The 140345-nt window shown below is 41.2% G+C and overlaps 2 protein-coding genes and 1 long non-coding RNA gene across 3 annotated transcripts; all 3 read right to left on the minus strand.

Moving 5' to 3' along the window:
* Positions 1-34702: 34702 nt before the first annotated feature.
* On the minus strand, positions 34703-35632 carry LOC119530958 (olfactory receptor 13A1-like). Its single transcript, XM_037831612.1, has one exon. The coding sequence runs from the start codon at positions 35630-35632 to the stop codon at positions 34703-34705; it is 930 nt and encodes a 309-aa protein (XP_037687540.1).
* An 18580-nt stretch (positions 35633-54212) lies between these two features.
* Positions 54213-121525, minus strand: LOC119530992. Its single transcript, XR_005216160.1, has 3 exons — positions 121507-121525; positions 58544-58660; positions 54213-54332 (listed from the first exon to the last, which is right to left on the minus strand). It is a non-coding gene; the product is annotated as an uncharacterized LOC119530992 (long non-coding RNA).
* LOC119530991 (olfactory receptor 13A1-like) lies at positions 76813-80641 on the minus strand. Its single transcript, XM_037831638.1, has 2 exons — positions 80132-80641; positions 76813-79608 (listed from the first exon to the last, which is right to left on the minus strand). Exon 2 carries the CDS (start codon positions 79563-79565, stop codon positions 78633-78635), a length of 933 nt encoding a protein of 310 aa, XP_037687566.1. The 5' UTR covers positions 79566-79608; positions 80132-80641; the 3' UTR covers positions 76813-78632.
* Positions 121526-140345: the final 18820 nt, after the last annotated feature.

Consider the following 140345-nt stretch of genomic DNA (forward strand, 5'->3'; position numbering starts at 1 on the left):
CCTGGTCCGGGGAACTTACAATGTTCTCTGTGATCTCAGCTTTTCCTCCAATTCCAAACTTGTGTCCAATGTGTGACTGGTTACTGGAGACCCCGAAAACACTGTTTCATATAGTTCTTGGGTAATTGCCAGCTGCTCTAGGGGAGAGACGAAATTCTGCTCCTCACCACTCCTCTATCTTGCCCTGCATCCTCGGTTCTTTGTCTTTTGATTGTTGAGTTGTAGGATTTCTTTATAAATTCTGGATATTATACCTTTTCTTGATATGTGGTTTCAACATATTTCCTCCCATTGAGTAGAATATCTTTTTACTTTCATGGTTAAGTTCTTTGATACCCAAACTTTTTAATTTTGATGAGGTCCCATTTATCTGTATATTGTTTTGATCATGCATTGGGTATAATGTCTAAGACAAGGTCATTGCCTAACACAAGGTCCTGAAGATGCTTCCCTATGTTTCCTTCTAGGAGTTTTATAATTATTGTTCTTATTTTTAGGTATATGATCCATTTTGAATTGATTTTTTATATGTTGTGAGATAAGGGTCCACCTTCATTCTTTTGCACATGGAGAACCAGTTTTCCAGCACTACTTGTTGGAGAGACTATTCTTTCCCCATTGAGTGGATTTGTCAAAATTCAGTTGGCTGTAAATGTGAGGGTTTATTTCTGAACTCTCAATTCTATGCCATTTTTCTATGTATCTGTCCTTGTGCCAGTTACCATGCTATTTTTATTACTATAAATTTGTGATATGTTTTAAGATTGGGAAGTGTGAATGCTCCAACTTCAGTCTTCTTTTTCAAGATACTTTTGACTGTTCAGGGCCCCTTACCATTCCATATATATGTGATGGTTGGCTTTTCCTGTTGAACCACCCTTCCATACCAGGATGAATCCCAGTTGACCATTGTGCCAGTTTGGATGTATTATGCCCCCCCAAAATGCCATGTTCTTTAATACAGTCTTGTGGGGGCAGATGTATTAATGTTCATTAGGTTGTAGCCTTTGGATTAGGCTGTTTCCATGGAGATTTGATGCACCCAACTGTGGGTAATACCTTTGATTGGATTATTTCCATGGAGGAATGGCCCTACCCATTCAGCATGGCTCTTGATTAGTTCACTGTTGCCCTATAAAAGCTCACAAACAGAAGGAGCTCAGAGCAGCTGTGAGTGACATTTTGGAGAATGCCATTTTGAAACACAACCTGGGAGCATACATTTGCCATCCATGTGTCTTCCCAAATAAAAGGTTTTCCAGATGCTATTGGCCTTTCTCCAGTTAAGCTACCTTATTATTGATGCTTTACCTTGGACACTTGTATGGACTTAAGAGTGTAACTTTGTAATCAAATAAACCCCCTTTATAAAAAGGCAATCCATTACTGGTATTTTGCATAACAGCAGCATTAGCAAACTGGAACAGATTTTGGTACCAGAGAAGTGGGGTGCTGCTGAGTTTGCAAATACCAAACATGTTGGAATGGCTTTTTAAATGGATAGAAGGGAGATTCTGGAAGAATTGTGAAGAGCTTGATAGAAAAGGCCTAGGTTGCCTTGAAGAGACTGTTGGTAGAAATATGGACTCTAAAGATAGCTTTGATGAGGTCTTGGAGAGCAATATTGGATGTGTCATTTCAAACTGGAAGAAAGGTAATCCTTGTTTTAAAGCAGTGTGGAATTTGGCAAAATTGAGTCCTCGTGTCAGATGGAAGGCAGAATTTGAAAGCAACAAGCTGGGATACTCAGCTAAGGAGATCTCCAGATTATGTGTGGAGAATGCATCCTGACTTCTCCTTGCAGATTTAGTAAAATGCAGTAGATAAGGGATAAGCTGAGAACTGAACTCTTGGGTACAAAGAAACCAGAAATTGATGGTTTGAAAACTCTGGGATTCAAAAAAATGAGACTGCAGAAGCTATAGTGCCATGTGAGGATTTAACCAAACATGGAACCAGACCACCATTTCAGTACAACCCAGGACTGGAGATGGAGTTATCCAGGAAGGATTTGTGGAAAGTCCCATTATCTGATGGTTTTGACCCTTGCATGCCAAGCCTACAACATTTTTGTGAGATCTGTATAGACAGAACCACTGCTGGTCTAGACTTGGGGGGATGGAGAGGGGATAAATGAAGGAAACATTTCTTCAAAGAGAGCCATGGAGATTGAGGCCTGGAGTCAAGAGGTCTTGGGCCAGGAAAGTAGAGCAGCCCACACATGTGGAAAGGGTGAGTTTGCCCTGGAGACAGGTGGGCCTTCCACCTCAATGCTCATGGTGTGTGCTGCCACCCCAGGCCTCAGAGAGGGTGGAGCACATTCTCTGAGGATTGGGGAGAGCTTGGTTGCCACCATACTGTTCACAGACGGGAGAACATTTGCCCTGGATAGGCAGAGTCTGGGTGGTGCCTGGATGTTTGAGGAAGGTGGGGCTGAGAAGAAGGTGGTCTCCCCAATGCATGGATATGTTGGAGCACTCACCCCAGAATTTGGAAAGAAAAGAGCTCCTGCAAAGCCTTTGAAAAGGGTTGGAATCCCGCTCTCTCAAGCCCCAAGGATATAATGTCATTCGATAAATGACTCTCAGACTGAAATCTAATGGAGTTTGCCCTGCAGATTTTAGAAACTGTTTTGGTCTCTTAAACCTTGTTTTCCTTACAGCAATGGGAATGTTTATCCTAATACTCTTTTTCCTTTGTATGTTGGCAGCAGATAAGTTGTTCTAAGTTTCACAGGTCCACAGCTAGAGGAAAATTTTGCTTTAGGATGAGAACACTCCTGTGATTGATTTTGATGGGATCTTGTATTTAGCTATTGTTACTGAAATGATTAAGTTTTTATGATATTGTGATGGATGAATGTATTTTGTGTAGGGAAAGATCATGTCATTTTGGGGTCCAGGGGAATGTGCCAGTTTGTATGTATTATGTCCCCCAAAATACCATGCTCTTTAGTGCAATCTTGTGGGGCCAACATATTAGTGTTGATTAGGTTGGAATCTTTGGATTAGGCTGTTTCCATAGAGATGTGACCCACTCAACTGTGGGTAATATTTTTGATTAGATTATTTCCATGGAGGTGTGGCTCCACGCATTCAGTGTGGGTCTTGATTAGTTCACTGGAGCCCTATAAAGGCTCACAAACAGAAGGACCTTAGAGCAGCTGTGGGTGACATTTTGGAGAATGCCATTTTGAAATGCAACCTGGGAGCAAGCAGACACCAGCCACATGCCTTCCCAGCTAACAGGTTTTCTAGTTGCCGATCCAGTGAAGCCAATCCATTTCTGGTGTTTTGCAAAATGGCAGCATTAGGAAACTGGAACAGATTATGATATATAATTCTTTTGATGTGCTGTTGGATTCAATTTGCTGGTATTTCATTGAGGATTTTTGCATCTATAATCATAAGAATATTGCCTGTAATTTTCTTTCCTGGCGGTATCTTTACCTGACTTTGGTATAAGGGTGAAGGCTCCAGAATGAATTAGGGAGTGTTTTCTCTTCTTCATTTTTTTTAAGACTTTGACCAGGTAGGTGTGAACTCTTCTTGGAATGCTGGGTAAAATCCACCTGTGAAGCCAATCTGGTCCTGAGCTTTTCTTTGTTGGGAGGTTTTTGATTTTGATTCAATCCCTCTACTGGTTATTAATTGTTGAGCTCTTCTATTTCTTCTTGAGTCAGTGTAGATATTTTGTGTGTTTCTACAAATTTGCCCATTTCATCCAGGTTACCAAATTTGTTGACATACAGTTACTTTTATAGTCCTTTTCATTTCTGTGTGGTTGGCAGTAATGTCCATCTTTCATTTCTCATTTTGTTAATTTTCTCCTCTTTCTTTTTTCTTTGTCAGTCTAGATAAAGGTTTGTCAATTTTAATGATTTTATAATAAAGCAACTTTTGGTTTTGTTGATTCTTTCTATTGTTTTTAAAATTCTCCATCTCATTTATCTCTGCTCTATTATTTGTTATCTCCTTCCTTCTGCTTACTTTGGGTTTAGTTTTCTCTTCTTTTTCTAGTTCCTCTAGTTTTGAGGTAAGGTCTCAGATTTGAAATCTTTCTTCTTTTTAAATGTAAGCATTTAGAGCTATGAATTTCCCTCTCAGCACTGCCTTTTCTGCATCCCATAGGTTTTGGAGTGTTTTGTTTTCATTTTCACTCCCCTCAAGATATTTCCTAATTTCCCTTGTGATTTCTTGTTTGACTATGGTTGTTTAAGAGTACATTGTTTGATTTATATTTGTGAATTTTCCATTTCTCCCTTTCCCATTGATTTCTACTTTCATACCATTGTTGTTGGAGAATACACATTGTATGATTTCAATATTTTTGTATTTATTGAGACTTGATTTGTAACTGTAACATATGGTCTATCCTGGAGAATGAGACATATGCACTTGAGAAGAATGTATTTTGCTGCCATTGTGTCAAGTGTTTTACCACATCTGTTCAGTCTAGCTTGTTTAGAATATCATTCAATTCTTCTATTTCTTGATTGATGTCCTGTCTAGCTGTTCTGTCCATTATTGAACGTGGTGCATTGAAATCTACTATTAAGATAGAACTGTCTTTTCTCCTTTAAAATCTGTTAATACTTTTCATATATTTTGGGGCTTTGCTGTTAAGTGCCTATATATTTATAATCATTATATATTCTTGTTAAATTGATCCCTTTAGCAGTGTATAGTGACCCTTTTGTCCCTCCTAATAATTTTTAACTTAAAGTCTATTTTATCTGATAGTAAAGCTACCCCATTTCTCTTTTGGTTACTACTTTCATGGTATATATATATATATATTTCCATCCTTCCACTTTCAACCTACTTATGTCTTTTAAATTTAAGGTGAGTCTCTTGTAAACAGCACATAATGTGGTCATGCTTTCTTATCCATTCTGCCAATCTCTGACTTTTGTTGGGGAGTTTTATAGATTTCCATTTCAAATAACTACTGATAGTGCAGGATACGCTTCTGCCATTTTGCTATTTTTTTTTTAATGCAATTTTATGGAGATATATTCCCATACCATACAATGATTCATACTGTACAGTTGATCACATTATCATCAAATATTTGTGCATTCATCTCCAGAATCAATTTTGAACGTTTTTATTACTTCAAAAAATAAATAAAAATAAAAATAAAAATAGAAGTAAAAAAGAACACTGAAAACATCTCATAAACCCCACCCCCCTAATATTAATTTACATTTTGTCCCCATTTTTCCTACTCATTTGTCCATACACTGGAAAAAGTGAGTGAGAGCCACAAGGTCTTCACAATCTTATGGTCACACCATATATATAGTATGCCAGTTTGAATGTATCATGTCCCCCCAAATGCCGTTATCTTTGATGTAATCTTGTGTGGGCAGATGTTATCAGTTTTGATTAGATTTCTTTGAGTGTTTCCATGGAGATGTGCCCCACCCAGCTGTGGGTGATGACTCTGATTGGATATTTCCTTGGATGCATGGCCCCACCCATTTAGGGTGGGCCTTGATCAGTGGAGCCAAATAAATGAGCTGATAGGCAGAAGGAACTCCGTGCAGCTCTGAGTGACATTTTGAAGAGGAGCTACAGCCAAGAGGGACACTTTGAAGAAAGCAAAAGAGCTGCAGATGAGACACATTTAGAAGACGGCCATTGGAAGCAGACTCTTGCTCCAGAGAAGCTAAAAGAGGACAAATACCCCAAGTGCAACTAAGAGTGACATTTTTGAGGAACTGCAGCCTAGAGAGGATCATCCTGGGAGAAAGCCATTTTGAAACCAGAACTTCGGAGCAGATGCCAGCCACGTGCCTTCCCAGCTAACAGAGGTTTTCCGGACACCATTGGTCAACCTCCAGTGAAGGTACCCAATTGCTGATGTGTTACCTTGGACACTTTATGGCCTTAAGACTGTAACTGTGTAACCAAATAAACCCCCTTTTATAAAAGCCAATCCACCTCTGGTGTTTTGCAGTCCAGCAGCATTAGCAAACTAGAACATGTAGTTATATGATCATCTTCGAGAATCAATGAACTGGGTTGCAGTTCAACAGTTTCAAGTATTTCATTCTAGCTATTCTAATACACTAAAAACTAAAAAGAGATATATCTATAATGCATAAGAATAACCTCCATAATGGCCTGTCAACTCCAACTGAAATCTCTCACTCACTGAAAGTTTATTTTATTGCATTTGTCTTCCCCATTTTGGTCAAGAAGGCTTTCTCTATCCTACTATGGTGGGTCCAGGCTCATCCCCTGGAGTCATGTTCCACTTTGCCAGGGAGATTTATGCCTCTGGAAGTCATGTCCCATGTAGGGGGGAGAGCAGTGAGTTTACCTGCAGAGTTGGCTTAGAGAGACAGGCAACATCTGAGCAACATCTTAGGCCCAATTATAAGTAGGCTTAGCCTCTCCTTTGCAGCAGCAAGCTTCAGGGGCAATCCCCAAGATCAAGGGCTCAGCTTACTAAACTGGTAGTCCCCAGTGCTTGCAAGAATATCAGGAATTCCCCAAGTGGGGAAGTTTAATATTACCACATTTCCTCCAACTCTTTCAAAAGGGCTTTGCAAGTACATTTTATTCTCTGCTCAGATTACTCTGGGATGTATCAGGGCTTCACACTAAACTGTACAAACCAACCAGATCTCATCCCTTATTCAATGTTCCATGTAATTATGGTGTTTGAATAAACTGACCATACAAGTTAAATTATATAGTGTGCTACAGAAAACATAGATTTTGCACCAAATACACATCTCTTCCTTTGGTCTCCCATAGAATTTGAAGTTTTAAAGCATGTCAATATAATCCTTTACCTTTTAGTCTGATTTACCTTAGTCCTAACCAAGTTCATTTCCTTCATATCTCTAATTGAATTATGATCTTTTTTCACACTTTTTAAACAATTGATCTATGGGTTAGTGCTGACATTCCTAGCTGCAGAACTCTGGCTCTGAGTCTCAGATTCACACAGATACCCAATTACAGTGAGTGACTAGGCTAGACACAAACATCTCAGCATCTCAGAATTAGAAATACTTTACAACTCATGAATGGATGTGACTGCTGTAAGAGCTTACAATCTAAGAACATTTAAAATAAGCTTTCCCCTGATAACCTATGCTCTCAGATTCAATTCTCAGAGTTTACACATATAGTTAATCCATATTAGTGAGGCATTATAAAGTTTGTCTTTTCAATTCTGGCTTATTTCACTCAACATACTGTCATCAAGTTCCATTCACCTATTTGCATACCTCACAAATTAATTCTTTCTTGCCATCACTCAATATTCCATTGTGTGTATACACCACAGTTCACAATTCTGTTTATCAGTCCATGTACTCTTAGGCCATCTCCATCCACTGAAAATCATGAATACTGCCTCCATAAACACTGGTATGCAAATATCCATTTATGTCCCTGCTTTCAGTCCTTCCAGGTATATATGCATTAACAGGGTTGCATGACCATATGACAGCCCCATTCTTAGCTTCTACCACACGTCTACCAGATAGGCAGCACCATTATATGTCCCCTCCCAGAGGGAAAAGGTACATACCTCTCTCTACCTTTTCTTCATCACTTTTACCCCTCTGTTTATTTTTAAAAAGTTTTATTCACACACCATACAATCCATCCAAAGTAAACTGTGATTCCCAGTATAATCACATAGTATGGATTAATCACCACAATCTATATGAGGATATTTTCATTTCTTCCACAATGGAAGAGGAAGAGGAGAAAAAAATAAAGAATAAAAAATAAAAGACAGAAAGAAATTAAAAATATAATATAATATAAGTAAAAGGTCAGACAAAAACAACAGCACAAAGAATCCCATACCACTCTCTTATATCCCTTCTAATAGACATTTAGCTTTGGTATATTGCCTTTGTTACAATTAACAGAAGCATTGTACAATGTTACTGTTAACTATAGATTCTAGTTTGCATTGATTGCATTTTCCCCTATACCATCCAATTTTCATCACCTTGCAATGTTGACATTCATTTGTTTTCCCTCATGTAAAAACATTCTTACTTTTGTACATTTAATCACCATCATTGAGCATTCTAGGTTTTGCTAAGTTATAAAATCCCAGTATTTATCTTCTATCTTTCCTTCTGGTGTCAAACATGCTCCTAGCCATCCTCTTTCAACCAAACTCACACTCATCCTTGCCCAGAGTACTTACAAGATTGTGCTACCATCACACAGTAATGTGTACTATACATTTCTGGATGTATACAATCAATCCTGTTATAACCTTATGTACTCCTTCAGTATCAAATGGCAGATCTCTAACCTGTTTCTATATCCTGATAACCTGTGTTCTCAACTTAACTCTCCACTTTCACTCATTAACATTAGTTCATATTAGCAAGACCATACAGTATTTGTTCTTTTGTTTCTGGCTGATTTCACTCAATAATGTCTGCTGTGTACCATTTTGTCTTTTGGATTTTATATGTCATATTTTATTTTATTTTTCTTTTCCTGTCCCTCTCTTTGTACCCTTACTGAGAGTCTTCATTTCTACACTCATCTCCAGTCCTCTCTCTTCTGTCTTTTCCTATCTGCCTGTAATGCTCCCTTTATTATTTCTTGTAGAGCAGGTATCTTGTTTACAAACTGTCAGTGTCTGCTTGTCTGAAAATATTTTAAAATCTCCCTCATCTTTGAAGGACCATTTTGCTGGATATAGAATTCTTGGCTGGTAGTTCTTCTCATTCAGTATCTTATATATATAATACTATTGCCTTCTCATTTCTATGGTTTCTACCAAGAAATCTGCAGTCTTATTGAACTTTCTTTGTATGTGGTGGATCACCTTTCTCTTTCTGCTTTCAGAATTCTTTCTTTGTCTTTGATGTTTGATAATCTGAGTATTAAGTGTCTTGGAGTAGTTCTATTTGGATCTATTCTGTTTGGGGTATGCTGCACATCTCAGATCTGTAATTTTATATCTTTCGTAAGAGATGGGAAATTTTCAGTGATTATTTCTTTCATGGTTCTTTCTGTCCCCTTTCTCTTTTCCTCTCCTTCTGGGACACCCATGGCACATATGTTTATGCTGTTCATGTTGTCCTTCAATTCCCTGAGGCTGCTCATGCTTTTCTATTCTTTTCCCTGTCTGTTCTTTTGTAAGTAGGATTTATGATTATCTATCCTCTAGTTCATGAATCCTTTCTTCTGCTTCTTCAAATCTGCTGTTGTATGTCTCCATTGTGTTTTTCATCTCTTCTATTGTGACTTTCATTTCCATAAGTTCTGCCATCTGCTTTTTCAAGCTTATGAATTCCTCTTTATAGTCATCCAGTGTCTTCTTTATATCCCTCATCTCTTTTGCTACACTTTCCTTCAGCTTGTTGATTTGATTTACAAATTTGTTTGAACATCTTAATTAGTTGTTTCAACTCCTGTATCTCATTTGAAGTGTAAGTTTATGCCTTTGACTGGGTCATATCTTCATTTTTTCCTTATGTGAATCATAATTTTTTGTTGTCTAGGCATCTGGCTTCCTTCATTACCCCAATCATATTTTCCCAGACCAGATGGGCCCAGCTCCCAGGAAGAGGAGGTAAACAGTATAAACATTCCCTGAGGATGAGACCCAGCAGATTTTCAGCCTTTATTGTGAGGACTCTATACTTAGTGCTTTTCCTATCCTGCCCTGCAGGTGGTGCTTGCCAACCTGTAGTTCCCCACTGACATAATGAGGTGTGACACATTTAATTCTCTGCAGATCCTGTCCCTGTCAGGGGCTAAGGGTGTATCAGAAGTCAAGCTTAAGCTGTTTGTGTTTTTTTTCTTTTGTCCCCAGGCCCTGGGGTCTGAATTCTCTGTAGGATGGCAGCCACTTGAACTTGTCCCTGTCCCCCCACTTTTTAAGGGAAGCTAAGCCATTTAGGAAATTATCTCCTTCACTTGACTTCTTCCTTTTCTATCTTAATTCCACCCTTGCCTGGGTCTGTGCTGACAATTGTAAATGCCTGAGGCTTTCTCTAATGAGCTACTTAGAATGATAGAAAAAAATAAAAAAAAACAAACAAATACCCTTTTCAGAGCCAGTCTCCAGCCCCCCCCCCAGTTTCACCAGTCAGAGGTGGTATCTGACTCTATGTGCCCCTTTTATTGAGATACAGGTCTTTTTACAGTATTTTGAGCTCAGCCAACTCTAAAAGCCTCTGTTTTTATTTATTTATTACTTTTTTCCATCATCCCTGACTCCTCTCTGCTGGGAGAGACCTCAGGGTTCCTTTCTTGCTTGCTCTGCATTTATCTATGCTCATAGCTTGTATTCAGTAGTCCAAATTTCTGAATTAAAACAGTGCTTGGAGCTTGGTTGGGTTATCTTCCCTTGCTCCCAGCAGATATCACTTCTTTTTCCCACTGGGAAATGTTCCAACTCAGCCTGCCATGCCAGTGGAGAGCAGCACCAGCTCTGCAGTTGGGGGAACTTTACTTACGGTTCTGTGCTGCAATCTCAGCCATTCCACCCATTCTAGGCTGGGGTACGATGGGTGTCTGGTCATAGATATCCCCCCAACATTTGCTCCAGAATATTTTCTAGCTACTTCTGGCTAGTTACTAGCTGTTTTAGGGAACTAACTAAATTCCTTACTTCCCTATGGCATCATCTTGCCCTGCCTCCAATTTTATCTTTATAAGTCTAATCCTTTTTTGACCTTAGATTCCTCTCTTCCATATTCATTTTGCCTTTGGTATTGCATCATTTTGAGACCCTTCTCATTTCCTTCAAAATATATTATTCATGAATGCTCTTTGTAGTTAGCAAAGGGTTAAAAATTTAACATCCTGAATCTATAACAATCATATTTGTTTTGATACAAACTCATCTTCAATAACAACATACAATGTTTCTTTACACCTCTGTTCCCCACCATTTTTGTCCTTGTTACAAATTTCATTTTAGTATATTTTATGTCCAAACACATTAATTTATCATACTTTTAATGCATTTGCATTTTAGCATTTGTAATAAGCAAGAGTTGGCATTATGTAAGAAACAATTCCATATAATTGAACTGGCATTTATAATTACCCATATTGTTACTGTTATCAGAGATCTTTACATCCTTATGCCTTTTTGATCCACTGCCTAGTGTTCTTTCCTTTCATGCTGAGGAACTTCCTTTACATTGCTTGTGGGGCAGGTCTAATGGTGAAAAACTCCCTCAACTTCTGTTTATCTTGGAATGTCTCAATCTCTCATTTTTGAAAGCAAGTGTTGCTAGATATAAAATTATTAGTTGACAGTTTTTTCTTTCAACATTTTACATATTTCATACCACAGCCTTCTTTTCTCCATGGTTTCTGTTGAGGTATCAGAACTTAATCTTCTTGGCATTCCCTTGTACATAACTCATTGCTTTTCTCTTCCAGTTTTCAGAATTCTCTCCTTGTCCTCGGTATTGGACAATTAAGACAAAATAGCACATTGAACATATTTTAGACTGTCAATTTAAAGTCTTTTTCTAATAGGTCCATTGAATGCACTCCTGAAAATGGGCAACACTTTCCTGAGTCTTCGTGTGCATTTGTTGAGAACTGGACATTCTGAGTATTAGGTTGCATATATGGAAATCAAATTCACCCACTCTTCAGGGATTGCTGTATTTTCTCTTGGTGAGGGCTAGATCTATAAGTTTGTGACTTTTCAAAACTGTGTTTGCTCCTACAAAGAGAAACAGATGAATAAAAGGGCTGTCTCTTTAACACTGCTCTATTCTTTTGCTTTTATGGTTGAAAGAATGTGACCCTCTGTGCCATTGATCAAAGACAGTGATCCAAAGCAGTGATCATTACTCAGACCACACCCTCCTGGTGTTTGGGAAGATGGCATCCTTATTGCCAACACTGGCACCAGAAAATCACAGTGAGAATGTAGGCTTAATTCCCTACAGCTGTCTGACACATGGTTTGTAGGTGCTACAGGAAGAAGAAATTCATGGATACTTATCAAAATTTATGAACCTATTATCCAGCTCTTCCCTGGAAACTGCAATACTTTGTTAGACTACATTGTTCCAACATTGGTTAACTCCTGCCAATTCAATAGTAGATTTGGTGGAGTGACTGATATCTGGAGTTGCACTCCATCTTCCCACCACCCCCTCCCACTATCCCTTTATTTTTTTATCTTCAATACTTAAAATTTATTAAGTTTAGAGGAATACAATTATACTCATGGTTTAAACTATCCCTGAGTAAACTTTAATTTTAAACTAATAGAAAATTACTATGATGTACACTACTAAAAACTGAGTTCAAACTACAGATCATTACTTTACTGTAAGTTATAAAGTTTCTTATTTCATCTGTATTATTTGAATTAGTTACCCATATTAGAAAATGCTATGTAGGAATACTTAAAAATAGTATATTAACTCTACCAATTATCTGCACATAATGTATGCAAAAACATTAATAGTTTGCCCCCCACAGTCACCCAATAAGGACACCTCTAAGAAAATTTTATTATTAGACAATACACATTCATACATAGCAATCTTATTAGCCTAAGGAATATAAGGGAAATCTGACCCCAAATAATCATCATACATTTACAAAACAACTAGCATTCCATTTGCTGTTCAGAGGCAACTAATATTTATTGAGCACCTCCTGTTCAAGGACCAAAAACATATTACCTTATAGAATTCTCAACCCCATCCTATGAGATAGGTAATAGTATCTTTTACTTACAGATGAGCAACTAAGACTCAGACTAATAGGAACTTGCCCATAAGAAATAGGACAATTATTGCCTGTCTTATTTAATTATACTGAGAATATATCACTTTTTTTTCACATTTGTCTTACCACCACTAAATATTTGCTTTTACATTCACGTTTCTTAAATTCCTGTGGATATAAGCACTGTTTTGATTTACATCACCATTACTTCTCTTTCCTACTTTTCACCCTAAGGTCTTCATCATATATCTATAATTTCTTGCCTATAAATTTCATTAAAATAAGCAGAAGTGGGAATGTGTAGTATTAGGTATTTCTGTATCATTCTGGAACTTAAATATGACACAAGCACAAACTTATAAAAAGCTACACATATTAAGAAAGAGATACAAATTATGATTTCTAAAATCTCTGTATATATATGCATATATATATATATATATATATATATATATATATATATTTACCTCATTTTCATCTTTTTTGTTTATAAATATAACCTAATGTAGAGGATGCTAAAAGCCTATGTATTAAGATGGATGATCACATACAAGGTACTGAAATATATATTCTTTAAAGTGCCTCTCCTAAGAATTGGGCTAATGAGTTACCCTTTATTTTAGTTCAACTGAATGAAGTTATAAAAGTGGTGTTTTCCTTTATAGTACAGATGTACACACAGCCAAAAAGTCAAACACAGAATTCAATGAATATATATGATATTCCAATAGTTACTAATATTGAATTCCAACAAGCTTCTAGTAATATGTAAGTATAGAATATCTTATAGAAAAACTGTTCTGTTAAAAGTGCCCTTATAGAATGGGAAAGAATTATAAAGAAATGGACTACATCACAGATATACTAAATGCCTTTAATTGCAGAGCAGGGACAAAGGCTCAGTTTGATAAGTAAATGTCTAAGTCATAAGCCAATGGTAAAAGCAGGTCTGATTCCGGAGCCTGGCTTCTATTCTGCCCATTCCCCTTTTTTTTGCCATATTGCTGTCTTCTCTCATTTGATGACTTAACCATATAACTTACTATATTCTAAGTTTAATTTGGAAAATTATCAAAGAATAATATAGTTAAAAATTTCTCTAGTGTTTCTCAAAAATGAGCATAACAATAACAGAATGTAGCCCATAATATTAGAGCACTTTCATAGCTCCATTGAAATGAAGTTAAAAAGTTAATTATACATATAATTTTGGTTTGGCTGAAAAAGCTTAGTTAAAGCTTTAAAACCTCTTTATATCATAGTAATTCATATGTTGTGAAGTGGTTTTCTATGATCTTGACATTTTCTTCAAATAGCCAATTTTCCTGTTTTAGTTGACTTATAAGAGCTTCTAAAGACTTCAAACATCCTAGAGTTTTTTTGCTGTTGTAGCCCAAGAAGTGTTATCTTTGAATGTAGCTTAGAAACTTTTTGCCATAGTGTGGATAATCAATTAAAAATATCAGTCTGTGGATAGGGCTCGAACATGTGGTAGCAAATTGCCCCAAGTTCAAGTCTGAAGAATACTAACTATTCTGGGATGGGACCCTAAAGCATGGGATTTCATAGACTCCTCCTTGGAAGAGGAAGGGGAGGAGGAATGGGATATCAAGTAGGATGAAGAGCCCAGTAGGTGTGCCCTATAATACAACAGAAATGGAAGGCATCACAAGAACAATTCTCCTCTGTGGTCATATGTGGGTCTCCTAAAAGGGAACAGGCTATGGCCACCACTACATGGCATTCTTTTTTCTTTCTTCTAAAATTTAGTTGTCCTGCTATCTGTTGCAAAACAGTTAGCAACCCCAGCAGTTTTCAAGACGTCCCCACATTCTCATGGTTGTCCCCATTCATCTAGGAGGGCAGAACAGAAATTACATGTTATTATGAGAGACTATACTGCTGCTGAATTGGGCAATTTAGGGCAGTGGTATAGACAAAAACTAGGGAGTCCCTACCCACTTGGCTTCTGAGGTTATGGGAGACCAGAGAAGAGTGGGCAGTGTTTTCTGAAATGGAGGTGAGTAAATTAGTGTCCACCCTTCACTACAACACTGCTTGTATGCTACTTCACCTGATGCAAAAACTGCCTCCTTATTGGTATGGCTGGTGGACAGGTGTAAGTCTGCATAGCCTAATGAAGGGAATATACCACACAATACTCCCATTAGCAAATTATGGAGGAGCTACAAGATGCTTTAAGGGAGGTAGGAAGGAAATATGCCATTTATGCCATGGATTTCATAGTTCCCAACTCTGAAGCTTTTACCACAAGGATAAAAAGTCACAGTATTTCATACTGCCCCCAGCCATTACTATGGGCCTCTCATGTCTCATGTCTATCCTAAGTTTTCTAGTTGGACAGCATGTTTCCCTTGCCACCCAGTCTATAGCTGATCTCAGAGAGTCAGGGAGTCTGTGGAAAAGGGGGGCAGGCAATGGGAAAACCTCCCCAGGGACATGACTGGCCTTTGTTGGGTATCCCACAAGCAGATGTAGGTGGATCTCATCACTGCAGGCACAGAAATAAAAGCTATAGATAAGCAACTTAACGCAGTCCTAATAAAACTCTGGTGAAAACTGCCTAAAGGAGCAAAGATTTACTAAAGTGAGCTCCCAAGCCTCTGAGGGAAAAAAAAGTCCAGAAAGGAACCACTGTTCAAAACCTGAGTATGGGAGCCCTCAGTCCCACGGAAGAGGCTTGTCAAGGCCCTTTCCATCTTCCATAGCGGGGAGGTTGAGATCCCCAGGTGCAAACAATAGCCAGGGACCTGGAAGATCAGAGGCCACATGCAGCAAGTATTAGCGCTAGTAGATACAAGAGCCAAATGTACCTCTTTAATCCAGGGGAATGTAGCCAAAGTCCATGGGCAGGTACTAGCTATAGATGGTGTTCTGGTTTGCTAATGCTATCATTATGCAAAACACCAGAAATGGATTGGCTTTTATAAAGGGGGTTTATTTGTTCACAAATTTACCATCTGAAAGCCATGAAAATGTTAAAATTAAGGCACCAACATGAGTATACCTTTACAAAAGGAAAGTAAGTAGCATCCAGAAAACATCTGTTAGCTGGGAAGGCATGTGACTGGCATCTGCTACTCCCAGGCTGAGTTCCAGCCCCTCTCTCAGCTCCTGTGCATTCTTCAAAATGTTGCTCTTGGGACATTTTGTCCTCTCTTAGCTTTACTGGAGCAAACACTGGATTAGCATCTCCAAAGTGTCAGTAAAATTCTGTTTTCAACAGCCATCTCCAAAATGTTTCTCTTAGCTGCAGCAGTGAGCTCCTTCTTTCTGAGCTCTTTTAGGGCTCCAGTGATTAAATGAAGAACCACACGGAATGGGTGGGGCCACAACCCCATGGAAATAATCCAATCAGAGTTATCACCTACAGTTGGGTGGGTCACATTTCCATGGAAACACTCAATCAAAAGAGTCCAACCTAATCACCACTAATACATCTGCTCCCACAAAACTGCATTGAAGAACATGTCATTTTGGGGGAAAAATACATCCAAATCAGCACAGATGTCTATGGAGGGAGAATGATCAAGGCAAAGTGGCACATTCTAACTTTACAAATTGGGAGATTACCCCACCCCCCAAGTGTAAAGAGTACGTATTTTCCCTATACTGGAATACATTTTAGGACTTGATCTTCTACAGAATGCCACATTGCAGACCACCATAGGGGAATTTTGCCTCCTGTGGGGAGTGATCAAAGCAGTCTTAAGGGGCAGGAAAAATGGTCCCCTGTAAAAGTGCCCTTGCCCCAGAAGTTCATAGCTACAAAACAATATAGACATCTGGGAGGGCATGAAGAAATCTCAGCCAATATCAAAGAGTTGGAGTGGATGGGGATAATACCTACACATAGCCCTTTCAATAGTCCTGTATGGCCAATACAAAAGCCTGATGGAATGTAGCATATGACAGTAGATTATTTGAAGTTAACAAATTAACACCACCACTGTGTGCTGCAGTCCCAAGTATCACTGGTTTATTACAAAAGATTAGTACCAAACTGTGTTAATATTATTTTGTATTGGATCTTGCTAATGCTTTCTTTAGTATCTACCTAGAAAAATCAAGCCTTCCTGCATTCACCTTTTGGGGAAGCCAACAATTGACATTTATTGTGTTTCCCCAAGTCTATGTACATAGCATGGCCATCTGTCATGGTCTCGTGGCATAGGATTTGGCTAAATGGAAAAGTCCCACAAGTGTAACTCTATTTCATTACATTGATGATGTCTCGTTAACCAGCAACTCTCTTTCAGGATTAAATGAAACCTCAGTCTCATTGTTATCTCACCTAGCTGCTCTGTCAAAAACTATTGTAATTCATAGTTCAATGTTTCCCCATGCCACAAATGCCAAAGCAGCTAATGGTTTTCTTGGGTTGTTGGGGTATTGGAAACATTTTGTTCTTTGCTTAGCCCAAATGTTAAAACCTTTGCTTAGGAAAGGCCATACCTGGGAATGGGATACCTCTCAACAGACTGTGCTTGAAATGGCAAAAAGGGAAATAGTGTAGGCAAAAGCACTGGAGGTTGTAGATCCAAACCTGCCCATGAAGTGTATGTAGCCAGCACTGACATTGGTTTTGGGTGGTGTATGTTCAAGGTTCTCTAGGGAAGCAGAATCAACAGGAGATATTTGTAAATATGAGATTTTATAAAAGTATATTACACAACTGTGGGGATGCACAAGTCTAAATCTTTAAGGCAGATTACACAAGCCCAAATTCCATAGCGCAAGCAGCAAGCTGGCAACTCTGATGGAAGTCTTCAATGAATTCCCCAGGAGAGGCTGGCTAGCTGAAGAAGAAATGAAGGTTCTCTCTCTTCCCCTTAAAAGTCTCCAAATGATTGGATTAAATCCAACTGATTGAATTTCTCATTGTGGAAGACACACCCTTCATTGATGTAATCAGCCACTGATGCAATCAATTGACTGATGATTTAATAAACCATCCTTCTGGTTTATAAACTAGCCACAAATGACCTTGCAGCAATGGTTAGGCCAGTGCTTGCTTGACCAGACACCTGGGCATGATCGCATGGCAAGGTTGACACATGAATCTAACCATCACAACACCCCTTTTCAACTTGGCAGCAATGCACATCACATTAAACTATACTTAATCTGTATAAAGAACACAAGAACAAATATATATTTTGCCTAACAATACTCAGCTGTCCTGCATACAACTGGAAACACATGAAATGGAAAGGAATATGGTGCAAGTCTTTGGGTAAAATTTATTCTTAAGCTTGATATCCTATAACTTAAATACTACAAAATGAACAATACAACTTATCATACGACAAGGGGATAGGATTGAGAAGAGAACAAAGATATTTGCTTTTTGTAAAATACAAACATGCTCATAACAAAACAAGGAGGAAATTTGCATGCCACTATAGTCCTCATTTCTGTAACTGGTCATGTGGTTGTAGTTCGTATTTATCACTAACTTCTTCCACTACCTATTCCATGTTCCCTTTACCCTCAGGAAGAATTTCAGCTAGCCATGATTGCCTGGTGGGGTGACACAAACCTTCATTCCTGGCTTTTGGGCCATGGGCCATTTTTAGTCCTGCCTGGATTGGGTTGTTATAGGAGTCCATTGACTTTAATCACAGGGCATAGTAGTATTAAGAGATGCCCTACTGTATCTTCTATATTCCAGGAAAACATTTCTTTACCTTCATTGTGTAGTTGCAGTGCTATGTCTGCTTGACAGTTAGGATGAATCAACCCAGCCAGTACAATAATCCCCTTCCTTGCCTGTTGATTCAGAGGCATAAGAAGCCCAAAGTGTACAGATGACAGTCTTAACTTCCAGTTCAATGGAATTATTGTGTCTGCTGGTGGAAGCACTCCTTCTTTTGGAACTAAAACTTGTAGACCAGCAGAGCTTAAGGTTGAAGGGACAGGAACCAAAAATTTCCTAGTGGATCATTAGGGGTAATAATGAGTATCCCACTCCCATTTCTAACCCTTGATTCCTGGGTCTGTGAATCCTGGCTATGGGAGAAACAGCACCATAGAGTGGATGCTGATTCAGAACATACACAGTCTCCTGGAGAACACTGTCCCAGCACTGCAAGTTATTGCCACCCAGAAGGCAAATATAATTCAGACTTCAAAGGGCCATTCCAATATTCTATCAACCCAGCTGCCTCTGGATGATGGGGAACATGGTAAGATCAGAGAATTCCATGAGGATGTGTCCTTTCCTGCACTTCCATTTGCTGTGAAGTGGATTCCTTGATCAGAAGCAATGCTGGGTGGAATGCATGATGGTGGATAGGCATTCCATTAGTCCATGGATGATAGTTTTGGCAGAAGTATTGCATGAAAGGAAGGCAAATCTGTATGTGGAATATGTGTCTATTCCAGTTAGAAAAATTCACTGGCCCTTCCATGATGGAAGTGGCCCAATGTAATCAACCTGCCACTGGGTAGCCTGCTGGTCACCTTGGGGAATGGTGCCATATTGGGGACTGAGTGTGGGTCTCTGCTGCTGGAAGATTGGGCATTCAGCTGTGGCTGTGGCCAGGTCAGACTTGGTGAGCGGAAGTTCATGTTCCTGAACCCATGCATAACCTCCATCTGTACCACCATGACCACTTTATTAATGAGTCCATTGGGCAATGACAGGATTGACTGGGGAAAGAGACAGAACAGTCATCTTATCCACTTTATCATTAAAATCTTCCTCTTCTGAAGTCACCCTCAGGTAAGAATTCACATTGGTCATGAATATCTTCAGGTTTTTTGCCCACTCAGAAAGGTCTATCCACATATCTCTTCCTCAGACTTCTTCGTCACCAATTTTCCAATCATGCTCTTTCCAAGTCCTTGACCATTCAGCCAAACCATTAGCAACAGCCCAAAAATCAGTATAGAAAAGCATCTCTGGCCAGTTCCCCTTCAAACCAAAGTGAACAACCTGGTGCACTGCTCAAAATTCCACCCACTGGGAGGATTTCCCCTCACCACTGTCCTTCAGGGACATACCAGAAAAGGGCTGCAGTGTTGTAGCTGTCCACTTTTGGGTGCTACCTACATATCATGCAGAACCATCCATAAAACAGGCCCAAGTTTCCTCTCCCTCAGTGAGCTGATTGTAAGGAATTCACTAAGAGGCTATAGCTCAGGGCTGGGGAGAAAAGTTAATGTGGCAGGTGTGGGGGCCATGGACATTTGGGCCACTTCCTCATTGTGCCGGTTTGAGTGTATTGTGTCCCCCAAATGCCATTATCTTTGTAGTCTTGTGTGGGGCAGAAGTTTTGGTGCTAGTTGGATTTGCTTGGAGTGTGCCCCACCCAGCTGTGGGAGATAATTTTGATGAGATGTTCCCATGGAGGCATGGCCCCACCCATTCGGGGTGGGCCTTGATCGGTGGAGCTATATAAATGAGCTGACTCAAAGAGAGGAAAGTGAGTGCAGCTGGGAGTGATGTTTTGAAGAGGAGCAAGCTTGCTAGAGAGGAACGTCCTGGGAGAAAGCCGTTTTGAGGCCGGAGCTTTGGAGCAGATGCCAGCTGCCTTCCTAGCTAGTAGAAGTTTTCCGGACGCCATTGGCCATCCTCCGGTGAAGGTACCTGATTGCTTGGACGCTTTGTGGCCTTAAGACTGTAACTATGTAGCCAAATAAACTCCTGTTTTATAAAAGCCTATCTATCTCTGGTGTTTTGCATTCTGCAGCATTAGCAAACTAAAACACTCATGTAACTTTTTGTGCCTTCAGGACCCATTGAAACCCTATCTCATATATAACTTTTCTATTTTATGAGGGAGTGCTGCTGTGCATGCCCAACTTTATGACTTGGTTGGTCAGACAGCACCCAGTTCATGATAGTCAACTCAGTTTTCATGGTAACTCAGGGGCCCATGGTTAAACATTCTGTCTCTGCTAAGTCCCAATAGTAGGCTAAAAGCTGTTTCTCAAAATGAGAGTAGTTATCTGCAGAGGATGACAAGGCATTTCTCCAAAATCCTAAGGGTCTGCATTGTAATTCTCATAAAGTAGCCTGCCAAAAGCCCCAAACATTTTCACTGCTGCAAGTATATCATTTTCACTGCTGCATCTGTATTTGCTGCTGACACTTCCAGCACCATTGAATCAACTGGATCACATGGTCCCAGTGGAAGAGCAGCTTGTACAGCAGCCTGGACTTGTTGCAGAGCCTCCTCTTCTTCTGGTCCCCACTCAAAACTAGAAACATTTCTGGTCACTCAGCAAATGGGCTAGAGTAGCACATCCAAATGCAGTATATGTTGTCCCCAAAATCCAAAGAGGCAAACTAGGTGTAGTACCCCTTTTTTTGGTTGTAGGAGGGGCCAGATGCAACAGCTTATACTTCACCTTAGAGGGCATGTCTCGACATGCCTCACGCCATGGGACACCTTGAAATTTTACTGAGGTGGAAGGCCCCTGTAGCTTTGTTGTATTTGTCTTTCATCTTCTGACACACAAATACTTTACCAATGTCTATAATAGTTGCTAATTCTTGCTCACTAGGTCCAATCAACATGAAATCATCAATATAATGGACCAGTGCGATGTCTTGTGGGAGGATAAAATGATCAATGTCCCTGTGGACAGGACAATGACATAGGGCTAAAGAGTTGATATACCCCTGAGGTAGGACAGTGAAGGTATACTGCTGGCCTTGCCAACTGAAAGTAAACTGTTTCTGGTGGTATTTACTAACAGCCCATGCCAAATAGAAGAGTTGAATGAGGATGTGGTGGGAAACACCACTCTTCCTTCAAGTCATTAAAAGTGGCATTAATCTCTGCAATCCCTCCAGGAATCCTGTATTTCTTCTGATTTCCTATTTTGCTATGCAGAGGCAGTTCTAGTGGCTTCCAGTTGATCTTCTCTACCATAATAACTCTCACTCCATGAATCAGGGAACAAATGTGGGGATTTTGCTAGTTGCTGTGTCTATTCCAATTACACATCCTGGAACTAAGGAAATAGCCACAGAATGGCTATGGGGTCACACTGTACCCACTGTGAGACAGACCTGAGCTAAAGCTCCATCAACCACCTAACCTGCATAAGCCCCCACTCTGGTGGACCAGAGAGAGATATTTTGGGTATCCTGGAATTAATGTCACTTCTGAACCAGTGTCTAATAATGCCTGAAATATCTGATCATTTCCTTTTCCTCAATTCATAATTATCCTGGTAAAGGCTGTAGATCCCCTTGGGGAAGGCTGGGAGGCAGATTAACAGGATTAATTTTTTGCAGTGTAGCAGGGTCCTTTCAAGGGTACCCAGCCTTCCCCTCATTCAAGGGGCTCTTGGTCTGTAAACTCTCTTAAGTCTGGGAATTGAATAAAGGGCTGTGGTTCTCTGTTTTTGTAATTCAAGTTAGACTTTTCTTCACTTGATCTAGAATTCTTCTGATTATACAGATCAAATGACAGTTTAGTAGACTGTCCATCTATTTTACTTCTAGGTATCCCATGATCTACTAGACAATGCCATAAGTCCCTGTGAGTCAGATTATTTTCACTGCTGCAAGTATATCATTTTCACTTCTGCAGGTATATCTAGCAAAGACTCTGCAGAATCCAGAGTTCCAATACCCCCACTGCCATCATTATCAATCCATATGTCCCCATCCCAATTTTCAGGATCCCATTCTTTTCTTATCAATGCCTTTACTTTAACATCCAACAACTTAAACATAAACTTTAGTTTATGTTGTAAATCTGCTACTTGCACAATGAGACTTTGGGTCTGGTTTGCAGAATCTCAAGTCTGCAGCCACAGGAAATAAGATTTTCTTTCAGGATATACATAGAAACCTTTACATCTTTCATACATCATTTATGTTGCAAGTTTGAAGCCTTCAGCTCATCCTTTTCTCTTATAACTGTATCCAGCATAGCTAAGAACAACATCATTATATCTCTAAACTCTACAAAACTCTGTTAAGGTACCAAAAACACTGTCACCCAGAGCCTTGCCTCATATAAAATTATGATTAGGAGAATCAAATAGTGATATTTTGTATATCTCCTTTGCCAACTCATGCCATGGACTGTCAGTGTCATCTTGATTATTGGAAATAGAGTCATTAGTGCCTTTGAACCTAACCTGATAAGAAAACCAATTGTAGAAGCCCATTTTAAGATTATATTTCTCAAGAACCACTCCTGGTTCCAAGTTGTATTAGTCAGGGTTCTCTAGGGAAACAGAATCAACAGGAAATATTTGTAAATATGAGATTTTATAAAAGTATCTCATGCACCTGTGGTGATTCATGGGTCCAAATTCCATAGGGCAGGCAGTGAACTGGCAACTCTGATGAAGTTCTTCAGTGTACACCCCATGAGAGCCTGGCTAATTGAAGAAGAGTAATTCAGTAGCGTAGGCTGTGAGCTGGCACTGCAATGAGGGTCTTCAATGAATTCTCCAGGACAGGCTGTCTGTCTGAAGAAGAAATGAAATTTCTCTATCTTCTCCCTTAGAAGTCTTCAACTGATTAGATTAAATCCAGCTGTTTGAATTCCCTCATTGTGGAAGACAATCCCTTCATTCACTAATAAGCCACAGATGGAGTCAATTTTCTGATGATTTAATAAACCAATCCTCTGGTCTACTAACCTGCCACAAATTTCCTTGCAGTAATTGTTAGGCCAGTGCTTGTTTGACCAGACACCTGGCCACCATCACCTGGCCAAGTTGACACATGAACCATCAAAGGTGGGATCTGTGGCAGAGGCAATATTCTAAATGAATGCCCCCTGGCTTTTGGTCACAATTATGGAAAGAGGCAGAACTGAGATATAGCCCCCTGGAAAAGCAATTGTTTGTGTCATACAATGTCTTATTGCAAGTGGAGTGTCTGATGCAAAGATGCCCCATCACCTTGAAAATGGCCATCCTTATTCAGGAGTAGGTAACCAACAGGGCTTCTAAGCCATGTGCTGGAAGTACAGAGCTGAGAACAATGACCAAATGGAAAGCTTACCTGCTACAGCACATCATACTAGCCCTTTGAGTTCAGAAATGCATGAGATTCCTATATAGAAAATTCAGCAGTTCAAGTTGCTGCACCTGAAATAGCTGTTAAAGTATCTACTATAGAAGGCATGGGTACCATTCCTGAATATGATTGGTACACTGATGAATCCATGAGTGAGCAGCCTTCTAGATGGCTAGCTGTGATGGTACAACCTAGTATTAGCCCTATATGTTGGGAGACTGATGCTATGCAAAGCCGTTATTGGGCTAAGAGCAGTGTGGATGGTAATAGTGCATGAAACAGGAGATGTGCCAATGTCTGTACCAACAGCTGAGCTATTTATAAAGGCCTTATGACCTGGATGGCAACCTGGAAGCAGTAACAATGGACAGTCATAGGTTGCCCCCTCTGGGGAGAAGAATTTAGGAATGACATCTGGGACACTTGCCAATGATTAAAAGGTAACTGTCTATCATGTCCCTGCCCACACTCCCAACATGTTACCCAGGAACATGGAAGCAGATGCACTCACACAGTATCAGGGCATCGCAGCTGTAACCATTGAACTGGTGGGATGGCCTCATCAGAAAAGCAGACACCAAGGGTTTCAAGCCCTGTGGCATCTGGCCCAGCAGTTCCAGTTGCCAGTCATGCACCAGCTTCTAGTGGACATTACTAGAGATTGCCCTTCATGCTCCCTGCATGGACCACGGAGGCTACCACATCAGATGGGATACCTTTGCTGGTCACAAATCCCATTGACCCAGCGGCAAGAAGATTACATCGGTACCCTTCTCCTCTTGGAGGGGGCAAGGTATGTTTCTACTGCCATGGAAATGGCTATAGGACTTTTGTAGCTTTCCCAGTGGAGAAGGTGAACCAACAGGGCACCATCTGCTGTTTCAAAAGGGTGAGCATAGAATAGCATGCTGACCAGGCAGAATTCAGTGCATTGGAAAGTCTGGAAGTGAGTCTTTTCATTTAAGACTGAAATCCAACTACCATCCTATAACAAGACCAGAACCTACATCTTTTCCCTTGTATGTGAACAGGTGACCAAGCCCTGACCTCTATTGTGATATGCTGTATATGGTTAAGAGTTGCTGATGGCAGAAGTTATAACAGTGGACCATGTTGCCCCTGTCTGTATGGAATGACTTGATGTAATTCACAATGGGGGTGGCTACCCACCAAATTGTGTAATTTTACTGTTAAGCTACAAAACAATAGTCTTTTCCACTGGCAAAATACTTCCAAACAACATGGAGCATATCCTTCCCCTAAGGGATGGCTATGGACTGTGGGCAATATGGTTGGCCCTATTTACCCTATAACTGGAAAGGATTTTATACATGGGGACAACCCTACATACCCACTACCTTATATGACTCTTTGCCCGATACTCTTATCGGGCTTTAGCTTTAGGTTAAAGCTAAATATAGAACATAAAGCACTGCCTGGTGGTATTATCCTTTAGCCATTTTTGCACCAAGTGGAGCTGCAGTAGTGATTGAAAAAAATGTGACAGCTCTTGCCAGTCACACTGCCCAAGCATTTAATGGTTGAAGAATAGCAATATCCTTGCTAAATAAAGAAACCACACAGCTTAGGAAAGTAGTTTTACAAAATAGAACGGCCTTAGATATCCTCACTGCAGCACAGGGCATCACCTGTGCCTTAGTTAATGTGCAGTGCAGTGTATATGTTCCTGATCATTCACACAATGTTTCATGAGTTTTAGATCATAAGCAAGAGCACATACATAATATTGATTCAGTGTCAGTAGACCCCTTATCTAAGTGGTTTAATCCCCTTTCTTGGTCATGGCAACATCTTTTTGTGAGTTTATCTCTGTGTGGGGCTCCTAGTGTGCTGTTTTCTCTTATACTTTTTTTGTGTAATATGGATGCAATGTCTGTCATGTGGTCAATGTAATCTGCTTCCAGGGCCCCCACTTCCTATTGTGGAATGAGGCCCCAAAGCATTTTGCAGCCTGCATGACAGGGACAGAAGATGAAGCTCAACAGACCTCCAAAAGGAGGAAAGCATGTACAAATGGTAGTGCAAACCACTTACCTTGTAAAGCACTGAAACTCCCCTCCACTGATCACTGTTGATAAATATCCAGACCCCTGTGTCATGAAACCCTGCAAAACCTTTGTTCTCATACCCCACGGAATGTCTTTGTCCAAAACCCTTAAAAGCTGCCCATTGCCTCCCACCTTTATGGAGCACTACTTCCGTTTTCCGGATGGCCACCACCAGGAAAAATCTTCTCCTGTTCATAAGTCCTAATAAAACCCATGTCTGACTCTGCTTAGCAAGTTCTTTGGCCTGGGGACTGCACCGACCCAAGACCTTCAGGAGCTGGGTTGGAACACAGGTCTGCTGGAGCAAATACACTCAATTTTTACTTTTCAAGCAAGTTTTATTTCTCCTTCTCTATTGAAGCATAATTTTCTGTATTCTAGGTTGGTGTTTTTTCTTCCAGTACTTTTAATATTTTGCTCTAACCTCTTCTTGCTTGTCTGGTTTTGAAGAGAATTCTTATTCTTGTTCTTCTGTAAGGAAGGTATTTTTTGCCTCTGGCTTATTTCAAGATTTTCTTTTTCTTTGATTTTCTGCAGTTTGAATATGAAGAAATTAAGTGTAGATTTTCAACTATTTATTCTGCCTGGTGCTCTCTGCTTTTCCTGGATCTGTGCCTTGGTGTCCATCATTAATTTTGGAAAATTGTCAGCCATTATGGCTTTATCCATTTCCTCTATTCCTTTCCCTCACTCTTTTCCTTCTGATATTCCCATTTACCATATGTTCTCCCTTTTATAATTGTTCTACAGTTCTCAGATATTCTGTTCCAACTTTTCATTCTTTTTTTCTTTGCAATTCAGTTTTGGGAGTTTCTATTGACACATCTTCAAGCTCACTGATTCTTTCCTTGGCTCTGTCCAGTTTCATGATCCATCCATCAAAGGGATTCTTCAATTCTGCTAGCGTTTTTGATTTGTAGGGTTTCTCTTTTATTCTTTATAGAGTGTTAATCTCTCTGCTTACATTACCAATCAGTTCTTGCACATTGTCCACTTTTCCCATTAGAGCTCTTGGCATATTAATCGTAGTTACTTAAAATTCTCTACCTTACGATTCAAATATCTCTGCCACATCGGAGTCTGATTTTGATATTTGTTCTGCCTCTTTTCTGTATTTCTGATGTAGTATGTTGTGTAAGATTTTGTTGAATGTAGATATGATGTACTGGGTAAAAGGACTGAGGTGCATTGACCTTCAGTGGGCAGTATAATGTTTACTTGGCTAGGTGCAAGCGGCAAGAGATAATTGCTAACATTTACACTTGTGTCTTTGCTTCTGTGTCCCCTGTTGTCTTTGGGTTTCCCTAGAGACCTCATAAAAAGGGTCCAAGCCTCTCAGTTCCTTCTGCTGTAATGCCTGCTTTTACACAGGAGCCCTATAACATAGTGGGGGTGGGTGGGTGAGGAGAAAAGTTCTATAATCCTATGGTTTGGTAGCAATATTTTATAGGCCTTTGCCTCTGAGCAATAATATTTAAGAATGATTCTCAGCTACCTGCCCCCATGGGTCAGATGGGATGTCTAGAGGTGGCTGGAATTGGGTATTTTCCTTACCCCTCATCAAAGGCTGGAAGGGCTGGAAGTGAGTGTTTTGCCACCTCCCTAACAGTCAGGGTCTGGTAAAATGGGTGGCTCTGAGCCAGTGCTTTGGTAAGAACCAACCACCCTGGGCAGATTTTGAAGTGGTGACTTTTACCATGCCACTGCTGGCCACATGAGGAGAACTTCCTCCATTCTTCACAGTGAGACCTTGGGGGCTCTTGGAAGTAAAATGTTGGAATTTGAGTGACCTCCCCTTGATCTGAGCCCATGGAGTCTTTATCTCTCAATTTAGTCCAAACAGTGCCTCCTGCAGCTCCTCAATTACAGGCAACCATTCCTACCCATGCTGACTTCACAGACAGCTTGATCCATGGCCTTATCCTCACCTCTCTCATGCTTTCTGGGAGATGAATTGATCTGTGACCTCAATTCTCTGATGGATCGAAGAAGAGCTGTGTATCCAACTTTGAGCATATCCAACTTTCTCCTGGATGTTGAGATGGGAGTGAAGGTGTACAAGCTCCACGTATGCAGATGGGATGCAGGAAACTGCATGATGAACATTAAGGACACCTTATAACACACAAAATAGTTCAGATAAGCTTCTATGGGATTCAACTCTGGGATGGCCGATGCGTGTTCATATGCACTCACTGAAGATTTGCCCAGCACAGCATGGACAAGCATCAGTGCCCTTTACCCAGGACAAAGTCTTCTCCTGGCCTCTCCCACACCAAGCAGGCTCCAGCATGGCATGGTCTCACTGCTTCGGTTCTAGAATATGACTCAGAAAACCCTTGTTTAAATAGAGACGACTTAGCTGTGTGATGTAACCCCAGGAAGACAAATATCAGCTCCTTTTGTTTGAGAATTTCCTTTACAAACCAAGATCTAAGTATGGGTCTGTCTGTTGACATTGGGCTTTCCCTGCTTTAAGCCTTCAAGTCTTTGTCAGTGGACCAAGCTGGTAAATGCACATCTACAAATCCAGACACAAAATTCATCTGTAGTTATTACTACATGATTTTTTTAAAAAAACAAGTGTCCATATTAATACCTCCATCATTAATCCAACACCATGGGGTTTATTCTGCCCCCCACCCCTCCAGATCCATTTGTAATTTCTTCCTCCAAACTATGAGAGACACAGTTCTGATTGTCTATGATAAATTTATAATTTGCTCAATTCTAATATACAAAAAAAAAGGAGTTGCTGAAATGCTACCCTGTACTCAGTGAGAAGTAAATTTACCAAGTGGAGTACTGTGCTTGCTCATGGTTCTGTTTGCTGTTGCCTTATATAGCTGAGTCATAACATTGTTTTCCAAAGTCATGTATGTCATCTTCTTCCTTCCTGTCTCCTTTGGAGAGGCCATATGATTTATTCATAGCAAGTTAGATTCATATATCATGTTCTGCACTCCCTCTCTGCAACACCAACCATAACTGTAGAAGATTTGTGACAAGGGCTAGAGAATCCCTGTATCACCTGAAATCACCCCAGGGATGTGCCCTCAAAGGTAATTGGCTATGGGCCTGAGGGACCAACTCACACAGAAATTGTGCATCCTGATCTGTCAGAACCAAGAAGGTGGCCAGGTCTCAGAGGCAGTCTCCTCACTGAGTTGGAACTGATGACATTCTGGGCACCTGCAGGTGGTTCTTGGCTGGAACAAGGCTGGTGCTTTAGGGGACCAATGTCCAGGTCCTGGCTGTTCTACACCATCAAGTACAGGAGAACACGTGGCCTGACTGGTGGGTCAGATGCTGAGGTTCTCTTGCTCTGAGTCAATGAACTAACTGGAGAACTGGCCCCCATACTCTCCCAGGGCTGACACAGCCCTCATGATCAGATGATGGCAAACATGGGGCGGCTGGGTAGCTGGTCATCTGGCTGCACCAGGTCCAGCTTCAAGGAGGGAGGGCCACACATGCCAGGCCTCTTGCTGGCATGGCCTCAGCATTTTGCTCCATAACTGCTTTCTTCACACAACAAGCAAGTCCAAGCTCTGTGGAATCAAGTCCGCATTGTGCCTCAGGCTGCTTAGCCAATTTCAGGAGATGCGCAGCCTTGGCCAAATAGGTCTGTGCTTGTTTGGTAGGGTTCACAAGCTAAAAAGATTGTACCTTTTTAAATGGTTGAAAAAGTGAAAACAAAGATGTTTCAGGGTGGGTGAAAATTATATGTGATTCACAGTTCTATGTCCATAAAGAAATTGTTATTGGAGCCTAACCTTGCTCATTTGTTTCTTCGTGTTGTGTTCGCCTGATTCATCACTGTAGCATCGGGGTTGAGTAGCCCAAAGAGAGACTGTATGGCCCACAAACCCCAAGCTATTCACTGTCTGACCCTTATGGAAAATGCATACCAGCCCTCACTCTATTCCACTGCCCAAAGGAGACCCTGCCCACACCTATGAGGTCAAGGAAGGTCTAGGGCCTCACATTGCCTTTCCTGTCTGACCCCTAGGGAGTCAGAGAGCCCTGTTTGCAGGGTCTATGATCACATGAGACCCTTCAGAGCAATCCCATCTTCTAGAAAGGATTCATCCTCCAGCTGGTGACTCATCAGGATTCTAAGCCAATTGGTGCAGGAAACAGTGGCTAGTGGGGCAGGAGCTCTTCTCAGACCTGCCAAACTGCTGACCTCTGGTGGACAGCCTCAGCTTCTGGTCACTGTCAAGTTGCGTCTGAGTCTAGGAAGACCCTCTGAGGTCAGCCTGCCACTGGCCCTGCTGGGTGCATGAATAGTGTCCAGGCAGAGAAAGCTCTTATGGTCCAGATGATCATGTGGTCAGTGGGGATCTCATTGTGCCAGTTTGAGTGTATTGTGTCCCCCAAATGCCATTATCTTTGTAGTCTTGTGTGGGGCAGAAGTTTTGGTGTTTGTTAGATTTGTTTGGAGTGTGCCCCACCCAGCTGTGGGAGATAATTTTGATGAGATGTTCCCATGGAGGCGTGGCCCCACCCATTCGGGGTGGGCCTTGATCGGTGGTGCTATATAAATGAGCTGACTTGGGGGGAAGAAAGAGAGTGCAGCTGGGAGTGATGTTTTGAAGAGGAGCAAGCTTGCTAGAAAGGAACGTCCTGGGAGAAAGCCGTTTTGAGGCCGGAGCTTTGGAGCAGATGCCAGCTGCCTTCCTAGCTAACAGAGGTTTTCCGGAGGCCATTGGCCATCCTCCGGTGAAGGTACCCGATTGCTGATGTGTTACTGGACGTTTTGTGGCCTTAAGACTGTGACTGTGTAGCTAAATAAACCCCCATTTTATAAAAGCCTATCCATCTCTGGTGTTTTGCATTCTACAGCATTAGCAAACTAAGACACTCATGTTCCCCAAAATGGGCACTTCTGGAGGGGAGCCTCCTGGGCTACCTATCCTCACTGCACTTTCACATGAGTTCTATTTGATCTGCAGAGTTCACCCCTCCTTGAATTCCTGTTAGAGGGAAACATGTGCTTTTTCAGTCCTACTTTCAAAAAATGGACACTGACTATTTCCACCCTTCCTATGCCATCATCTTTCCCTCCTGTCCACTGCAGTGGAGTTTTGTCAAACCTGCCATTTGGCTTCTTTGACTTCCTAGTCATCGGTGAAAGCTGACTTTGGTCATAAAACATCACGCAGATGAGTGATCCAACTCTAAGTCTCCTACAAAGATCACATTTACAGGAAGTAGTCAGCACAGAGTTCTCCAGAAGGACATGGAGCGCCATTCACTCCACAAGTGTTTTTCAGGCACCTCCTCTGTGCCAGGCCCTCTGCTTCATGCTCAGCTTGAATTAGGCAGAGAAGGTCCGCACACTGCTGGGACTCACTTCCCCTGTGGGGAGGCATTCGCTCACTCTACAGGTACTTACCAGATGTCTGCTGCAAACAGGTTACTGTCCTGGATGCTAGGAGCACAGCAGCGGAACAAACAGAGGAATCCCAAGCCCTCATGGAACCTATATTAGAGTAAAACATGAATGTCTAAATTATAAACAAGGTAATTTCACATAGTGATTAATGCTTTAAAGGAAATAAACAGAATTTCAGTGTGCCTAGTTGGAGGAAATGTATAGAAAAAGTGGCAGAAGGAATTCTCTGAGGTGGCATTTCATCTGAGACCTGCAGGACCAACACGCTTGGGCCAGGAGAAGTGACAGATGCAAGGGAGGGGGCTGGCAGGCAGAAGGACAGATGGACAGCCAGATGATAGGACTGCAGTGGAGTGAGGGGAGAGGGAAGCAAGATCATGGATCACAGGGACCTTGGATACACTGTAATGAGTGTGACAGATACAGTTGTGCAGCCTGCATTTTGGATGAAGATGTAGGGAAAGGAGAGAGGTCACTGGGCAGCAGTTTGCTGATCTCCAACCTCTTCCCTAACTCTGTTTATTATGACTTCCTCTTCACCATTCGATGACATTTACCAAGAAAGACTATAAAACCTGTCTTACAAATTTAAAAGGATTCAAGTCACACAATCTATGTTCAATGATAATAAATGATTTAAATTAGAAATCAACAATACAGGGATAACAGGAAAATACCCCAATATTTGGAAACTAAATTACACATGTTCAAATAAGAAATCACAAACAAATTAGAAAGCATTGTGAACATAATGAAAATAGTAGAACAACATACCAGATTTTGCGTGATGTCACTAAAACTGTACTTAAGGGGAAGTTTACAGCACTATACCCCTATACTAGAAAAGAAGTAAGTACAGGACAGATCCTATGGAATTTCTAACTTCACCCATGGGTAATTGGAAGCCACTCAATGACTTTAAGCAGGGGAATAGCACAATTAGATTTCTATTTTTAAAGCACTTCTCTGTACAATGCAGATTGTTTGTGAGGATGTGGAGAAACAGAACTCTCACTCATTCCTGGTGGGACTGTAAAATGGTACAACCATTTTGGGGAAAACGTTTTTTTTACAAAAGCAAATATATACATTCCCTAAGACCCAGGAACACCCCACCCAAGTCATTTAACAAAGAGAAACATAAACATGTTTGCAGAAGGGTCTGGGTGCAAATATGCATGTCTTCTTTATTCATAATAGCCAGATTTAGAAAAAATACAGAAGTCTGTCAACTGGTGAATGGATAAATAAAATGTTGTGTTGTTCATAAAATTTAACACTAATCAAAGAAAGGAACAAACTAATTATACAGAATGAATCTCAAAAAAAATAGTAAGTGAAGTAAAAAAAAAAACCCTGTTAACTCTGTAATTCAATTTATATGAAGTTCTAGCACATAAAAAACTGATCTATGGTGAAAAAATCAGAACAGTGATGACTTCAGCAAGGAGTGGGGTGGGGATCGACTGGACAAGGGCAGAGGGAACCTTCAGGGTGGGAGTTGCATTCTATACCTTGATGGGGGTCTGGGTTACACAGCTGTATGCAGTTGTCAAAACTCAGAAAATGTGCATGCTTGTTTATACATTTCATTGAAAATTTTACATCAAAGGGAAAAGAAATGAAACAAATTTTGAACACAAATAAAAGATAATCACAAAGTTTTATTTAAGGAAAATGTACAAACATTTGAAACTTGTTTTGAAATTCATAAGAAACAAGTTGAATTGATGGATGGATGGATAAGTAGTAAAATATCTGTGGGAACAAGCTAATGTAGAATTTAGATGATGGGCAAATGAGTGTTCACTGCAAAATTCTTTCAACTTTGCTATATGCTTGAAATGTTAACATTACGAAATGCTATGAAATTTAAAACTCTGGATACAGGACAGAAACCTGATCTTGGGAGGTCAAGGATAGATGTGGACAGACCAGGTGGCAGTGCTGAGACATCCAGCAGGGGTGCTCTGGCATCTGCGGGTGAGGGTTAGAGAAGGGAGAAGCAGACGTGAGAGATTCAATCACTACCTGTGAGGAGGCTTCGCAGACAGGGGCTGGGAAAGAGGCTGAGAATCTTTCAGTTATCTTGACCCTGACAGTTAGATCAGAATTGGGGACTGATGAGCATACATGCAGACTGTCGAATAAGATCCCTGTAAAACTGCCAAGTGCTATGTAAGCTCTGCAGTTAGATCAATAATTCTGGTTTTGTAGATGAGGAGTAGTTGCTAGCTATTGAAGTGGGCTCCCTCCCCTTAATCTGTAACAGGAGGGTCCCCTCCCCCTCAACCGGCAATGACTGCAAAGTAAAAAATGTTGTGTAAGCATTAAGCCCTGAGAAGAAGGAAGTGAAACTGTACCGTTTTAGGGAGTGAAACTTGCGGTTGTACGCATCAGCCAAGCATAACCGTTATAACAATCAACAATTGCACCATTTCCAAGTGAAACCTTTTGTAACCAAGTGAAACTTTTTGTAAGATTTCTAAATGCCAACCTTGCTAAATTGTCTTTTGTAACCAATAGCTAACTGCCAACTCTGCTTCTGTTAAAATAGCTTGCTTATGTTTCCAGGATGTGGTTTCTGTCTATAGAAGGCACCAGCACACACAGGTCGGGGCTGCTTACTGAACTCCCTGCGCGGAGTGACAGTGAGCAGTTGCCGGCCGGCTGATAAAGGCTCTTTAAATTCTGTTTGGCTGTCTCGTACTTTAACTTGCAGGCACCATAACAGCTATAAACTTAGAAATTGCTGGCAAATATGAATGCTAAATGCAGATGTGTGTTTGAATGCAATTACAAAAGAAGAGAGGAGAGTATAGGCTGAAGCAGTGAAGAGCACAAATATTGAGAGGCTAGAAGCAGAGGACAAGACTAATAAAGAAAAGGATGGAAGAAGGAGGAGGAGGAGTAAGAGAAGGGGAAGGAAGAGATTGAGGTAGAACTGAACCCATAAAATAATGAAGAGGAAGCTTTTGCACAAATTGAAAACCAAAACAAATCTTTCCTGTGAGGGACAGCAAAGCTCCTTGGTTAAAGAATGATACTGCCCTTTTCTGAAAGGAAAAAATCAGTTAAAATAAACCTCTCTTGTGCAGGTCACTAAAACGGAAGGCTCTGATGCCATCTCTCATCCCCTTCACAGCATGAAGGCCATGACACTCACAGATGTGGTGAGGAGCAGTGACTCTTGTCTCTTCCCAAACTCTCACCAAGAGGAGTTGAGTTGCAGAATCTGGGTCCAGGTGAGGCTCTGCAAAGCAGGACATGAAGAGACCCCATGTCCAAATGAACCCTGCAGTGTGTGTAATTGGCCCCATCTGAGAACCCGAGACCCTCTATCAAAGAGGAAGTGGCCAGTTCCCATTGTGGGAGCACTTTGTTTAGAAGGCTATCACATGAATTACCTTCTCCTTGACTCAGGTACCAGATTCCAAAAATTATTTTTTTAACTAATTCCATAGCATCTGTGAAAATTCACCTCGGCCCTTTCCTTTCATTTCCTGAATGTGGGAAGCACCCTCCCGAGGGCCACTTTTACATCCTTGTTGCGCAGAGTGTAGATGAGTGGGTTCAGGGTGGGGCTGACTGCCGTATATATGATGGCAGCCACTTTGTTATTTTCCATGGAGGAGGTGGACCCTGGGAGGAAGTAGGTGTAGATGAGAGTGGAGTAGTACAGGCAGACCACCAGGAGATGGGAGGAGCAGGTGGAGAAGGCCCTGCGCTTGCCCTCAGCCGAGCGGATGCGCAGGATGCTGGTGATGATGAAGGCGTAGGACAACATGGTGAGCAGGAAGTTGAACACCCCAAAGAACCCATCTGCAGTAAATATCATGATGTTGTTCAGGTTCTTTGGACCACAGGCAAGCAACAGCACCGTGGGCACTTCACAAAGAAAGGTATGAATCTGATTGTTGCCGCAGAATGTTACACGTGTCATCAGGCCAGTTTGGACACAGGTGTTGACCCCGCTGATTGCCCACACACTGCCTGCCAGCAGGGCACAGAGGGGCCTGCTCATCAGGGTGTGATAGTGCAGGGGCTGGCAGATGGCCACATAGCGGTCATACGCCATGACTGGGAGGAGCAGCAGCTCAGCCCCCAGGATCCATGTCATGAAGAATGTCTGGGTCATGCAGGCCCTGTAGGAGATGGTGCCCTTAACCATCAGATTCTCCAGCAACTTGGGGAGAACCGTGGATGTGCAGACAATGTCTAAGATGGCCAGGTTGGTAAGAAAGAAGTACATTGGGGTGTGGAGCCCCGGGTTCAGGTAGATGGCCATGAGGATGAGGCTGTTCCCTGCAAGAGCAGTCAGGTAAAGGAGGAGGAAGAGAGCACTGAAGACACCCTGCAGCTGGGGGTTATCTGAGAGGCCCTGCAGGAGAAACTCCACCACGGCTGTATGGTTGGTTGCTGCCATTAGGTGTGGAGGGTCTCCGGGGGTTCCTGGGAAGCGGCCAGCACCTGACAGAGGAAGACACAAGGACCAGGTGGGTGACATGGCCTGTCTGCACTCAGGTCCTGCTAAGACTCTCAGGGATGTGTGTGGTGGAGCCTCTGCCCTAGAAGCACTTGGCAAAGATGTTAACGTGTGTCCCTGCACTAAGGGAGATGATCTGAGGGTTAACTCTCCCCTACAGACCCACCCAATCCCAAGAACCACTCTCTGCCCTCAGAACTACCCTGCCATGACAGCTTCTCCTCCTGGGTGGCGGCCTGGGCAGCAACACTCAGTAGTTTACTTAGAAAGTGCAGCCTGTTTTCAGGTTAATTGTGAATATTTCCTAGGTTAACCTAACACAGAAAGTAAACTGGAGGTGGTACATGGTGCTCAGAAGACACAGATGCCCAGGGCATGGGCCAGGTGGCTCTAGGTCTTGTCCTCCCATAGAGGAAAAATCATCCCAACTGGGGATTGGGTGAGGCTTCAGGGAGAAGATTGCCTCAAAGACTGGATGGAATTTTCACCTGCAAAGGAGGCAAGGTGGGCAGAACTGGTGCTCAGGTGGGGATTTCAGGTGCCTTGAGGGGTCTAGCACCTCAGGGTGCAGACTGGGAAGTGGTCTATGACTCCAGAACAGTCTGAGACTTGGGGCGTGGCCACAAGTAAAGGAGCAGGCAGCGGGCACTGTCAGACATCCTGTGCTTTACCTGCTGTCAGGCTCTCATTAAAGCCACGGCCACCTAACCCTGCCTCATCCACTCTGTGCTGCTCCCCAGAGTCTGGGGAATGGCTGGGTGAGAGGCTCCCAGGGCAGCATCTGAGCAGCTAGATCAGCTGCCAGCAGGATCCTGACTCCAGGCTCTAACCCACTCCTTGTTCTCCTGGGCTATGTGGGAAGCTGGTCCTTTCCGTGAGGGTCAGGCTGTTTCAGGGGCTGGGGATGCAGGAAAGAAAGGCACAGACCCAGCCTGGGAGCCACCTGGGACCTGCTGCCAATGCAATCACCCAGCTGCAAGGCCTGTGACAACCCTGACCTCGCACACATCTCTGTCATTCCACCCTGACCCTGGACCCAAGGCAGGAGAAGGCAGTGGGAAGGCAAAATGCCATCTTCCTGACCTTCATACCCTGGGCTTAATTTGCTGCTGATCCATCCACCCTAAGTTGAACATTCCCCTCCCTTCTCTGATCCCCTGAACCCCAGGTCCAGGCACCCAGGGGAGAGGGAAGATCTGAGCACCTGCTCTGGGAGTTTCCCCTGGGTAAGGACTGCCTGAGCACATGGAGCTGCCAATGTATGTGCCTAACCACAGGACTGGTCTCCCCAGGGCCCCAGGAACAGAGATGCTGTGGATTTTCAGAAATATGCACCTGACTGAGAATATCCAGAGGCAGAGCTCAGGAACAGGTGTGCCCCATGTTCTGAGACAGTGCCCACTGTGAACTGCTCACTCCCCTCACCCTGTTTGCCCCCCACCCTTACTCGGGCCAAGGATTACACAGGCTGCTGACAGGAGCCCCAGCTGTGTCCCTGCAGAACTGGAGCACTAAGGGGCAGCAGGATGGTGTGGGGGCTCCTCACTCCAAGGGATTCACATCTGAGGGTCATCACCAGGGCCATGCAGCAACCACCGCACACACCCTTCTCCCCTATGCATGGGATACCCCCCTTGCAGGCACAGATGCTCCTCTGAGCACTGCAAACCACGTCCACCGCTAACATCCAGGGCGCACTCTGCCTGCGCATGCGCACGTTCACCGCGGCAGCTCCCACCCCAGATTCGCAGGGAGCCGAGTCAGCGCCTCCAGCTCCCGCACCCAGAGCAGCTTGTTTTAAAGGCCTTGACCTTCTCTAGAGTCTAAACCACAGGCACTGTTTTGCCCTCTTATCGATCAGCCACAGGGATGGGGCCCGGGGCAGTGCAGCCCCGGAGCTGGGAGAATCTTGGCCTCAGAATTCCACACTGAAATAGAGAAAGACAGGAATAAAGCCAAGGAAGGGGCATATTTTCCACAGTAAAACTGTAGATTCAGAAACATTGAAAAGAATATTAGGAAAGATAGCTCAAAAATCAACTGACGGGTGGATATGCAGATTAATATATTCCCTGTCCATATAACGGATGTGTCCCCAAAAAGCTTATTCTCTAAATAGAAGCAGTTCACATTTTCATGACACATGAACAATATCCTTACCCCGATTAAAGGGGAGAATGATCCTTGGGGTGAAAAGCACCGATTCCTCCCGTTTGGTGCCTCCTTTGTTTCCTGCTGTCCTTTAAAAAAGCCTGTCTGTTCAGGGTGGACACCAAGGTCACTGAGGAGCCTGGGTGAGAAGCAGGAATGGCTCTCTGGGAGCAATTACCCCAGGCTTCAGGTAAACAATCCCCTGAGGGTGCAGTATCCAGAGGGGATGAGTCAGCACCTGAGGGAGGGGCAGGGCAGGACGGGCCCTGAGGTCATGCAGAGGGGCTCCCAGGCCTGTCTCCTGGGGCAAGCCCCTTGCCCTCTGGCCTGAGCTCAGCAGAGGAGCTGCTGGGATCCCTGCCCAGACCACTGGGTCATATGCTCCTTCTTTATTGATGCAGACAAGGGACTGTACAAACCCATCTGGTAGGAAGGGAGGGTATTTCTTAAGTCAAATTAATTCCTAATAATGTAGATTTACAACAGTGTGGGAAGGAGGTTCAGAGCCCTCCTGGGTACCTCAAACCCAGTGCCCTGCAAGTAGTGTGCTGCATCAGATTGGAGCATGTGTCATAGTTAGAGAAGCAATATTAATAGATTATGGTCAACTGAAGTCCATGCTTATTCAGATTTCCTCAGTTTTTCCAAAATGCCCCATTTCTGTCTCAGCATCCATACCAGACTCCACATGACTTTTAGTGGTCACTTCTTCTTGGGCTCAGCTTCTTGCTGAAGCCTTCTCAGGCTGTCCTTGTTTGATGACCTTGGCCACTTGAGGAGGATAGCTCAGGGACCCTGTAGGAGGCCCCTCTGGGGGATATGCCTAAGGTTCTCCTTATAAGTAGACTGGGATATGGGTTTTAGAGGAAGACCCCAGAGGTAAAGTGCCCATCCCACCACATCCTGTCAAGGGTGCCTGCTCTCAACAGGGCCCCACTGAAGATGTTGACCTTGATAAGATGGGATTGTTTAGTCACTCTGGTTTTATGGTCAGCAACATGCTGTGTGCCCATAGACTCTGGAGAGACACTGGCCTGTCCTTGAGGGCTGTGTCAGAGGTGGTCTCAGGAATCCATGAGGGTGGAGGCTCAGCATCCATGGACTCTGCCCTGGCTCCTGGCACCTCGGCAGGGTCAGTCCCAGTGCTGGGCCAGGCAGCTCTCAGCCCCCAGGATGCTCAGAGGAGAAAGACATGGAGCCCGGTTCAGTGCTGCTGGTCTGGGTGATGGTGCAGTAAGCTCATTGCAGCCAGCTGCCTGCCCCACCTGACCAAAAGGTTCACAACCAATCAATAAGGAATCTGATGACCTTCTCCTTACAATGTGCCCCAGAGATGGAACTAGGAATATGATATAGATAAGGAAAATCTAGCAATTTATCTAAGCAACCATATGCAGAATATGACATGAAACACTTGTCATTAAAAAATAGGTAAAGAGAAGTCTGTTACTAATTTAAGTTGTTCTTAACTTTGCAAAATAAAAACCATATGATCCCTATATTTTTCAAAATGTCCTAATGTCCTTGAACTCCATCAATCAATGTCTCCAATTGCCACTTAAACTTTTGCTACCATTGAATTTTCTGGACCCTATGGGCTAAGTGGCAGAGAAGGTTTTACAGCAGCCTGGACCTGTAATATCTGCAAGACATTTACACTGATAACAATGAAACATTGTTGAAAGATAATAAATAGGATAAATGGAAAGACACCTCACATTCACAGATTAGAAAACTGAATGTTGGTAAGAGATCAATACTTTCCAAATTGATCTACGGATTCAACACAGATTCTGTCCCCAGTAAAATGCCGGATGGATGTGTAGATAAATGAAAAGCAGATCCTAAAATCCATGTAGAAATGAAAGGAACCCAGAATAGCCAAAGGAATCTTGACAAGGAAGAATATATTTGGAAAATTCAAAAATTTTTATTTCAAAAACTTAGCATACAGCAGGGCGTGTGCCTGCAGGAATGTTTCCGGTTTGGCATCCCAGGATCTGATAGGTGCTGGGGCTGTTTCGGCAGTCTTGGTCCCTGCCCCACTTCTCCCCTATGTCGGGCACACGGAACTAAAGCGGGGGTGGCCTTCAGGCTCCGGACAGCTTAGTGTTGGGGATGTATCTGTGGAAATCACCTGGGAAGAGTGGCAGCTACTGGATTCTCCACGGAAGTACCCATATAGGGATGTGATATTGGAAAATTATAACAACTTAGTATCAGTGGGATATCATGGTACCAAACCTGATTTAATCCTCAAGTTGGAGCCAGGAGAAGAGCCACGGATAATAAATGCCAACATTTCCAGTCAGAGCTGTTCAGAAGGGTTGGAGGAATGGCACCAAAAAAATCAAGATGAGCTTGCAAGGATTGAGAGAGGCTATGCTTATAATATTTTTGGAAAACTTCATCTGAGCACAAGCTGTGTTTCCTCAAGACAAGGACTCCACAAGTATAACAAACATGGAAAAGGTTTGACACAAAACTCGGGCTCTACCAGAAGTTATGTAAGAAAGAATCTTGATAAATTTCATGGATGTGAGGAGTCATATTTTCTTAAATGTCAAAGAATTCATATAGTAGAAAATAGCTGTGTATGTAGTGAATGTGGGAAAGCTTTTCATTGTAAATCACAGCTCATTGTACATATCAGAATTCATACAGGAGAGAGACCTTATGAGTGCGCCAAGTGTGAAAGAGCCTTCAGTGCCAAGTCAAAACTTAATGCTCATCAGAGAGTTCATACAGGAGAAAAACCCTATGCATGTAATGAATGTGGAAAAGTCTTCTCTTTCAGGCCACAGCTCATTGTCCATCAGGAAGTTCACACAGGAAGAAAACCCTATGGTTACAGTGAATGTGAGAAAGCCTACAATTGGAAGTCACAGCTTATTTTACACCAGAGAAGTCATACAGGAGTGAAACCCTATGAATGCAGTGAATGTGGGAAAGACTTTAGTTTGAAGTCACCGTTTGTTGTATGCCAGAGAACTCATACGGGAATGAAACTCCATAAATGCAGTAAATATGGGAGAGCCTTTAGGAGTAAGTCATATCTCCTTGTACACATCAGAATGCATACAGGGGAGAAACCTTATCAATGCAGTGACTGTGGGAAAGCCTTCAATATGAAGACACAACTTGTTGTACATCAGGGAATTCACACAGTAAATAATCCTTATGAATGCAGTGAATGCGGGAAAGCCTTTGGTAGGAAGGAACTGCTCACTGCCCATCTGAGAGCTCATGCAGGAGAGAGACCCTATGGATGAATGTGGGAAAGTTTTCAGCAGCAAGTCATACCTCATTATGCATAGGAGAACACATACTGGAAAGAGACCCTACGAATGTGGTTGCTGTGAGAGAGACTTTTGTGGGAAATCTCAACTCATTATGCATCAGAGAACTCATTCAACAGAAAAGACTTATGAGTACAATGAATGTGAAAAAGCCTATCAAGGAAGGCCTCACTTCAGGTACACCAGAAAACTCATCCAGGAGAGAAACCTTTTAAATGTAGTGAATGTGGGAAAGCTTTCACTCATAAGTCGTACCTCAGTGAACGTCAGAGTTCATACAGGAGAGAAACCATGGAAATGCTCCAAATGTGGGAAATCCTTCTGTTGGAATTCAGGGCTTTCTATACATTGGAAAACTCACAAGTGAAGAATCAGAATGATGGAGTGAATGTTGGAAGCATTCTCACAAAAACTGATCCTCAGGAGACTTCAGATGATCATATAGACAGGATATACAAGCAGGAGGCAGGAGGTTCTAAAAATATACTTACATCAGATAAGTCATATGAGACTGTCATGTTTAGAATGTGCAAAATGTTTCAGAAGTAATAAGTCATACAAATCTTTGTAGACAAGAGAATAATTGAAGGAATGAGGAGGAGTATATGTTCCTAATGTAGCATCATTTTGAAGATTTAATTCAGAGAATTCATAACTGAAAACACCTTATAAATTGAATGAATCAGAAAAGCATTTTCCCATAGAATGTGTTACATGGAAAAAATCACATTCCAGACTTGAAGGTATGTTTTTGTAAAGAGTACAGAAAATGTCCATTATAAGTGGTAGACTTTCATGATAGACTATGAAATTTTTTGTTTTAAGTATACATATACCAGTGATCAAAAAAAAAACAACAGTAATATATCCTGAAAGTTATGGGATATTTAGTGTGACTTTCGCAAGTAACATTAAATAGTTTTTTTAAAAAAAATTTGATATTTTTGAATGTAACTTTTTATACATATATTTGATAGTGTGTAGAATAACATCTCCCAGTGTTCTCCATATTATGTGTGAAATAGCAGCATCATCTCTTTATTTCTTTGTGTTATAATTTATAACAAATCATATATTTCATAATGAAAGGATACAGTTTCACTCCAAATAACTTCTTACTTCTTACTCAATAGTCCACATAAGGAGGTTTTGCAATTGTTACAGGCTGTCTCTTAAAAGAACACATCATAATGAATGTTTATTATATTTTTGAACTTCAGTATCTGCTCCCTATTTGTTGATAAGTGTACCTTAGTTTTCTTTGGAGAAAAATATCTCTGTTGTGTTCATCCTTGTGGTAGTGTCCTTTAAAATAGCTGTTCTAGTTTGCTAATGCTGCAGAATGCAAAACACCAGAGATGGATAGGCTTTTATAAAATGGGGGTTTATTTCACTACACAGTTACAGTCTTAAGGCCACAAAGCGTCCAAGGTAACACCTCAGCAATCGGGTACTTTCACCGGAGGATGGCCAATGGCGTCTGGAAAACCTCTGCTAGCTAGGAAGGCAGCTGGCATCTGCTCCAAAGCTCCAGCCTCAAAACGGCTTTCTCCCAGGACGTTCCTTTCTAGCAAGCTTGCTTCTCTTCAAAACATCACTCCCAGCTGCACTCTCTTTCCTCTCCCTGAGTCAGCTCATTTATATAGCTCCACCGATAAAGGCCCACCCTGAATGGGCGGGGCCACGCCTCCATGGGAACATTTCATCAGAATCATTGCCCGCAGCTGGGTGGGGCACATTCCAAGCAAATCCAACCATCACCAAAACGCCTGCCCCACACAAGACCACAAAGATAATGGCATTTGGGGGACACAATACACTCAAACCGGCACAATAGCCAAAGCTGTGTATTGGGTCCATTGTTGGGTAATAGGATCCTCTCCTCCAGTATTGAGTATGCAATTCAATCTCACATGAATCAGATGGGAAATGTGAGAATTTATTCTTGTCCCAGAGTCCCACCAAGATCATCAATGAGTTCCTACTAAGTTGATTTCTAGAGCAACTTTGTATACTGTCCCTTTTTGAACCTGGCTGTATGTCTGCTTCCTGAGATCTTTCCAGTAAAACATTTTTTCTGCATTAAAAAAAAAAAGCATAAACCTAAGTAAGCAAGATAGTGTGCATAAGCATAAACATATGCTTATGGAACAGAATTGAGTGACCAGATATAAACCCTTATATTTATGGTCACTTTATTTTAAACAAGGGCTCCAATGAATTCAAAGAGAAAAGAATCATTTTTCCACTCTAACTATAGACAATGAGATATCCACATGCAAAAGAACAAAATTGACTCCTTTCTCACACATTAATTAATTAAATTTTAACTTAGTTAAAATAGATCATAGACCTAAATATAAGTGCTAAACAATAAAATTATTAGAAGAAACCATAGGAGCAATTTTTTTTTTATCTTGGATTAAGTAATGGTACAAATTATTTTCAACAATTATTCCTTTCAACAAATGATTCTGGACCAATTGGACATCCTGTCTTCATCTAGTTAATTCCTCAGAAATCAGTTCAAGTAGTCCACCCACAGACAGGATTTCTAAGTGCCCCTCTTAATGTAGATCAGTTCCCCCATGACTGTCTACCACCACCCTCTTTTTTACTGGTTGTTTTCTTTCATATCATTTACCTCATCTTGAAGTCACATGTTTGCAAGTCATTTATTTTGCATCAGTCACCAAACTATAATATAAGTTCCAAAATTATTTCTTTGCTTACCTTTGTAGACCCAGAAACATGCCTGAAGCACACACATGCACATACACACACGTACACATACATAATGCAGTAAATATTTTTACATGAGTAAATAAATAGATGAATGAATGGGTAGAGAGATGGATATAAATGACCTCAAGGCCTACAGAGAACAGGATATTGGGGAACTTTTATTCCAATGTCTTTTATATTCATATATTTTACTTTTCTTTAAACTACTTGTTCCTACATGGGGAATGTTTTGTTGTTGTTGTTTATTTTTTTGCTTGGGATCTCTGAGATATCATTTCAACTTTCACCCTGAACCAAGTCTTCAGTTCTTTGATCATATATTTCACAAAATTAAGTGGGAGACACTGTTTTTAGTCCAGAATATAGTGAACCCTCAAGCTCAGCCATTTTGAATGCAGCCCCTTGGGAATGACTTGCCCCAAACATCTGGCTGGAAGCCAGGAGAGGAAATTCACAAATACATGGAGACTAAAAACACACTTTTAAGCAACCAGTGTGGAAAGAAAGAAATCACAGGAGAAAATAGTAAATATATTGAGGCAAATGAAAATGAAAACATAACATTTCAAACCTCATGGGATGCAGCAAGGGCATGGCTGAGAGAGATATTTATTGCCCTAAATGAGTATATTTTAAAAAAAGAAAATGCAAAATCAAGAAATTAACCATTCACCTAGAGGAAGTAGAGAAAGAACAGCAAACTTACCTCAAAGCAAACAGAAGGAAAGAAATAACAAAGATTTGAGCAGAAATAAATGAAATTGAGATGATGAAAACAATGGAGTAAATAAAAAAAAACAGAAGTTTTTTCTTTGATAAAATCAATAAAAATCAAAGGACCCTTAGACAGGCTAAGAAAAAAAAGAGAGAGAATGAAAATAAATAAAATCCAAAATGGGAAAGGGGATACAACTTCTACACCTCAGAAATAAAGGAAATAATGAGAGGATACTATAACCAACAATATGCTAATAATTGTTAGATGAAATGGACAACTTCCTAGAAATGCAGGAACAACCATGACTTGAGAAGAAATAGAGACCTTAACAAACTCATCACAAGTAAAGAGACTGAGTGATTCATCAAAGCCACCCAGGACCACATTGCTTCCAATGTGAATTCTATGAAGCATCCAAGAAAGAATTAATACCAATCTGGCTCATACTCTTCAAAAAAACTGAAGAGGATGGATAGCTACCTAACTCATTCTATGAAGCCAGCATCACCCTAATACCAAAGCCAGCCAAATATAGTACAAGAAAAAAAATTATAGACCAATCTCTTTAAGAATATAGATGCAAAATTCCTCAACAAAATACCCACAAATAAAATCCAGCAGCACATTAAAAGAATTATACACCATGTCCAAGTGGAATTTATTCCAGGTATGCAAGGCTGGTTGAACACAAGAAAATCAATTAGTGTAATATACCACAACAATAAATCAAAGTGGAAAAGCCAAGTGATTATCTCAATTGATGCAGAAAAGGAATTTGACAAAATTCAGCATCCTTTCTTAATGCAAACACTCAAAAAGATAGGAACAGAATGGATCCTCTTCAATTTGTTAAAGGCAATATATGAAAAACCCACAGCTAAATATCATACTCAATGGGAAAAGACTGAAAGCTTTCCCTCTAAGATCAGAAACAAGACAAGGATGCCCAATGTCCCCATTATTATTTAACATTTTGCTGGAAGTTCTATCTAGAACAATTAATTAAGAAAAAGAAATAAGAGGAATCCAAATTGCAGGGGAAGAAGTAAAACTCTCACTGTTTGCAGATGACAAGATCCAATATGTAGAAAATCTGGAAAAATCTATAGCAAAGGTACTAGAGCTAATAAATGAATTCAGCAAAGTGGAAGGGTACAAAATTGACATGCAAAATTAAGTAGTGTTTCTATACACTAGCAATGAGCAACATGAGGAGGACATCAAGAAAATATTCTATTTAAAATAGCAAAAAAATCAAATATTTAAGAATAAACTTAACCAAGGCCATGAAAGATCTATACACAGAAAATTAGAAGTAATTGCTAAAAGAAACCACAGAGGACCTAAATAAACAGGGTACATACCATGTTTATGGATTGGAAGACTAAATATAGTTAAGATGTCAGTTCTTCCTAAATTGATTCATAGATTCAATGCAGTACCAATTAAACTTCCATCTTACTTTGCAGAAGTAGAAAAATCAGTAACCAAATTTATTTGGAAGGCAGGGTACCCTGAATAGCCAAAAATATATTGAGAAAGAGAAATGAAGTAGGGGTCTCGCACTACCTGCCTTTAAAGCATATTACAAAGATACAGTGGTGAAAACAGCATGGAACTGGCATAAAGATAGATATACTAAAAAATGGAATTGAATTGAGTGTTCAGAAATAGACCCAACTTATACCCAAAGCATGAGCAATGAAAGAAGAAATAGATAAATGGGATCACCTCAAAATTGAACACATCTGTGCATCAAAAGACTTTTCAGAAAAGTAGAAAAGCAGCCTACACAGTGGGCAAAAATATTTGGAAATCACTTATGAGATAAGGGTTTAATATCCAGAATATATAAAGATATCCTACAACTCAACAACAAAAAGGCAAACAAGACAAATAAACCAATTTAAAAATGGGCAAAAGATATGGACAGACACTTTTCTGAAGAGGAAATACAAATGAATCAAAACATATGAAAAGATTCTCAACTTCAATGGCTATTAGGGGAACACAAAACAAAACCACAATGAGATATCTCACACCTACTAGAAAGGCCATTATTTTTTTTTTAATTCTGAAAATTACAAGGGCTGGAGAGGATGTGGAGAAAGAGGCACAATTATTCACTGTTGGTTTGAATGTAGAATTGTGCAACCACTCTGGAAGGCAGTGTGGTGGTTCCTCAGGAAACTAAGACCCAAGAATCCCATTAATAGGTATATATTCAGAGGAAGTGAAGGCTAGGACATGAATGGACATTTGTAAACTGATGTTTATAGTGGCATTATTCTCAACTGCCAAGAGACGGAAACAGCCCCAAAGTCCATCAATGGATGAGTGGATAAACAATCTGTGGTGTATACATACAATGGAATATTACACAGCTATAAGACAGAATAAAGTCACAGAGCACATAACAATGTGCTTGAAACTTGAGGACATTATGTTGAACAAAAATAGCCAGAAACAAAAAGACAAATACTGTATGGTCTCACTAATATGAACTAACATTAATGACCAAACTTCGGAAATTAAAACTGAGAACACAAGTTATCAGAAGAAAACAGGAGGGCAGATTTTGGGCATTTGATGCTGAAGGAGTATAGAATGCTCGATAAGACTGTATAGACCTAGAAGTGGATAGCACAATACTGAGTGACAGCAGCAAAATATTGTAAGTACTTTGAACAAAGATGACTATGAGTACAGTTGAAAGAGGATGGGTAGGGGCATATATGACAGCAGAAGGAAAGATAGAAGACAAAGACTGAGATTGTATAACTTAGTGAAACCCAGATTGGTCAGGGATGGTGAATAAATGTACAAATATAAGAATGTCTTTACATGAAGTTGAACAAATGAATGTCAACTTTACAAGGTGTTGAAAATGTGATGGTATTGGGGAAAATACAATCAATGCAAACCAGAGTCTATAGTTAGCAGTAACATTGTAATATGTTTCCATTAATTGCAACAAAGGCAATGTACCAAAGATAAATGTCTGTAAGAGGGGGTGTAAGAGAGGGGTATGTGATTCTTGGTGTTGGTATTGTTGTCTGACCTTTGTATTGTATTTTAGCTTATTTTACTTCAGTTTTCCTTTTTTTATTATTCTTACTTTAATTTCTTTTGGAGTAATTTAATTTCTTTATGGAGTACTTTAATTTCTTTTGGAGTAATTTAAATTCTTTATGGAGATATATTCACATACCATACAACTTGTATGGTATGTGAATATATCTCAATAAAATTGCAGGAGGAAATATAAAGAAAGGGATACATGTGCTGTAGCAAATGTGGAGAGAGGAGTTGTACCTATTCACTGTTGGTATAGAAGTAGAATGGTGCAGCCCATTTGGAGGGCAGTGTGGTTGTTCCACAAGAACCTAAGTATGAGGTCTTGCAACCATATTACTGGGCATATACTGGGATGAACTGAGAGCAGGGATACAAATGGACATTTGCACAGTGGTGTTTATGGAGGCAGTATTCACAATTTGCAATGGATGGAGGTGGCCTAAGGGTACAGCAACTGATGAAAAGAATGGTGAACTGTGGTGTATGCATACAAAAGAATATTGAATGGCTGCAGAAAGGAATGAAGCTGTGAGACATGCAACTAGGTGAATGGGCCTTGAGGACAGCATTTTGAGTGAAATAAGCCACAAATGAAAAGAAAAATATTATAATGTCACGTTAATATGGACTAACTATAATGTGCAAATGGTGAGAACTGAAATTTAGAGCATAGGTTATCAGGGGAAGGCTTATTGTAAAAGTATGTAAATTGTAAGCTCTTAGAGCAGTCACATCTATTCCTGAGTATCTCTAAATTCTGACATGCTGAGCTCGCTCACACTCCCTTTATCCAAAGTATGGACAGATGAGTAGAAAAATGGGGACAAAAATTAAATGAATAATAGTGAGGTATGGGGTATGGGATGTTTTGGGTGTTCTTTTATATTTTTATCCTGGTCAGTCCCTGGAGCTTCAGGTATCTGTGTGACACCTGAGACTCAGAGCTAAAGTTCAACAGCTATGAATGTCACTATTACCCCATACAGCAACTGTTCATAAAAGCTGAAAAAGAGTTCAGACTTCAATTAGAGATACAAATTATGCTGATCTAGTAAGGACCAAGGCAAATCAGACTAAAGAGTAAAGGATCATATTGATGGAGTTTAAAACTTCAACTTCTGTGTGAGGCCAAAGGAACAGATGTGATGCAAAATTCTGTAGCACACTCTCTAATTTAACTTGTATGCTCAGTTTATTCAAACACCATAACATGGAACTTTGAATAGGGAGTGAGATCTGGTAGGTTTGTACAGGTAAGTATGAAACCATGAAACATTCCAAAGTAATTTGGGCAGAATATAAAAAAATATTCGCAAAGCCCCCTTGAAGACTGGGGAAAAAGGTGGAAATATTAAACTTCCCTACTTGGGGAATTTCTAGCATTCTCACAGGCATTGAGGATTACCAATTTAGAAGGTTGAGCCCTCAATTTTGGGGCTTGCCCTTATAAAGCATGTTACTGTAGGCTCAGCTGACCTACAATTGTGTCTAAGGATCATCCCCAGAGATCCACTTTTGTTGCTCAGACGTGGCCTCTCTCTCTAAGCCAACTCTATGGGTAAACACATTACCCTCATGCCTACATGTGTAAATCTCCCTGGCAATGTGGGACATGATTCCCAGGGATGAGACTATACCAAGCATTGTGGGATTTAGAAAGCCTTCTTGACCAAAAGGGGGAAGAGAAATGAAACAAAATAGTTTCAGTGGTTGAGAGATTTCAAATGGAGTAATGAGAACATTCTGGAGATTATTCTTATGGATTGTATAGATATCTCTTTTTAATTTTTGGTGTATTGGAATAGATAGAAGAATATACCTGAAACTGTTTAACTGTAATCCAGTAGCCTTGATTCTTGAAGATGATTGTATAAATATATAGCATACACTGTGTAACTGTGAGATTGTGAAAACCTTGTGCTCACACTCCCTTTATCCAATGTATGGACAGATGAATAGAAAAATGGGGACAAAATTAAATGAACAAGAGTGTGGTGTCATATGGGAGGTTTTGGGTGTTCTTTTATATTTTTATTTTTATTCTTATTTTTATTTCTTTGGAGTAATGAAAATTTCAAAAATTGATTGTGGTGATGAATGCACAACTATATGATGGTACTGTAAACAACTGATTGTATGATTCTAGTGTATGTGAATATATTTCAATAAAAATGAATTGTAATGAAAAGACCCACTTTGAATGGCTGGGATCACATCTCCATGGAAATAATCTAATCAAATGTTCCCACCCACAAATGGATGGGTCCATTCTTGATGGAAATATCCTAATCAAATTACCTGACCCACAATATAGGTCTGCCTCCCCAAGATTGGATTAAAGGAACATGGCTTTTGTGAGGCACATAATAGATTCAAACCTGCATACTTCACCCTCTGGAACCCAAAAATATATGTTCCTTCCATAGGCAAAATGCATTCATTCTGTCACAATATTACAAAAACCTTAAATCATTTCAATACAATATTATATACAAAGTATTATCAAAATCAATTACAGGCATGGTTTGTTCTAAGGCAAAATTCCCCTCTGACCGTGCAATGTAGAACAAGTTATCTGCTCCCAATATTCAAAGGAGGGACAGTCATAGGATAAATGTTCTCTTTGCAATGGGGATAAATTGTAAGGAAAACAGGGGTTCCCAGACCCTAAGGCAAACTCCATCAGATGTCAAAGTCTGAGACTCATTTACACAAAGACATTCTGTCCTCTGTGCTTGACAGAGCAGCTGTCCCACCCTCATGCAGCAGCCTTGCTCCCTCTAAATTCTGGAGTGATTGCTCCAAAATATCCATGCAGACCTTCTGTCATCACCAGAGCCCAGGATCTCCCCTCCCTGAACAATGGAGTGTTGGCCAGGTTGTCCTCAATCCCAGGGGAATGTGCTCCACCCTCTCTACAACCAAGCTCTGATGGACCTTGGGCAGGATGAACAAGGTGCAGATAATGTCCAGCATGGCCAAGCTGGCCAGGAAGTAGTACATGGAGCTGTGTAAATTGTGGCTGCAGTGGATGGCCATGGTGATCAGTCCATTTCCAACCAAGGCCACCACAAAGAGGGAGAAGAAGAGGTAGAAGAGGGTGGCCTGGAGCCCAGGGTCTTTGGTGAAGCTCTGCAGCATGAACACAGTCACTTCTGTCTTATTTCCAACGCCTATGGGTGGAGCTGGCTCACCTGTGATGGGGCGGTACAGCCCCAGCCTCTTCCTTGTCAGGAGTGGGGGGTTTTTATTTTAACTAAAAAAAAAAGTGTGATTTCCTTTAATGAGCACTCCTTTCTGGAAAGGAAAATAAGGAATTTGGAGTTTCCATTCAAGCAATGGATAAATTGGAGCCTTGAGAAGACCTCAAACATGACAAGGAGCCAAAGGAGGTGGCTCACGTCCTTGAGCACTTTCAGGCATTTGACTTTAACCCCTTGGTCTCAGGCTCCCAGGGTCCAGAGGCCAAAGCAAATGGGGCCTCACATCCACAAGCCTCCACCCTACCTGAGGGGAGAGAAGGACAATGCTCCAGCCAGTCCATCAGGTGATACCCCTATATGGGAGGCATTGAAATTGGGGAGAAAGTGTCCCAAAATGTAATGGCAACTCTGAGAAAGAAGGCAGAGGAGCTGGAGAAAAAGTTGATGCTCTGGTGCTATTGCTCTCCACACTGCCCCTTAAGGAGTAAGCACACATCTACCCTACGCAGGTGACCAAGCACTGTGCAGGTACAGACAGTAGCAGGCCCTCTGGGAATGACACACCTCCCTTTTCACGGAGGGACCCAGAGGCCATCCCTCCAGGAATCTGACTCCCAGGAGCTGCCACCTGCCTCCAGGATGTGCAAGCACAGGGAAGCCACCAGGTCAACAGGACTCAGGCCGCCAGGAGACATGGCAGCAGCTGCTTCTGGGCACTTAGGAGGAGACCCCACCTGAATTCCATGAGCTTGTGCATTGCTGACTGCCACATTCTGGGCTGTGAAAACCTTTGCACTGGCAACTACCCAGAGCCTTACCACCTTCCTGGAGCAAGTTTAACATTTCAGACCTGTGCCCCACACCTTGTTCTGCAACCCTACTCAGGACCCTGCATTTCAGGAGCTGGCCCAGGAGATTCCAGAGCAAGTGTTCTAGAACCACGCTAGCCAGTCAAGATCAGCTTCTTCCTGATCTTGGGAACACCTGAAAGCCAGGAGGTGTGGGACAGAGGGGAACAGGGAATCGGGGCCCATATGACCCAAGCTCAGGTTCTCTCCACCAAGTGGGGAGGGAATTATTGTTATAGTTAATGTGGTAAAAAATATTTGCAACATATAACTGTCAAAGTAACATGTTTAAGTGCATAATACTTGGCATTAATTACTTTTACACTGTGTTACCCCCACCACTTTCTATTACTAAAACTTTTTCATTACCCCAAACTGAAACTTTTTATTTATTAACCCAGCAATTCCACTTTTAGCTATAGCCCACAAAGAAATGAAAACAGGGACTCAAACCAATACTTGTTCACCAATGTACATGGGAAAATACTAACAAAAGCCAAAAGGGGAAAAAACCCAGTGTCCATCAACATATAACATATGGGAGTTATTTGCATAGGCCATTTAATCAGGACAGGTGAGTCCCACCAGCCAGACTCTGTAACCTGGAGGTGCAGCCAAATGGAGGAACCCATCTGTGTATCAAGTGTATTAACTTAGTAATCAGGGTCCAGTTGGGGTTGACACTTACCTTAGGGTGTGTGTGAAGCAACTAGCTCCTCTGCTGTCACACTGAAAGGGCAAGTTGGCTAATATGATATGAACATTATAATGAGGTTGAAAATTATAACTACATACACACAAAATACATATTTTGGCTATTTCCTATGCAAAGCTTGCTATAGACCAGAGAATAGCAGACTATTGTGGTTGTCCCAGTTGTTTTGGAGGCATTTTTTGCACGTGGCATGGGCACCCAGCTGCCATCCTGACCTCCCCAGATTTGCTTTGTCCAACTGCTCAGTGCAGACATGCTGGGTCTTTGAGGTGCAAGCAACAAATGTCCCTGAAGGATAAACACTGAGTGTCTGTCTCTTAAAGGCCATTTAAACTTCCCCAATTGCTTCAGCTCTATGCAAATCACTAATGTTTGTACAAGCTTCCACTGCAGCATGCCATTCAGTGCTCACCCATCTCCCACACCAAAAACAAAACAAAAGTGTAATAAGTAACACACCTTCAAATCTTGGACACACACCTGGCACCTTGTCCAGGGGTGGTTTCTTTACTCACTTTAACTCCCAGCCTGTCAGCCCTGCTGCTGCTGCCCTTGAGTACACTGTGGCCACACCCCATCTCGCAGAGGACCCTGCAGGTGCCAAGGCTGGGTTTCATGGCATAACTAGGTTACTGGTCAGGGACTGAGCCTGTTGTGTGTCTGAAATAGGGTTTGCCGGATGTCACACACAATACAGGATGACCAGATAAGCTTGAATTTCAGATAAACAACAAACACATATTTTGTCTCTCTCTCAAACATTGCATGGGAAATTCTCATACAAAAGTTACGTATTGCTTATCTGAAAGTCAAATTTAACTGGGCATCCTGTGTTTATCTGGAAAACTTAGTCCAGAGATGACCCAGACACCTGCCTCTTTAAATAGCTTAGGGGCTGGCAGCCTTTGGAAGAACACTCTGGCTCCAGGTTAACACTGTGATGGAACCCTCAAGTCATGGCTGGTTTCAGCACCATGTCCCTGTCCAGAAGCCGCACTCACCCACACTTCACCTGCAAATGCCTCCCCAGAGGAGCAAATGCCCTGCACACCTGCAGGTCTGTCCGGGATAGCCCTGCCCAGGGCGGAGCAGAGTCAGTGATGGGCCTATGGGGGCTTCGTCCCGGCTGGTCCGACATCATGGAAGTGTGAGAAAATGAGGGTGATTTCTCTAGGTTTGCAGCAGGAGGGGCACCAGCACTTGCCCAGCAGTGTGCAGGATCTGTGGGGGATAGATGGGGGGTGGAGACTCTGCCTTCAGACATTTCACACTGTGTTAGGGGATGACAAGGAGAAGTGAGAGCAGGTTCCCCAGGAACAGGAGGTGGGAGAGCTCAGGGGTACAGCAGGGCTTGGGGGCTTCACCACAGGGATGCTGGGATCTAGCATTGTGGATTCCTGAATTATCCTGAAATCTGACAGAAATGTATCTGCAATCTAGGGCAAGATTGTACATTAACTCTCATTGAAACAAAATGCCTCATCTCCTGAAATTGGAGAGAACACGTGACTAGGAGCCCCTTCCGGCACCTCCCTGGACTACTTGTGGGCTTCGCTTGGAGGTCGCAGAGAGAGCACAGCAGGAGAGTGAGTGAGGGGCTGGTGTCCTGCTCTGACCCCCACTCCCCACCATCCCTGTGCTTCCCTGTGTGGGCTGGAGACCCCGTGGGATTGAGGGGCTGGAAAATCCTGCTCCTTTTCCCTCATCCACACTCTCCATTTTCATTTTGAAGATCATTGGAACTCCCTCACTAAGCATTGGTGGTGCTCAAGTAAACTCATTTCTGTCCTTGTGATGCAGGAAAGATTCCAGGATCCTGGGACTTTGCCCCAAATTCAGACTCAGTGAAGTTTATCCCTCTTATTTTGCAGGGATTAATCAACCTGTGAAAATAAAGAGAACAAAAGATGCAACATATATATATATATATAATATATATATATATATATTATATATATATATATATATGCAAGGAAAGAACAAAGGTCTTTTCTTGAATGAAATATTCCAGGTAAGCTCCTAAAAGATCTCAACTCTGCCTGAAACCAAGGAGAACTTTGCCCAGCACTGAGAGGACCAGCGTCCTCACCCTTGAGCACCAGACAGAAGTCTTCATCCCCAGAGGTCCTCACCCACCCTAGGGACTCCAGCATGGCATGGTCGTGCTGCTCAGGAGTCTAGAGATATCTCAGAAACATTGACTTGTACTAAATCATCCAGTATTCATAATATCTAGAAGTTTGTTAAAATTTCAAGGGGTGCTCACATTTTACATTTTCTGTTTGAAGGTATTAATATTAAGGCTCCTTCTATTATACCATTTAATTGTTAGTAACAGACTCTGAGTCAGGTTCTACGTTAAATGCTGGGAATGTGGAGATGCCAAGGCATGAGCCTGTCCTCAAGGAGACCCCAGACTCAGAATGAGGGTAATGTGTACATCCCCCCAACCCCCATCACCCATGCCATGGTCTGAAACGTGCATTACTCTAAGGAGCATTTGTGGAAAGCATGAAGATCTAGAGTGCCTCTTTTGGCCAAGAATGGTGTCTGCAGAAGCAGTTCATGTACATTAAATGTTGTCCACATAGTGCTGCTGGATAGGGATGATTCTTACTTCCATGAAGTATGAATGTCAGACCTCAAGGAGTCACAGGCTGATTAGGAGAAGACCAGTATGGATCTTTGAGGAGGGGAAGAGGCCATCCCAGGTGGCTCTAACTCCTCCTGAAACCTGTGGCTAAAATGTTACTTTTCAGGTCATTCTTTTGCCATGCTGATGTGTAATTGCAGGAGTAATGGCCCACTAGATGGCTTTGAGTCATTTGTTCCTTGGTATAAATGTTCCTTTCAGTGTGTGGTAGTACAAACTCCTCTTGTGACTTTTGTGGATGTCATAACAGCCTGGATGCTTCCATATCTCTTGATGGTCCTTTTCCTCCACATTAAATTCTGCTCACTGATCAGAGGTCCTTGACAAGAAGTGTCTATCATATGACTTGACATTTTCCTGGAGTTTTGAGTGTGTGTGTGTGTGTGTGTGTGTGTGTGTGTGTGTGTGTTGTGGAGACTGGGTTTGGTGAGCAGGATTCTCATAACCTTTGGGCAAAACATGGGATGAAAACACTTGCAAAGCAGTTGGCAAAGGGTCTGCTTTTCTCTGAAATCCTATTGTACCTATAGCCAATACTGTATTTGGAGCACCTCAGAAAGAGGCATCTGTGCCTTTGGTTCTTCAGAAGAGCCAAAAGAAGTAGCACTTTACTGATTTTATCACACAAAGCCATCATAAAGCAGGCACAAGTCTTCTGTGGTGACCATACTTTACCATTTTGAAAATTATTTCTATGCTCAATCATGCAAAACTGTTGTTCATGGCAAAGACCAGCATGTGGTATCCACTGTCTTCAAGAGACAATGACATATATACAAGATGGGAGGTGTACACTCAAGTGCTCAGACATCTCTTGTGAATGATAATATCCATCCCATCCCTTTTCTATTTACCTGCCCTCTCACACAAGCGCATTGCCATCCCATGCATCCATCCATCCCACCCATCGCCCTTGACTTATTCTTCCTTGCTACTCTCCTAGGTCACTTCATTCCCTCCATCATTCTCATTCTTCCGCGCAGACCTTCCTCATTCCACTTTTTCACCTGCCTCACCCCCTCCTCACACATCCCCATGGCTGCCTTCACAACATCCTTCTAGTTCCTCTGTTCATCAATCATATCTTCATGTTCATTTCCATATCTCTTTGTCCCTTCCTTTCCTTCATCCATCAACCCATTTATTCATAAATTTTCTGCTATTCCTCCCTCTGATTCCCTGTTTCTCTCCCACTTCTATCCATCCTTCTGTAACTCCTCCCATTCTCTTCCCATCCTCCCTGTGTCCTTCCTTCCAAGCTTGTATCCTCCTCTTCAATCTCACTTCCATATATCCATTACCATTTCCATATATTCTTCCATTCTCTGTTCTGCATCTTCTCTCCTCCTCTCCCTTCTCCATCTTCTCCTTCTTTCCAGAACAGATCCCCTCATGTCATACATCCATCCTCTGTCTCTCTATTCACTTGCACCTTATATCCTCCCTTACTTCCATTTTACGTTCCTTCTTTCTTTCCATCCATATGCCCTTTTTCAATGCTCTCACATCCTCCCTCTTTTTGTTTCTCAAGAAGCATTAAATTAGTTGTTATTTTCCACTACCAATAACTCTCCAGCAATTTCAGGATGAATTTAATCCACAGATATTTATCTTAAGTCAGTTAGTTACTCTTTAAATTCTTAATAGCCACTATTGTGTCCTTTGCTTTTTTGGTGTGTTCCCAAATGCAGCAGTTCTAGAAGTCATAAACTCTGCAGTTGACAGATTTTTTAGTGTCTGTGTGCAGTGGGCACTGTTGAAAAGCTTTTTGACATGATGTTCTTGATTCCTCATAAGAGCACCCTCTCTCTTTTGGGGACCATCTCAAGGTCCACTACCAGAGGAAGGTGCTGCTTTGTCTATCCATCTTCCCATGGGAACAATTTAGTAACAATCATATGTTCAGTGTTAGGAAAGTCATCCAAGATTTGATGACATCTCTCCCTAACTGAAAGATTCCCTAGTTGACAGTTTAAGGAGGCAGTGTGTTCACAAAGCCATTATCCTTAGGATGATAGCAATGAGAGATGGATATGACCTGGTGACCCATGGCACAATTGGACCAGTGCATGAGGGAACCATTGAGTCCACCCTGCCCCAGACCTCTGATTACGGGACAGCACATTTCCTCATAGTTTGAACTATTTGAGGTGGGGTTTCCATAACCTGCAACAGAAAATTCTGAGACCCTGTGGAACAATAGAGTACCCTTAACTACAAATCAGTGGGAAAAGGATAAGTAGGTGAGGTCTAAAGATATTCCCTACTAATCCTACAGGCTAAAAAATCCTTGGGGAGAGTAAGGAAGCTTCCATCTTTATTCAACCTGGAGGCACTATCCAGGTTTCCTCCATGTGCTGGACCGGGTGGAGCTCCAGGATATATACGGGATATATGCCATGCAGGTAGATCACTGCCCTCCAGCTCTTCATGGGACAGGGGAGGAGCAAAGATGCTGCACACTCATGCACACATGCACATCCTCACACATACCTTGCATGTGCATACATGTAGCACATTAATGTACACAGTAGCACACATACACACTCAGATACACACATACAGTTTTACAACATGAAATACACACACAGATACACAAGTATATGCAATCACACACAATGTGGGCACACATATATCCTCTCACCCACAAACTTACACACACTAGCACTGGAAAGCACAAACTCACACATACATTCTCTATCACACACTCACACGTATCTATGCACATACTCACAGGCACACTGAGGTCTCTTCTCATGCTCTTCCCTCGATCCCACCTCTCACATATCACTTGCTGGTTGTTCATCTTCCTCAATCTTTCTATCAAGGTCATCTGGTCCATCTCTCATTGTCTGAGTCCTCCCCTCTTTCTTGACTTTTTGGTGGGAAACTTTCTTACACTGGTTTTTCCAATGCTTTTCCATGTCATCTCACAGTCATTTGTAACACTAGAATATCCAGCAGGCTCAGGTCTTCCTAAGACATCATTTGTTAAGGGGTGTGGCTTTCCTGGACTATCTAGGAGCAATGAATACACTGTCACAATGGAGTTCCTTGTTACAGAAACTGAACTGCTCTAACATTAATCAAAAGGCACTTTATTATTGAATAAGGTATGTCCACAAAAGGATCAACAATGATGATTATCCACATGATAAAATGTGAGTTTAAGGAGAGTTTGTGAGTTTGAAAATTGCCCAGATATACTACACACACACACACGCACACACACATACAATTCACAGGATGAAATAGACCTTGATTTACAATTCCTTTTCTGTAAAAAGTTGGTAAATGCAAAACAAACAAAACAAAACTTCTTAGCCTTATCTGTCCAATAAATATCTCTTCTCTCCTGCTAGCCCCATATCTCCTAAAATGAAGGGCTATATTTTTCAGTCTTCTCAGAGTGTTTCTTGAAAAATGGAACTGAAATCTCACCTTCCTTATTATTATCCTTATATTTCCCGAGCTGTTTGTCAAGGGGCCACTGCTCTGTGCCTTTCCCAGAGGGTGCTTCAGCCTCTGAAAAGCTATGTCCTCCACATCTGCGCTGCCCTGTGGATAAAAGAGAGGGTACACACTGCAATGTGATGACACAAAGAAATTCTGGAGAAAGGCACACAGAGAAGGGCTTCTGTGTTCTACAGAAGTTGTTAAATTCTATAATGGGTCTTTGTGTCCTCACTGATATCCCAGCAGGAGCCATCAAGACGTTCCCTGTCCAAACACTGCCAGGTCCACATGATGGAGGACACAGCACCATGGCCATAGCCTCTCTGGGTCACTAGTTCCCTCCTTTCCCTGCAGCTCTCAAATGTGTTTGAGCCCTACTTCCCTTAAGATCCCCAGCCCTTTCTGGCTCTCTCTGCCGGATCACCAAACCCCCTTTCCTCAGTGGTTCTGTTCAACTAATCCTGAATCCACTGAGCCCCTGTCTTGAACTTGACCCTCACATGGTTGCAGAAGGACCTGGCTGTCTCTTGAGAAGCTCATAAACTGTTTGGTGCACAAAAAATGTAACCAAATGCCAGTGTGAGGATATGTTTGACATTGCGCCGTGAACCTCAGAGCTGTTACCTAGCAATTCAGCCTGGTACTGATGCCCACAGTTGGGTTTGAATATGTCTCATTCTCATTTTTCACTTTGTATTATCACTAATTCCATGTCTTATTGCCAGGAATTTAGGCATGTATCTATGTATTTAAGCTTCCTCCTTTGTTAAATTTATAGGTCCCCTATTGATACTAGTCTATCAGGAATGTCTTCCTGATCACATGTATTTAATCAGGAGACACCATGTCAATTGATTTAGTTTTTGCTTTCCAATGTAAAATGACACCCAATCAATACATTTAAGATCATGATAACTTGAAATTTCACCTTCCTGTAGCCAGCTTTTTCTTAAGCAATGTAACTACAGTTTCTCTGCTAACGATGTCAAGACTTTGTTGAGATCTGTGTGGAGATGAGCGAGTTCAACTTTGGGCTCACATAGAATAAAGTACCACCATGACCTTTCTCATCTGTGGGGAGTAGCTGGAGCCCAGGGTCAGATAAGTGTGGATGTCTGTAATGTAGCACCTGGTGGGCACATCAACGTGGGAGGAGCAGGGGGAGAAGGCTCGCTGCCCCTCTCAGCCATATGAATCTTCAGGGTGGTGGAGATGATGAAGCCATAGGACACCATGGTGAGCAGGATATTCAATACAGCATAGAGGATGTCAGCCATTATTGTCACAATATCATTAAAATATGCAGAGGATCCAGAGAGCAGCAACACAGGGGGATTGTCACAACACAGTGATCTATCTCTTTGGGCCCTCAGAAGGTCACCTATAACACCAGAGTGGTTTTGAGTCCTGCACCCAGTATGCTGATGCCCCACAGAGCTCCAGCCAGAGCTGCACACACCTAGGGGCCCATCATGGAGCCATAATGCAGGGGCAGGCAGATGTCCACGTAGTGATCACAGGCAATGGCAATGAAGAGAAGCACCTCCGCTGCAACAGACCACGTCAGGAAGTATATATGGATAATGCAGCCCCCATAGGAGATGGTTCTTTTCTGTGCCACCAGAATCTCAAACATCTTAGGCAAAACAGTGCATGCACAGAAAACATCAAAAATAGCCAAGCTGACCAGGAAAAAAGAACACGGGGGTGTGGAGCCCAGGGCTGAAGCTGATGGCCACCACGATGAGGGAGTTGCCACAGAGGGCCATGGTGTGAAGGCGAGGAAGAGGATGAAGAAGAGAACCTGGGGCTGTGGTGTTTCTGAGAAACCCTGCAGGATGAATTCTGTCACAAGTGTTTGGTTACTCATGGCCTTTGACTAGTCTGGTCAGACTTTATTGATCTATGGTCAAGCTACAAAAAAAATGTTTTAAGTAGTGGTCAATATAGGCAGGTCGTGATACATTCATGTGACTGGTTCTCCCCAAATTTAAACTCATTGCATGTAACAATCACCCACTAACAATGGCTTCCAGGAAAATGTACTGTGGGGTAAGAGTGGGCAGAAGCATTTAGCCCTCTCTCAATGCCTCTGCCTTCCTTTTAGGCTTCTCCCATTCTATCCATTCTCATTTCAGTTTTCCATTATCCTTCCCATCCATTCTTCCTCTCTCCTGTCTTATATTCTTCTCTCACTCTCTCATCTTCCATTTTTCCTTCATCTTATCCTTCCTTCCAGGAAAAACCTCATCATTCAATGACCACATTCTGATGTACACTCATGTCCCATCCACCTCTCTCCATACTGCAACATTGATCTTCCCAAAGTGCCAACCTCAGTGAGTAGTGTTCCCGCTCAGACCAGCCATGTCATGCCCTGCTTGGGGATGGAAGTTCATAAGCTCCAGTGAAGCTCTACAGTGTGGTCTTGCTTGCCTGCCAGTGTCCAGTCTGCCCTGTCCTCTCCCCAAGGTACCCTCCTGTTCCCTCTGCCTGGAGCACAGATTCTTTCCTTTATCCCTCCATATGCCATGATCAGCAGCCCCAGACTTGAGCTTGTTCCTCAGTGAGCAGCAGGATCCCTGAGTCCCACTCAGATGTGGAGCCTGGAGCTTGGGGCTTAGGGAGGGTGATCTACTTAGGGGGAACTGAGTTGATACAACTCAGTATCCTGGGGATGGGAGAGTCCAGTGTGCAGGGTTCAAATGGAGCCTGTGGGCTCAGGCTGAGGGGCCCTTCAGGAAGCAGAACCAGGCAAGCACAGTGGTACTCCAGATGCACACCCAAGGTCAGAGACCTCCGATTCCTGGGAGCAGGAGGAGCAAATGCAGGGCCAAGCTGAGGGTCAGGGGCCTCACACAGGAAGGCAGCAGGGTTTCCTAGAGCTTGACTTTCTGCTCCACTCCCTATACCAAAGTCCTGAGAAGGACATATCCTACCCAGGCAGGTCATACACCAGGAGCCTGATGGAGTCACCAGCCACCAAGCCAGATGTGTTAGAACAACTCTCTCCCATCATGCCCCTTTGCCATGGTTCCCTGTGGCCATCAGAATGAACATGCAACTCCTTGACCCCTATATATGGTTCTGTGCTCCCCTTTCCATATCCTCTCCTTCCTGTTCATGAATAGAGATGATCTTTCCTCACTTCTCATCCCATCTGACTCTGCCAGCATTTCAGAATTGAGCACCAATGCCAATGCATTTCAGCATCATATCAGCACATTTGTTATGCAGGAACATAATCAGAGAAAATGAGGAGTGAGCACCAAACTGGCTTGGGCACAAACCTCAGCCTCTTGCAAAAGGGTTTTCAGAAATATGCATGAGTACACAGCAGACAGATGGAGGTCCATGGAGTCTTTCCAAGGTGGTCCAGCATTGGACTTACACCAACCATGGGCACGTTGGACCTTCTAGACAACCACTTTGCCATTTTCCATGGAGGAGTCATTGTGTATGGACTTGTCAATAAAGCCTACAGAAAGGCATCTTTTTAAGGGTTTCCTACCTAGGGTGCAAGTCTCATGAGTCATATTGTCAACACTGCTTTAATTATTTTTCCTTTGCAATTTTATTGAGATAAAGTCACATACAATACAGTCATCCAAAGGGTACTATCTGTTTTTCACAGTACCATCATATAGTTGTGCATTCATCACCACAATTTTTGAAAATGTTCATTCCTCCAAAAAAAGTAAAAAAGAAATAAAAATAAGAATAAAAATAAAAGTAAAAAAAAACACCCCAAACAACCCATCATACCACACCCCCCCCCATTATTCATTTACTTTTTTTGTCCCCATTTTTCTACTCATCTGTCCATACACTGGATAAAGAGAGTTGTGAGCCACAAGGTTTTCACAATCGCATGGTCACACAATATAAGCTATGCAGTTATACAGTTGTCTTCAAGAATCAAGGCTACTGAGTTGCAGTTGAACAGTTTCAAGTATTTCCTTCTAGCTATTCTAATACACTAAAATCTAAAAAGGGATATCTATATAATGCATAAGAATAACCTCCAGAATGACTTTTTGACTCCATTTCAATTCTCAGCCTGTGAAACTTCCCTTTATTCCATTTCTCTTCCACATTTTGGTCAAGAAATCTTTACCAATCCCATAATGCTAGGCCCAGACTCATCCCTAGGAGTCATATCCCATGTTGCCAGGGAGATTTACACCCCTGGGAGCCATGTCCCACATGGGGGGGGGAGCATAGCAGTGAGTCCACCTGCCAAGTTGGCTTAGAGAGAGAGGCCACATCTAAGCAGCAAAAAGGGTTCTCTGGGGGTGGCACAATTATAGGTAAGCGTAACCTCTTAGGCACAATTATAGGTAGGCTTAAGAAATACTATGAAATTTAAAACTCTGGATACAGGGCAGAAACCTGATCTTGGGAGGTCCAGGACAGATGTGGACAGACCAGGTGGCAGTGCTGAGACATCCAGCAGGGGCGCTCTGGCATCTGCGGGTGAGGGTCAGAGAAGGGAGAAGCAGCAGATGTGAGAGGTGCTCAGATTCATTCACTACCCGTGAGAATATTTAGATACCGAGGCTCAGAAAGAGTTCAGGAATCCTCAGTGATCGTGACTCTGGCAGAGACGAGTGAGGGGACTGATGAGCATGCATATAGATTGTGGAACAGGATCCCAGGAAAACTGCCGAGTGCTATGATAGTTCCACATTCAGATCAATGAGTCTGGGTTTGTAGGTGACAAATAGTTTCTAGCTATAAATTTAGATATTGCTGGAAAATATGAATGATAAATGCAGATCTGGGCATGAATGCAATCACCAAGAGAAGAAAAGACAGTAGAGGCTAAAGCAGTGAGGAACACAAACATTGAGAGGCTAGAAGCAAAGGACAATTCCAATAAAAAAAGGATGAAAGAAGTAGAAGGAGGAGGAGGAAGAGAAGGGGAAGGAGGAGATTGAGAAAGAAAAAGAACTGAACCCATTAAATAATGAAACTTTTCTACAAATAAATAAACAAAACAAATCTTTTCAATGATGTCAAAGCTTCTTGGTTAAAGAGTGATGCTGCCCTTTTCTGAAGGGAAAAAATTGAACTAAAATAAACCTCTTTTCTGCTGGTCACTGAAGTGGAAGGCTCTGACACCATCTCTGATCCCCTTCACAGCACCAAGGCCATGACACTCACAGGAAAAGTGAGGAGCAGTGAATCTTTTCTCCTTCTCATTTGAAGTATAATTTTCTGGACACAGAATTCTAATCTGCTTGTTTTTTTCTTTCAGTACTTTTAATATTTCACTGTAACCACTTCTTACTTGTTTGGTTTTGGAAGAGAATTGTTATCCTTGTTCTTCTGTAAGGAAGGCGTATTCTTTGTTTTTGTTTTTGTTTCTTGCCTCTGTCTCATTTCAAATTTTTCTTTTTCTTTGATTTTCTGCAGGTTGGATATGATGATCCTCCATGTATATTTTTGGTATTTATCCTACTTGGTGCTGTCTGCATTTCCTGATCTGTGACTTGATAGCTGTCATTAATTTTGGAAAATTCTCAGCAATTATGACTTTATACATTTCCTCATTTCTTTCACTCACTCTCCACCTTCTGGTATTCCCATTTACCATATGGTCTTCCCTTTATAATTGTCCCACAGTTCTTGGGTCTTCTGTTCCAACTTTTTCATTCTTTTTTCTTTTGCAATTAATTCAGTTTTGGGAGTTTCTATTGAGGCATCTTTGAGCTAACCAATTTTTTGCTTGGCTGTGTCCAGTCTACTGATCTGCCCATAAAAGGCATTCTTCAATACTGTTGGGGATTTATTTGTAACATTTCATTTTATCATCTTTTTGAGTGTTAATCTCTCTGCTTACATTACCAGTCTGTTCTTGCATGCTGTCCACTTTCCCATTTTTCTTAGCATATTAATCATAGTTATTTAAAATTCCCAACCTTATGATTCAGTTATCTCTTCCATATCTGACTCTGATTTTGACAGTTGTTCTGCCTCTTTACTGTATTTTTCATGTAGTATGTTGTATAATTTTTTGTTGAATGACATGATGTACTAGGTAAAAGGACTGAGGTACATTGACCTTCCATGTTAAGTTTAATATTTCCTTGGCTAGGCATAAGTGGCAAGAGTTAACCACTAAAATGTACCGTTGTGTCTTTATTTCTGCATCCCCTGCTGTCTTCTTGTTGCCTAGAGTCCTCATAAACAAGGTTGAAGACTTTTAGTTCCTTCTGCCATAATGCCTGCACATAGTGGGGGGGAGAGGGGAAGAGTTCTATAACCCTATAGCTTGCTCACAATCTTTACAAGGCCTTTGCCCCTGAGCAAAATATTTACAAATGATTCTCAGCTACCCACCCCCTTGGGTCAGATGGGGTCAAGGGGTGGCTGGAATGGGGTATTCTACATATACCCCATCAAAGGCTGGGGGGGGTGCTGAGGTGAGTGTTTCACCTCCTCCCCAACAGTCAGGGTCTGGTAAATGGGTAACTCTGAGCCACTGCCCTGGTAAGCAGGACCAACCACTCTGGGCAGATTTTGAAGTGGTTACTTTGACCCTACCACTACTGGCCCCATGAGGAGAACTTCTTCCCCTCTTCACAGTGAGACCCTGTCAAGCTCTTGGAGGTAAAACTCTGGAACTCATGTGACCTCCCCTTGATCTGATCCCCTAAAATCTTTATCTCAATTTAGTCTAAACAGTGCCCCCCACAGCTCATCAGTTACAGTCAAGCATTCCTACCAGTGCCGACTGCAGCCAAGAGCCAGTCCCTGGCCCTCTCCTCACTTCTCTCATGCTTGTGGGGAGATGGTTTGACCTGTGGCCTCAATTCTCTGATGAATCTAAAAAGATCTGCTGTTTGTAAATGTGTCCAGCTTTTTCCTGGGTTTTAGGATGGGAGTAATGGCTTACAATCTCCACACATGCAGAAGGGATGCTGGAAACTGCAAGATGAACATTAAAGACCACTCATAACACACAAAATAGTTCAGAAAAGCTCCTAAGCAATTCAACTGTGTGATGTCCAATGTGTGTTCACATGCACTCACTGAGGATTTGCCCAGCACAGCAGGGACAGTGTCAGTGTCCTTTACCCAGGAAAAAGGCTTCTCTTAGCCATACCAACACCAGACAGGCTTCTCACTCTCCTGATATGACTCAGAAAACTATGGTTTAAGTAGAGAAGCCTTAGCTGTGTGATGTAACCCGAGGAAGACATGAACACCACTGGGAGATCTGCTCCATGGCCCAGCACTGAGACTGTGTCAGCACTGTGCTGAGAGAACACCACCATTTCCTTCTGTTCTGTCTCCTCAAGGCATGCTCCTGGCTCCTCTTGTGTTTTCCCTGCCCCAGCCCTGGAATCAATCACTCTTCAAGGAACATCAACTCCTTTCATTTGAGAATTTTCTTTACAAACCTAGATCTGAGTACGGGTCTGTCTATTGATATTACCCTGTCCCTGCCTCAAGTCTCTGCAGTGGACCCAGCTGGCAAATGCACGTTTAAAATCCAGACACAAAACTCATCTGTTGTTATTACTACCCATGAATATTTTCTAGAAACAAGAGTCTATATTAATACCTCCATTGCTAATCCAACACAACAGGATTTATTCTGCCTTCCTCCCCCACTAGATCCATTTGTAATTTCTTCCTCCAACATATGAGAGACCCAGCTCTGGTCGCCTACTACAAATTTACAATTTGCTCAATCCTCATCTACAAAAGAAGGAGCTGCTGAAATGCTACACTGTACTCAGTGAGAAACAAATTTACCAACTGGAGTACAGTGTTTGTTTGCAACTCTGTTTGCTGTTAGCCTTAAGAGCTGAGTCAAAATGTTGTTTTCCAAAAGTCATGTATGTTGGCTTCTTCCTTCCCATATCCTTCAGAGTGGCCATGTGATTTATTTATAATAAGCTAGATTTATATGTCATGTTCTGCACTCCCTCTCTGCAACCCCAACAATAACTGTAGAAGATTTGTGACAAGGGCTTGAGAGTTCCTGTATCACCTGAAATCACCCCAGGGATGTGCCCTCACAGCCACTTGTTCACCTTGATCAGGAAGAACCAGAGAAGGTGGCCAGGTCTCAGAGGCAGATCTCATCACTGAGTTGGAACTGATGACATTCTGGGCACCTATAGGTGGTTCTTGGCTGGAATAGGGCTGATGCTTTAGGGGACCGATGTCCAGGCACTGGCTGTCCTGCAGCATCTAGTACAAGAAGACCTGTGGCCTGACTGGCAGGTCAGATGCTGAGGTTCTCATGCTCTGAGTCAATGAACTAACTGGAGAAATGGCCCCCAAACTCTCCCAGGGCTGACACAGCCCTCATTCTCAGATGAGTGCACACACAGGGCAGCTGGTCAGCTGTCAACCTGCTTCATCAGGTCCAGGTTCAGGGAGCGACTGAAGGCCACATGAGCCTGCTTGCTCACTAGCATGGCCTCAGCATTTTGCTCCATAACTGTTTCCTTCACACAACAAGCTAGTCCAGGTTCCATAAAATCAAGGCAGCAATGCACCTCAGGCTGCTTAGCCAGTTTCAGGAGATGTACAGCCATGGCCAAATCAGCCTGTGCTTGTTTTAGTAGGGTTCACAAGCTAAAAATTTTGTACCTTTTTAAATGCTTGAAAAAATCAAACAATGATATTTCAATGTAGGTGAAAATTATATGTGACATGTTTCCATGTCCATAAAGAAATTGTTATTGGAGCATAGTCTTTCTTATTCTTTTTCATGTTGTCTTCAGCTGCCTCATCACTGTAGCATTGGGGTTGAGCAGTCCAAAGAGAGACTGCATGGCACACAAACCCCAAAATATTCATTCTCTGATCCTTATGGAAAATACATACCAGCTCCTGCTCGATTCCACTGCCCAAAGGAGACCCTGAGTACCACCTATGTGGCCATGCAAGGTCTAGGGTCTCACATTGCATTTCCTGCCTGACCTCCAGGGAGTCAGAAGCCCAATTTGCAGGGTCTATGATTATATGAGACCTGCCTGAGCCATCCCATCTCCTAGAAAGGGTTCATCTTCCAGCTGGTGGATCGTCAGGATTCCAGGTCAGTTGGTGCATGAAGCAGTGTCTGGTGGAGCAGGTGACCTCAGACCCACCAAACTGCTGACCTCTGGTGGACAACCTCAGCTCCTGGACACTGCCTGGTTGGGTCTTATCTTGACATCCCACTGCCTAGGTAAAGGGGTGTCATGACTTAATCATTTGCTGCCTTTTTTTACATTTTTTATTGTGAAATATAACAAATATACAGGAAGGTTATAACTTTCAAGGTAAAATTTAATGAGTAGCTATAGAGCAAATTTAAATGAATGTTATGTGTTACAGTTCCACCAGTTCTGTTATTTCCTTCTAGCAATTCTAATACATGAACATCTAAAACAACATTTATATAAAGATTCAGTATTAGTAATCTTTTGTTGAATCCTGTCTTCTCTGCTTCTCCTTCCTCTACCTTTAATTACATTCTTGATTTTCAGGAATGTCTAGGTAGTAACCACCCTAACTTATTCATATTGAGAAAGTGTGTTGACATTTAAGGAAGGGGGTGCAACTGGTTGGTGTTCTTCAAGGGGCCATTGTCTCTGGATTTGGGGACTTATCTGGCATAGGAACACTCTGAAAGATTTAAGTTTCTGAAAAGTAAACTTAGCGAGTGAAACTTTCATAGAGTCCCAAAGGGACCTAGGTATTTTGGGACTACTGCTGGTTAGAGTTTGGCATACCATGGCCATTCGTATTATCTAGCTGGAGTTGCATAGAAGTAACCTCCAGGATAGTCTCTCAATTCTATTTGAAATCTCGTAGCCACTACCTTATTTTGTTACCTTTCTTTCCCCCCTTTCAGTCATGGAGGCATTTTCAATCCCTCAATACCCGGGCCTCCCTCATTCCTGGGAGTCTTGTCCTATGTCACCAAGGAGATTAAATGCCCTGGGATTCATGTCCCATGAAGGGGGGATAGGTTAATGAATGTTATTTGCATAGTTGGGCTTAGAGACAGAAAGGCCACATCTGAGCAACAAAAGAGGTTCCCTCGAGGTGCCTCTTAGTCATAATTATAGGTAGGCTTAGCCTCTCTTACACAGCCATAAGTTTCACAGGAGGAAGTCTCAAGATTGAGGGCTTGACTTATTAAATAGGGGTTTTCTAATTTCATATAGCATATATTCTGTCCAAGATAAACACTGTCTCACACTATTTTTACTTAGTTGTACAGTCATCATCACTCTCAATTTTAAACAATTATCATGACAAAAACACCCCAAAGCTCTTATCAGCCCCTAATTATTCATCCCTAGTATTAGTGCAGTACTAGTAAGATATTCCTATTAAATAAAGTGTATAATATGCAAAGGGTAGTTTCTCTCATATACCACCCCGTTGTTAACTCTTTATACCAGTGTCCTGCCTTAGAAGTATATCATGAAAACATTTATATTTGTAGTGCCAATCTGTGAGACACATGCCTTTAAACAACATCTTTTGATCATGTGCACCTTCATTGTGGGACTGATGCTTATTGTTTGGGTTTGCTAACGCTGCCATTATGCAAAATATCAGAAATGTGTTGGCTTTTATATAAGGGGTTTATTTGGTTATGAATTTGCAGTCTGAAGGCCATGAAAATGTCCAAATTAAGGCACCAACAATCGGGTACATTCACTGATGGATGGCTGATGGTGTCCAGAAAACCTCTGTTAGCTGGGAAAGCATGTGGCTGGTGTCTGCTGATCCTGGGTAGTATTTCAGCTCCTCTCTCAGCTCCTGTGCATTCTTGGTTCTTTATGCCAGGTGCCTGGGGTCCTGTCTTAGCATATTCACAGGCAAACTCTGGGCTTCATCCCTCATAGCTTCTCTGGAGCAAACTTTGGGCTAGCAAAAGTCTGCTTTCAGTGTATTTCTCTCAGCTGCTCTCCAAAATGTCACTCTCAGCTGCTCTGAGGTCCTTCCATTTATAAGCTCTTTTATAGGACTCCATTGATTAAATCAAGACCCACCCTGAGTTGGTGGGTCCATATCAACCTGTAAATAATCCAATCAAACTTTTCACTCACAGTTGATTGAGTCGCATCTCCATGGAAACACAAAGGATTCCAACCTAATCAATGATAATATGTCAGCCCCCACAAGATTGCATTAAAGAATATGACATTTTTGGGTCATAATGATACAAACCGGCACATTCCACCTTCAGAAACCCAAAATGACATGACCTTTCCATATACAAAATACATTCATCCCATCACAATATCACAAAAACTTAAATCAGTTCAGTAACAATAGGGAAGTACAAGATCTAAAAAAAAATAAGTTACAGGTGTGGTCTGTTCTAAGGCAAAATTCCCCTTTAGCCATGGACCTGTGAAACTTAGAACAAGTTATCTGTTTCCAACATACAAAGGAGGGACAGTCATAGGATAAATATTCCTATTGCCAAAGGGAGAAACTGAAAGGAAAACAGGGTTTAAGGCACCAAAACAAGTCCTAAAACCTGCAGGGCAGACGCCATTAGATTTCAAAGTCTGAGAGTAATTGATTGAATGATGTTTCATCCTCAGGGCTTGAGAGAGTGGCAGTCCCACACTTTCCAAAGGCTTATGTAGTAGCCCTTTTCTCTCCAAACACTGGAGCGAATGTTCCAACATACCCACATTTGGGGGAGACCACCTTCTTCTCAGCCCTACCCTCCTCAAACATCAGGGTGCCATGCAGACTCTGCCACTCTGGGGCAAAGGCTCTCCCCTCTCTGAACAGCAGGGTGGTGGCCAGGCTGTCCCCAATCTCTGGGGAATGTGCTTCACCCTCTCTGAGGCCTGAGGTGGCAGCACTCTTCCTGAGCAGCAACACAGAAGGCCTGCCCTCTGCCTCCAGGGCAAACTCACCCTTTCCATGTGCATGGGTTGCCCTGCTCTGCTTGCCCAAGATTTCTTGTCTCCAGACCTCAACCTCCATGGTTCTGTCTTTGAAGAAGTTTTTCCTTCAATTTCTTCCTTCTCCATCCTCTCCAGTCCAGACCAGCAGTTGTTCTGTATATACATATCTCACAACAAAATTATTGGCTTGGCTTGCAGTTTACAGGGTTCAAACCCATCAGACAATATGACTTTCCACAAATCCTTTCTGAATAACTCCATCTCCAATCCTGGATTTTACTGAAATAGCTGGCTGGTTGCAGGTTTCATTAAATCCTCACATAAGGCTGTAGCCTCTGGGGTCTCACTTCCTGGAAACCCAGTTTTCCAGACCATCAACTTCTGGTTTTTTGTACCCAAGAGTTTGTTTCTCAGCTTATCTCTATCTTGTTGCATTTTACTATAAGTTGTAAGGAGAAACCAGGCTGCCTCCTCCACACATACTCTAGAGATCTCCTTAGCTAAGTATCCCAGCTCATCGCTTTCAAATTCTGCCTTCCATCTGACACCAGAACACAGTTTTGCCAAATTCTCTGCCACTTTAAAACTAGGATTGCCTTTGTTCCAGTTTGCAATGATACATTCAACATTTCTGTTCAAGCCCTCATCAGAAGTATCTTTAGAGTCCATATTTCTACCAACAGTCTTCTCAAAGCCATTCAGGCCCTTTCTATCAAGGTCCTCACAATTCTTTCAGAATTTTCCCCTTATCTATTTAAAAAGCAGTTCCAACATGTTTGGTATTTGCAAGCTCAGCAGACCCCACTCCTGGTACCAAAATCTGTTCCAGTTTGCTAATGCTGATATTATGCAAAATAGAAGAAATGAATTGGCTTTTAAACAGGGGATTTATTTGGTTACAAAGTTACAGTCTTAAGGTCATAAAAGTGTCCAAACTAAGGAGTAAACAATAGGACTAGTTCTCCCAGCTCCTCCATTTGTTGAAGAGACTGTCCTGTCCCAGTTCAGTGGACTTGGGGGCCCTATCAAAATTCAGTCAACCAAAAATCTAGGGGGTCTATTTCTGAACTCTTGATTCAAATCCATTTATAAACGTGTCTATCTTTTTGGCAGTACCATGCTGTTTTGACTACTGTGGCTTTATAGTAAGCTTTAAAGTTGGGAAGTGTAAGCCCTCCCACTTTGTTCTTTTTAGGACATTTTTGGCAATTCAAGGCCCCTTTCCCTACCAAATAAATTTGATAACTGGCTGTTCCAAGTCTGCAACATTGGTGTTGGAATTTTGATTGTAATTGTCTTGACTCTGTAGATCAGTTTGGTAGAATTGACATCTTAATGACATTTAGCCTTCCAATCCATGAACATGGAACATCTTTCCACCTATTTAGGTCCTCTTTGATATCTTTTAGTAAAGATTTGTAATTTTCTGTGTAGAGGTATTTTACATCCTTGGTTAAGTTTATTCCCAGGTAGTTTATTTATTTATTTATTTATTTATTTATTTATTTATTTATTTATTTATTTTTGCTATTGGTAATGGAATTTTTTTCCTTAGTGTCTCTTCAGTGAGATTATTTCTACTGTACAGGAACATTACTGACTTTTGAGCATTAAACTTGATGAATTTCTTTATTACCTCAAGTACCTTTGCTGCCAGTTTCTCAAAATTTTCCAAATATACAATCATATCATAGGCAAAAAAAGACAGTTTTATTCCTTTCTAATTTGGATGCCTATTATTTCTTTCTCTTGCTGTATTGCTCTGGCTAGAACTTCTAGCACCATGTTGAATAATAGTGGTGTCAGTGGGCATCCTTGTTTCAACCCTGATCTTAGGGGGAAGGCTTTCAGTCTCTCACTGTTGGGTACTATGCTGACTATGGTCTTTTCTTATATGACCTTTTTGATATTGAGGAAGTTTCCTTTAATAACTACCTTTTGAAATGATTGTATCAAAAAGGGATGCTGAATTTTCTTGAACACTCTTTTAGCATCTATCAAGATGATCATTTGATTTTTCCCTTTGGATATGTTAAAGTATTGTATTACATTGATTTTCTTATGCTGAACCACACTTGCATGCCTGGAATGAACCCCACTTGGTCATAATATATGATTCTTTTAATGTGTCTTTGGATTAGATTTGCAAGTATTTTGTTGAAAATTTTTATCTATATTCATTAGGTATATTGGCCTGTAGTTTTCCTTTCCTGTAGTATCTTTATCTGGTTTGGGTATTAGAGTGGTGTTAGCTTTATAAAATGATTTGTGTGTTCTGTTCCAGTTTGCTAATGCTCCTGTTATGCAAAATACAAGAAACGGTTTGGCTTTTATAAAGGGGGGATACTTGATTAAAAATTTACCTTCCTAAGGACATAAAAGTGTCCAACAAAGGCATCAACAAGAGGGTACCTTCACTGAAGAATGGCTGATGGCATCTAGAACACCTCTGTTAGCTGGGAAGGCATATCGCAGATGTCTGCTGGTCCTTTGCTCCCAGGTTGCATTGCTTTAGATTCTGGTTCCAGTGGCTTTCTCTCTAAGCATCTGGGAGCCCTCCCTTAGATTCCCTGGGGCAAACTCAGGGCTTCATCTCTTAGCTTAGCATTTCCAAATGCCCTTCTGTCTGCATCTCCAAGCGTCTCTATGTGTCAGCAAGCATCTGAGTCAGCTGTTAACACTGTTAAACACTCCAGTGAATTAACCATGCCCCAACCTGAATGGGTAAGGTCCACACCTCCATGTAAATAATTCAATCAGAGGCTCCACCCTAACCAACAGACCAATCCGTCTGCCCCCACAAGATTGCATTAAAGAACATGGCTCTTCTGGGGGATATAATAGATTCAAACTAGAGCAGGTAGTGCTCCTTTTTCTTCTATTTTCTAAAAAAGTTTGAGCAGGAATGCTCTCAATTCTTTTTGGAAATTTTGGTCATATTCCCCTGTGAAACCATCTGGCCCTGGACTTTTATTTGTAGGAAGTGTTTTGATGACTGACTAGATCTCTTTGTTTGTGATTGGTTTGTTGAGGTCTTCTACTTCTTCTCAGGACAGTCTAGGCTGTTCATGTGTTTCAGGAAATTATCCATTTTCTCTAAATTGTCTAGATTGTTGGTGTACAGTTGTTCACAGTATCCTCTTATGATTTTTAATTTCTTCAGAGTCCAGAGTAGTGTCCCCCCTCTCATTTCTGATTTTGTTCATATGTGTCTTCTCTCTTTTTGACTTTGTCAGTCTAGCTAAGTGTTTGTCAATGTTGATCTTCTCAAAGAATAAATTTTGGGTTCTATTTATACTGTCTATTGGGTTTTTTTTTTTTTGTTCTCCATATCATTTATTTCAGCTTTAATCTTCATTATTTTTTCTCTTCCCTTGTATTAGGGTTTGTTTGCTGATCATTCTCTAGCTTCTTCAGTTGTTCAGTTAGGTCTTTCATTTTAGCTCTTTCTTCCTTTTTAATGTATGCATTTAGAACTATAAATTTCCCCCTCAGCACCACCTTTATTCATCCATAGGTTTTGATATATTGTGTTCTCATTTTCATTTCTCTCTAGATATTTACTGATTTCTCTTGCAGTATCTTCTTTGACCCACCAATTGTTTAGCAGTGTACTGTATAACCTCAACATATTTGTGTATGTTTTGGTTCTTTGGTTGTTATTGACTTCTAGTTGCATTACATTATGGTCAAAAATGTGCTTTGAATAATTTCAATATTTTTAAATTTATTGAAGCTTGTTTTGTGCCCCAGCATATGATCTAATCTGGAGAACATTTCATGAGCACTATAGAAGAATATATATATCCTGGTAATTTGGGTAACACTATATATATATATATGTCTATTAAGCCAAGTTCATTTATCACATTCTTTAGGTTCTCAATTTCTGTATTGTTCCTCTGTCTGGTTGTTCTATCTATAGGAGAGTGGTGTATTGAAGTCTCCCACTATTATTGCAGAAACATCTATTGCTTCCTTCAGCTTTGCCAATGTTTTTCTCATATACTTTGTAGCAGCTTGATTGAGTGTATAAACACTTATGATTTTTATTTGTTCATGGTGAATTGTCCCTTGCATTTGTATATAATGTCCTTCTTTGACGCTCATGACATATTTGCATTTAAAGTTTATTTTGCCTGATGTTAGTATTGCTATGCCTGCCTTCTTTTGACAGCAGCTTGCATGGAATGTTTTTTTCTGTCCTTTCACTTTCATTCTCTTTGTTTGGCTGGGTCTAAGATGAGTCCCTTGATGGCAACATATTGATAGATCATATGTTTTAATATATTCTGCCAGTCTGTAGAGTTTAATAGGGGAGTTTAATCCATTCACATTCAAAGTTATTAATGTGAAGGTAGTTCTTGAACTAACCATCTTACCCTTTAGTTTTATTTGTCAGATTTGTTTTTCAGTATCTCTCTGTCTCTCACTCTCACTCTCTCTCTCTTTCTCTCCCTCTCTTTTAAGTTACCCTTACTAATATTCCTCAGCTCCATGCCCTTCTCCAGAACTCTCTTTCCTTTCTTTGTTTCTCAGCTGGTAGAACTCTAGTTTTATTCATGGAGAAGTTTGCTCTGCATCTCCTAAACTGCCACCTCCCTAGAAGCCCAATCTTCTGCTTCTTGATGTCAGGATGGGGTTGGCCTCTCCCTGCTCTGGACACAACAGGGGCTTGGCCCATCACTCTGAGTCCCCAGCATCCTCACATGTCCTGCTGATAACTCTCACCTGCACCTACATCACAGGACTAGTGTTGGCTCCTTCAGCCATGTCACTGAATGCAAGAGAGCAGCGGTGCTGCAGGCTCACATTCCCACCAGGGCCCACAGCAGTGTCTGACTGTGGTAGAAGCATGAATGCCCAGTCCCTTGTCTTGAGGTGGGCAAACTGTGGTCACTTTGTGCCTCAGGGAACCCTGTAGGGTCCGGCTGAGGATGAGACCCAATCTGGAGTAACATTCTTACTTGGCTTCTTCCCTTCCCCCCTTGGCTTTCCTGGCGCATCTCCATAATAAATCACTGACATGGAGTGCTCATCTCATGGTCTGCATCTAGGAAACCTCTCTGAGGTCAGCCTGCCACTGGCCATGCTGGCTGCATGAAAAGTGTCTTGGCAGAGAAGCCCCTTATGTTTCAGGTGAATGCATGGCCAGTGGGGAGCTCATGTTCCCCAAAATGGGCACTTCTGGAGTGTGGGAGCCTCCTGGGTCACCTGTACTCACTGCACTTTCACATGAGTCCTGTTTGATCTGCACAGTTCACCTCTCTTGGAATTCCCATTAGAGGAAAGAATGTGCTTTTTCATCGCTTCTATCAGAGAAAGGCCCCTGATTTCCCATGCCATCATCTTTTCCTCCTGTCCACTGCAGACTCTTGGGCACAGGTCTCCTTCTGGAGAGCAGTTGGTGGAATGCTTGCTTTGCAGTGCAGGTTTTGGACACCTTTGCTACTTGGCTTATTTGACTTCCTAGTCATCAGTGGAAGCTGGCTTCTGTGGTCATAAAACATAATGCACATGAATGGTCCAATCCTAAGGCTCCTACAAAGGTCACATTTATAGGAGGTAGCCTTACACTTTTCAAAGGGTTCAAATCACACAATCCATGTTCAATGATAATAAATGAATTAAATTAGAAATCAGTAAAATGGAGATGACTGGAAAATACCCAAATATTTGGCAACTAAATAACACACTTCTAAATAGCACATGGTTCAAATAAGAAATCACAAAGGAAATTAGAAAGCATTCTGAACTTAATAAAAATGATAGCACAGAATGTCAGATTTTGCATGATGCCACTAAAGCAGTACTTAAGTGGAAGTTTACAGCAGTACACCTCTAGCCTAGAAAAGAAGAAAGTACAGGACAGATCCTATAGAATTTCTAACTTCACCCATGTGCAATAGGAAGCTACTCAATGACTTTAAGAGGGGAAATAGCATAGATTTCAATTTGTAAAGCACTTCTCTGTATAACACCAATTGTTTGTGACGATGTGGAGAACCAATATTCTCAACCCATTGCTATCAAGACTGTGAAATGGTACAACCATTTTGGGAAAAACACTGACACTTTTTACAAAATCAAGCAGACACATTCACTAAGACCAGGCAATCGCACTTCTAGTCATTTAAACAAGAAAAACAAAAACAGGTCTGCAGAAAGACATGTACTCAAAAGTGCATGGCATTTTTATTCATAATCTCCAAAACTCAGAAAAAATGTCCATCAACTTGTGAATGCATAAATAAAATGTGGTATGTTCATACAATTTAATACTAATGGAGAAAAAGGAACAAAGTAATGGTACAGGTAACTACATGAATGAATCTCAAAAAAAAAAAAATAGTAAGCTAACTGAAAGAGGCCCTGTGCACTCTGTAATTCCATTTATATGACATTCTATGACAAGAAAAACTGAGCCACAGTGGAAAAAAACAAAACAGTGATGACTTCAGCAAGGAGTGGGGTGGGGATCAACTGGACAAGGGCAGAGGGAACCTTCTGGGGTGGGAAAAATATTCTATATCTTTACAGTGGGTTGAGTTATACAACTGTGAGTGTTGTCAAAATTCAGAAAATGTACACACTGCTTTATATATTTCATTGAAAATTTTACATCAAAGGGCAAAGGACCTAAACAAACATTGAATCCAAATCATAATCAAGAAGATATATTTAAGGAAAGGGTACTAATGTTTGAAACTTGCTTTGAAATTCATAAAAAACAAGTTGAATTGATGGACAGATGGATTAGTAACAATACAATGGTGGGAACAACTACTGGTAGAATTTAGACAATGGACAAATATGTCTTCACTGTAAAATTCTTTCAACTTTGCTAAATGCCTGAAACCTTACATCAGGAAATGTTATGAAATTTATACTCTGAATACAGGGCAGAAAACTGATACTGGGAGGTCAGGATAGATGTGGACAGACCAGGTGGCAGTGCTGAGACATCCAGCAGGAATGCTCTGGTATCTGCAGGTGAGTGTCAGAGAAGGGAGAAGCAGCAGACGTGAGAGGTGCTCAGATTCAATCACTACCCGTGAGGAGGCTTTGCAGACAGGGGCTGGGAAAGAGGCTGAGAATCCTTCAGTAATCATGACTCTGACAGTTAGATGGGAATTGGGGACTGAGAAGCATACATGTAGACTGTCGAATAAGATCCCTGGAAAACTGCCAAGTGCTATGTTAGCTCTGTAGTTAGATCAAAGAATCTGAGTTTGTAGGTGAGGAATGGACTGCAGCTATTAATGTGGGTATATCTGGCAAATATTAAAGATAAATGCAGATGTGGACAAGATGCAATTACCAGAAGAGAGTCTAGGCTGAAGCAATGAAGAATACAAATATTTAAAGGCAAGACAAAGGGCATGAAGCTGATAATAATAATAATTAATATCAATACTAATAAAATGACACTGAAAAGGAACTGAGTCCTTAAAAGAAATGTTGGAGAAGATTTTGCCAAGAAAATCTCTTTCCTGTGATGATGACAAAGCATCTTTGTTAAAGATTCATGGTGCCTGTTTTTTGAAAGCTAAATTATATGAAAATAGATCTCTTTTCTGCAGGTCAGTAAAATGGAAAGCTGCCTAATGCCATCTGCCCTCCTCTCCATGGTGCCACAGATGTGGTGAGGAGCAGGGAATCTTGTGTCTTCCCCAAATTCACGCTAGGAGGAGGTGGGTTGGATAACCAGGGTCCAGGTGAGGTTCTCCAAATCAGGATACTGAGAGATCCCATGGAAAATGCACCAAGCAGTGAGCCTAAGGGCCTCACTCCAGAACCCGAGATCCCACTCTGAAAGAGAGGGTGGCCCATGGTGACCAAATGTGAAGGACACAACCTTGTCCCTGGTGCTCATGAATCGGTGAAAACGTCAGGAGGTCCTGGAGTTAGGACATGGAGGATGTGCCTTCCTGTGTCTCCTGCTGTTCCCCCTGGACACTGGCTCTCCCATGTTTCTCCCTCACATCCTGCTCCCCTGAAGCCTGAGAGTATCCACAGTTAGATCCTTGGAAAGTTTAAAGTTCCCCATAAAGATGTCCAGTTCCCATTGGCAGAGGACATTGCTTATAAATCTATCACATGAAGTACCTTCCACCATTTAGATACCCAAAGTCAAGTTTTGAAATTATATGAATTTCAAGATTACACTTGGCCATTTCCTTTCATTTACTCAATGTGGGAAGCACCCTCCTGAGAGCCTCTTTTACATCCTTGTTGCGCAGAGTGTAGATGAGTGGGTTCAGGGTGGGGCTGACTGCTGTGTACATTATGGCAACAACTTTGCCATTTTCCATGGAGGACTCAGACCCTGAGAGTAAGTAGGTGTAGATGACAGTGGAGTAGTACAGGCAGACCACCAGGAGATGGGAGGAGCAGGTGGAGAAGGCCCTGCGCTTGCCCTCAGCTGAGCGGATGCGCAGGATGCTGGCGATGATGAAGGCGTAGGACAGCATGGTGAGCAGGAAGTCGACCACACCAATGTAAACAGATGCGATGGTGATCATAATGTTGTTCAGATTTGTTGGACCACAGGCAAGAGGAAGCAGGGTGGGTATTTCACACAGGAAGTGACGGATATGCTTGTGGCTGCAAAACATTAGCTGTGCCATCAGGCCAGTGTGCACAGAGGAGTCAACCCCACTGACTGCCCACACGCTGCCTGCCAGCAGGGCACAGAGGGGCCTGCTCATCAGTGTGTGATAGTGCAGGGGCTGACAGATGGCCACGTAGCGGTCATACGCCATGACAGTGAGCAGCAGCAGCTCAGCCCCCAGGATCCATGTCAGGAAGAAAAGCTGGGTCATGCAGCCTCCATAGGAGATGGTGCTGCCCTGATCCATCAGGATCTCCAGCAACTTGGGGAGAATAGTGGATGTGCAGACAATGTCTAAGATGGCCAGGTTGGTGAGAAAGAAGTACATTGGGGTGTGGAGCCCCGGGTTCAGGCAGATGGCCATGAGGATGAGGCCGTTCCCTATAAGAGCAGTCAGGTAAAGGAGGAGGAAGAGAGCACTGAAGACACCCTGCAGCTGGGGGTTATCTGAGAGTCCCTGCAGGACAAACTCCACCACGGCCGTGTGGTTGGTTGCTGCCATTGGGTGTGGAGGTTCTCCGGGGTTCCTGGGAAGCAGCCAACACCTGGCAGAGGGAGACACAAGAACCAGGTGGGTGATGTGTCCTCTCTGCACTCAGGTCCTGCTAAGACTCTCAGGGATGAGTGTGGTGGGGCCTCTGCCCTGGAAGCACTCGGCAAAGATGTTAAGGTGGGTCCCTGCACTAAGGGAGATGATCCAATGGTTTACCCTCCCCTCTGGACCCCACAACCACCAGAACATTCCAAGCTCTCCGAACCACCCTGCCAGGAGAGCTTCTTCTGGGTGATGGCTGGGGCAGCAGCGCTCAGTAGTTTTCACAGAAACTGCAGCCTGTTTTCACTTTGTGAGCATTTCCTACATTATCCTGATACTTGGAAGAGACTTAGCTATGTTTCATGGAGTGCAGAGAACTGGGCACCCTTTTGAGTGTCATATGGAAGCAAACCTACACAGACAGTGGGCCCGTGGGCTCCAGGCCTCTGTGTTTCCCAAGTAAAAACCAGCTCAGCTTGGGGATTGGGTAAGGCTTCAGGGAGATTGCCTCAAAGACAGGATGGAATTCTCACCTGCAAAGGAGGCAAGGTGGGCAGGACTGGTGGGCTCAGTTGAGGACTTTGTGTGCCCTGAAGGATCTTCAACTTGGGGTGTAGCCTGAGAAGTGCCCAAGGCACCAGAACAGACCCAGTCTTGGGGAGCAGCCACCAGGCTTGGAACAGGTTGGGGGGCACTGTCAGAGATCCTGTGCATTACCTACTCTCGGGCTGTCAGTCTAAAGCATGACTGCTGCACACTGCCGCATCCTCTCTGTGCTGCTCCCTAGAGTTGGAGGGAAGTGGGTAGGTGGCTGGATCAGGGGATTCCAGGGCTGCATGTGAACAGGTGGACCAGCCACCAGCAGGAGCCCCACTCCAGGCTCTAACCACCTCCAGGTTCTCCTGGGCTACGTGGGAAGCTTGTCCTTTCAGTGAGGGTCAGGCTGTGCCCGGGGCTGGGGAAGCAGGGAAGAAAGGCACAGACCCAGCCTGAGAGCTGCCTGGGACCTGCTGCCAATGCATCCACCCAGCTGCAATGACAGTGACACCCCCTACTTCACCCACCTCTTCATCATCCCAACCCTGACCCCAGCCCCTCAGGCAGGAGAAGGCAGTGGTCAGATAAAAAGACCATCTTCCTTGAGCTCCAAACCAAAGGCCCAAGGATCTGCTAATCCATCCACCCCATGGTGAACATTTCCCGCCCTCCCCTGATCCCCTGCACCCAGGCCCAGGCACCCAGGGGGGAAGGAAGGTCTGAGCACCTGCTTTGGGAGTTTCCCCTGGGTAAGGACTGCCTGAGAACAAGGAGCTGTCAACATGTGCATCCTAACCAGGGGGCTGGACTCCCCAGTGTCCCAGGAACAGAGATGCTGCAGATTTTCAGAAATATGCACCTGACTGAGAACACACGGAGGGCAGAGCTCAGGGACAGGTGTGCTCAGGGTTCTGAGACAGGGCCCACTGTGACCTATTCACCCCTCTCACCTGTTTGCCCCCCACCCTTATTTGGGCTGAGGACTGCACAGGCTGCTGACTGGAGCCCCAGCTGTGTCCCTACAGAACTGGGGTGCAAAAAATGCAGTAGGATGGAGTGGGGGCTACTCACTCCGGAGACTCACACCAGGACCATGCAGCGATCACGCCACACCCCTTCTCTCCTGTGCATGGGCTACTCCCCTTGCAGGCATAAATGACCAAGCCCTCATCTGGCGCCTGCAAACCTCATCCAATGCTAACGTCCAGGGCGCACTCTGCCTGCATATGCGCACTTCCATGCGGGGTCCTCCCACCCCAGACTCGCAGGGAGCTGAGTCAGCACCTCCAGGTCCTGCAGCCAGAGCAGCTTGTTTTAAAGACCTTGACCTTCCCTAGAGTCTAAAGCACAGACACCATTTTGTCCTCTTACCGATCAGCCACACAAGTGGGGCCCGGGACAGCAGAGCCCAGGAGCTTGGAGAGTCTTGGGGCACCTCTGCATTTCACAGTGAAATAGAGAAAGACAGGAACAAAGCCAAGGCAGGGGCATGTTTTCCACAGTAAAACTGTGAATTCAGAAACACTGAAAAGGAAATTAGGAAAGATAGTTCAAAAGTTAACTAAAGGGGTGGATGCATGGACAGATTAATATATTCCCTGTCCATATGAGGGATGTGCCCCAACAGCTTACTCTCTACACAGAAGAAATTCACATTTTCATGAGAGAGAAACAATGTCCTTACCCAAATTTATGGGGAGATTGAACCCTGTGGTTAAATGCCCTGACCCTTCCTGGTTGGTGCCTCTTTGTTCGCTGCTGTTCTTTAAAGGAGTCCATCTGCTTAGGGTGGATGCCAAGGTCACTGGGGAGCCTGGCTGAGGAGGAGGACTGGCCCTCAGGGAGCAATTACCCCAGGCTGCAGGTAAATTGGCTGCAGGTAAACAGGGTCTTGAGGGCACAGTATCAAGGGGGCTGGGTCAGGTCCTGAGGGAGGAGCAGGGCAGACCAGGGCCCTGCGGACATGGGGAGGGTTCCAGGCCTTTCTCCTGGGAAAGCCCCTCACCCTTTGCCTGAGTCTGGTAGGGGAGTTGCTGGGGCCTCTGCACAGATCCCTGAATCATACCTTCTTCCTTTGGTGACCCAAAGGCCTATGCAAAGCTCATCTGGTAGGAAGGAGGGGGCTCTTCCCAATTCCAAACAATTCCCTATGAAGTGGTGGATTTACAGAATTAAGGGAAGGATGTTCCAGAGCACTCAACCCCTCCCCCACACACACCCAGTGCCCTGCAGGTAGCCTGCTGCATTAGCGTGGGACATGTGCCACAGATAAAGAAGCAACATTGATACATTATGGTTGACTGATGTCTTCACTTATTCAGATATCCTCAGTTTTCCCCAAATGCCGCATTTCTCTCTCAACATCTGTCTAGGACACCACATGGAATTTAGTGGTCAAATCTCCTTGGGCTCTGCTTGTTGCTGAAGGTTTCTCAGACTGCCCTTGTTAGATGAACTTGGCCATCTGAGATCTATTGCTCAGGGACTCTGTAGGGGCCCCTCCAGGGGATTTGTCTGACATTCTCCTTGTGAGTAGACTGGCTTACAGGTTTGAGAGGAAGACCCCAGAGGTAAAGTGCCCATCCTTTCACATTCGATCAAGCATGCCTGCTTGCAAACAGACTCTCCAATGAAGATATTGACCTTGATAATATGGGATTCTTTAGTCATTCAGGTTTTAGGGTCAACGACACACTGTGTGTTCATAGACTTGGGAGAGACATGGACCTGTCCTTGGGCACCATGTCAAAGATGGCATGCAGTGTCTGAATTGACTATTTGGAAATTCTGGAGACTAGTAGAACACTGCACAGCATCCAGGATAAACTGGCAGAAGAGGCTGGTAAATTACTGTAAATATATTTGAAGTTCATCCTCTGTGCTGTGACTACCATCCCCAAACCCCTACTACATGGCAGGCAGAAGGGGGGAAAGCAGCTTGGAATCCTGGTGCAGCTTGGGCTTGTGACATGGTGGGCTATGAGCACCTAGTCCTCTAAAATATAGGGGTGTTTGGTGGTTGTGATCTTACACAGATCACTTATTTTTATCAGGTATTTAATATGATTGTGGGGTGGGATCAGCTCTAGGGGCTGCCATTGTAATACTCCCTCAAGCAAAAGCAGCAGAGGAGTCTTAAGAAGCAGTACTAATTTTTTTTCTCTTTTCTCTTTCCATTCCCCATGTAGAAGCAAAAATAATTTCCAAAATCATAAATTGATGGCTTGAGCCTTTAACAACAACAAAATTCTAGCAATCTCAGAGGACTGGGATAACTAGATTTCCAGAGTTATAAAAACATAACATTCAGAATGTGCAGTGCTCATCAAAAAATTACAAAACACACAAAGTATCAAGAAAATATGGACCATACCCCAGATGAAAAAAAATTTCCCAGAAACCTTCCCCAAGAGAGCTCGTAATTTGGAACTATTACTCAAAGAATTTAAATCAGTTGTCTTAAATGTATTCACCGAAGTAAAGAAATCCATATACAGATAATTAAAGGAAATTAAGACAAGATCTTTACAAAATAAAGAGATAGAAATCATAAAAATGAAACAGTGATTTTGGAGCCGGAAAGAATTAATTGAAATAAAAACTTACCAGAGGGAATAAAAAACAGATTTGAACAGATAGAATAAAGGATCAGTGTCCTTCAAGACAGAAGAATTGAAAGTATTCAAAGTGAATAGTAGAAAAAGAAAAAATGAATAAAAATGAACAGAATCTGAAGGATCTACAGGTCACCACCAAGTTTCACAACAGATCCAGCATTGGATTTCCAGAAGGACAAGAGAGAAAGAAAGGGACAGAAAAGTATTTGAAGAAATAATGGCCAAAACCTTCCCAAATGTGTTCTGTTTGCTAATGCTGCTGTTAAGCAAAATACCGGAAATAGATTGGCTTTTATAAAGGGGGCTTATTTGGTTACACAGTTACAGTCTTAAGGCCATAAAGTGTCCAAGGTAGGTCATCAACCATCAGGTACCTTCATTGAAGGAAGGCCAAAATTGTCCAGAAATAACTCTCTAAGCCAAGAAGGCACATGGCTGGAATCTGCTGATCTTGGTTGTGTTCTAGCTCCTCTCTCAGTTCCTGTGGGTTCTTCAAAATGTTGCTCATGGGGTGTTTGTCCTCTCTTAGCTTCTCCAGAGCAAGACTCTGCTTTCAACAGCTGTCTTCAAAATGTCTCCCAGTTGATTTCCAAAATGACTCTCAGTGCTGCTCTGAGTCCGTCTGTCTGTGAACTCCTTTATACAACTCCAGCAATCCAATTAACACCCAACCTGAATGGGTGGTGTAACACCTCCATGGAAATTATCCAATCAAATGTTTCACTCACAGTTGATTGAGTCACATCTCCATGGAAACACTCAACCAAAGAATTCCAATCTAATCGACACCAATAATGCCTACCCACACAAGATTACATCAAAGAACATGGTGTTTTGTGGACATACTACCTCCAAACCAGCACACTGATGAAAGACATGAATAGCACATTAACAATGCTCAAGGAGCTCCAAGCAAGGACAGGTTCCAAGAATCTACAACAATATGCACTATAGCAAAATTGTCAAAATGCAATGTTAGGATTTTGAAAGAAGCAAGAGCAATGTGACTTGTCACATACAAGGGATCCCCCATAGGATAAACAGTGGATTTCTCATCAGAAACCATGTAGGCCAGTGGGTTGGCATGGTTGAAGTCCATTAAAAATTGTCAATAAGAATTCTATCCCCATAAAATGAAGGAGAGAGTATCTTGATTCACAGATAATAAAATGCTGAAATATTTCACTACCAGAAGATCCAGCCTATAAGAAAGGGAGGCTTTCAAGCTCAATAAAAAGACACTAGACAGTAACTCAAAACTGTAAGAAGAAAAAGAAGAACATTGGTAAAGTAACTATATGGATAAATATAAAATCCTGTGTTATTGTAATTTTGGATTGTTACTTTCCCACATATGACCTAATAGGCAAATTTGTAAAATAATATTTTAAATTTATGTTAATGGGAAGACAATTTATAAGGACATTATCTGAGAAATTAACAATATAAAAGTGGAGGGATGGAGATATACAAAAGTAGAGTCTGTATGCTACTGAAACTAGGCTGGTACTAGTCAAACTATGTTGTTATAAGCTTAAGATGTTAATTGTAATTATGAAGGAAACCAAGAAGAAAATAACTACAAAATAAAGAAAAGGAAAAAAAGAAGGGAATCAAAATGATACCCTACAGAAAAGCAACTAAATACAAAAAAGTTATTCATGGACTAATTGAAGAACAAAAGACATGCAAGATACACAGAAAACAGCTAAATGGCAGAAGTAAATCCTTCCTTCTAAGTTATTACCTTAAATGACAATAGGTTAAACTTCCCCATTAACAGTCAGAGATGGGCAGATTGGATGTAAAACCATGATCCTTCTATATGTTGTCTACAAGAAATTCACCAGAGATACAAAGACAAAGAGGTGGGAAAAGCTATTCCTTGCAACTGTAATCAAAAGAGAGCTGGGGTGGTTATATTATTGTCAGACAAAATAGACTTTAAGTCACAACAGATGCCCAAAATACATGAAGAAAAATGGGCAGAATTGAAGAGAGTAATAAATAGTTCCACAATAATGGTTAGAGCTATAAATATGTAATTTTCAATAATTGACAGAACATCAGAATAGAAAATCAATAAGGAAATAGAGGACTTGGACAAAATATTAACCAATTAGACCTAACTGGCATATATAGACCACTCCACCCCAAAACAGCAGAATATACCTTCTCCCCATGGAACATTGAACATTTTCTTAGATAGACCACATGTCAAATCTTAATAAATATAAAAATATTGAATTCATATGAATTATTAGCTCAGAACACAATAGAATAAAGCTAGAAATGTATAGAAGAAAGAAAGTTGAAAAATTTCCAAATTTGTGGAAATTAAATGACACTTAAACAATCAATGGGTCAAAGAAAAAAATCACAAGGGAAATTAGGAAATATATTTAGGTGAATGAAAACAAAAACACAACATACAAACACTTTGGGGATGTTAGTGAAGGCAGTTGTATTTGTCAGAGTTGTCTAGGGAAACATAACCAAACAGAGATATCTGTAAATATTATGAGATTTTTATAAGAAATGTAAGTCCGAATTCTATAGGGCAGGTGACATACTGGGAACTCCTAGAAAGGTTTTCAATGAATTCTCCAGGAGAAGCTGGCTGGAATAGAGATGGAAAATCTCTCCTCTGACTGCTGAAATCATTGCTTCTCCTTTTAAAGACTTCAACTGACTGGATGAGTCAACTCTCATTGTAGGCAATTTCCTCAGTTGATTGTAGACATAATCAGCCATAGATGCAATCAGCTTACTGATCATGTAAGTTCACAGAATGTCCTCACACTAACAGGGCGGTCCATACTTAATGAAATAACTGGACACCATAATCTTGCCAAGTTGACATGTGAACCTAAAGATCAGAGCAGTGCTCAGAAGGAAACTTATAGCTCTAAATGCCTACATTATATAAAAAAGGAAGTCCCCAAATCAATTACCCAACTACACAGCTGAAGTCTGGAACAAGAAAAACTAAACCCAAAGTTAGTTGAAAGAAGGAAATATTAAATATTTGATCTAAGAAAAATGTTACAGAGAAGAGAAAAAACAATTTGGAGAAACAGTGAAACAAAAGATCAATAGAATAGACAAAGGTTTAGCCAGACTGCAAAGAAAAAGAGAGGACACCAGTAACTTAAATGAGGAATGAAGGTGGGGACATTGCTATCAATCTTACAGAAATAAAAGGGTTATAAGAGGTTACTATAAACAATTACATAACAACAAATTTGAAAACAGATGAAATGTACAATATCTTAAAACCCCATATACCCCCTAACTTGACCCAGAAAGAAATTGAAGATCTCAGCAGTACAGAGAATGAATCAGTAATCAAACCTCCCAACAAAGAAAAGTCTGAGACTAGATGGTTTCACTACCAAACATTGAAAGAATTAACATCAATCCTTCTCAAACTCTTCCAAAAAATAGTAATGGAGGGATTACTTCCTCATTCTATGAGGGCAGCATTACAGAGATACCAACTGATAAAGACAGAACAAGAAAAGAGAATTACAAACCAGTATTCCTTATGAAGATACATGCAGAAATCCTTAACAAAAAACTGGGAAACTAAATCCAATAATATATTAAAATGATTATACACCCTGACTCTCTGTTTGCTAAAGCATCTGGTATGCATTATACCAGAAATTGGTTGGCTTTTTTAGTGGGGATTTGTTAGGTTACAAATACAAGTTCTAAGGCCATGAAAATGTCCAAATTAAGGCACCAAGGGGACAAAATCTTCTATAAGGAAAGACTGCTGGCATCCAGGGTTCCTCCATCACATGAGAAGTCACATAACACTGTCTGCTGGTGCTTCTCTCCTGGTTCTGGTTTCAATGGCCGACTCCAAATGTCTCTGGTTGTTTCTCCCTATGCTTTCTTGCTTTACCTGCCTTTTATCTTCTCCTAAGGGACTCCAGTGAAAGATTAAGACCCACTTTCAATGGGCTGGGACACATCTCAATTGAAATAGCCTAATCAAAAGTCCCACCCACAATATGCCCCAACAAGAATGAATTAAAAGAACATGGTCTTTCTGGAGAACCTAACATATTCAAACCACCATGGTGACCAAGAGGGCTTTATTGCAGGAATGCAGGATAGTTCAGCATTAGAAAATTGATGTAATACACCACATTAATAGAATGAAGGAAAAAATGTTCGATCATCTCAATTGATGCAGAAAGGCATTTGACAAATCCCATCATCCTTTCAAGGTAAAAAAAAAAAACTCTAAGAAAACTAGGAATATAAGGGAGCATTCTCAAGATGATAAATGTCATTTATGAAAAAGCCACAGCAAATGTACTCAATGGTGAAAGACTAAATGCTTTCCCCCCAAGATCAGGAATAAGATAAAGATGCCTGCTCTCACCATTGTTCTGGAAGTTCTAGTCAGAGCAATCAGGCAAGAGAAAGAAATAAAAGGAATCCAAATTGGAAAGGAAGAAGTCTAATTACCTATATTTGCAGATGATATGATCCCATATACAGAACCTCTCAAGAATCCACAGAAAAGCCAATAGAAATAATAAACAAATTCAGAAAAGTGGCAAGATAGAAGATAAACATGCAGAGGTCTGTTGGGTTTCTATATATCAGTAATGAACAAAATGAAAAAGAATCAAGCAAATAATCCCACTTACAATAGCATCTAAAAGAATAAAATACTTAAGTATAACTTGTACAATGAAAACTATAAAACATAAATGGTTTCAGATTGCTAATGCTGCCATTATGCAAAATACCAGAAATAGAATGGCTTTTATAAAGGGATTTATTCAGGTACAAATTTAAAGTTCTAAGGCCATAAAAGTGTCCCAATTAAGTCATTGTGCTGGTTTGGATGTATTATGTCCCCCAAAATGCAATGTTTTTTAAAGCAATCTTGTGGGAACAGACATATTAGTGTTGATTGAGTTGGAACCTATTGATTGTCTCCATGGAGATGTGACCCACCCAACTGTGGATAACAACTTTGATTACATTATTACCATGGAGGTGCAGCCCCACCCATTCAGAGTGGGTCTTGATTGATTTACTGGAGTACTTTAAAAAGAGACACACAGGCCCAGATTGGGCTGCAGCTTAGAGATATATTTTGAAGATGGCCATTGAAGGCTGATGCTGACATTTTGAAGAATGCCTTTTTTTTAATATTCATTTTATTGAGATATTCACATACCATCGCAGTCATACAAAACAATTCATACATTCAATTGTTCACAGTAGCATTACATAGTTGTACATTCATCACCAAAATCAGTCCCTGACACCTTCATTACCACACACACAAAAATAACGAGAATAATAATTAAAGTGAAAAAGAGCAATTAAAGCAAAAAAGAACACTGGTGCCTTTGTTTGTTTGTTTGTTTCCTTCCCCCATTTTTTTACTCATCTATCCATAAACTAGACAAAGGGGAGTGTGGTCCTTATGGCTTTCCCAATCCCATTGTCACTCCTCATAAGCTACATTTTTATACAATCATCTTCAAGATCCGTGGGTTCTGGGTTGTAGTTTGATAGTTTCAGGTATCTCCTGCCAGCTACCCCAATTCATTAGAACCTAAAAAGGGTTGTCTATATTGTGTGTAAGAGTGCCCACCAGAGTGACCTCTCAGCTCCTTTTGGAATCTCTCTGCCACTGAAGCTTATTTCATTTCCTTTCATCTCCCCCTTTTGGTCAAGAAGATGTTCTCCATCCCACAATGCTGGGTCTACATTCCTTCTGGGAGTCATATTCCACATTGCCAGGGAGATTCACTCCCCTGGGTGTCTGATCCCACATAGGGGGGAGGGCAGTGAGAAGAATGCCATTTTGATACACAACCTGGGAGCAAGCCAACACCAGCCATATGCCTTCCCAGCTAACAATCTGATAAATTAATTTGAATTAACAGACATATATAGAACATTACATCCCAAATCACCAGGATACACATTCTTCTCTAGTGCTCACAGAACTTTCTCCAGAATAGATCATATGCTGAGACATAAAATGAGCCTCAATAAATTTTAAAATATTGAAATTATTCAAAGAACATTCTCTGACTACAATGGAATACAATTAGAAGACAATAACCATCAGAGATTTAGAAAATTCACAAATACCTGGAGGTCAAACAATGCATTCCTAAACAATCGTGGGTTAAAGAAGAAATAGCAAGAGAAATTGCTAAATATATACAGATGAATGAAAATAAGAACACATGTCAAAACCTATGGGATGCAACAAAAGTGGTACTGAGGGGGGAATTAATAGCACTAAATGCATACATCAAAAAGGAAGAAAGAACTAAAGTCAAGAAACTAATGGAGCAACTGAAGAAGTTAAAAAATGAGGAGCAAACTAATCCTAAACTAAGTAAAAGAAAAGAAATAACAAGTATTAAAGCAGAAATAAATGACATAGAGAACAAAAAAAAAAAATAGAGGGAATAAATAACACCAAAAGTTGGTTCTTTGTGAAGACTGACAAGAGTGACAAGCCCCTAGCTAGACTGACAAAATCAAAAGAGGGAAGACCCAAATAAAGAAAATGAATGAGAAAGGTGACATTACTGTGGATCCTGAAGAAATTTAAAAAAATTATGAGGATACTATGAACTGTTGCCAACAAACTGGATAATGTAGAGGAAATGGACAATTTTCTGGAAATATATGAGCAACCTAGATTGACCAGAGAAGACATAGATGACCTCAACCAACCAATCACAAGCAAAGAGATCCAATCAGTCATCAAAAAGCTTCCCACAAATAAATGCACAGGGCCAGATGGCTTCACAGGGGTATTCTACCAAAGTTTCCAAAAAGAACTGACACCAATATTACTTAAACTCTTTCAGAACATAGAAGAAAATGGAATACTACTTAACACATTTTATGAAGCTAACACCAATCTAATACCAAAACCAGGCAAAGATGCTACAAAAAAAAAGAAAACTACAGGCCAATCTCCCTAAAGAATATAGATGCAAAAATTCTCAACAAAATACTTACAAATCGAATCCAAAGACACATCAAAAAAATCATACACCATGACCAAGTGGGGTTCATTCCAGGCGGACAAGGATGGTTCAACATAAGAAAATCAATGTATTATAACACATTAACAAATCAAAAGAGAAAAATCAAATGATTATCTCAATAGATGCTGAAAAAGCATTTGACAAAATCCAACATCCCTTTTTGATAAAAACACTTCAAAAGGTGCAAATTGAAGGAAACTTCCTCAATATGATAAAGAACATATAAGAAAAACCCACAGCCAGCCTAGTACCCAATGACAAGAGACCAAAAGCCTTCCCTCTAAGATCAGGAATGAGACAAGGATGCCCACTGCCACCAATGTTATTCAACATTTTGCTAAAAGTGCTAGCCAGGGCAATCCAGCAAGACAAAGAAATAAAAGGCATCCAAATGGGCAATTTCTGGTTTCCTTGTACCCAAGAGTTCAGATTTCAGCTTATGTCTTCCCTCTCACATTTTCTTATAAGCTACAAGGAGAAGCCAGGCTGCATCTTCCACAGGTAGCTTGGATATCTCTTCAGCTAAGTATGCCAAGTTGTCACTTTCAAATTATGCCTTCTGTCAAATTCCAGGACTCAATTTTGCCAAATTCTCTGCCACTTTAAAACAAAGATCTGCTTTCTTCCCATTGGTAATGACACATTAATCACTTCTATTTAAGGCCCCCTCAGAAGTATCTTTAGAGTCCATATTTCTACCAACAGTTTCTTCAAAGCAGTCTAGGCCTTTTCCATCAAGTTCCTCACAATTCTTCCAGAAACATACCCTTCTCCATTTAAAAACCCATTCCAATAGTAGAACTTATGCGAATGAAAGGGACAATAGAAGAGATGAAAAACACAGTGGAGACATACAGCAGCAGACTTTTGAAAGGCAGAAGAAAGGATTAGTGAACTAGAAATCCTACACACAAAAGAATGGATAGGGCAATGAATTGACAAATATGAGCAGGGACACAGGGAACTGAATGACAACAAGAAGCATACAAATATACATGATATAGGTATCCCAGAAGGAGAAGAGAATGGAAAGAGGGCAAAGAGAATAATAGAGGAAATAATCAATGAAATTTCCCAACTCTTATGAAAGACATACAGTTAAAGGTCCAAGAAGCAGAGCATACCCCAAACAGAACTAATCCAAATAGACCTACTCCATGCCCCTTACTAAGCATATTTTCTAATGTCAATGAAAAAACAAGAATTCTGAAAGCAGCAATAGAAAAGCAATCCATCACATACAAAGGAAGCTCAATAAGACTATGTGCAAATCTCTCAGCAGAAACAATGGAAGCAAGAAGGCAGAGGTATATATTTAAGACACTGAAAGAGAAAAACTGCCAACCAAGAATCCTATATCTGAAAAAACTGTCCTTCAAAAATTAGAGAGAGTTTAAAATATTTACAGATAAACAGACACTTGGAGAGTTTGTTAACAGAAGAACTCCACAAAAATTACTAAAGGTAGTGCTACAGACACATAGGAAAAGACAGGAGAAAGAGCTTTGGAGAAGAGTGTAGAAATGCAGATACCAGGAAATAGAAAGAGGGTAGAGATCAGGCATGTGATTTTGAAGTAGTATAGAATATTCAACAAGATTGATTGTACAGACCCAGAAATGGATAGTACAATATTGTGTGATGGTAGCACAATATTTTAAGTCCATTGAACAAAGATGACTGTGAGTACATTGGAAAGAGGAAGGCTAGGGATACTTATGACACCAGAAGGAAAGATAGAAGATAAAGACTGGGACTATATAATTTAGTGAAACCTAGAGTGGTCAATGATTGTGATTGAATGTACAAATATAAGAATGTTTTTACATCAGGGACAAAAATGAATGTGAACTTTGCAAGGTGTTGCAAATGCAATGGTATTGGAAAAAAATGTAGTCAATGCAAACTAGTGTCTATAGTTACAGTAGCATTGTAATATGCTTCCATTAATTGTAGTAAAGGCAACATACTAAATGTAAATGTCTATAAGAGGGGAACATAAGGGGGGATAAGGGATTATTAGTATTATTGTTGTTTTCTGAACTTTTTATTATATTTTCTTTTATCTTTATTTGATTTTTTCTTTTTTTAATCGTTTTCTTTCTCTCTTTTTTTCTTTTCTCTTTTTTCTCCTTTTCCTCTTTATTTGTGGAAGAAACGGAAATGTCTGCACATTGTGATTGAGATGACAATAGTGCCAAAACAAATCTATAAATTAAATTCAATCTCTATGAAAATTCCAGCAGCCTTTCTGGTAGAGATGGAAAAGCTCATCCACAAATTCATATGGAATTTCAAGGGGTCCCAAATGGCCACAACAATCTTGAAACAGAACAAAGATTGAGGATTACACTTCCTGGCTTCAAAACTTACAACAATGCTACACTAATTAAAATGGTGTTAAAGGCAAAAGGATAGACTTATAGACCAATAGAACAAAATTGGGAGTCCACAGATAATGCCACATATCTACGGTAAGTTGATTTTCAACAAGTGATCCAACTCCATTCAATGGAAAAATAAGTCTCTTCAACAAATAGTGCTGAGACAATAGGAAATCCATGTGCAAAAGATGAATCCCAATACACACAAAAATTTACTCAAAATGGAACATCCTAAATATAATAAACACTAGCATATGATGTTCTCACAAACACTGAGGACTGGTGGTTTGATGTTCCAAGCCCTCTATCATTGGACTTGCCCTTTTGAAGCCCGTTACTGCAAAGGAGAGGCTAAACCTGCATATAATTGTGCCTGAGTACCTCTTTGTTTCTCAGATATGGCCCTCCCCCTCTAGCTAAGCCACCTTGGCAGGTGAACTGATTGCCCACCCCCTACATGGGACCTGACTCCCATGGGTGTAAATCTCCCTGGCAATGCAGGATTTGATCTCCAGGGATTAATCTGGACCTGGCATCATGAGATTGAGAACATCTTCTTGACCAAAAGGGAGATATGAAATGAAATGAAATAAAGTTTCAGTGGCTGAGAGATTTCAAGTGGAGTTGAGAAGTCACTCTGGCAGACATTCTTGTGCACTATATAGATAACACTTTTTTAGGTTTTAATGTATTGGAATAGCTAGAAGTAAATATCTGAAACTACCAAACTCCAACACTGTAGCCTGGACTCCTGAAGCTTGGAAGGGGTGACAGTGTGATTGTGAAAACCTTGTGGATCACACTCCCTTTATCCAGTGCATGGATTGATGAGTAGAAAAATTGGGACAAAAACTAAAAGAAACAAAAGGTGGGATGGGGTATGATTTGGGTGTTCTTCTTTTACATTTAATTTTTATTCTGATTCTGATTCTTTCTGATGTAAGGAAAGTGTTCAATAATAATTGGGGTTATGAATGCACAGCTGTATGATGGTGCTGTGAACAGTTGATTGTGCACTATGGATGAATGTATGGAATGTGAATATATTTCAATAAAACTGAATTTAATTTGAAAAAAGAGATAATAGCATAGAATTCTTACAAGAAAACATAGGGAAATATCCCCAAGGCTTTGTAGAGAGGCAATGGGATGTTTTACAAGAAAAGCACAAGCAAGAAAACAAAAAATAGATAAAATGGATTTCATCAAAATTTAAAACTTTTGTGCATCAAAGGATATTATTAAGAAAGTAAAAAGACAACATACAGAACAGGAGAAAATATTTTGAAATCATATTTCTGATAAGGCATTAAGATCCAGATATGTGAAGAACTCCTACAATGCAAAAAAAAAAAAAAAAAAAGACAAAAACCCCAACTTAAAAATAAGTTAAGGATTTGAATATACATTTCCCCAAAGAAGATATTCAAATGGCCAATTATTTACTGATTGTTCCTGTCTATATTTAACCATTTAAAATATATTTAACCATTAAAAAATAAAATCCAAAGTGCCATAAGATACCACCTTACACCTACCAGGATTTCTATTATTCATCAAAAACAAAATAATAAGTTTTAGCAAGGATGCAGAGAAATGGAAACCCTTGTATATTGTGGGTGAGAATGTAAAATGGGGCAGCTGCTGTGGAAAACAGTTGGCAGATCCTCAGAAAGTGAAACATACAATTACCATATGACCCACAAATTCCTCAACTAGGAATATACACCCCAAAAGATTGAAAGCATGTACTCAGACAGATATTTGTACAATGGTGTTCATTGCTGCAATCCAAGTGTACATCCAACAGATGGATGGATAAATAAGATATTCATACATTAGAATAGCATCCAGCCAGAAAAAGAAATGAAGTACTGGCACATGCAGCATGGATGTACTTTGAAGACATCATGTTAAGAAACATAAGCCAGAAACAAAATGACAAATACTGTAACATTTCTCTTATGTGAAATCTTAGAATCAGCAAGCACATACATATAGAAAGCAGAATAGTGGTAGCCAGGTGTGGGAGAAGGGGGATTGGGAAGTTATTACTAAATGAGTATGATATCTGGTTTGAGATATTGAAAATAGTTTGGAAATACTGGTGAGGTTTGCACAATAATGTCAATATTCTTCATCTCAGAGAATTGTCCACTTAAAATTGCTAAACTGATTTTTACATTATATATATTTTACCATTATTATGAATAAATTTAGAGTTGAAAGGAGAGGCAGGGCAAAATAGCAGCATAGGGAGGTGTGGAATTTAGTTAGTCACCTAAACTACTAGCAAATAGACAGGAACAATCAGTAAATAATATGAAACAATGTTAGGGGTCTACTGACAACATTGTACACCAGTCTGGAATGGGTGGAATGGATGAGATCACAGCATAGAACCATAAGAAAAACTCCCCACACTGCAGACCTGGTTACCCTCTACCACTGGCACCACAGGCTGAGTTGGCACACTTCACTGTGGGAAAAAGAAGCAGTCACCTCTCTGAGCAAGGGGGTGTAGCCAAACCAAGCTTCAATTGTGGTTTTAATGACCAAATTTGGACTATTGAATACAAACTATGAGCACAGATAAACCCAGAGCAATCAGAAAAGGAATCCAGAGTTTTTTCCCACCAAGAGGAGGCAGGGCTGACAGAAAAATAAATAAATAAAAACAGAGGCATTTAGAATCAGCTGAGCTCAGCATACTGGAAAAGGGCAGTGCCCAAGAAAAGAAGCACATATAACGGGGTTCCAACTCTGGCTCTTGCTTGGTGAACTTGAGGGCTGGGGACTGGCTCTGAAAAGGGAACTTCTTTATTTTTACCATTTTCTGTCATTCTAACTAGCTAATTAGAGAAAGCCTTGGGAATTCTCAATTGTAGGCATTGACACTGGCAAGTGTGGAGTTAAGATAGAGTCAAAGGAGGAGCTAAGATGGCAGAAGAGAGAGGAGTGGAAGACTGTTAGTCCCCACCAGAATAATTCATAAATGACCAAAAAACTAGTAAATAACCTGGAATAGCTGTGGGGAGACAAACGTGACTGTCCACACATCATCCACCAATCTGAACTGAGTGGAATGCCCAAGATTGCAGCATAAAATCTGTAAGTAAAACTGTGGACCCATGATGAGAGCCAAGAGCTGAGAGCCCCTCCCTCATGGAAGCCTCATGGTGCTAGAGAGCAGCACTCTCTCAGCCCAACTCCAACTGGGCTTTTAATGTTAACTACTCAATACAGACAGTGAATCCTCAACAAGCAGACAGAGGCTTTTGGTGACAACTGACCTTGGGAGAGTTGGGGGACATATCTGTCTCAGGACAGGGAGCCCAGAGGATCAGGTGCTATCTCTGGCTGGCAGGTGAACCTGGGAGCTTTTCTGTCCCTTTCTCTCTCTGTGGAGAAAACCTCAGCTGTTTTCAACCTGAAGTGCTTTGCAGTAAAGACAGCCTCAGCCATTTTAGAATCAAAACACTTTGATCAGCAGAGTCAGAGAAAGAACTTATTGATATGTAGATGACCCCTCTGGAGGGGGCATAGCTTCCCAAGAGGAAAGGGAGGGGCCCAGCTCTACTGCCTGCCTTTCCAGAACCAGACCCCAAAGACTGGGGGAGGAGAGCCACAGGCCACACCCTCTTACACAGGCAGTGACAGGCTGGCAGGTGCATCTGCCAGGCAGAAAAGCACAGGTGTATCAATCCTCTAAGAAAAACCATCAGGGAAACCAGATACTGAATATTTCCTCCTTCTGTGACTTGAGCCTGTTCTCATCTGGGAAAACCTGATTGGGGTGGCTTAGGAGGTCAGATGCCTAGACAACAGAAAACTACAACCTACACTAAGAAAAACAAAGCTATGGTCCAGTCAAAGGAACAAATGTACACTTCAACTGAGATACAGGAATTTAAACAACTAATGCTAAATCAATTCAAAAAGTTTAGAGAATATTTCACAAAAGAGATAGGGGCTGTAAAGAAAACATCGGGCATACATAAGGCAGAAATTGAAAGTTCAAAAAAACAACTAGGAGAATCTATGGAAATGAAAGGCACAACACAAGAGACAAAAGACACAATGGAAACATACAACAGCAGATCTCAAGAGGCAGAAGAAAACACTCAAGAACTGGAGAACAAAACACCTGAAAGCCTACACACAAAGGAGCAGTTGGAGAAAAGAATGAAAAAATACGAGCAATGTCTCTGGGAACTTAAAGATGCAACAAAGTACAAGAATGTATATATCATTTGTGTCCCAGAAGGAGAAGAGAAGAGAAAAGGGGCAGAGGCAATAATAGAGAAAAGAATCAGGGAAATTTCCCATCTATTATGAAAGACATAAAATTACAGATCCAAGAAGTGAAGCATACTCAAACAGAATAGATCTGAATAGGCCTACTCCAAGACACTTAATAATCAGATTATCAAATGTCAAAGACAAAGAGAAAATCCTGAAAGCAGCAAGAGAAAAGCAATCCATCACATACAAAGGAGGCTTAATAAGACTATGTGCGGATCTCTCAGCAGAAACCATGGAGGAAAGAAGGAAGTGGTGTGATATATTTAAGACACTGAAAGAGAAAAACCACCAACCAAGAATCCTATATCCAGCAATGCTGTCCTTCAAATATGAGGGAGAGCTCAAAATAATTTCTGACAAACAGACAATGGGAGACTTTGTGAACAAGACACCCACCCTACAGGAAATACTAAAGGGAGCACTACAGAGTGATATGAGAAGACAGGAGTGCATGGTTTGGAACACAATTTTGGGAGATGGTAGCACAGCAAAGTAAGTACACTGAACAAAGATAACTATGAATATGGTAGAGAGAGGAAGGTTGGGAGCATGTGAGACACCAGAAGAAAGGAGGAAAGATAAAGACTGGGACTGTGTAACTTGGTGAAATCTAGAGTGTTCAACAATTGTGATAAAATGTACAAATATGTTCTTTTACGAGGGAGAACAAGCAAACATCAACCTTGCAAGGTGTTAAAAATGGGGTGGCATTGGGGGAGGGATGCAATCAATGTAAACTAGAGACTGTAACTAAAAGAATCATTGTATTATGCTTCCTTTAATGTAACAAAGGTGATGTATCAAGGTGAATGCAGATAAGAGGGGGGGATAGAGGAGGCATGTTAGACACTTGACATTGGTGGTGTTGTCTGACTCTTTACTTTGATTTAAGGTTACTTTTCCTTTTGCTACTTCCTAGCAGTCATTTTTTTCCTCTTTCTTTTCCCTCTCTACCTTCTTTGACTCTCCCTCCTGCTTAGTGGAAGAAATGTAGATGCCCTTATATAGGTAGTGGTGAAGGTGGTGAACACATAAATATGTGACCATACAGAGAATCATCAATTGTTTACTTAGGATGGAATGTATACTGTGTGAACAAAACCATCTTAAAAAAAAAATGGGTTGATGACAAAACCTCAAGGGCAATATACTGAGTGAAATAAGCCAGACACATAAGGACAAATATTGCAGGGTCTCACTGATAAGAGCTAATTATAATATGTTAACTCATAGACATGAAATATAAGGTACTAAGATATAGGATGAGGCTTAAGAATGGGGAGTGGTTGCTTAGTATGAGCAAAATGTTCAACTAGGATGAACTTAAATGTTTGGAAATGAACAGAGGTGTCAGTAGCAAGATGTGAGAATAACTAACAGTGCTGAAATGGACATGAATGAGGTGGAAAGGGGAAGCTCAGAGTCATATATGTCACCAGAAGGAAAGTTGGAGGTCAAAAGATGGGAATGTATAAAACTGAATCCTATGATGGGCAATGTCCATGATTAACTGTACAAATATTAGAAAACTCTTCCATAAACCAGAACAAATGTATGACAATACAACTAGAAGTTAATAATAGAGGGGCATATAGGGAAGAAATATATACCTATTGCAAACTATATACTATAGTTTGTAGTATTTCAACATTCTTTCATAAACAGTGACAAATGTACTATACCAACACTACAAGTCAACAATTGAGAGGGGTTGGTTAGGGATATGGGAGGATTTGAGTTTCCTGTTCTTTTTTTTTTTTTTTTTTTCCTTTTTGCATCTTTCACTTTATTTCTTGTCTGGAGTAATGAAAATGTTCTAAAAAATTGAACAAAAATTAAGTGTGGTGTTGGATGCACAGCTGTATGAGGGTACCAGGGGCAACTGATTGTACACTTTGGATCTTTGGATAATTGTATGGTATCTGAACAATCCCAATAAAAATTCAAAAAAAAAAAGATGGAGTCAAAGGAAAATAACAACTGTAGGAGATAATTACCTAAAGGGCTTATCTACCTAAAGAAAAGGGGGATCAGGGCCCAGCTCAAGTGGCAGCCATCCCTCAGAGAATTCAGACCCCTGGCCCTGGGGAAAAGCAGAAGCAGCTTAAGCTTAAGTTCTGACACCCTCAGCCCCTGTCCAGGACAATGTCCACTGAGAATTAAAGGCACTGCTCCTCTTTACACTGGTAGGATGCTGCAGGCTGACAAGTGGTACCTGCTGGGAAGGATAGAAAACATAGAGTCTAGAGGCCTCACAGAAAATTCTGACAATATTCTGGGTCTTACCCTTAGGGAAACCTGATAATGAATACCACATCCTCCTGAGACCTGGGCCAGTCTGGCCTGGGAAAATCTGATTGGAGTAATCGAGAAAACTAGATGCCAAGACAACATAAATTACAAATCACGCTAGGAAATATGAAAATATGGCCCAGTCAAAAGAACAAACTTACACTTCAAATAAGATACAGGAGTTGAAAAATTATTCAAGTTCTTCAAACAAATATGCTTAAATCAATCAAAAAAACAAATCAACAATTTGATTGAAGATATGGCAAAAGAGATGAAGGATACAAAGAGGACATTTTGTGAACATAAGTAAGAACTTGAAAGTTTGAAAAAAAACAATTGGCAGAACTTATGGAAACGAAAGGCACAGTAGAAGAGATGAAAAACACAATGGAGACACACAGCAGCAGATTTTAAGAGGTGGAAAAACAGATTCAGGAACTAGAGGACAGGACATCTGAAACCCTACATACAAAAGAATAGATAGTGAAAAGAATGGACAAATATGAGCAGAGTCTCAGAGAATTGAATGACAACACGAGGAACATGAATACATGTGTCATGGGTGTCCCAGAAGGGGAAGAAAAGGGAAAGAGGGCAGAAAGAATAATGGAGGAAATAATCACTGAAAATTTCCCATCTCTTATAAAAGACATAAAATTACAGATCAAAGAAGTGAAGCTTACCCCAAACAAAATAGACCTGAGTAGGCAACTCCAAGACACTTAATAATCAGGTTATCAACTGCCAAAGACAAAAAATAATTCTGAAAGCAGCAAGAGAAAAGTGATACATCTCAAACAAAGAAAGCTCGCTACAGCTATATGTGGATTTCTCAGCAGAAACCATGGAGGTGAGAAGGCAGTGGTAGATACTGAAAGAAAAAAACTGCCAACCAAGAATATATATCTGGCAAAACTGTTCTTCAAAAATGAAGGAGATTAAAAAGGAAAAAAGGGTAAAAAAAAAAAAAAGGAAAAATGAAGGAGAGTTTCAAATACTGTCAGGCAAACAGACACTGAGAGTTTGTGAACAAGATAACTTCTCTACAAGAAATACTAAAGGAGGCACTACAGGTGGATAGGAAAAGAGAGGAGAGGGAGGTCTGGACAAGAGTGTAGAAATGAAGACTATCAGTAAGGGTTAAAAGAGAGGGGGAAAATAAAAATAAATTAAGATATGACATGAAATCCAAAGACTAAAGGATAGAAAGTAGACATTACATTGCATGAAACTAGCCAGAAACAAAAGGACATATACTGTATTATCTCACTAATATGAACCAAGATTGATGAGTGGAAATTGAGAGGTGAGAACACAAGTTATCAGGAGATATGAAGAGGTTAAAGATCAGGCATTTGATGCTGAAGTGGTACAGAAAGTTCAACAGGATTGATTGTATAGATCCAGAAATGGAATGGATAGCATAACAGTGTGTGATGGTAGCAAAATACTGTAAATACTCTGAAACAAAGATGAGTGTGAGTACAGTTGAAAAAGGAAGGTGTAAAGACTTGGATTGTATAACAGCAAAACCTAGAGTGGTCAATTATTGTGATTAAAAGTACAAATATAAGAATGTTTTAAAAATGAGGTAGAACAAACGAATGTCAATATTGCAAGGTGTTGAAAATTGGATAGTATTGAGGAAAAAATGCAATCTATGCAAATTAGAGACTATAAATAAGGGAAACATTGTAAGATGCTTCCATTAATTGTAACAAAGGCAATGTACCAAAGCTAAATGTCTACAAGTGGGGCTATGAGGGAGTGATGTGGGATTCTTGGTGGTGGTGATGTTGTCTGGACTTTTCATTGTATTTTATTTTATTTTTATTTTTATTTTGTCTTTGATTTTTTTATTCTTCATTTTCTTCTCCTATGTTTCTTTGTGGAAGAAATGGAAACATCCTTATATAGATTGTGGTGGTGAATGCATAATTATGTGATTATACCAGGAATCATTAATTGTTTACTTAGAGTGGATTGTTTGGTGTGTAAATAAAACTGTTTAAAAATAAACAGAGAGGGAATGGTGAGGCATGAGTTTTAGTTACTCCTCTGGAGCAGCTGATAGATAGCCAGGAACTGTGGAACAGACACATCCAGGAAATCTGTGATCAGTTACACAACATGCAACAGTGAAATATATGGAGTAGATGAGATGAATGAAACCTTTAAGTTCCTGCAGCCCAGGTGTCCATGCCCCTCCCTGCCAAGCATAGTGGAGTGTTTTGTGACTGGTTTCCTGAGAGAGGAGAGGGCCAACAGTGCTGGGAACCAGGAGAGAGACTCGATAAGGCCCCAGTTGCAGAAATGTTTAACAAACTCAGAATGATGAACAAAAACACCAAACATAGATAAACTGAGACCAGACACCAGAGAATCTAGGAGTAGTCAGCCCAGTGGAGAGGAGACAAAGCTGGCAAAAACAGCAAAAATAAAACAAAAACAGACAATGTTGGGGTTGGGGGTGAACATAATATGGAGAAAGGCTGGGATCCAAAAGAATCAGGTGCATATGCAAACCCAGGAAGACAGGGCCCTTCTCTGAAAGCTGGCTTTTCTGGTTTCTTGTTTCCAGTTCAATTGCTCTCCATCTTGTTATCTTTTTCCATTTCAATAGCCCACCAGAATTCCTGTGGCAAACTGGCACCTCTGCAAGGGTGGAATTAAAGTTGTCTCAGAGTAACTATCCAGTAGGAAGAGATAAAAAGACTAAAGGGCTTTTCTTTAAATAGTCTATACTGGGCCTTACTTTTCTTTTTTTTTTTTTTTATCTTTTTCTCTTTTTTAAAAAAAAAATAACTATTCTAAGTAGACTATTACAGAAAGTCTCAAAGACTTGCAATTTGCCACTGGACCCAGGCAACAGCGGAGCTAAGATAGCTCTGAGAGAAAAAGCAATGAGTCTAGTGGGGAAGACAATTCACTAAAGGGCATAACTCCCCAAAGAAAAGGTGGCATGGTCTAGCTCAATTGGCAGCCCTCTATTAGGGAACTCAGACCCAAGAGCTGGAATTTAGAAACCAATTTCAGTCACCCACACCCCTGATATGGTCGGGGTCACCAGAAGAACTAAAGCCTCCACACCTACTTACACTGTTGGGGGTGCTACAGACTGGCACATGCCACCTGCTGGACAGGATAAAAAAAACCACGGAGTCTAAAGGCTTCATGGGATGGTCTCATTCTCAGGGAAAATCCATATCCTCCTCCTGAGACATGGGCCTCTCTGGACTGGGAAAACCTTACTGGGTTTGACCTTATATTAGGAGACCATCTCACAAAAAGGCTACATGGAGGCAGGGCAAGAAGAAACAGAAAAAACAAGAGGAGAAAAACTCGATCAAGTAAATAGAACTTAAGTTAGAGGTCTAAAATAACTTGAACTGAACACCAGTGGTTAGTGAACAAAGCCAATCAATAAGAAAACCAGAGGGAAAAGAGTTAAATTGAGCTACAGAATAAACTAATCAAGACAGCTTAAGATAATGAGCCATACTAGGAAACATGAAAATATGGACCAGCCAAAGGAATAAACTAATAGTTCAACTGAGATACAGGAGTTGAGACAACTAATGATAAAGCAATTCAATGAAATGAAGGAAGAACTAATTAAAGATGTTCAAACAAATCTCCTAAATCAATTTAAAAAATCAATTCAATGAACTGAGGTAATATATGGAAAAAGAGATGAAGGATTACAAGGAAGACATTCAATGACCATAAGAAATTCATAAACTTGAAAAAACAAAAGTCAGAACTTATGGGAATGAAGGGTTGTAATGGAGGAGATTGAAAAACACAATGGAGGGATACACAGATTTGAGCAGGCAGAAGAAAGGATCAGTGAAACAGAAGGCAAGACATTTGAATTCATATACACAAAAGAACAGATGGTGAAAAGAATGGAAAAACATGAGAAGGGACTTAGGGAAATGAATGACAACATAAAGCACATGAATATATGTGTTATAGGTGTCCCAGAAGAAGAAGAGAACAGAAAGGGGCGGCGACAGAAGAATAATGGAAGAAATATTCACTGAAATTTCCCCAACTCTTTTGAAACACAGAAAATTACAGATTCAACAAGTACAGAGTACCCCAAAGAGAATAGATTCCAATAGACTACCCCAAGACATTACTGATCAGATTTTCCAATGTCAAAGACAAAGAGAGAACTCTGAAAGCAGCAAGAGAGAAGCAATCCATCACATACAAGGGAAGCTCAATAAGAATATGTTCAGATTTCACCACAGAAACCCATGGCGGTGGAGAAGACAGTGATATGATATATTTAAGATACTGAAAGAGCAGAACTGCCAACCAAGAATTCTGTATCTGGCAAACCTGTCCTTCCAAAAAATGAGGGAGAGATTAAAATATTTTCAGAAAAAAACAGACACTGAGAGAGTTTGTGAATAAGAGACCAGTGCTTCAAGAAATACCAAAGGAAGACCTTTACAGTAATAATGCTAAATGTTAATAGATTAAACTCCCCAATAAAAGACAGACTGGCAGAATTGATTAAAAATCATGACCCATCTATATGCTGTCTACAAGAAACTCATTTTAGACACAAGGACAATAGTTAAGTTGAAAGTGAAAGGTGGGGAAAGTGATATTTCATGTGAACAGTAACAAGAAAAAAGCAGGATAGCCTATATTAATATCAGACTAATTAGATTTCAAAAGTAAAGCAATTAAAAGAGACAAAGAAGAACACTTTATATTAATGAAAGGGTCCATTCATCAAGGGCGCATAACAATCATAAATATTTATGCACCAAACAAGAATGACCCAAAATTAATGTGGCAAACACTGAGAACCCTGAAAGAAGAAGTAAATACTTCTACAATAATAGTTGGAGACTTCAGTGCACTGCTGTCCTCAATGGATAGAACATCTAGACAGAGGATCAATAAGGAAATGGAGATGTTGAACTGTACAATAAACGAACAAGACTTGACAGACACTTATAGAAAACTACACCCCACAACAGCAGATTACACATTATTCTCAAGTGCTCATGGAACATTCCCTAGGATAGACCACATGTTGGGTCACAAAGCAAGTCTCAGCAAATTTTTAAATATTATACAAAATACTTTCTCAGATCATAGTGGAATGAAGTTGGAAATAAATACAAGGAAGGAGATTGTAAAATTCACAAATATATGGAGGCTAAACAACACACTCTTAGAAAACCAGTGGGTAAAGGAAGAAAATCCAAGAGAATTACTAAATACATTGAGGCAAATGACAATGAAAACACACCATATCAAAACATGGAATGAAACAAAGGCAGTGCTGAGATGGAAATTTATTGCCTTAGATGCCTATATTAAAAGGGAAGAGAGCAAAAATTGAAGAACTTACTGTTCACCTGGAGTAAATAGAGAAAGAACAGGAAACTAATGGAAGGAAAGAAGTAACAAAGATTAGAGTAGAACTAAATGAAATTGAGAATCAGAAAACAACAGAATCAACAAAACCAGAAGTTGGTTCTTTGGGAAAATCAATGAAATTGAAGGACACTTAGCTAGGCTAACAAAAAAAAAGAAAAAGAAAGGGAGCAATCAGAAATGGGAAAATAGACATAACTACTGACCCTGCAGAAATAAAGAAGACAATGAGAAGATACTATGAGCAACAATATGCTAACAAACTAGACAACTTAGACAAAATCGACAACTTCCTATAAAAGCATAAACAACCAACATTGACTCAAAAAAAATACATGACTTCAACAACCCAATCACAAGCAAAGAGATTGAATCAGTCAACAAACACCTCCCAAAAAGTAAAGCCCAGGCTCAAATGGCTTCACATGTGAATTCTACCAAGCATTCAAGAAAGAATTAGTACCAATCCTGCTCAAACTCTTCAAACATATTGAAGAGGAGGGAAAGCTACCCAACTCATTCTATGAAGCCAAAATCACCCTAATACCAAAATCAGACAAAGCTACTACAAAAAAGAAAATTATAGACCACTTTCTTTAAAGAATATAGATGCAAAAATCTTCAACAAAATACTCACAAATTAATTCCAGCAGCACATTAAAGAAATATACTCCAGAAACAGTTGGGGATTTTTTCCAGATATGCCAAGTCCTGATTCAACACAAGAAAATCAATTAATGTAATACACCACATCAATAAATCAAAGAAGAAGAACCACATAATCATCTTGTTCAATGCAGGAAAGCATTTGACAAAATTCAACACCCTTTTCTTGATGAAAACACTTCAAAGGATAGGAATAGAAGGAAAATTTATCAATATGATAAAGGTAATGTATGAAAAACCCACATCTAACATCACACTCAATGGAGAAAAACTGAAAGCTTTATCTCTAAGACCAGGAATAAGACAGGGATGCCCACTGTCATCATTGTCATTCAACATTGTGCTGGAAGTTCTAGGTAGATTAGGCAAGAAAAAGAAATAAAAGGCATCCAAATTGGAGAGGAAGAAGTAAAACTTTCACTGTTTGCAGATGACATGATTCTATACATAGAAAAATCTAAAGCAACTAATCAATGAATACAGCAAAGTGGCAGGTTACAAGATAAACATGCAAAAATCTGTAGTGTCCTTCTACAATTACATGGAACTTTGAATAGGAAGTGAGCAATGGTAGGTCTGTATAGATTAGAATGAAATAGCAACACATCCTAAGTAATTTGGGTGGAGAATAAAAATATATTCAGGGGTCCCATTTAAAAGCTGGAGGAGAATGCAGAGGTGTTGGACTTCCTCATCTGGAATGTTGCTGATGTTCTCACAAACATTGGGGACTGATGGCTGATGTTCCTGAGCCCTCTGTCTTGGGGCTGGCCCCTATGAAGCTTGTTGCTGCAAGGAGAGGCTAAACCTACTTATAATTATGCCTGAGTCTCCCCCTGAGTGCCTCTTTGTTGCTCAGATGTGGCTCTCTCTCTCTAACTAAGCCATCTTAGCAGGTGATCTTGCTGCACTCCCCCTTAGGTGGAACCTGACTCCCAGGGGTGTAAATCTCCCTGGCAATGCAGGATATGACTCCCAGGGATGAATCTGGACCTGGCATCATGGGATTGAGTACATCTTCTTGACCAAAAGGGGGATGTGAAATGAAATGAAATAAAGCTTCAGTGGCTGAGAGATTTCAAATAGAGTCAAGAGGTCACTCTGGTGGACATTCTTATGCACTATATAGAAAACACTTTTTAGGTCTTAATATATTGGAGTAGCTAGAATTAAATACCTGAATCTACCAAACTCCAACCCAGTAGCCTTGACTCTTGAAGACAATTGTATAACAATGTAGCTTACAAGGGGTGACTGTGTGACTGTGAAAACCCTGTGGATCATACTCCCTTTATCCAGCATATGGATGGATGAGTAGAAAAATGGGGACAAAACCCAAATGAAAAATAGGGTGGGATGGGGGTTGATTTGGGTGTTCATTTTTTTGTTTTTATTTTTTTTTCTGATTCTGATACTTTCTGTTGTATGGAAAATGTTCAAAAATAGATTGGGGTGATGAATGCACAACTATAAGATGGTACTGTGAACAGTTGATTGTACACCATGGATAATTCTATGGTATGTGAATATATATCAATGAAAATGAATTTTAAAAAAATCTGTAGTGTTCTTATACACAAGAAATGTGCAACAAGAGGAAGAAGTCAAGAAAAAAAATCCCATTACAATAGTAATCAAAATAATCAAGTATTTAGGGATAAATTTAATGAAGGCCACAAAATACCTACATAGAGAAAACTATAAGAAACTGCTAGAAGAAATTGAACAGGACCTAAAAATATGGAAAAACATACCATATACATGGATGGAAGACTAAATATAATTAAGATGTCAATTCTACCTAAACTGATTCATAGATTCAATGCAATACCCAACAACTTACTTTGCAGAAATAGGAAAACTAATAACCAAATTTATTTGGAAGGGCAATAATCAAATTTATAGCCAAAATATCTAGAGAAAGAGGAACAAAGTTGGAGGTCTCACACTACCTGAAAAAGCCACAGTGCTCAAAACAGCATGGTACTGGCATAAGGATAGATATACTGACCAATGGAATTGAATTGAGTATTCAGAAATGGACCCTCGCATCTATAGACAATTGATCTTTAATAAGGCAGTCAAGCCAAAGCAACTGGCATAGATCAGCCTCTTCAAAAATAGGTGTTTGGAGAACTGGATATCCATTTCCAAAAGAATGAAAGAGGATTCCTGTTTCACACCTCACACAAAAAAATAATTTGAAATGGATTAAGGACCTAAACATTAGTGCTAAGATCAAAAGACTCTTAGAAGAAAATGTAGGGCAATATCTTAAGAATCTTGTGATAGGAGGTGTTTTCCTAGACCTTACACCCAAAGAACAAATGGACAAATGGGATCTCCTCAACACTAGACACTTTTGTACATCAAGGGACTTTGTCAGAAAGGTAAAAAGGCAGCCTGTGCAATGGGAGACAATATTTGGAAACCACATACCAGATAAGGGTTTAATATCCTGAATATAAAAAGGGATCCTACCCTACAACTCAACAACAGAAAGACAAACAACCCAATTTAAAAATGGGCAAAAGACATGGACAGGCACATTTCTGAAGAGGAAACACAAATGGCTAAAAAACATGAAAAAATGCTCAACTTCACTGACTATTAAGGAAATGCAAATCAAAACCACAATGAGATATCATCTCACATCTACCAGAATGGCCATTACCCAAAAAAAAGAAAAAAGAAATCTACAAAGGCTGGAGATGATATGGAGAAAACGGTACACTTATTCACTGTTGGTGGAAATGTAGAATGGTGTAAACACTCCAGAAGACAGGGTGGCAGTTCCTCCAGAAGTGAAGTATAGATTTGCCATATGACCCAGCTATTCCATTACTAGGTATATACTCAGAGGAACTGAATGTTAAGACATGAACAGACATTTGTAAACTGATATTTATTGCAGCATTATTCATGATAGCCAAGAAATGGAAACAGCCAAATGTCCATCAACAGACAAGAGGATAAACAATCTCCGGTATATACACATGAGGAAATATTGTGCAGCTGTAAGACAGAACAAAGACATGGAACATATAATGTGTATGGACCTTGAGGACATTATGTTGAGTGAAGTTAGCCAGAAACAAAATGACAAATACTGTATGGTCTCACTAATATGAACTAACATTAATGAGCAAATTTTGAGAGTTTGAAGCTAATAACACAGGCTATCAGGAGATAGAAAGAAGGTAGAGAATGGGCATTTGATGCTGAAGGACTACAGAATGTTCAGCAGGATTGACTGCATAGATCCAGAAATAGATAGCATAACACTGTGTGATGGTAGCGCAATATTATAAGTATACTGAACAAGGATTCCCATGGGTAAAGCTCAAAGAGGTGGGCTAGTGGCATATTGACACCTGAGGTAAAGATAAAAGGTAAAGACTGAGACTGTTTAACTTAGCAAAAACTGATGTGGTCAATGATTGTGACTAAATGTGCAAATATAAAAATGTTCTTGCATGTGGGTGAAAAAATGAATGTCAACCATGTAGAGTGTTGAAAAGGGGATAGTATTGGGGAAAAATGTAATCAAATAAACTGGAATCTATGGTCAACAGTAACTCTGTAATATGCTTCCATTAAATATAACAAAGGCAATATACCAAAGTTAAATGTGTATGAGAGGGAGATAAAAGGGAGGGATATGGGATTCTTTGTAATGGTATTGTTTTCTGACCCTACTAATATATTGTATTGTGTGTTACTTTATTTTTATTTTTATTATATTTTTTACTATTCATTAAAAAACTTTTTTTCATAGTAATCTATATGTTCAAGTGCTGATTCTGGTGATAAAGGCACAACTATATGATGATACCACGAACAACTGATTGTATACTGTTGATAATTGTATGGTATGTAAATATAGCTCTATAAAATTGTAGGAAAAAACATAAATGGAGATGAAAGTGCTGGTGACAACATGGAGAGAGGGATGTATGTATTTGCAGTTGGTTAGAATGCAGAATGGTGTAGCCTTTCTGGAGGACAATGCAGTGGTTCCCCAAGAAGCTAAGTATGTGGGTGTCATAAGGTCCTGCAATCTTATTAGGGGGCATATACTTGGAGGATCTGAGAGCAGGGACATGAATGAATATTTGCACACTGGTGTTTATGGAGGCAGTATGCATTATTTGCTATGGGTGTAGGTGGCCTAAGGGTACATCAACTGAGAACAGAATGGTGTACCGTGGTGTGTGCATACAATGGAATATTGAGCAACTGTGAGGAATGAAGCTGTGAGACATGTAATGAAGTGATGGATTCTGTGGACAGCATTTTGAGTGAAGTATGCCAGCAACAAAGGCAAACACTACAATGACTCACCAATATGGACTAACTACAATGTGTAAACTCAGAATTGAATCTTAGAGCCAAGCTTATCAGGGGAATGCTTATTGTAATGGTCCCTGGATTGTAAGCTCTTACAGCAGACGTATCTATTCCTGAATTGTAGTGATAATCTCCAGATCCTGGGATGCTTATCCCTTTGTGTATAACCTGATTGATCCCTGGAATTTTAGGTATCTGTGTGACACCTGAAACTCAGAGCTAGATCTTGGCAGATATGAATGTCAGTATTAGTGCATTCAACAAATGTTAAAAATGCTGGAAAAGAGACCAGACTTCAATTAGAGATATGAATGAAGCAGATCTGGTTAAGACTAGAGCAAATTGGGCCAAAGGGTAAAGGATGATACTGACTGTATTTTAAAACTTTAACTTCCATGTGTGACAAAGGGAAGAGATGTTTATTTGGTGCAGGGTCTATATTTCCTAAACAATTTAATTCATACATTTTGTTCAAATACCATAATTACATGGAACCTTGAATAGAAAGTGAGACCTGGTAGGCTTTTGTACAGGTTAGTGTGAAATAGCAACACATCCCAAAGTAATTTGGACAGAGAATAAAAATGTATATGCAGGGCCCACCTGAGGAGCTGGAGGAAAATGCAGAAGTGTTGGGCTTACTCCCCTGGATTCCTGCTGATGTTCTCACAAACATTGAGGACTGGTGGTTTGGTATGCCAAACCCTCTATCTTGGGGCTTGCCCTCATGAAGCTTATTACTGCAAAGGAGAGGCTAAACATGTTTATAATTGTGCCTAAGTGTCTCTCCATGAATACGTCTTTGTTGCTCAGACATGACCCTCTCTCTCTAGCTAACCCAACTCAGCAGGTGAATTCACGGCCCTCCCCCCAAGTGGGATCTGACTCCCAGGGCTGTAAATCTCCCTGGAAATGCAGGATATGACTCCCAAGGATGAATCTGGACCTGACATTGTGGAATTGAGAATCTCTTCTTGACCAAAAGGGGGATGCAAAATGAACCAAAGTAAAGTTCCAATGGCTGAGAGATTCCACTGAGAGAGGTCACTCTGGTGGGCCCTCTTACATGCTGTATACATAACCCCTTTAGGTTTTGATGTATTGGAATAGCTAGAAGTAAATACCTGAAACTATCAAACTGCAACCCAGTAGACTTGACTCAAAGATGATTGTATACAATGTAGATTACAAGGGGTGGCAGTGTGATTGTGAAAGCCTTGTGGATCACACTCCCTTTATCCAGTGTATGGATCGATGAGTAGAAAAATGGGGACAAGCACAAAATGAAAAGTAGAGTGGGGGGATGATTTGGGTGTTCTTTTTTTTATTTTTTGTTCTTATTTTTACTTTTTCTGAGATAAGGAAAATGTTCAAAAAATAGATTGGGATGATTACACAGCTATATGATGGTGCTGTGAACACTTGATTGTACACCATGGATGATCGTATGATGTGTGACTATATCTCAATACAACTGAATTTGATAAAAAGTGTTCCCTAGAAAGTTTCAACAGCAGATAGGAGCTGACAGAAGAAAGAATCAGAGAACTTAAAGAAAAGATATTTGAAATCATTCAATTGGAGGAGAAGGAAGAAAGAAGAAGGAAAGGGAAGACAGCCTGAGGAGCATGTGGGACACCACAAAGCATATCAATAAACACATTGTGAGATTCCCAGAAGGAGAAGAAAGAGAAAGGAGCAGAGAGAATTTTCAAAGAAATCATGATTGAAAACTTCCAAAGCTTAATGAAAGACAAGATGCTTAACATATTTTATAATGAATATAATACATAACACATGACAAACAGGATATTCAAACAGGATAAACACAAACAGACCCATACTAAGCTACATTACAATCGAACTGTCAAATGCTAGAGATAAAAAGAAAATCCTGAATGCCGCAGAGACAAGTGATGTATCATGTACATGGGAGACTCAATAAGATTGAGTTCCTGCAACCCAGTAGGTTGATTTTTGAAGATGATTGTATAGCTATGTAAACTACATGGTGTTACTGTGTGATTGTGAAAATCTTGTGGCTCACACTCCCTTTATCCAGTGTATGGATAGATGAGTAAAAAAATGGGGAATGGGGACAAAAATTAAATGAATAATAGGGGGTAAGAGGGGATAGGATGCTTTGGATGTTCTTCTTTACTTGTAATTTTATTCTTATTTTTGTTTTTTTTGGAGTAATGAAAATGTGCAAAAATTAACTTTGGTGATGAGTGCACGACTATATGGTGGTGCTGTGAACAACTGATTGAACACTGTGGATGATTGTAGGGAGTATGAATATATATTAATACAACTGAATTTTAAAAAATAAACAGAGATACAAGTGCTGGAGGGAATGTGGAGAATGGGGTGTGCCGATTCCCTGTTAGTAGAGAAGTAGAAGGTCACAGCCCAGTTGCAGGGAAATGGGGTGATTCCAGAGGAAGCTAACAATGGGGTTGTCATATGGTCCTGAAACCCTGTTATTTGGCATATACTTGAAAGAATGAGAGCATGGACACAAGTGGATATTTGCACGCTGGTGTTTTGGGGAGTATTCATGATTCGCAATGGATGGAGGTGGCCTAGGAGTATATCAACTAATAAACAGAATGGTGGACTGTGGTGTATACATACAATGGAATCCTGAGCAGTGGCAAGAAGAAATGAAGTTGTGAGGCATGCAACCAGATGATTGGACCTTGAGGACAGTATGTTGAGTGAAATAAGCCAGAATTGAAAAGACAAGCATTATAATATGTTCCAGTTTGCTAATGCTATTGTTATGCAAAATACCAGAAATGGATTGGCTGTTATAAAGGGGATTTATTTGGTTACAAATTTACAGTCTGACAGCCATGAAGATGTCCCAGTTAAGGCACCAACAATAGGGCACCTTCACTGAAGACTGGCCAATGGCATCTGGAACACCTCTGTTGTCTGGGAAGGCACATGGCTGGCATCTTCTTCCTTTGCTCCCAGGTTGTGTTCAAAATGGCTTTCTCCCAGGATGTCTGTCTCTAGGCATCTGGGGGTATTATGTTTCTCCCAGGCAAACTCTGGAGTAGCAAAAGCCTACTTCTTGTGGCCATCTTCAAAATGTCTCTCTTGGTTGCAGCAGTGAGCTCCTTCTGTCTGAGCCCTTCTATAGGACTCAATGATTAATCAAGACCCATGCTGAATGAGTGGGACCACACCTCCATGGAAATAATCTAACCAAAGGTATTACCCACAGTTGGGTGGGTCACATCTCCATGGAAACAACCTAATCCAAAGATTCCAACCTAATCAACACTAATAAGTCTGCCCCCAACAAGATTGCATCAAAGAACATGGCATTTTGGGGGACATAATAAATCCAAACTGGTACATAATGCCTCACTGATATGAAACTAACTATAGTGTGTGAAAACTCTGAGAATTGAATCTGAGACCACAGGTTAACAGGGGAAGGCTTACGGTAAATGTTCCTAGATTGTACGCTCTTACACCAGTCACATGTATTCATGAGTTATAATGGTTATCTCTAAATTATGAGACTCTGAACTGCTATATAACCTGATTGGTCTCTGTAACTCCAGGTATCTTTTGACACCTGAGACTCAGAGCTAGAGTTCAGCAGCTATGAAAGTCTGCATTACTCCATACAACTGATAAAAAAGCTGAAAAGAGATCAGACTTCAATTAGAGCTATAACAAAATGGACTTGATCAGAACTAAGGTAAACCAGACTAAAGTGAAAGAATGGTATTGACCTGTGGTTTAAAACCTCAACTTCTTTGGGAGACCAAAGGGAGAGATGTTATTTGGTATAAAAATCTTATTTTTCTTTAGCATGCTATATAATTTAACCTGTACGGTCAGTTTATTCAAACACCATAAATACATGGAACCTTGAATAGGGGGTGAGATCTGGTTGGTTTGTAAATGTCAGCATGAAACCCCAATACATCCCAGAGTTATTTGGGCTAAGAATAAAAAGTATTTGCAAAGTCCCCTTGAAAGCCTAGGGAAAACAAGTGGAAATATTAAATCTCCCAACCTGGGGAATTCCTGATATTTTCACAAGTATTGGGGAATACCTTTGTAGTAGGTCAAGGCCTCAATCTTGGGTCTTGCCCTTATAAAGCCTGGTACTGCAAAGGAGAGTTTAAGCCCACTTATAATGGTGCCTAAGAGTCTCCCCCAGAGAATCTCTTTTGTTGCTCAGATGTGGCCTTTCTCTCTAAGCCCACTCAGCAGGTAAACCCACTGCCCTCCACCTTTGTGGGACATGATTCCCAGGGGTGTAACTCTCCCTGGCAACATGGGATATGATTCCCAGAGATGAGCTTGGACCCAGCATTGTGGGATTGAGAAAGACTTCCTGACCAAAAGAAGGAAGAGAAATGAAACAAAATACTGTTTCAGTGGCTGAAAAATTTCAAATGGAGTTGAGAGGTCATTCTGGAAGTTATTCTTAAGCATTATACGGATATCCCTTTGTAGTTTTTAGTGTATGAGAAAAGCTAGAAGGATATATGTGAAACTACTGAACTGCAATTCAGTATCCTAGATTCTTGAAGATGATCATATAACTATATAGCTTATACTGTTAGACTATGTGATTGTGAAAACCTTGTGGTTCACACTCCCTTTATTCAGTGTATGGACAGATAAGTAGAAAAAGAAGGGGACAAAAAGTAAATGAATACCAGTGGGGAGGAGGGGTGTGAGAAGTTTTGGGTGGTCCATTTTACTTTTAATGTTGGAGTAATGAAAATGTTCAAAAACTTGATTGTGGTAATGAATGCACAACTATATGATGATACTGTGAACAACTGATTGTACACTTTGTATGATTGTATGGTATCTGAATGTTTCTCAATAAAAATTTTATTAAAATAAATTAAATTATTGAGAGAAAAGTTTTTAAAATTAAACTGTGAGTGACCATTGAGGGTAATGTATGAAACATTCACAGTACTCTATGTAGTGTTTTTGCAACTCCTTCTGAGCCTATAACTATCTCAAAATAAAATTTAAAATATATCAATAGGACAAGTAGTAGAAGATCAACAAGGAACAGAGGACCTTAACAAACATTACAAACCTACTAGACATAACAGACATATATTGCACACCCCACCCAACAACAGAAGAATACACATTTCCTCAGGAAAATACTATCAATCCAAAAAGGGATTATACACCATGACAAGTGGGATTTATTCCAGGAGTGCATGTTTGGTTTAACAATCAGAATTCAATTAATGTAACAAACCATATCAATAGAATAGAAAACAAAAGCTTCACGGTTATCTCAATAGAGACAGAAAAGGCATCTGGCAAAATCCAGCACTTTCTTGTGCTAAAAACATTCAAGGAAATAGAAATAGAAGGGAAAATAGAAATAGAAATAGAAGGGAACTTCCTCAAGCTGATAAAGGGCATCTATAAAAACTCCACAGTTAACATCATATTTAGTGACGAAAAACTGAAAACTCTCCCCCTAAGACCAGCAACAATGTGCTTCTAATCAACATTGTACTAGTGGTTCTAGCCAGGGTAATTATGCAAGAAAATGAAAAAAAAAAAAAAAAAGACATCCAGAATGGAAAGGAAAATGTAAAGCTACCTTAATTCACTAATGACATCAACTTGTATATAGAAAATCCTAAGAAATCAACTAAAAACAATAATAAAATTAATAAGCATGTTCAGCAAGATTGCAGGTTGCAAGATTAGTATGCAAAAATCAGTTCTATTTCTATAATCTTGAAATGAACAATACAAAAATGAAATTAAGAAAACAAATCCGCTTATGATAGCATCAAAAATAATAAAATATGAATAAATTTAACAAACTAAGTGTAGTTTTGAAAACAACAAAATGCTGTTGAAAGAAATTAAGCACCTAAATAAAGGAAAAGATACCCCATGTTCATGGATTTGAACTTAATGTTGTTAAGACGGCCATACTCCCTGATTTGACCCCATGATCCTTCATTTCAGGTCACCATTATTGTAAATGACACATGTGCTTGGTTATTGCAGAAAAAAATGGTATTTATGACCCATGTCCTTGAAGACATGGACCCCACATCCATCCAGACCCTCAGTGTGGTGCTGGGTGGAGCTTCCCAGGCCTCCAATATATGAATAATGGTAATTACAGTATTAATAATGAGATGATAATTCCATTCATATGTTGCTTACAATATGTCAGACATTATTCTAAGCACTTTAACCCATCAACTCAATTCAAATAACAACCCTTTCATGTTGGTCCTATTACTAAACCATTTTACAGACATGCAAATCGAGGCACAGGTTGTCAAGAGATGTTCCTAAGGACACACCCCAAGGAGGCATAAGGGAAGATATCAGACACCAGAGAGTGGGCTAACAGGGACTGAGCCCACAGACAACAGTGGTGTCTGCTCCTGCTTCTCCTTCCTCTGGGGTTGGGGGAGGCTGAATGGCCCCTGGGCCACACTCCCAGCTGGGTGTCCCTCTGAGACACCCTCCATCATGGGCTGATTGCTGCTCTTCTCTGTCCAGGACAACTGAGAAGGAGAAGTGAGAGTTCTCTGAGTGATCTAGAAACTGCCTTCTACCTCCTGGAGCATCCATGAAAGAACCAGGCTGGGAATGTTGGGGGATTCTCCCCCTACCAAGTTCAACCCCAAGAGCCAGACTCTTGCTCCGCAGACACTTCCCTTTGCTGGGGAGTATTAAGTGTCATCTGAGGATGCCTCCACGGGAGTCACTGCCCCTGTGTGACAGCTGGTGGAGCTGGCCTGCTGGGTGTTCTGGGAAGCTGACTGTGGCTCAAGGACAAAGCAAATTTTTGGTCCACTGGGACCAATTTGGATTTATTCCACTCATACTTAAGTCTCTCCGCATGTAACACTTTAGACATTAAATTCCCACTGGGATTCCATTTAGTTATACTCTAAAGAAAAACAGAATTAGAGAATGAGAGGAGATAAATGAAGAATCAGGCTAATTCTATTCCTTATGTTAGTCAAAATGCAGTAATGATTTCAAAAAATTCTACACCATAATAAATCCAGATTCTCCAATGAGGCTCACTCCTTAAGCCCAGGGAGATGGAGGCATCAAGTGAGAATCCAAGTCATGGATCACTCATGGAAGTGAAGGTCTTCGTGCAACCCCTCCCTCATCACGGCCCTGCCCACAGCTCTGTGCCAGGGGATGACCACCTGGGCTGTGTCCATGGGCTCCTGCCCTCAGCTTCCAGCTCCTCCCGGGGCAGCTCCTCCTGCTCGCCCCTGCTGCAATGACACCCACTGTTGCCAGCCCCAGGCCCCTCCCAGGTGGGCTCCATCTGCCCCTGCCTCAGAAACAGCCCCTTTGTCCACGTCCCCTCAACCACCCTGTGGGTCTGCCACCTGCACCCACGGAGACCCAGACACCCACCAACACTCCATCACCAGGCACTTTCAGATGTTAAATTTTGTTTTACTTTATCTTTTGAACCTGGGAAAACATTAGCAGGAAATTGCTATAGTAAATGGGCACAATATGAAAGTTCTGCCTCGAGCACATGTCCCTCCAGCCCACCATGGTCAGCCACTCCTGAGTTTCAACAGTGACTCTAATTTCTCACTTATGTGTTTTGTCATAAGATTTAAGAAAAAATCTTAAATGGACGATGTATGGACGATGTATGGATGCTAATTGTGTGTCTTTGCGGTGTATCTGTGCCTGTGTTTACCTCGTGGGTGTGTGACAGAGGGAGAAACTTGCCCCACTGAGCACCCTCTGGTCTGTTTTCCAAAAGTTCCCCAGATGAATGTCCCTGTATTGCCAAGGCTGAGAACTACTCAAAAATCCTCTCATTTCTAACAACTTAAAACGGCACATATCAAGTGGCCAACATTTCACAAGAAGTGGAACCATCCCTTCACCTTTGGAAAAAGTTGACAATGTCTTATGTTGCTTTCTAGTTTCTTTATTTTAATCAATCTAAGGCGTTTAGACAAGCAAACAGTCAAGTCCATAATCAGAAAATGAGTGCGCTCAGAGGGAATTCCAGAGAGAACCGCCTTCCAACAAGGGGAGCGGAGAGCCCAGCCCCTGGGTCTGAAGCCTGCGAAGGAGCAGGGACCAGAAGGGGAGGCCCTGCCCGGGCCCAGTGCTTGGATTCAGACCCACCCTCAGGCCAGCGAGATGCGTCAGACAGTCAACCACACACCGCGCACACCGAGGGACGGTGACCCGGTTCTCCTAAATTCCAGCGTGGTCAGTAATCCTGGTGTTGACTTCCTCTTAAACCCAAATCATTTTAATCAATTTTTAAAAATTCTCTGAGTGCTTAATTATAAAAGTTATTGCTCTGTTATCAGTCCTAACTATATTCACTCGTGGTCAAAGGACACGACTAGAAAGGGTTTACTTTTCAAAACTTACTGACCTTTTCCTTGTGCTCTGTGCAACCTTGTGATGCTGATGCAAGACAAAGTTGATGTTCAAGAGTTACAGAGACTGTACCACAAGCCATCCAATGCTCTGAACATTTTACAAGTGTCATCTCACCTAATCCTTCTCAGATAAACATGATCAGGTTTTGCAAGTGTTCACTGGACATTGGAAAAGAGCATTACCCTTGGAGTCCATAGGAATAATATATTACATGTGGTTTAGGAGGAAGTCCTATGTGTCACCATTTCCTTACCTGGAAACTGGAGGTAATTGGAGACACTTTACCAAGTTTGGGGGGAAAATGACATTTTATATTAATATACATATGGTTCTTAGATCAGTTCTTGGTACGTTGTAAACACTTAACTTTATATTTCTGTTTCTCATTAATACTTGAATTCTAGAAAGGTGTGGCAAAATCTCCAGTTCTGTGGATAATTCTTTAAATTTTTACTGTTTTTGATTTATATTACTTAATACTGTGGAGAAAGCCAAAAACCACATGTTGGAGGAAATTCTACAGCTTAACTGCTTTTTATTTTTGAAATAGATACACATATGTAAATGAACTAAATATTTAACTCAGAGAACAGGAAAAATAACAAAAGAGCAAACCAAAAGAAAACAGGAGAGGAGGCTGGAAGAGAGATAAGCCCACAGCAGCAGCCGTGGCGGCCTCTGAGGTCTGCCCCTCCTTGTGCTCTCTCGGCAGCTCTGCTGCGGCTTCGGTCAGCACTGGGGAAAGTGAGTTAAACCCCAGTGATGGACGCCACCCACCCGTTAGAGTGGTTAGTGCTGGAGGACGACAACGATTGTTGGTGGTGTGGGGTGCAACTGGGGCCCTTTCATGGTTGATGGAGATGACACTGGTGGAGCCACATTGGGAAAAGGCCCTGGCGTTTCTTATAAAATCAAAACATATGCCTACCCAATGACCCAGCACTCCCACTCCAACACCGACAGAAATTAAATATATGCCCAAAGACAGAGCTGTACAAGAATGCTTGGAGCAGATGTATTTGTAATAACCAACAGCAGAAATAGCCCAAGTGTCCATCGGTAGGAAAATGGATAAACAAACTGTGGTATTGTCATACAATGTGTCTTAGATTTGCCAGGGCTGCTGTGAAAAACACAAGACACTGGTTGGCTTAAGCAATGGATTAATCGTTTCCCAGTAGGGAGGATAGAAGGAGCTTAGTGTCCTGGCTCCTTAGGCTCCCTGGCTTGCGTCTCAGCCTCCGCCGCACGGTGCTCTGCCTTATTCTCCAGCTTCCACTGACTTCTGGCTTCTCTTTCCGTGTCCAACTTCCTTGGTGTATGAGGACTTTCAGCCATGGATATAAGGCCCGCTCCCACGCGGCGGTGGCCACACCTTACCACTGACAGCATCCCAATAGTATTGCAGTATTCACTCCAAATTCTTTCAACTCTGCTGTATTTTGAAACTTTCCAAAATGAAAATATTGGGGAAAGCATAACAAAAGTCCTGATATATTTGGATATTGTACAAAGATATATCTAAATAACTCATACATCAAGGAAGAAATCCTAATGGAACTTTAAAAATATTTAGAGATAAATGATAATGAAAGTGCTACACATCAAAACCTGTGGGATTTCATGAACGTGTACTTAAAGTGAAATATATCACTTAAATGCCAATAATAGCAAATTAGAAAAGCTAAAAGGAACCAGAAGGAAACCAAGAAAAATAAAAGTATTGAGAGATAAGACAAAAATGTAATAAATTAATAAAATAGAAAATATGGTTTTTCAAAAGACTCACAAATAAATCTCTAGCAAGATTGATAAAGAGAAAAAGAGGGCACATATAAATTATGTTAAGAATTAAAAGGGGACATAAATGAGGAGAGAATACTACAAACAACTTTAAGCCAATACATTTGAAAACAGTGCACAAATGAGTACATTTCTAAATAAATGTAACTTACAAACTGACTCAAGAAGAAATAGTAAAACTGAGTGGTCCTAAAACCATTAAAGAAATGAAATAAGTTGTGTACATTTTTTCCTTCAAAATAATCAACAGCCCCAGATGGTTTTCCCAGTAAAATCATTTAAATCTCATAAAAACTCTTTGATAGAATAAAAAGAGGCAAAATCTTCCCTAGTTCATTCTATGAGGACATCATTACCTTTATACCAAAGTAAGACAAAGACAGAGGGAAAAAGAAAATGACAGAACATCACACATGACCATAGATGCAAACGTCCTTTGAAAATAATAGGATGACAAATCAAGTGATGTATTAAAAGGGGAATATCAGAAATGAGTTTTGATTATTCCAGAAATGCACTAGAAAATTGACGTGGTTAGCCAAAATAACAGATAAAGGAGAAAAAAAAATTATGATCTTCTCTATAAATGCTGAAAAAGCATCTGGTAGAGTTTAACAATTGTTCATGATAAAGAAGATTTATCAAAATAGGATTAGCAGAGAACCTTCTTAATTTGATAAACCAAGACAAAAGTTTGGGCCGTTCAGTAAATGTAGGAGACAGTTGTTGAAAGAACAGAAATTAACTCACATCACCGAACGAAATTAAATTCTCAGTAGGTTAAAACTCAAATATGAAAGACAAAATAAGCATAAAAAGTATTTTGAAACCCTTTTTAGATTTCTAATAAAAGAAGAGGGTATTTGCAATTACAACATAGGTAAGGCTTTCACACACCTGACTTAGAAAGTGAGCTTTTGGAATGTCACTAAGTTGTCAGGTGCAGGTGGCTGTGCTGTCCCCCCCTCCTGGGTTTCCCTGATGACGCTGGTGCTGCCCCCGCCCTGCCCTCCTCACTGGCCCTCCGACCACCTCAAAGACGTCTCCTCGGTGGAGAACTCACCACCGCCAGCACTTCAGTCCTTACCACGCTCACTAGCAACACTGTAACAATTTCATGTCACTCGTGTTTCCTCCTCCCAGCTCTGCTCCTCCCAGAGTCGGGGGGACCCAGCAAGCCCCGGTTCTCCACAGTCTCGCTGGTGCTTCCTGTTTGCCCCACTGTTCCTAGTTGTGTCTGTTTCGGTCTTGCTGAAACCTTTCTGGCAATTTGTAAATAAATATAACCACATCCTTTTTTTACTAGGTGCGCAGTTGTCGGTAGCATGAGTCCACGGGGGCTCAGCCTGATGGAATTTCCCACTTTTCATTCATTCTTTCTGCTTCTCTCAAATTTGACATCTGCTTTCTTCAAGCCTGTCACAGACATACAGAGCCTAGACTACTTTGTTTTTCCCCAAACCTGTGTTACCATGTGGAAGGAGTTTGTCACACAGTGACTGATGTGTTTGCACAACCCTGTTTCCACGGTGTGAAAGCCAGAGCCACACACAGTGAGACCGCAAGGCCCAGAAAAGGGCAGAAGGGTGTGTCAAAAAGGAAACAGCCAGAGTCTGTAGGACGTAATTGAAGTTTGTTTCTACTTTGTTTTCCAAACTGAGTGAGCACATTGCTTTTACCATAAAACCAAAACCTTAGAGTGTCACAGAAATCCAGTTGAATCTCCTCGTGGTGGTGTCATGCCCCGGGGCAGGGCTCTGTCCACTCACCTGCAAATGTGGGCTCTGTGGGAGCCGGTGTCTGAGGGCCGCTGGGCCGCTGGCGAGGAGGGGTTGGAAAACCAGCCCTGCCGCTTGTGCTCCCGGGCCCCAGTCCACTGATGTCCCTTTTCCCTGGTTTCTCTACCTGTAAACTGGGGAAGCCAAGGGTCCCTGCATCCTGGTATTAGATGAGCTTTTATTTGCCTTGCCAACAGCACAGCTTTGAATCCCTGACATAAAGTGTCCATCTTGTAACTCTGACAATGCCTGGTTTTTAGACTCAAACAGGAAAGGTGGGGAAAGGAGGGAACAACCCTGTAGCATGAAGTCAGGGAAAGGAAGGGGGCAGTGATGGGCTCGAACAAAGGCAGTGAGGCAGTGGCATGAAATGGGGGAAGGGAGGGGTCCACGTGAGGCATGGTCTGATCTGCAGCTTGGTTTTGCAAAACAGGTAGATGGGGGAGGGTCCCAGGGCCCAGAGCTAACAGTTACTAGGACACATAAACTCTCTCCCTGACTCCTGGTCTCTAATGGCCTCAGGTCTCACTCAGGGTGACTGTGGGAAATGAGGCTGTGAGGCTGAAGTGCTCAGCCACATGTCCAGTGTGGTGTGGACACCCAGGGCATGCTTCCTTCTCCCCACTGAACCACCTGCTGGGTTTGAGTGAAAAACACATGGATGCGGGGAGGAAAGAGCCAGTGTTGCTGGCTGAAGGGAACCTGCTGTCGCCTCCCCCAGTCAGTCTGGGAGCCAAGAAAAGCCTTATCTCCTCTGGGCAGTGGGGTCTCCCCTGGGGTGCAGAATCTCCCCTGGACCTCAGGGTCCTCCCTGGGGCTCCTCCCTGAGGCCCCTCCAGCACGCACAGAGCCAAGGGTCAATGAGCATCTGTAGAATGACGTCATTAACAGAACGAAATGGCTGTGGATGGTCACTCGGCCTGTGAAGTCAGCCACGATTTAGCCCATGCCACAGGAAAGCACCCGTGCTTTATTCAAAATCTGACTTGTTCACAAAACTGAGTCATGGCTGTCTCAGGAGATTGGCCCAAAAGCTTCCCTAAGGAATAGGCTGACCCCTCGGCAGCGACCTCCCCAGCAGCCTGGGGAAGTGAGAAGCAGCACTGTCGGGAACCGGACAGGACAGCAATGCCCAGCCCTGCTGGGGGACCAGGATGGGTTCCCCTAACCCAGCTAACCCCTCTCAGCCCCCAGCTGTGCCCTCTCAGCCCCTCCAGCCAGACCCTGTCAGCCCCCCTAACCCAGCTGCCCCTCTTGGCCCCACAGCCAACCCTCTCAGGTCCCTGACCACCTCACTCAGACCCTCAGCCACCCATCTCAGCCCCTGAGCTGGTCCCCTAAACACCTGCAGCAGCTAAACAAGTCCTTAGAGCTGGCTCTGCCAAATGCCCAGACCCCTGTTCCTACCCCCATCTTCTTGCTGCTCAGGGCATCTGTCTGGACAGTCCACCTGATGATGAAGTCTGGTGTAAAAGTCACCAACAGGACCGAGGTGCCATCCTTAACCCCTGGGTCCCTCTCACCTCTCTCTACTCCGTCTCTCTGCCTGACACCTGTCATCATGGGCTCTTTCCTTATTTGCTTGCCCCCTGTCTCTCTGGGAGACACCCCCACAGCCTCCTCTCCACTGCATCCCTACCTGCTGTAGGTTCTTTAGGTATGAAGTTAGGGTATTGATTTTCCAGCTTTCTTTCTTTTAATGTAGACATTTATATCTCTAAACATCCCTGTTAGCACCACCTTAACTGCATCTTACAAGTTTTGGTGCTTTCTAAAAATATAAGACATTTCCGGGAGATGGGCTATGGGAACATGACGGAGTAGGGAGCTCAGGTATCAGACCCTCCACAGAAACAATAATTGAACTGGTAGGAATCTGAGAATCAATTATTTTGAAACTCCAGGGTCTAGCAGAACACTGTGCAGACTCTAAGGAATATCTGGATGAAGAGGCTGGAAAATCATGGGGAAAACCAGTGGATTTCCTCCTCCCTGAACTGGCCAGCACCCCCAACCCCCAGCCTCGTGGCACACAGTAGTGGAGAGAATGTTGACAAGAGACCTCCCTGTGAGAAATACTAAAGGGAGCTCTACTGGCTGAGAAAGGAAGAAAGGAGAGAGGGGTCTGGAGAAGGGCACAGAAGTGAAGAGTTTTAGTAAGGGTACCATAAAGGAAATAAACAGAGAGGGGAAAAAACTCATCTGGCAAATAAAAACCAAAAGATAAGAAGGCTGACTCAGGAACTGCCTTCACAGTTATAACATAGAATGTGAATGGATTAAACTCCCCAATTATAAGATCCAGATTGGCAAAATGGATTAAAAAATATGAGCCATCAATACATTGTTTACAGGAGACTCATCTTAGACACAGTGACACAAAGAAATTGAAAGTGAAATGATGGAAAAAATATTCCATGCAAGCTACAGCCAGAAGAAAGTAGGGGTAGCAATACTAATTTCAGATAAGATAGACTTTAAAAGCAATGATGTCATAAGAGACAAAGAGGGACACTGCATACTAATAAAAGGGACAATTCACCAAGAAGAAATAACAATCATAAATGTTCGTGGTGCTCCAAAGTACATGAAACAGATATTGGCAAAACTGAAGGAAGTGATAGATGTTTCCACAATGATTGTGGGAGACTATAATACACCACTATCTTCTATATACAGATCAACCAGACAGAGGACCAATAAGGAAATTGAGATCCTGAGCAATGTAATAAATGAATTAGACTGAATAGATATATATAGAGCATTATATCCCAAATTATCAGGATACACATTCTTCTCTAGTGAACATGGAACTTTCTCCAAGATGGATCATATGCTTGGGCATAAAACAAGCCTCAAAAAATTTTAAAAGATTGAAATTATTCAAAGCACATTCTCTGGCCACTATGCAATGCAACTAGAAATCAATAACCATCAAAGATCTAAAACATTCACAAATATCTGAGGATTAAACAGCACACTCCTAAACAACCAGTGGGTCAAAGAAGAAATTGCAAGAGAAATCGCTATACATCTAGAGATGAATGAAAATGAGAACACAACATATCAAAACTTATGGGATGCAGTGAAGGCAGCACTGAGGGGGAAATTTATCACTCTAAATGCATACATTAGAAAGGAAGAAAGAGCTAAAATCAAAGAACTAGAACAACTGAAGAAGCTAGAAATGAACAGCAAACTAATCCTAACCAAGTAGAAGAAAAGAAATAACAAGGATTAAAGCAGAAATAAAGATAAGGAGAACAAAATAATTAGAGAGAATAAATAAAACCAAAAGCTGTTCTTTGAGAAGATCAACAGGATTGACCAACCCTTTGGTAGACTGACAAAGTAAAAAAGAGAGAAGACCCAAATAATCAAATAATAAATAAATTACTGCAGTCCCCAAAAGAAATTTTAAAAATCATCAGAGTATACTATGAACAACTGTAAATCAATAAACTATGGAATTTAGAAGAAATGGACAATTTCCTGGAAGCACATGAACAGCCTAGACTGACCAGAGAAGAAATAGCAGACCTCAACAAACCAAGCACAAGCAAAGAGATCCAATCAGTCATCAAAAAGCTTCCTACAAATAAAAATCCATGGCCAGATGGCCTCATGGTGGAATTCTACCAACTTTCCAAAGAGAACTGACACCATTCCCACTTAAACTCTTTCAAAAAATTGAGGAAAATGGAACACTACCTAACTCATTTCATGAAGCCAACATCACTCTAATACCAAAACCAGTTAAAGATACTACAAGAAAGGAAAACTACAGCCCATCTCCCTAATGAATACAGATGCAAAAATCCTCAACAAAATTCTTGTAAACTGAATCCAAAGGCACATTAAAAACATCATACACCATGACCAAGTGGGATTCATCCCAGGCATGCAAGGTGGTTCAATATAAGAAAATCAATCACTGTAATAAAACACATTAACAAATCAAAAGGGAAAATCAAATGATCATCTCAATAGATGCTGAAAAAGCATTCAACAAAATTCAGCATCTTTTTTGATAAAAAACATTTCAAAAGGTAGGAATTGAAGGAAACTCCCTCAAAATGATAAAGAGCATATATGAAAAACCCATGGCCAGCATAGTACTCAATTGTGAGAGACTGAAAGTCTTCCCTCTAAATCAGGATAGAGAACAAGGATGCCTGCTCTCACAACCATTATTCAACATTGTGTTAGGAATTCTAGCCAGAGCAATCTGGCAAGACAAAGAAACAAAAGACATCCAAATTGGAAAGGGAGAAGTAAAACTGTCATTATTTGCAGCTGATATGATCTTATATTTGAAAAACCCTGAGAAATCGATGATACAGCTACTTGAGCTAATAAACAAATTCAGCAAAGAGTGGGATACAAGATTAATCCACACACACCAGTACATTCCTATACACTGGAATGACCTAACTGTAGAGACACACAAGAACTAGGTTCCATGCTCAATAACACTAAAAATATCGAGCACCTAGGAATAAACTTAACCAAGGATGTAAAAGATCTCCACACATCTAAGAAAAATTAGATAACTTTACTAAAAGAAATAGAAGGGACCTAAAGAGATGGAAAGATATTCCACATTCATGGATAAGAAGACTAAACATTAACATTAGCAATCCTACCCAAACTGACCTACAGATTCAATGCAATTCCAATCAAAATTCCAACAATCTATTTTGGAAAAGCTAGTTATCAAATTTATTTGGAAGGGAAAGATGCCTCAAATTGCTAAAAACATTCTAAAAAAGAAGAACAAAGTGGGAGAATTACACTTCCTGACTTTGAAGCTTACACAGAGGCTCAGTAGTCAAAACAGCATTGTGTTGGCACAAGATAGACATATTGATCAATGGAATGGAATTCAGAATTCAGAAATAGAACAACAGATCTGCAATTGACTGATTTTTGAAAAGGCCCCCAAATCCACTGAACTGGGACGTAACAGTCTTTTCAACAAATGGGGCTGGGAGAAATGGATATCCATATTCAAAAGAATTAAACAGGACCCCTACTTTGCACCCTATGCAAAAATGAACTCAAAGTGGATCAGGGATCTCAATATAAGAGACAGTACCATAAAACTTCTAGAAGGCAATGTAGGGAAACATCTTCAAGACCTTGTATTAGGAAGTTTTTTCTTAGAGCTTACAATGAAATGAAAAGATGAAAGAAAAAAATAGATAAATGGGAACTCCTCAAAACTAAAAGCTTCTGTACCTCAAAGGAATTTGTCAAAATGGTAAAAGGCAGCCAATTTAATGGGAGAAAATATTTGGAAACCATGGATCTCATAAGAGACTGATATCTTGCATATATGAAGAAATTATACAACTCAAAGACAATCGTAAAAACAGCCCAAATATATGAATATAAGATATAAATATAAGATATGAAAAGACATTTCTCTGAAGAGGAAATACAAATGGCTAAAAAACACATGAAAAAATGTTCATCTTCATTAGCTATTCAGGAGATGCATATCAAGAGCGCAATGAGATATCATTTCACACTAATAGGAATGGCTGCCATTAAACAAACAGGAAACTACAAATGCTGGAAAGGATATGGAGAAATTGGAACATATTCATTGCTGGTGGGACTGTATAATGGTACAGCCACTCTGGAAGACAGTTTGGCAGTTCCTCAGAAAACTAGATTTCAAGTTACCTGCATTCCAGCAATTGCACTTCTTGGTATATACCCAGAAGATCCAAAAACACTGGCACAGATTTTTGCACACCAATGTTCATATCAACATTCTTCACAATTGCCATGAGATGGAAACAATCCAAAAGTCCTTCAACAGATGAGAGGGTAAACAAATTGTATATACACACAATGCAATACTACACAGCAATAAGGAGCAAGGTCATGAAACATATGACAACATGGATGAACTTTGAAGTCATAATGCTGAGTGAAATAAGCCAGACACAAAAGGAGAGATACTGTATATTAGCACTAATGTGAACTCTATGAAAAGTGTAAAATAAGTGTCTTATAAGGTAGAATATAAGGAACTTTGAGATAGACAGAAGTTATTGAAGGGGGAATGAAAATCTAATATGTACAGATATGATGATGAGGGTGATCTTAATGGTATGGGAATGGTCAGGTATAGCTAAGGTTCATTAATGGGATTATAAGTATCAGTGATGCATTAAAGGTGAATATGTTTGTAAATGGTTGTTTAAAGGCACGTAACCCACAGAGTAGCACCACAAACCTAAATAAGTGTTGGCATGACATACTTATATGACACCGGTGCAGTGGGTTAACAATAGAGTGGTATGGAAAAACTACCCCTTATGTATTAAAGATTAAATTTAATAGGAATATCTTTCCAAGTCTACACTAATACTAGAGGTCAATAATTAGCAGCTGATAAGAGCTCTGGAATGTATTATGTTATGATAATTGTTTAAAGTTGAGAGTGATGATGATTGTACAAAAAAGAGAAGATAATGTAAGAAACTGGCCATTTATCTTGGGATAGAATATAGATTAAGTGAAGTTAGGAACCCACTACTTAATAAATCAAGCCCTCAACTTGTGAAATTTAGAGATGAAAAAAAGAGGCTGAGCCCTCCTGTAATTATGCCCAAGAGGCACATCCATGTAACCTCTTTTGTGGCTCAGATGTGACCTGCTCTAGTTTGCTACTGCTGCTGGAATGCAAAACACCCGAAATGGATTGGCTTTTATAAAAGGGGGTTTACTTTGTTACACAGTTACAGTCTTAAGGTGATAAAGTGTCCAGGGTAATGCATCAACTATCAGGTACCCTCACTGGAGGATGGCTAATGGCATCTGGAGAACCTCTGTTAGCTGGGAAGGCACATGGCTGGCATCTGCTCCATAGTTCTGGTTTCAAAATGGCTTTCTCCCAGGACATTCCTCTCTAGGCTGTAGTTCCTCAAAAATATCACTCTTAGTTGATCTTGGGGAATTTGTCCTCCCTTAGCTTTCTCCAGATCAAAGTCTGCTTTCAAAGTCCATCTCCAAAATGCTTCTGTAAGCTGCAGCTTCTCTCTTAGCTCCTGTGTGTTCTTCAAAGTGTCACTCTTGTCTGTAGCAAGCTCGCTCCTTCTTTCTGTGCTTACATAATGCTCCCGTAAACTAATCAATGCCCACGCTGAATGGGCAGGGCCACAAATCCATGGAAATTTTCCAGTGAAAGTTATCACCTACAGTTGGGTGGGTTGCATCTCCATGGAAACACTCAAAGAATCACAATCCAATTAACACCAATACATCTGCCCACACAAGATTGCATCAAAGATAATGATATTTTGTGGGACATAATACACCCAAACCAGCACATGGCCTTTCTCTCTCTAAGCCCAACTTGGCAAATAACCTCACTCTCATGAGGGACATGACTCCCAGGGGAATGAATCTCCTTGGTGGCATGGGACATGACTCCTAGGAGTGAGCCTGGTCCTGGCAGTGAGGGATTGGAAATGCCTATTTGATCTAAAGGGGGAGAAAAGAAGGGTAGCAAGCTGAGGTCACAGTGGCTGAGAGATCCCAAATAGAGTTGAGAGTCTACCCTGGAGGTTTCTCTTATGCAAGCTCCAGCTAGACATCCCCAATAGCCACAGAATGCCATGCTCTTACCAAAAGTAGTCCCCAAATACCTAGGCCCGTACCTGAGATTCTATGAAAGATTCACTCACTAAGTTTTATCTTTCAGAAACTTAAATCCACCAGTGTTCCTATGTCAGACAAGTCCTAAAACCCAGAGGCAACAGCTGTTTTAAGATCAATAATCAGATGCAGTCCCCTCCCACATACTGTCAACAACCTCTTTAATATGACAAGTTAGGGTGCTCACTGCCTAGACACCCCTAAAGATGGAGAAAGAGATAAAGTGAGAGGAAGGAGTAGCAACAGACAGGATGGGATTGAGCAGAGGTCTATGAATTACATAATTATATATATATATATATATATATATATATATATATATATATATATATATAGGATGCTGGGGTGCTGGAATGGCTAGACAGAGGTAAATGGCATGGTGGAACTGATGCCTTTGGCATCCTTTGGGATTTGCTCTATACCTGCACACTGAATTGTGCCTTGCAGGTCTTCACCTTTCTGTATATACCTTGTATTGTATAATAGGGAAGGGACTGAGACTGTGGAACACTCTGACTATAAGCTAGCGAATATATAATCTGTAATGTACATCATTCTCCACGACAGACATACAGTAGGTCACAAAACAAGTCTCAATCAATTCAAAATATTGAAATCACACAATGTATCTTCTTGGACAAAAAAAAAATGGAATAAAGCTGGAAATCAACAGCAGAGAGAAAACTGGAAAATTCACAAATATATATAAATTAAACAATAAACTCTTACATAACCAAGGTGTCAAAGTGGAAATCACAAAGGAAATTAGGAACTAACTTGAGGCAAATGAAATGAAAAAAAAAGCTATCAAAGCTTACGGGATGCAGCAAAGACCAGTGCTAAGAGAGAAATACGTAACTACACATGCTTACATTAAAAAAGAAGAAAGATGTCAAATCAGAGACCTAACCTCACAATTGGAAGTCTAAAAAAAGAGCAAATTCAACCCAAAGCAAACAGAAGGAGGTAAATGACAAAGATGAATGAAATTCAGAATTAAAAAATAGAAAGGATCAACCCCCAAGTTGTTTCTTTGAAACCATCAATAAAACTGGCAAACCTTTAGGTATACATCAGAAAAGAAAAAAGGAGATAGGATGCCATGAACTAAAATCAGAAATGAAAGTCGACATTACCACTGACCCCAAGAAATACAAAGGATTCCAACAGAATACTATGATCAACTGTATGCCAAAAATTAGATAACCGACATGAAATGGAAAATTCCCAGAAATAAACTATTACACTGACTCAAGAAGAAACAGAAGATCTAAAAAAAATCCATCAATAGTAAAGAGATTAAATAAGTAATTTAAAATCTCCCAACAAAGAAATGCCCAGGGTCAGATAGCTTCACAGGTGATTTTTACCAAACATTCCAAGAATTAATGCCAATCCTGATCAAACTCTCCCAAACACTGAAGAGGAGGGAACATTCCATAACTCATTTCTGAGGCCTAAATCATCCCAATACCAAAGACAAATAAAGATGCCACAAGAAGAGAAAATTACAGAACAATATCCCTTATGAAAATTGATGAAAACGTCCTGAGGAAAATACTAACAAACTGATTCCAACAATATTTAAAAATAAGTACACACCATGTTAAGTGGGATTAATCCCAGTTATGCAGTTGTGGTTCCACATAATAAAATTAATTAATGTAACACACCACATTATATAATGAAGGGGTGAAAAGCACATGATCATCTCAAATGATGCAAAAAAATTGCATAAAATGTGCATCCCTTCTTGATAAAAACATGTAGACAACTAAGAACAGAAGGAAACTTCCTCAACATGATAAAGGAAATTTATGAAAAATATAAACACTTACATGATGATCACTGGTGAAAGACTGAAAGTTTTCCCTCTGACATGAGGAACAAGGCAAGGATGCCTGATCGCACCACTGCTGTTCAACACTGCACTGGACGTTCTACCCAGAGCAATTAGACAACAGAAAGAAATAAAAGGCACCCAAATTGGAAATAAAGAAATGAAGCATTGCTAATTTCAGAAAATATATAGAGAAAATCCTGAAAAATCCACAGGAAAATTACTAGAACTAATAAATAAATTCCACAAAGTGGCAGGGTACAGGATCCACATGCAAAAATCAGTATAGTTAATATACACTAGTAATGAACAATCTGAAGAACTTAAGGCAAAATTCTATTTACAATAGCAACTAAAAACTCAAATATCTGGGAAAAATCTAACCATGGATGAAAAGGTCATGTGCACAGAAAACCCCAAAATATTGCTAAAAGAAATCATAAAGACCTAAATAAATTGAAGGGCATTCATTATTCATGGATTGGAAGACTAAAACTTGTTAAGATGTCAATTCTACCCAGGGTATTATACAGATTCAATGAAATCCCTATCAATATTCCAACTGCCCTCTCTGTAGATATGGAAAAGTCAATCACCAATTATATATAGAAGAGTAAGTGGCCCCAAATAGCCAAAGCCATTATGAAAAGGAAGAACAAATTTGTAGGACACACACTTATCAATCTTAAAACTTATTACAAAGCCACAGTAATCAAAACAGCATAGTATTGGCACAAAGTAAAACATCTAGACCAATGGAATCAAATTGAGAGTTCAGAAAAAAGTCCACATATCTATGGCCAACTGATTTTTGACAAGGTTCTGAATCTGCTCAATTGGGAAAGAATAGTTTCTTCAACAAATGGTGATGAGAACCTGGATGTCCATATGCAAATGAATGAAGGTGGTCCCCTATCTCGCACCATATACAAAAATCAACTCAAAATGGTTCAAAGACCTAAGTACAAGAAGAAGAGCTATAAAAATCTTGGAAAAACCATAGGAAAGTACCCTGAAGACCTTGTGTTGGGCACTGGTTTCTTAGACTTTACACCCAAAGTGTAATCAACAAAAGAAAAAACTGATAAATGAGACCTCCTCAAGTTTAAAAACTTTTGTACATCAAAGGAATATATCATGAAAATATTTCCATTGTGGTCTGAGAAGATACTTCATCTAATTTTAATAGTTTTTTCAATAGTTTTTGATTTATTAATATTTGATCCAAAGACTAATATATGGTCTCTCCTAGAAAATGTTCCATGTTGACTTGAGAGAACTGTAGTCTGCTGTTGGATGAAGTATTCTATATATGTCCATTAAGTCCATTTGGTTAATAATCTTTAACTCTTCTATTTCTTTATTGATCTATCAAATATTGAAAGTTGAGTACGGAAGTCTGCAACTATTATTATAGTATTACTTATTTCTCTGTTCAATTCTGTCCTTTTTCTTCATATATTTTAGGGACCTGTTGCAATGTGCATATATGTTTATAATCCTTCTATCTTCTTGCTGGAGTGAGTCTTTTTTCGATTTAAAATACCTTTGTTTGTCTCTTGTAATATTTTGTGATCTAAAGTGTAAACTGTCTGACAATAATACAACCACTCTGGCTCTCTTTTGATTATGCTTTGCAAGGAATATCTTTCTCAACCTTTTTCCTTTCAGATTCTTTGTTTCCTTTTTACCAAAATGAACCTCTTATGGACATCATATAGATGGATCATGCTTTTACATCCAAATCTGTGAGTCTCTGCCTTTTAATAGGGGGATTTAATTCACTGATACTTAAAGTAATAACTGAGATGGAAAGATTTACTTTTGTAATATAGCTGTTTCATTTTTGTGTCTTGTATGTTTTATTTTCCTCAATTACACCATTACTGCCTTTATGTATTTAGTTGAGTTTTTGTAGCGTACCATTTTGATTCTCTTCTACTTTCCTTTTCCCAATATTTTTAAGATTTTCATAGTGGTTACCTTTGCAATTAAAATTAATATCTTAAACTAAAAACAACTTAGTTCAGCTATTACTCACCTAGTTTCAGTTGCATAGAAACTCTCTATTCCTACATATCTCTCTCTCCCCCGTTTACTTATTATCTCAGATAACACATTTATCATTGTTGTTCATTAATAGATTTTAAATGTTGTTTTACAAACAAAAATATTTATCTATTAAATCATATGGGGGTAAAAAGTAGCTACAAGCCAAAAGTACAATAATACATTTTTGTATTATATACAAGTTGGATTTTACATTTACCTATGTAGTTACCTTTACTAATGTTCTTTAAGGCTTCTTATGGCTTTGAGTTGCTATCTACTCTACTTTTCTCTCAGCCTGAAGGACTCCTTTCAGCATTTTCAGTAGAGTAGGTCTTCTGGTAATGAACTCTTTCAGCTTTTGTTTACCTGTAAATGCCTTAATGTCTCCATCATTTATAGATTATTTTGCAGGATAGAGTTTTCTAGGTTAACAGAGTTCTTTTTTTGTTTGTTTGTTTGTCTAAGTACTTTAAGTATGCCATCCACTGTCTTCTGGCCTCTGTGCTTTTTGACAGATCTGCTTTTCTTGTTGTTGGAAGCCCCTGCATACAACAAGCCAATTCTCCCTTGGCGCTTTCAAAATCCTCTCTTTGTATTTGTATTTTGACAACTTCACTCACAGGTATCCTGGAGTAGATCTCTTAGAGTCTATAGTACTTGGAATTTGTTGAGCCTCCTGGATGTGCATATTAGTGTTTTACATCAGATTTGTGAATTTTTCCCAGTATTCCTTGAAACGCTTTTTGTGCACATTTTACTCCCTCTTGTCCTCTGGGACTCCACGGCTGTTTATGTTGGTATGCTTCATGGTGTCCAACAGGAGCCTCAGGTTCTCTTCATGTTTCTTTATTTTTTCTCTGTCTGCCTCTCACACTGGATAATTTCAATTGTCTTGTCTTCTAGTTCACTGACACTTTCTTCTAACTGTTCAAATCTGCTTTTGAATCCAACCAGTGAGTGTTTCATTTCAATTAGTGTAATTTAACAATCCAAAATTTCTGTAATTGCCATCTCTTTATTTCATTCACACAATAGTTTTCTAACTTCCTTTTGTTCCTTTTATATGATTCCTTTAACTTGTTGAATATATTTAGGAGAGTAGTTTTAAAGTCTTTGACTGACGTTTCCAATGTGCAAGCTTCCTCATGGATGATTTCTAGCAAAAAAAAATTTCCATGAATGATTTAAAATTTCTTGTTTCACTGTGTGTTTTGCAATTTTTTTAAGAACTAGACATTCTGAGCTTATGTTTTTATTTCTGTTTAAATCTCATTCTACCACTATTCTGGGATTGCTAGGTTTTGTTATATTTTAGGGCTGGAGTCATCAATTTGTGACTTTTTCAAATTAATTTTGCTCCCAAAGGGGAAATGGTAAGAGAAAAAAAGTTGGTTCTGCTTCTTTAAGACTCTTCTATTTCTTTTTCCAGAGGTGAAATGGAGAAGTGGCTGCCCTCAGAGCTGGCCCCACCTAGAAATCTGAAGGAGCTGATCAAAATCAGTGAATATTGACCACAACACATACACACACCCAACCCACCACCACATTTTATTGGACTAGGCCATTATGGTCCATCTTGACACCAGCAAGCTGCACCAGGAGCCTGGGATTCAGCCCCACTGCTGCCTGCCATGAGGCTGGGGAGTAAGGGGTGGTGGTCACTGCAGGGAGGATGAAATTCACAGATGTTTGCTGCAGTTTACCAGACTCTTCTTCCATCTCTTCCCTGGATGCTGCACAGTGCTCCCCTAGACTCCAGAGTTTCAACATAGCTGACTCAGACAGTTCCTGCCAGTTCAGTGTTGTTTAGGTGGAGAGACTGATCCATGGAACTTCCTATTCTGTGATCTTCCCTCAAACTTCTATGAACTTTTGATGGGCCTTCAAAGTCTGCAACTACTATTTTGAATTTTCTATTTCTCACTAAATGTCATTGGGTTTGACAACAGTGAAGCCTTGTGGTTAAAGCCATGGTTCTAAAGTCAGAACCTGACATGAGCACTGACGGTGCCACTTTCCCAACTGTGAGGAATTGGGCAAATGTGTGGCTTCCCTTCCTCTCAATTTCTTCATCAAGAACAGAGATAAGTGAGATGATTCCCGTGCAGCCCTGGCATGCTGCAGGGCCCCTGGAAGTGGCTGGGCAAGGAGGTTCTGATGAGGGTCTAGTTGGGAAATTTGGGGACTTCATCCTGCTGGAAGGGAAGCTTCTGCCTGTCTTCACCACTGTCCACCAGGCTCTGGCACAATGCATGACACATCACAGGGACACCACAGTGATTTGAGGAATGAGGACAGTGTCTCAGGCCCTGATTAAAATGGCTCAGAAAATGAGCAAGAAGAAAAATGAGCACAATTAACTGTTTTAAGTCCAGTGGAATCCACTATTCCACAGTGTGCAGGAAAAAAGAGTTGAGCCAAAAAAACTCAAAACAGATCCTATACCTTTGTGGATCTGTATTAATCTTCACAGGGCAGGTGTGGGGTGGGGAAGGTAGGCAGGTGACATGTGAGGGGCTAAAGGATCCAGGAACAGTGGGGCAGGGAGGAGGAGGCTCCAGGGAGGCAGAACTCAGGGTGCAGGATGAGGCCCAACTGTGAAAAGGGCTTGGGCATATTTGAAGGATGGATGGAGCCACCCCAATCCCCTGCCACCAGGTGAGGGATGTCAGGTGGCCTACTAGAATTGAGAAGTAAGTTTTCAGATGTGAGGTCCCACAGTCCAACTTGGGAACCAGGATATCCGCTGTGGGGTCTGCCACCAGCACAGCTCTCAGTCTTCACAGGTGGCTGGGCCCTGATGGTGTTGAACCCACTAGAGCACTCTGAGAAAGTGCTGTGCAGTCAGGTTGTGTGGCTAAAACCTGACATAGAGCTGAATGCAAACTTCAGCACAGACCCAGGTAAGGGGAGTGAGAAAAGGGCAAGTTCATTTCTTTATAATTTAACACAGACCCCATGTGCCAGGGGGACAGAAAATGACTGGGCCCAATTGGAGCCACTCTCTTCCACCAGAAGGTGGGTCCTGAGTTCCTGGGTTGATGTGTGGAGGCCTGTCTAGTCCTCAGGGTTCAGCCATCTGGTCTACATCGTTTATCAGTGGGGTGGAACAGGCAGACCTCACTGCACCCCTACATCCAGCCCTTCCTTACACCTCTTCCTACTAAGCCCCATACACCCTATCTGGGGTGGGATCATGTAGGGAGACCTCTGGAGGAATTTCTGAGACAGAGACAAAGTTCTGAGGCCAAGCCCAGGCAGGAAGCCCCTCCCCATTCAAGCCCTCCCTCCAATCACCTGCCAACTGTAAGGGGGACAGACGGACATCCAGAGGCTGGGCTGTCACAGGATATCCCACTGCCCCCTGCTTCATCGCCCTGTCCAGTTGGTCACCTTGGCCTCTGGGTGTGAATGTACCCACCTGGTGTAACCCACACTAGAGCCCCCTGCCACTGCTTTCCTGCCCTCCATCATGCCCTGACAGACGGGAAGTCCCCACTGCTCCCTGACAGATGAGGGTGGCCCTTTCCAATTGGTGCCTCTTCTACTCGGTGGTGACTAAACGCACAAATAATCCCTGGCCAGGGTGCTTTCTGCAGGGGAGAGATGGGGAGTCACAGCAGGACCCTGGTCTTCTGACCCTCCCCTGCTTTGTAAATGGGCCTTCCCTAGGGAACATTCCTGCCCCTTCCTATCATCATGCAGCTCATCTCCCTCCTGGACTGAGGTCCCTTTTGCTGGTCTCTAGGCAGGCCGAGCTCAGGTCCCCACAGTCCGTGGGCTCTGCTGGCCGAGCTTGGACAAGGCAGCCCCCAGCTGAGCCTTGCTCTGTGGGCTGGACCTGCCCATGGCAAACCTGAACCATCTTGGGGAGAGAGACCACTGCACTGCCAGGAGGATCCTCCCAGCCACAGGACACTTCTGTGCATGCACTGGGTGCTCAGACAAGTTGACTGACAAATTCCTGCAGATAAGGAGGCTTATAGGGCAAATGTGATGGTACCTGCTGGGGTTCACGAAAACCTGAAACAGAGTGGCAGGAACCTTCATCGCTGATGATTTTCATAAATCCACATCATCCCTCAGAATAGCAGTGTGTTCACTCAGGAAACACAGCTGTAGCTGAAGATTATGGTTCAACTAAAAGTTTTTATATTGTTCTAATTCTACTGTTGTTGATATCCCATTCCATTAAAAATCATGTGACACATGACATTTAAAATATGTATTGACTGATAGAGTTCAAGGACACAAGGACATTTTGAAAAGTATAGGAACCGTATGGTTTTTCTTTCCCAAATTTAAAAACCATTTAAATTATTAACGGACTTCTCTTTATTTATTTTTTAATGACAAGTGTTTACAAGTCATATTCTCCCCTTGGTTTCTAAAATAAATTGCTGGGTTTTCTCTGCTCTATTATTTTCCTAGTTCCATGTCCTGGGCACGTTGTAAGGAGATGACCAGCAGGTTCCTTACTGATCGGTTGGGAACCTTTTGGTCACCCAGGCCGGCAGCACTGCACCAGGCTCCACATCTTTCTCCTCTGAACTTCCTGGGGACTGAGGGCTGCCTGGCCCAGAGCTGGGACTGAATACAATGAGGTGCTGGGGGCTGGGGCCCGGCCTTTGGCAAATGACCCTCTACCCTTACGGACATGTTAACTGCAGGGGACTGGGTGTGTGGTGCCCAGGGGCGCTCTGGACATCTTCCCCATATTTCTGTAAATCTACAAGTTTATAGGGAATTAACCGGAATTAAGAAGCACCCTGCCCCCTTCCTGCAGGAAGGGCTTTACACGGTCCCTTGTCTGGGTCATCAGAAGAAGAAGGCACCGTACAGGGATCTGGCAGAGTGCCCAGCACTTCCCCTGCCAGGCTTCCCCCAGGAGACAGGCCTGGAATCCCCTCCCCACAGCCTCAGGGCCCTGGCCTGCCCTGCCCCTCCCTCAGATCCTGACCCAGCCCCCCTGGATACTGCACCCTCAGGGCCCTGTTTAGCTGCACCCTGGGGTAAGTGCTCCCTGAGGGTCACTCATGCTCCAAAGCCTGTCCCTCCTTGTCCACCCCGAGCAGACAGACTCCTTTAAAGGACAGCAGCAAACAAAGGAGGCAACAGTGCTTTTAACCCCAAGGTTCAATCTCCACTTTAATCAGGGTAAGGATATTCTTTATCTCTCATGAAAATGTGAATTTCTTCTATGTAGAAGTAAGCTGTTGGGGAACGTCCCTTATATGGACAGGGAATATATTAATCTGTCTGTGTGTCCACCCCTTGACTTTTGAACTATCTTCCCTAATTTCCTTTTCCCCCAAAACTCTCCGAGCTCCTGGGCTCTGCTGCCCCCGGCCCCGTCCGTGCGGCTGATCAGTCAGAGGGCAAAACGGCACCTATGGTCCAGACTCTAGAGAAGATCAAGGTCTTAAAACAAGCGGCTGCAGGACCTGGAGGTGCTGACTCAGCTCCCTGCGAGTCCGGGGTGGGAGGTGCCGCGGTGAGCGTGCGCATGCGCAGGCAGAGTGCGCCCTGGACCTTAGCGGTGGATGTAGTTTGCAGGGGCCAGAGGAGGGCTTGGTCATCTGTGCCTGCAAGGCGAGGGTCCCATGCATGGGGCAGTGGGGTGTGTGGGGTGGTCCCTGCATGGTCCCGGTGATGACCCTCCGATGTGAGCCCCCGGAGTGAGGAGCCCCCACTCCGTCCTCCTGAACCTTTAGCACCCCAGGTCTGCAGGGACACAGCTGGGGCTCTGGTCAGCAGCCTATGCAGTCCTTGGCCCGAGTAAGGGTGGGGGGCAAACAGGTGAGGGGGTTAGCAGGTCGCAGTGGGCCCTGTCACAGAACACAAAGCACACCTGTTCCTGAGCTCTGCCCTCTGTGTTCTCAGCCAGGTGCATATTTCTGCAAATTCACAGCATCTCTGTTCCTGGGACCCTTGGAGTACAGCCCCCCGGTTAGGATGTGCACGTTGTCACCTCTTTGTTCTCAGGCAGTCCTTACCCACGGAGAAACACCCGAGGCAGCAGCTCGGACACTCCCTCTGCCCTGGGTGCCTGGGCCTGGGGTGCAGGGAATCAGGGGAGGGAGGGAAATGTTCATCTTGGGGTGGATGGATCAGTGGCTCCTTGGGCCCCGAGCTTGGAACACAAGGAAGACGGTCTCTGTCTGACCTGGGTCTGGTCCTGCCTAAGGGGCCGGGGTCAGGCTTGGGATGATGGAGAGGTGAGTGAGGTCAGGGATCTCACAGCCCTTGCAGCTGGGTGGGTGTATTGGCAGGAGGTCCTGGCAGCTCCCAGGTTGGGTCTGTGCCTTTCTTCCCTGTGTCCCCAGTCTTTGGGACAGCCTGACCCTCACTGAAAGGACAAGCTGCCCACATAGCCCAGAAGAACCTGGAGGTGGTTAGAGCCTGGAATCGGGCTCCTGTTGGTAGCTGGTCCAGCTGCTCAGACACAGCTCTGGTAGCCCCCAACCCAGCACCCAGCTGCCCCAGACTCTGGGGAGCAGCACAACATGGATGAGGCAGGGTGGGGCAGTCGTGGTTTTGATGAGAGCCTGACAGCAA

Source organism: Choloepus didactylus, chromosome 4 (genome assembly GCF_015220235.1).
Source record: "Choloepus didactylus isolate mChoDid1 chromosome 4, mChoDid1.pri, whole genome shotgun sequence".
Lineage (NCBI taxonomy): Eukaryota > Metazoa > Chordata > Mammalia > Pilosa > Megalonychidae > Choloepus > Choloepus didactylus.

Bases quoted from the DNA above. Each gene is read 5' to 3' on its own strand.
- LOC119530958 (XM_037831612.1), bottom strand. From the start codon at position 35,632: ATGGCAGCAACCAACCATACAGCCGTGGTGGAGTTTCTCCTGCAGGGC.
- LOC119530991 (XM_037831638.1), bottom strand. From the start codon at position 79,565: ATGGCAGCAACCAACCACACGGCCGTGGTGGAGTTTGTCCTGCAGGGA.